The 129,717-nt window shown below is 49.2% G+C and overlaps 1 protein-coding gene and 1 long non-coding RNA gene across 2 annotated transcripts; one reads left to right on the top strand and one right to left on the bottom strand.

The window, feature by feature from the left end:
- Positions 1 to 16,185: 16,185 nt before the first annotated feature.
- LOC141073629 (uncharacterized) lies at positions 16,186 to 20,669 on the bottom strand. The gene is made up of 2 exons (XR_012227023.1): positions 17,947 to 20,669; positions 16,186 to 17,355 (listed from the first exon to the last, which is right to left on the bottom strand). It is a non-coding gene; the product is annotated as an uncharacterized lncRNA (long non-coding RNA).
- Positions 20,670 to 51,190: 30,521 nt separating this feature from the next.
- On the top strand, positions 51,191 to 99,540 carry LOC141073628 (phosphoglycerate kinase 1). Its single transcript, XM_073560942.1, has 11 exons — positions 51,191 to 51,346; positions 68,748 to 68,798; positions 69,691 to 69,846; positions 70,356 to 70,500; positions 72,015 to 72,118; positions 73,968 to 74,087; positions 80,570 to 80,684; positions 82,626 to 82,805; positions 96,915 to 97,092; positions 98,184 to 98,282; positions 99,078 to 99,540. The coding sequence occupies exons 1-11, from the start codon at positions 51,282 to 51,284 to the stop codon at positions 99,116 to 99,118; spliced, it is 1,254 nt and encodes a 417-aa protein (XP_073417043.1). The 5' UTR covers positions 51,191 to 51,281; the 3' UTR covers positions 99,119 to 99,540.
- The last annotated feature ends 30,177 nt before the right edge of the window (positions 99,541 to 129,717 follow it).

Genomic DNA, 129,717 nt, shown 5'->3' with positions numbered 1-129,717 from the left:
TGGCCCCGCCCACCAAATTAGACCCTGAGGGGCCCCACCCACAAAATCGGACCCTAAGGGGCCCCACCCACAAAATCGGACCCTGAAGGGCCCCGGCCACAAAATCGGACCCTGAGGGGCCCCGGCCACAAAATCGGACCCTGAGGGGATCCGGCCACAAAATCAGACCCTGAGGGGCCCCGGCCACAACATCGGACCCTGAGGGGCCCCACTCACAAAATCGGACCCTGAGGGGCCCCACCCACAAAATCGGACCCTGAGGGGCCCCAACCACAAAATCGGATCCTGAGGGACCCCGGCCACAAAATCGGACCCTGACGGGCCCCGGCCACAAAATCGGACCCTGAGGGGCCCCGGCCACAAAATTGGACCCTGAGGGACCCCACCTACAAAAGTGAACCCTGAGGGGCCCCACCCACAAAATCGGATCCTGAGGGGCCCCACCCACAAAATCGGATCATGAGGGGCCCCAACCACAAAATCGGACCCTGAGGGGCCCCACCCACAAAATTGGACCCTCAGGGGCCCCAGCCACAAAATCGGACCCTGAGGGACCCCGGCCACAAAATCAGATCCTGAGGGGCCCCAACCACAAAATCGGACCCTGAGAGGCTCCGGCCACAAAATCGGACCCTGAGGGGCCCCAACCACAAAATCGGACCCTGAGAGGCTCCGGCCACAAAATCGGACCCTGAGGGGCCCCAACCACAAAATCGGACCCTGACAAGCACCGGCCACAAAATCGGACCCTAAGGGGCCCCAACCACAAAATCGGACCCTGAGAGGCACCGGCCACAAAATTGGACCCTGAGGGGGCCCGGACACAAAATCGGACCCTGAGGGGCCCCGGCCACAAAATCGGACCCTGAGGGACCCAACCCACAAAATCAGACTCTGTGACTTCGCCCACCAAATTGGACCCTGAAGGACCCCGCCCACCAAATCGGACCCAGAGTGGCCCCGCTCACCAAATTGGACCCTGAGGGGCCCCGCCCACCAAATCGGACCCTGAGGGGCCCCGCCCACCAAATCGGACCCTGAGGGGCCCCGCCCACCAAATCGGACCCTGGGGGGCCCTGCCCACAAAATCGGATTCTGAAAGGCCCCAACCACAAAATTGGACCCTGAGGGGCCCCAACCACAAAATCGGACCCTGAGGGGCCCCGCCCACCATATCGGACTCTGAGGGGCCATGCCCACTAAATCGGACCCTAAGGGGCCCCGACCACCAAATCAAGCCCTGAGGAGCCCAGGCCGCCGAATCGGATCCTGAGGGGCCCCACCCAACAAATCAGACCGAGTGGCCCCAACCACAAAATCGGACCCTGGGGGCCCTGGCCACCAAATCAGACCCTGAGGGGCCACACCCACAAAATCCGACCCTGAGGGGTCTCGCCCACCAAATCGGACCCTGAGGAGCCCCACCCACCAAATTGGACCCAGAGGGGCTCCGCCCACAAATTCGGAACCTGAGGGGCCTCAGCCACAAAATCGGACCAAGAGTGGCCCTGCCCACCAAATTGGACCCAGAGGGGCTCCACCCAAAAAATCAGATCCTAAGGGGCCCCACCCACAAAATCGGACCCTGAGGGGCCCCGGCCACAAAATCGGACCGTGAGGGGCCCCAACCACAAAATCGGACCCTGAGAGGCCTCGCCCACCAAATCAGACCCTGAGGGGCCCCACCCACCAAATCGGACCCTGAGAGGCCCCGCCCACCAAATCATACCCTGAGGGGCCCGCCCACCAAATCAGACCCAAAGTGGCCCCGCTCACCAAATCGGACCCTGAGCGGTCCGCCCACCAAATCGGACCCAGAGTGGCCCCGCTCACCAAATCGGACCCTGAGGGGCTCCGCCCACCAAATCAAACCCTGATGGGCCCCGCCCACCAAATCGGACCCTGAGGGGCCCTGCCCACCAAATCAGACCCTGAGGGGCCCTGCCTACCAAATCGGACCCTGAGGGGCCCCACCCACCAAATTGGACCCTAAGGGGCCCCACCCATAAAATTGGACCCTGAGGGGCCCCAACCACAAAATCGAACCCAGAGTTGCCCAGACCACAAAATTGGACCCTGAGGGGCCACGGCCAATAAATCAGACCCTGAGGGGCCCCACCCACCAAGTCAGACCAAGAATGGCCCCCACCCACCAAATCAGACCGAGGGGCCCGGTCCTACAAATCGGACCCTGAGGGGCCCCGCCCACCAAATCGGACCCTGAGGGGCCCCGCTCACCAAATCGGACCCTGAGGGGCCCCGCTCACCAAATGGAACTCTAAGGGGCCCCGCTCACCAAATCAGACCCTGAGGGGCCCCACCCACAAAATCGAACCCAGAGTGGCCCAGACCACCAAATCAGACCCTGAGGGGCCCCGGCCACAAAATCGGACCCTGAGGGGCCACGGCCAATAAATCAGACCCTGAGGGGCCCCACCCACAAAATCGGACCCTGAGGGGCCCCACCCACCAAATCAGACCAAGAATGGCCCCCACCCACCAAATCAGACCCTGAGGGGCCCCACCCTCCAAATCGGACCCTGAGGGGCCCCGCCCACCAAATCGAACCCTGAGGGGCCCCGCTCACCAAATCGAACTCTGAGGGGCCCCGCTCACCAAATCGGACCCTGAGGGGCTCTGCCCACAAAATCGAACCCAGAGTGGCCCAGACCACCAAATCGGACCCAGAGGGGCCCCGGCCACAAAATCGGACCCTGTTGGGCCCCACCCACCAATTCAGACCAAGAATGGCCCCCGCCCACCAAATCGGACCCTGAAGGGCCCCGCCCACCAAATCAGACCCTGAGGGGCCCCGCCCACCAAATCGGACCCTGAGGGGCCCCGATCACCAAATGGAACTCTGAGGGGCCCCGCTCACCAAATCGGACCCTGAGGGGCCCCGCCCACAAACTCGAACCCAGAGTGGCCCAGACCACCAAATCAGACCCTGAGGGGCCCCGGCCACAAAACCAGACCCTGAGGGGCCCCACCAACAAAATCAGACCGTGAGGGGCCCCACCCACCAAATCAGACCAAGAATGGCCCTCGCCCACCAAATCAGACTCTGAGGGGCCCCGCCCTCCAAATCAGACCCTGAGGGGCCCCGCCCACCAAATCGGACCCTGAGGGGCCCCGCTCACCAAATCGGACCCTGAGGGGCCCCGCTCACCAAATCGGACCCTGAGGGGCCCCGCTCACCAAATCGAACTCTGAGGGGCCCCACTCACCAAATCGGACCCTGAGGGGCCCCGGCCACAAAATCAGACCTTGAGGGGCCCCGGCCACAAAATCAGACACTGAGGGGACCCACCCACAAAATCGGACCCTGTGGGGCCCCACCCACCAAATCAGACCAAGAATGGCCCCCACCCACCAAATCGGACCCTGAGGGGCCCCGCCCACCAAATCAGACCCTGAGGGGCCCCACCCTCCAAATCTGACCCTGAGGGGCCCCTCCCACCAAATCGGACCCTGAGGGGCCCCGCTCGCCAAATCGGACCCTGAGGGGCCCCACTCACCAAATCTGATTCTGAAAGGCCCCAACCACAAAGAGGGACCCTGATGGGCCCCGGACACAAAATCGGACCCTGAGAGGCCCCAACCACAAAATCGAACCCACAGTGGCCCCACCCACAAAATCGGACCCTGATTGGCCCCGGCCACAAAATCAGACCCTGAGGGGCCCCGGCCACAAAATCAGACACTGAGGGGCCCCACCCACAAAATCAGACCCTGAGGGGCCCCACCCACCAAATCAGACCCAGAATGGCCCCCGCCCACCAAATCGGATCCTGAGGGGCCCCGCCCACCAAATCAAACCCTGAGGGGGCCCACCCACAAAATCGGACCCTGAGTGGCCCCACCCACCAAATCAGACGAAGAATGGCCCCCGCCCACCAAATCAGACCCTGAGGGGCCCTGCCCTCCAAATCGGACCCTGAGGGGCCTCGCCCACCAAATCGGACCCTGAGGGGCCCCGCTCACCAAATCGGACCCTGAGGGGCCACGCTCACCAAATCGGACCCTGAGGGGCCCCGCGCACCAAATCGATCTCTGAGGGGCCCCGCTCAACAAATCGGACCCTGAGGGGCCCCGGCCACAAAATCAGACCTTGAGGGGCCCCGGCCACAAAATCAGACCCTGAGGGGATCCACCCACAAAATCGGACCCTGTGTGGCCCCACCCACCAAATCAGACCAAGAATGTCCCCGCCTACCAAATCGGACCCTGAGGGGCCCCGCCCACCAAATCAGACCCTGAGGGGCCCCACCCTCCAAATCTGACCCTGAGGGGCCCCGCCCACCAAATCGGACCCTGAGGGGCCCCGCTCGCCAAATCGGACCCTGAGGGGCCCCGCTCACCAAATCGAACACTGAGGGGCCCCACTCACCAAATCGGACCCTGAGGGGCCCCGCCCACCAAATCGGATTCTGAAAGGCCCCAACCACAAAGAGGGACCCTGATGGGCCCCGGACACAAAATCGGACCCTGAGGGGCCCCACTCATAAAATCGGACCCTGAGGGGCCCCAACCACAAAATCGAACCCACAGAGCCCCACCCACAAAATCGGACCCTGATTGGCCCCGGCCACAAAATCAGACCCTGAGGGGCCCCGCCCACCAAATCAGACCCTGAGGGGCCCCGCCCTCCAAATCGGACCCTGAGTGGCCCCACCCACCAAATCGGACCCTGAGGGGCCACGCTCACCAAATCAGACCCTGAGGGGACCCACCCACAAAATCAGATTCTGAAAGGCCCCAACCACGAAATCGAACCCTAAGGGATCCCGCCCACCAAATCTGACCATGAGGGGCCCCACCCAGCAAATCGGACCATGAGGGGCCCCACCCACAAAATCGGACCCTGAGGGGCCCCACCCACAAAATCAGACCCTGAGGGGACCCACCCACAAAATCGGACCCTGAGGGGCCACACCCACAAAATCGGACCCTGAGGGGCCACACCCACAAAATCAGACCCTGAGGGGCCACACCAACAAAATTGGACCCTGAGGGATCCCGGCCACCAATTCAAACCCTGAGGAGCCCAGGCCACCGAATCTGATCCTGAGGGGCCCCACCCACCAAATCAGACCCTGAGGCCAAAGTGGCCCCTGAGAGGCACCCACACTTAAAACGGATCCTGAGTTGAAAGTCTTGCTGGGGCAGCAGGCAAGTCTCTCTTAAAGGGGCAGCCCGGGCACCATTTCAAACCAGTATCTGTACTTCCTTCAGGAAATACACATCTAGTTCTTCTTCTTATTATAGTGGTTTGAAAAAACCACTATATTGTAATCCGAACGCTGCTAACTTATTCTTCTTATTATTATTAAGTTGATTTCCGCAATTAATGCGGCCCGAACCGCTACACGCACAGACTCCGTTGAGGTGTCGTTTCGAAGCCAGCGTCCATGAGAGGTGTGCTAAGTATTTTTCGTGTCGATCGGATATGTAGTTTTTGCGCAATTTGCGTTTGAAAATTTTTTTTCCCGTCATTGGAATGCACTGTCTCCAATGCTTTTCAATAGGAAATGGCAAAAGGTGCCCTGAGGCGATTGAAATGACAGTTGAGCTCATTGATATGCGCAGGCAGACCCAGTTACTATGCCAACGCCTACGAACTTCACTTGAACCCCAGCACAGAGCCTCTGCCACATAATATCAGCTCTTAAAGCGAAACTCACAGCACAAATGCAAATCTAGCTTCATCACATGACACATGCCCCTGAGAGAGAATGTGAAAGTGGATTTAAAAGAAGCCCAGTGAGCCAAACTAGCTCTTAAAGGGCCAACGCGCCAAAGTGATTGTTAAAGGGCCAGCGCACCCAAATGAGTCTTAAAGGGCCGACACACCAAATCGGAGACTGAGCCACCCCGGCCTCCAAATCGGACACTGAGCCACCCCGGCCTCCAAATCGGACGCTGAGCCACCCCGGCCTCCAAATCGGAGGCTGATCCACCCCGGTCACCAAATCGGAGGCTGATCCACCCCGGCCTCCAAATCGGAGGCTGATCCACCCCGGCCTCCAAATCGGAGGCTGATCCACCCCGGCCTCCAAATCGGAGGCTGATCCACCCCGGCCTCCAAATCGGAGGCTGAGCCACCCCGGCCTCCAAATCGGAGGCTGATCGACCCCGACATCCAAATCGGAGGCTGAGCCACCCCGGCCTCCAAATCGGAGGCTGAGCCACCCCGGCCTCCAAATCGGAGGCTGAGCCACCCCGGCCTCCAAATCGGAGGCTGATCGACCCCGACATCCAAATCGGAGGCTGAGCCACCCCGGCCTCCAAATCGGAGGCTGATCGACCCCGACATCCAAATCGGAGGCTGAGCCACCCCGGCCTCCAAATCGGAGGCTGAGCCACCCCGGCCTCCAAATCGGAGGCTGAGCCACCCCGGCCTCCAAATCGGAGGCTGAGCCACCTCGGCCTCCAAATCGGAGGCTGAGCCACCCCGGCCTCCAAATCGGAGGCTGAGCCACCTCGGCCTCCAAATCGGAGGCTGAGCCACCCCGGCCTCCAAATCGGAGGCTGAGCCACCCCGGCCTCCAAATCGGAGGCTGATCGACCCCGACATCCAAATCGGAGGCTGATCCACCCCGGCCTCCAAATCGGAGGCTGATCCACCCCGGCCTCCAAATCGGAGGCTGAGCCACCCAGGCCTCCAAATCGGAGGCTGAGCCACCCCGGCCTCCAAATCGGAGGCTGAGCCACCCCGGCCTCCAAATCGGAGGCTGATCGACCCCGACATCCAAATCGGAGGCTGATCCACCCCGGCCTCCAAATCGGAGGCTGAGCCACCCCGGCCTCCAAATCGGAGGCTGAGCCACCCCGGCCTCCAAATCGGAGGCTGAGCCACCCCGGCCTCCAAATCGGAGGCTGAGCCACCTCGGCCTCCAAATCGGAGGCTGAGCCACCCCGGCCTCCAAATCGGAGGCTGAGCCACCTCGGCCTCCAAATCGGAGGCTGAGCCACCTCGGCCTCCAAATCGGAGGCTGAGCCACCCCGGCCTCCAAATCGGATGCTGAGCCACCCCGGCCTCCAAATCGGAGGCTGATCCACCCCGGCCTCCAAATCGGAGGCTGATCCACCCCGGCCTCCAAATCGGAGGCTGATCCACCCCGGCCTCCAAATCGGAGGCTGATCCACCCCGGCCTCCAAATCGGAGGCTGATCGACCCAGGCCTCCAAATCAGAGGCTGAGCCACCCCGGCCTCCAAATAGGAGGCTGAGCCACCCCGGCCTCCAAATAGGAGGCTGAGCCACCCCGGCCTCCAAATAGGAGGCTGAGCCACCCCGGCCTCCAAATCGGAGGCTGAGCCACCCCGGCCTCCAAATCGGAGGCTGAGCCACCCCGGCCTCCAAATCGGAGGCTGAGCCACCCCAGCCTCCAAATCGGAGGCTGAGCCACCCCGGCCTCCAAATCGGAGGCTGAGCCACCCCGGCCTCCAAATCGGACGCTTAGCCACCCCGGCCTCCAAATCGGACGCTGAGCCACCCCGGCCTCCAAATCGGAGGCTGATCCACCCCGGTCTCCAAATCGGAGGCTGATCCACCCCGGTCACCAAATCGGAGGCTGATCCACCCCGGCCTCCAAATCGGAGGCTGATCCACCCCGGCCTCCAAATCGGAGGCTGATCCACCCCAGCCTCCAAATCGGAGGCTGATCCACCCCGGCCTCCAAATCGGAGGCTGAGCCACCCCGGCCTCCAAATCGGAGGCTGATCGACCCCGACATCCAAATCGGAGGCTGAGCCACCCCGGCCTCCAAATCGGAGGCTGAGCCACCCCGGCCTCCAAATCGGAGGCTGAGCCACCCCGGCCTCCAAATCGGAGGCTGATCGACCCCGACATCCAAATCGGAGGCTGAGCCACCCCGGCCTCCAAATCGGAGGCTGATCGACCCCGACATCCAAATCGGAGGCTGAGTCACCCCGGCCTCCAAACCGGAGGCTGAGTCACCCCGGCCTCCAAATCGGAGGCTGAGCCACCCCGGCCTCCAAATCGGAGGCTGAGCCACCCCGGCCTCCAAATCGGAGGCTGAGCCACCCCGGCCTCCAAATCGGAGGCTGAGCCACCACGGCCTCCAAATCGGAGGCTGAGCCACCCCGGCCTCCAAATCGGAGGCTGAGCCACCTCGGCCTCCAAATCGGAGGCTGAGCCACCCCGGCCTCCAAATCGGAGGCTGAGCCACCCCGGCCTCCAAATCGGAGGCTGATCGACCCCGACATCCAAATCGGAGGCTGATCCACCCCGGCCTCCAAATCGGAGGCTGATCCACCCCGGCCTCCAAATCGGAGGCTGAGCCACCCCGGCCTCCAAATCGGAGGCTGAGCCACCCCGGCCTCCAAATCGGAGGCTGAGCCACCCCGGCCTCCAAATCGGAGGCTGAGCCACCCCGGCCTCCAAATCGGAGGCTGATCGACCCCGACATCCAAATCGGAGGCTGAGCCACCCCGGCCTCCAAATCGGAGGCTGATCGACCCCGACATCCAAATCGGAGGCTGAGCCACCCCGGCCTCCAAATCGGAGGCTGAGCCACCCCGGACTCCAAATCGGAGGCTGAGCCACCCCGGCCTCCAAATCGGAGGCTGAGCCACCTCGGCCTCCAAATCGGAGGCTGAGCCACCCCGGCCTCCAAATCGGAGGCTGAGCCACCTCGGCCTCCAAATCGGAGGCTGAGCCACCCCGGCCTCCAAATCGGAGGCTGATCGACCCCGACATCCAAATCGGAGGCTGATCCACCCCGGCCTCCAAATCGGAGGCTGATCCACCCCGGCCTCCAAATCGGAGGCTGAGCCACCCCGGCCTCCAAATCGGAGGCTGAGCCACCCCAGCCTCCAAATCGGAGGCTGAGCCACCCCGGCCTCCAAATCGGAGGCTGAGCCACCCCGGCCTCCAAATCGGAGGCTGATCGACCCCGACATCCAAATCGGAGGCTGAGCCACCCCGGCCTCCAAATCGGAGGCTGAGCCACCCCGGCTTCCAAATCGGAGGCTGAGCCACCCTGGCCTCCAAATCGGAGGCTGAGCCACCCCGGCCTCCAAATCGGAGGCTGAGCCACCTTGGCCTCCAAATCGGAGGCTGAGCCACCCCGGCCTCCAAATCGGAGGCTGAGCCACCTCGGCCTCCAAATCGGAGGCTGAGCCACCCCGGCCTCGAAATCGGACGCTGAGCCACCCCGGCCTCCAAATCGGAGGCTGATCCACCCCGACCTCCAAATCGGAGGCTGATCCACCCCGGCCTCCAAATCGGAGGCTGATTCACCCCGGCCTCCAAATCGGAGGCTGATCCACCCCGGCCTCCAAATCGGAGGCTGATCCACCCTGGCCTCCAAATCGGAGGCTGATCGACCCAGGCCTCCAAATCAGAGGCTGAGCCACCCCGGCCTCCAAATAGGAGGCTGAGCTACCCCGGCCTCCAAATAGGAGGCTGAGCCACCCCGGCCTCCAAATAGGAGGCTGAGCCACCCCGGCCTCCAAATCGGAGGCTGAGTCACCCCGGCCTCCAAATCGGAGGCTGAGCCACCCCAGCCTCCAAATCGGAGGCTGAGCCACCCCGGCCTCCAAATCGGAGGCTGAGCCACCCCGGCCTCCAAATCGGAGGCTGAGTCACCCCGGCCTCCAAATCGGAGGCTGAGCCACCCCGGCCTCCAAATCGGAGGCTGATCCACCCCGGCCTCCAAATCGGAAGCTGATCCACCCCGGCCTCCAAATCGGTGGCTGAGCCACCCCGGCCTCCAAATCGGAGGCTGAGCCACCCCCGGCCTCCAAATCAGAGGCTGATCCACCCCGGCCTCCAAATCGGAGGCTGATCCACCCCGGCCTCCAAATCGGAGGCTGATCCACCCTGGCCTCCAAATCGGAGGCTGAGCCAACCCGGCCTCCAAATCGGAGGCTGAGCCACCCCGGCCTCCAAATCGGAGGCTGAGCCACCCCGGCCTCCAAATCGGAGGCTGAGCCACCCCGGCCTCCAAATCGGAGGCTGAGCCACCCCGGCCTCCAAATCGGAGGCTGAGCCACCCGGCCTCCAAATCGGAAGCTCATCGACCCCGGCCTCCAAATCGGAGGCTCTTTGACCTCGGCCTCCAAATCGGAAGCTCAACGACCCCGGCCTCCAAATTGGAGGCTGAGCGACCCCAGCCTCCAAATCTTACCCAGAGTGGCCCCACCCACCAAATCGGACCCTGTGGGGCCCCGCTCACCAAATCGGACCCTGAGGCCCCGCCCACCAAATTGGACCCAGAGTGGTTCCGCCCACCAAATTGGACCCAGAGTGGTCCCGCCCACTAAATTGGACCCATAGTGGTAACGCCCACTAAATTGGACCCAGAGGGGCTCCGCCCACAAAATCAGACCCAGAGGGGCCCCTGCCACAAAATCAGACCCTGAGGGGCCGCGGCCACAAAATTGGACCCTGATAGGCCCCGGACACAAAATCGGACCCTGAGGGGCCCCAACCACAAAATCGGACCCTGAGGGGACCCAACCACAAAATCGGACCCTGAGAGGTCCCGCCCACCAAATTGGACCCAGAGTGGTCCCGCCCACCAAATTGGACTCAGAGGGGCCCCACCCACAAAATCGGACCCAGAGGGGCCCCTGCCACAAAATCGGACCCTGAGGGGCTGCGGCCACAAAATCAGACCCTGAGGGGCCGCAGCCACAAAATCGGACCCTGAGGGGCCCCAACCACAAAATCGGACCCTGAGGGGCCCCTGACACAAAATCGGACCCTGAGGGGCCCCGGCCACAAAATCAGACCCTGAGGGGCCCAATCCACAAAATCGGACCCTGAGGGGCCCTGCCCACCAAATTGGACCCTGAGGGGCCCCGCCCACCAAATCGGACCCTGAGAGGCCCCACCCACAAAATCGGACCCTGACGGGCCCCAGCCACAAAATCGGACCCTGAGGGGCCCCACCCACAAAATTGGACCCTGAGGGGTTCCGGCCACAAAAATCGGATCCTGAGTGGCCCGGCCACAAAATCAGACCCTAAGGGGCCCCAGCCACAAAATCGGACCTTGAGGGGCCCCACCCACCAAATCAGACCCTGAGGGGCCCCGTCCACCAAATCGGACCCTTAGGGGCCCCGGCCACCAAATCGGACCCTGAGTGGCCCCGGCCACAAAATCGGACCCTGAGGGGCCCCACCCACAAAATCAGGCCCTGAGGGGCCCCACCCACAAAATCAGACCCTGAAGCCAAAGTGGCCCCTGAGAGGCACCCACAGTTAAATCGTATCCTGAGTTGAAAGTCTTGCAGGGGCAGCAGGCAAGTCTCTCTTAAAGCGGCAGCCCGGGCACCATTTCAAACCACTATCTGTACTTCCTTCAGGAAATACACATCTAGTTATAGTGGTTAGAAAAAACCACTATATTGTAATCCGAACGCTGCTAACTTATTCTTCTTCTTCTTATTATTATTTTTAAGTTGATTTCCGCAATTAATGCGGCCCGAACCGCTACACGCACAGACTCCGTTGAGGTGTCGTTTCGAAGCCAGAGTCCATGAGAGGTGTGCTAAGTATTTTTCGTGTCGATCGGATTTGTAGTTTTTGCGCAATTTGCGTTTGAAAATTTTTTTTCCCGTCATTGGAATGCACTGTCTCCAATGCTTTTCAATAGGAAATGGCAAAAGGTGCCCTGAGGCGATTGAAATGACAGTTGAGCTCATTGATATGCGCAGGCAGACCCAGTTACTATGCCAACGCCTACGAACTTCACTTGAACCCCAGCACAGAGCCTCTGCCACATAATATCAGCTCTTAAAGCGAAACCCACAGCACAAATGCAAATCTAGCTTCATCACATGACACATGCCCCTGAGAGAGAATGTGTGCGCCAAAGTGGATTTAAAAGAAGCCCAGTCAGCCAAACTAGCTCTTAAAGGGCCAACGCGCCAAAGTGATTGTTAAAGGGCCAGCGCACCCAAATGAGTCTTAAAGGGCCGACACACCAAATCAGAGACTGAGCCACCCCGGCCTCCAAATCGGAGGCTGAGCCACCCCGGCCTCCAAATCGGAGGCTGAGCCACCCCGGCCTCCAAATCGGACAATGAGCCACCCCGGCCTCCAAATCGGAGCCTGATCCACCCCGGCCTCCAAATCGGAGCCTGATCCACCCCGGCCTCCAAATCGGAGGCTGATCGACCCAGGCCTCCAAATCGGAGGCTGAGCCATCCCGGCCTCCAAATCGGAGGCTAAGCCACCTCGGCCTCCAAATCGGAGGCTAATCCACCCCAGCCTCCAAATAGGAGGCTGAGCCACCCCGGCCTCCAAATCGGAGGCTGAGCCACCCCGGCCTCCAAATCGGAGGCTGATCAACCCCGGCCTCCAAATCGGAGGCTGAGCCACCCCGGCCTCCAAATCGGAGGCTGAGCCACCCCGGCCTCCAAATCGGAGGCTGATCCACCCCGGCCTCCAAATCGGAGGCTGATCCACCCCGGCCTTCAAATCGGAGGCTGATCCACCCCGGCCTCCAAATCGGAGGCTGATCCACCCCGGCCTCCAAATCGGAGGCTGATCCACCCCGGCCTCCAAATCGGAGGCTGATCGACCCCGGCCTCCAAATCGGAGGCTGATCGACCCCGGCCTCCAAATCGGAGGCTGATCGACCCCGGCCTCCAAATAGGAGGCTGATCGACGCCGGCCTCCAAATAGGAGGGTGATCGACCCCGGCCTCCAAATCGGAGGGTGAGCCACCCCGGCCTCCAAATCGGAGGCTGAGCCACCCCGGCCTCCAAATCGGAGGCTGATCCACCCCGGCCTCCAAATCGGAGGCTGATCCACCCCGGCCTCCAAATCGGAGGCTGATCCACCCCGGCCTCCAAATCGGAGGCTGATCCACCCCGGCCTCCAAATCGGAGGCTGATCGACCCCGGCCTCCAAATCGGAGGCTGATCGACCCCGGCCTCCAAATCGGAGGCTGATCGACCCCGGCCTCCAAATAGGAGGCTGATCGACGCCGGCCTCCAAATAGGAGGGTGATCGACCCCGGCCTCCAAATCGGAGGCTGAGCCACCCCGGCCTCCAAATCGGAGGCTGAGCCACCCCGGCCTCCAAATCGGAGGCTGAGCCACCCCGGCCTCCGATTTGGAGGCCGGGGTGGCTCAGCCTCCAAATCGGAGGCTGAGCGACCCCGGCCTCCAAATCGGAGTCTGATCGACCCCGGCCTCCAAATCGGAGGCTGATCGACCCCGGCCTCCAAATAGGAGGCTGATCGACGCCGGCCTCCAAATAGGAGGGTGATTGACCCCGGCCTCCAAATCGGAGGCTGAGCCACCCCGGCCTCCAAATAGGAGGCTGAGCCACCCCGGCCTCCAAATCGGAGGCTGAGCCACCCCGGCCTCCAAATCGGAGGCGGAGCCACCCCGGCCTCCAAATCGGAGGCCGAGCCACCCCGGCCTCCAAATCGGAGGCCGAGCCACCCCGGCCTCCAAATCGGAGGCCGATCCACCCCGGCCTCCAAATCGGAGGCCGATCCACCCCGGCCTCCAAATAGGAGGCCGAGCCACCCCGGCCTCCAAATCGGAGGCTGATCCACCCCGGCCTCCAAATCGGAGGCCGATCCACCCCGGCCTCCAAATCGGAGGCTGAGCCACCCCGCCCTCCAAATAGGAGGCTGAGCCACCCCGCCCTCCAAATAGGAGGCTGAGCCACCCCGGCGTCCAAATAGGAGGCTGAGCCACCCCGGCCTCCAAATCGGAGGCTGATCGACCCCGGCCTCCAAATCGGAGGCTGATCGACCCCGGCCTCCAAATAAGAGGCTGATCGACCCCGGCCTCCAAATCGGAGGCTGAGCCACCCCGGCCTCCAAATCGGAGGCTGAGCCACCCCGGCCTCCAAATCGGAGGCTGATCGACCCCAGCCTCCAAATCTTACCCAGAGTGGCCCCGCCCACCAAATCGGACCCTGTGGGGCCCCGCCCACCAAATTGGACCCTGAGAGGCCCCGCCCACCAAATCGGACCCAGAGTGGTCCCGCCCACCAAATTGGACCGAGGGGCTCCGCCCACAATATCAGACCCAGAGGGGCCCCTGCCACAAAATCAGACCCTGAGGGGCCGCGGCCACAAAATCGGACCCTGATGGGCCCCAGTCACAAAATTGGACCCTGATCGGACCCTGAGGGGCCCCAACCACAAAATCGGACCCTGAGGGGACCCAACCACAAAATCGGACCCTGAGAGGCCCCGCCCACCAAATTGGACCCAGAGTGGTCCCGCCCACCAAATTGGACCCAGAGGGGCCCCACCCACAAAATCGGACCCAGTGGTGCCTCTGCCACAAAATCAGACCCTGAGGGGCCGCGGCCACAAAATCAGACCCTGAGGGGCCGCGGCCACAAAATCGGACCCTGAGGGGCCCCAACCACAAAATCGGACCCTGAGGGGACCCAACCACAAAATCGGACCCTGAGGGGCCCCTGACACAAAATCGGACCCTGAGGGGCCCCGGCCACAAAATCGGACCCTGAGGGGCCCAACCCACAAAATCGGACCCTGAGGGGCCCTGTCCACCAAATTGGACCCTGAGGGGCCCCGCCCACCAAATCGGACCCTGAGAGGCCCCACCCACAAAATCGGACCCTGACGGGCCCCGGCCACAATATCGGACCCTGAGGGGCCCCACCCACAAAATTGGACCCTGAGGGGTTCCGGCCACAAAAATCGGATCCTGATTGGCCTCGGCCACAAAATCGGACCCTGAGGGGCCCCAGCCACAAAATCGTACCTTGAGGGGCCCCACCCACCAAATCAGACCCTGAGGGGCCCCGGCCACCAAATTGGACCCTGAGGGGCCCCGGCCACCAAATCGGACCCTGAGTGGCCCCGGCCACAAAATCGGACCCTGAGGGGCCCCACCCACAAAATCGGACCCTGAGGGGCCCCGGCCACAAGATTGGACCCTGAGGGGCCCCAACCACCAAATCAGACCCTGAGGGGCCCCGGCCACAAAATCGGACCCTTAGGGGCCCCACCCACCAAATCAGCCCCTGAGGGGACCCTGTCACCAAATCGGACCCTGAGGGGCCCCACCCACCAAATCGGACCCTGAGGTGCCCCACCCACAAAATCTGGCCCTGAGGGCCCCTCCCACAAAATCGGACGCTGAGGCCAAAGTTGCCCCTGAGAGGCACCCACAGTTAAAACGGATCCTGAGTTGAAAGTCTCGCCGGTGCAGCAGGCAAGTCTCTCTTAAAGGGGCAGCCTGGGCAGCATTTCAAACCACTATCTGTACTTCCTTCAGGAAATACACATCTAGTATTATTATTACTATTCAGTTGATTTCTGCAATTAATGCGGCCTGAACCGCTACACACACAGACTCCGTTGAGGTGTCGTTTCGAAGCCAGCGTTCACGAGAGGTGTGCTATGTATTTTTCATGTCGATCAGATTTATAGTTTTTGCGCAATTTGTGTTTGAAAAAACATTTTTCTGTCATTGGAATGCACTGTCTCAATGCATTTCAATTGGAAAATTTTGCCATAGGGAAAACATGCGGCTGTCGTGAGGCGATTCAAATGGCAGTTAAGCTCATTGATATGCGCAGGCAGACACAGTTACTATGCCAACGTCTACGAACTTTACATGACCCCACAGGGCCGAGGCACCAAAATGAGTCTTAAAGGGCTGGCGCGCCAAATCGAAAGCTGAGTGACCCCAGGCTCCAAATCTGAGGCTGATTGACCCCGGCCTACAAATAGGACCTAGAGTGGCCCTGCCCACCAGATCGGACTCTGTGGGGCCCCGCCCACCAAATTGGACTCAGAGTGGCCCCGCCCACCAAATCGGACCCAGAGTGGCCCCGCCCACCAAATCTGACCCAGAGTGGCCTCGCCGACCAAATCAGACACTGAGGAGCCCCAACCACAAGATCGGGCCCTAAGGGGCCCCACCCACAAAATCGGACCCTGAGGGGCCTCAGCCACAAAATCGGACCCTGAGGGGCCCCAACCACAAAATTGGACACTGAGGGGCCCCGGCCACCTAATCGGACCCTGAGGGGCCCCGGCCACCAAACCGGACCCTGAGGGGCCCCGCCCACCAAATCGGACCCTGAGGGACCTGTCGGGATCCCTCAGATTACTCTTTCATCTGAAGGACCGATGTTCTTAGGTGTGAAGCATCATATGTCTCTAATTAAATCAGCTCCATCGAGAAGAACTACACAGACACCAGCTGTATAATACCACTCAGTATGCCTCCAAGACGCCTCTGGCTTATCAGTTAGGCTTCCGTCTTTTATAGTAAAGAATTTAAACATTTTACAGACATGCGCAGTACAAATGATTTTACAACTTGTTTTCGACAAAGAAAGTCATTTAGGCGAAAAAGCAGAGGTATTTGACCTTGGTTCACAAGGGAGATGTCTGAGACATCTCCTCGAAGAACAGATAAGGTTTTAAACAAGAGAATGCAACATAGACAGAACTCAATTTAACTCCTTCAGTTCCTATCATTCCCCCCTTTGACATCTTCATTTTCCACAATCTGGAACACTGGATCCTGCAACAACAGCGGATAGTGGCTCGTTCACCAGGTACTATCCCAGGCCGACGGGTTGCCCAAGGGAGACAGGTCTTCTACCTTCTCCATCCCCCAGATACTGAAGCCACGTCCATCATTGCAAGAGTACGCTCCTTCATGCCAGAAATGAGATGTCAATCTAGGACTCAAAGGAATAATAGTTAAATTCTTGTTGTTTACAGTCAAACTTCCTTATCTATTTCTACATCTTTTCTTGCATACAGAGATACACCAAAAAACAAGTTTCAATAGCACATATATTACAAAGATACAAACAACAATGATTTTGGACAGCAACGGTGGTGTTCAATATATCCAATATATCCCATATTTGGTCATCTAAGTAATCTGTAGCCCTGACTAATTTATCCCACATTTGAGTAATCATAGGATAAATAAAAATAGAGCTGACAATTTTATTGGCCACACTCATCTGCACTATATGTGGTCTCCCAGAGAGGCGAGGTGTATTGTCAGCAGCTCTTTTGTACAACGTGTGTTTAGGTATGCTCTGAGTATTCAACTGGTCATTCGGAATAACAAAGGTAGCTGGAGTCAAACGACCCAGAGTACAAGCACCTTTTACCCCTACTGGCAACCATTTATATGCATTGTCTCCACATACCCAGAACATGTCACTAGGTAGGTCCCATAGGGCTGAATGTTGTAATACCAGTCTATGAACTAAATCTATGAACGCAGATACATTCTGAAGCATACACCAATTTGGAAGTTGTCCTAAAGGGCTACACTACCCTACATCGGGATTTCCACAGGTGGGAGTTCCTTTCTCATATCCAGATGACTCGTTGCAAGGTATATTACCTGAAATATTAAAACAAGTTTCATTATTGCCCTGGGGAAATAAATTGGAATACTCCCAGGACGTGTTATGCAACCTTCTTTCTAGCAGTATTGGTTTGAAGGCATCAGTAGAGTGGGAAGTTACATTAAAACTAACTTGTAGGCCATACATTGGAATTTGCCCCAGGTAGGTTAATCGAGTTCTATTCCTGGGTACCCAAGCCCCCCCTTTATATGCCAGATATTGAAGGTATGTATTACTTCCTGAAAGATTACCCTGCCACCAAGGGTATCCTACCCATCCCACAATAGGTATTTCAACAGTTGTGTTCCATAACTTCACATTATTTGTGGCATTATTAGCAAGTGTATCAGAAGAACTGGTCCAGGCAAATAATTCCTCGGGTGGCACAGGAATAACAAGGAACGGAATACTAGTGGCTGATACTGCTGAATGTGTGCAGATCCAGCAAATGATTTGACCAATCATTTAGTATTTTTTCATGATGTTGTATAAACTTATTATTCAAGGACATTGGAGAATTTAGATTGTCCCACGCAGCTACCATTATTACAGATAATGCAACAAAACCAAACCAAAACATTATGCACTCTTATGCTTTGTTAACTCCTGTGGCTAGTTTGCAATGCGATGCGTGGATCCAGGTTGGTCGTCCTTCCAACTTAACAGAAGTAGGCGTTGTTAGGAGTACTTGGTAAGGTCCTTGATATCGGGGTTCAAGGGTCTTTCTGGAGTGTTTCTTGACATATACGTAATCACCAGGTTGTAGACAGTGATTCCTTCCACACTATCTGGATCTGGAGTGGAAGAGAAAACTAGAGAATGCATTTGAGTTAAATGCTTTTGCAACTGGATTACATAACTTGTCAAATTATCCACATTGAGTGTTAAGACCTGTGGGTAGTACAACCCTGTGTTCGGTGGTCTTCCAAACAGTATCTCGAAGGGTGACAGTTTAGCTTTCCCCGTGGGTGTGTACCTTACTGAGAATAATGCTAATGGGAGACACTCTGGCCATGGTCTATGGGTCTGCTCCATGGTTTTCTGTATTTTCAATTTCAGTGTCCCTTTCATTCTTTCTACCTTCCCTGAACTCTGTGGGTGGTAGGGTGTATGAAATGCCTGTTCTACACCTATCATTTGCATGACATTTTGCATTACCTCAGCAGTAAAGTGTGTACCTCTGTCTGATTCAATTGTTTCAGGGACACCGAATCGTGGTACTAGTTCCATCACCAGTTTCTTTGCAGTGGCTCGAGCTGTAGCCGTTTTCACCGGGTAGGCCTCTGGCCATCCAGAGAAGAGATCTACGCATACTAGGATATTTGCATACACTCCTACCTTGGTAGCTGTATGTCGTCAATCTGCCGTCTCTGAAACGGGTAGAGAGGCCTAGGTGTCGCTTTCTTAGGGACTTTTACTGTTTTACCTGGGTTGTGCTGTGCACAGATGAGGCATGATTGTACAAGTTTTGCGGCTGCGTAACTGAAACCAGGAGCGATCCAGAAGGCATCTACCATGGCACACATGTGACTTTTTGAGGTGTGATTGGGGCCATGTGCTGCTTGCGCCATGATTGGGAACAGGGACTTTGGTGGGCACATTTTATCCTTATTCTCCCATACTCCATTTGAGTTCAGCTCAGCTCCCAGTCTCCCCCGGTGTACCTTCTCTGTTTGGGCAGCCTTTTGCTGGAGGGATTTCAGGACATCTAGACCCAATGTGGCTGGAATACGCTGACTCCCCGCCACCGTCCACTGCTCTCTCTAGGCCGCCTTGTGCTATTTTAGCAGCCTCGTTCGCCCTTCTATTGCCCTCTACCTCCACGGAGTCACCTTTGTGTGTGCTTTTACCTTGACAATGCCAACCTGGACTGGTAACATCAATGCCTCCATCAATTGTTTCACCAGCTCTGCATTTTTAATGGGCTTCGAATCTGTGAAAATATTAGCGACTTTACCTGCAGCGGCTCTACACGCCTCAGTGAGTGCCTTCAACTCTGCCTCCTGCGCCGACATGTGAGGAGAGAGTGGTTCCGCTCGGATTACCTCATGTGAGGATACTACTGCATATCCAGTGTAGAATCGTCCATCCTGGTGGTATCTGGGGCCATCTACAAAAAAGAAACTCAAAGTCTGCATTAGGAACAGGTTTTTCATGAATGTGTGCAAACCCAACTGTCTCCTGACTCATCAGTTCTATGCAGACATGTTCATGCGTCATGTCAAAGTATCCTTCCTCACTTGCCAATACGGTCACCAATTCCCCCTTTTCTGAATCCATAGGCAGGAGGGTGGCTGGATTCAGAACGTTACATCTTTTGAGGAGTGACATACTCAGGAATTAGTAGAGCACACTCAAGTCGGAGCTGTCTGGCCATAGACAGATGTTTTGGTTGAACTTGTAGGAGTATGGCATGGATCGTCAGTGTCATCTCACATGCCTTCCCTATTACGTCTCCACTTTTTTCCTTGTGCTCCAGCATACATGACAGGTCGTTTTATTGTCCTTGTTTGCTCAATTTCTTTAGCTACCTTAAGGAGGTCTTTCGGATCTACATGTCTCCATTCAGGTCTGGCTGTCTGTACTGCGTCTCGTAAGTCTTTGTTCATACCGTCAATGAATGCATTCACCAGTATTCTAACATCAAGTGGGTTTATGCAAATGTACCCCATGTCTGCCCATTTCAGCTGTAACCGTCCAAGGTATATCTCTACTCTCTCTCCTCTTTGCTGTGTCACATTAGTCAGGAGTACAGACTGCTCTGATTGTTCCACTGCAGCCCATTGTCTTAGTGACTCACAGTACGTCTCCCCAGATCGTGCAGATTTATCATCCATGCCCCAAGCCTGATTCTTTGTCACATCTGTGTGTCTTAATTATATGATCTAGTGCGTCACCTGCCTTTAAACTCACCAACCTCTCTAGGTCTGCCCAGGTACACTTATATGTCTGCTGTACTTCCTTTATGTGTCTGTAAAACGGGAATGGTTGGTCTTCAGGGGCAGGCAGCTGCTTCAGCAAAGCTAGCTGGTCAGAGGGGCTCCAGGGATAATACACCTGTATCTTTCTTATTCTAGTCACACTTCTAGGTCCTGATGGGGTTGGCCGTCTGATGTCTACTGTCAGCTTACTCCTCAAGGGCCAATGTCCCCACTACCCACTATCCACACTATTATGTCAGCTTCTTATGATCTTGTCTGGATAGGATTTAGTGCAATTCTCTTAGGTCAGTAGCACAGGTCACACAAGTAGCTATTCAGTCTGGATTTGTCTGAGTCTGACCACAGTGTTTACAAGTCCATCTGTTTTGTCTGGGTCTCTGGTTACACTTTGTCAATCAAACATTCATAATACACCTTCCATACTGCTGCACATTCTCAAGCATCATTTATTCACTTGCTATTTTCTTCCCTTGTCTGTGCCTTTTTGTACATCCAAACATTCACACTCTGGTATTTTTGCCTTTTTCAATATTTGTCCCACTTGTTTTACTGCTTCCTTCCTTCTCTGTCTCTTGTAATTTGACACAATTTGCTATACAAATCAATCACACAACTAGAAGCAGGTTCAAACACATTAATGACCAAGCAATCACTTACAATTCCCTTCTAAATTAGGCACCATATCTTACTTTTAACTTCCAATCTTCTATTAAGTACTGTTGCTTTAAAATGCACAAATCTTTCAGCGTGTACCTTACGGATAGAATTACAGAGAATTTTGAGCACAGCTCACACTCAGCAGAGATAAGAGCGAAGGGAGAAGAAAAACTACGCAGCGGTATCATTCCCCCCTCCCATCAGAATGCAGCGTCGTCCTTCACAGAATTCTGTAGTTCTTTAGACTTATCAAAATCAATTTCTACAAAGAAACTCAAAATCACGGGATTTCACTGTAAGGGCAGATAACTGTATAATGAGATTAACCATGCCTTGCCCTTTTTCTGGCCAAATGCATTCAGGAAACTTTACAATGTAATGCCACATATAACACGAACTATATCATTACTCAATTCATTCAGTCTCAGATGTAGATTTGAAATATCTATAACGCATCTGTCCGGGATTCCACCACAACTAGAAAGGTCACAAATCTCTTGACACAAAAATGATGTGTGATGATTCATTCATACGTGCTCATTCACTGATTTTTTTTTACTCAATTACTCATCTTTCATCTTATTCAGAGGTTCTCATAGACATATATACAAGGATTCACACAGCCTGCCTATCTTGCACTTTGGATTTGATTAATACTTTTTCCAGGTTCTTTGCTGCACTACTTCCATATCTATCCTCAATTATATCACATAACCGATTTCCTTCTTCAGGTGTCTTTCCCTGACTGTTCCCCATCTTATCTTTTATTCTTATCCTGTCTCTCTTGTTGTCTTCCTGTTAGTCCCCTGCCTTAGGTGGTGTATTGGGTAAGCTCAAGACTAGGCTCTACTATACCTCGTTACCTTCTTCCTAAGGTGCTAACAGGCTAAATGGAGTGTCTGTTCCTCGGTGTACTACGTGTTTCGTGTACTTATATGCTATGTAGCATCCGAACAGAAATACTCCCACAACACACAGGATTGTAAATAAAGTGTCCATCTACTGGGGTTCTTCAGTCATATCCTGTCACAGGCTCATTTCACGGTCCTGTGCTCATTCGGTCACACTCTTATCTGTCACAAGGTTTATTCGTAAAGGGTGTTGATTTAAGCTTAGGCGGTGACCTCCCCGAAAGGACGCTGTCACATGGCCCAGTTAGGCAATATCACCACTCTTTGAACGAATACCTACTGTGCAGCTTATTTGTCTACTTTCCACAACCTTTCAAATCAAAGTAGCCATTCAACAACCTCCTCTATTTCTAGTGAGGAACCGTCTATTGTGAAAAACTTGTCCGTCCGGGCTGCGCAGTATGAACTGTTCACCCAGCCTTATATTCCATAATGTCAGACCTCTCCCATTTTGATTTGCATCAGCTCTTTTTCTAAAAATAGCTGTGCACAGACAGAACCTACAGTAACCTCTCATTCGAGCAGAAATTACATATGCGTGTCACACCCGATTTCCTCAGAGTTCTTATATGGACCTGATTTTACGGCCCCCTCCTCTACTAGATTCCCCTTTATACGGACCTTAGTTATAATGATAGATTATGAAGAGCAGAGAAGAGAAAAATTGATCTCTTACCTGGCCAGGTGTTTAGGTCTGCTGTTCACAATTTCATCAGTAACTGGAGTGGTCTGTAGATCGGGTAGTCTTGGAGAGGTGCCTATATCAGGTCCCTGTTTCGGGCGCCAGGAAACTGTCGGGATCCCTCAGATTACTCTTTCATCTGAAGGACCGATGTTCTTAGGTGTGAAGCATCATATGTCTCTAATTAAATCAGCTCCATCGAGAAGAACTACACAGACACCAGCTGTATAATACCACTCAGGATGCCTCCAAGACGCCTCTGGCTTATCAGTTAGGCTTCCGTCTTTTATAGTAAAGAATTTAAACATTTTACAGACATGCGCAGTACAAATGATTTTACAACTTGTTTTCGACAAAGAAAGTCATTTAGGCGAAAAAGCAGAGGTATTTGACCTTGGTTCACAAGGGAGATGTCTGAGACATCTCCTCGAAGAACAGATAAGGTTTTAAACAAGAGAATGCAACATAGACAGAACTCAATTTAACTCCTTCAGTTCCTATCAGGCCCCAACCACAAAATTGGACACTGAGGGGCCCCGGCCACCAAATCGGACCCTGAGGGGCCCCGCCCACCAAATCAGACCCTGAGGGGCCCTGCCCACCAAATCGGACCCTGAGGGGCCCCACCCACAAAATTGGACCCTGAGGGGCCCCACCCACAAAATCAGACCCTGAGGAGACCCACCCACAAAATCGGACCCTGAAGGGCCCCACCCACAAAATCAGACCCTCAGGGGCCACACCCACAAAATCAGACACTGAGGGGCCACACCCGCAAAATTGGACTCTGAGGGATCCCGGCCACCAATTCAAACCCTGAGGAGCTCAGGCCACCGAATCAGATCCTGAGGGGCCCCACCCACCAAATCAGACCCTGAGGCCAAAGGCGCCCCTGAGAGGCACGCACACTTAAAACGGATCCTGAGTTGAAAGTCTTGCAGGGGCAGCAGGCAAGTCTTTCTTAAAGGGTCAGCCCGGGCACCATTTCAAACCACTATCTGTAGTTCCTTCAGGAAATACACATCTAGTTATAGTGGTTTGAAAAAAACACTATATTGTAATCCGAACGCTGCTAACTTATTCTTCTTCTTATTATTAAGTTGATTTCCGCAATTAATGCGGCCCGAACCGCTACACGCACAGACTCCGTTGAGGTGTCGTTTCGAAGCCAGCGTCCATGAGAGGTGTGCTAAGTATTTTTCGTGTCGATCGGATTTGTAGTTTTTGCGCAATTTGCGTTCGAAAATTTTTTTTCCCGTCATTGGAATGCACTGTCTCCAATGCTTTTCAATAGGAAATGGCAAAACGTGCCCTGAGGCGATTGAAATGACAGTTGAGCTCATTGATATGCGCAGGCAGACCCAGTTACTATGCCAACGCCTACGAACTTCACTTGAACCCCAGCACAGAGCCTCTGCCACATAATATCAGCTCTTAAAGCAAACCTACAGCACAAATGCAAATCTAGCTTCATCACATGACACATGCCCCTGAGAGAGAATGTGTGCGCCAAAGTGGATTTAAAAGAAGCCCAGTGAGCCAAACTAGCTCTTAAAGGGCCAACGCGCCAAAGTGATTGTTAAAGGGCCAGCGCACCCAAATGAGTCTTAAAGGGCCGACACACCAAATCGGAGACTGAGCCACCCCGGCCTCCAAATCGGAGGCTGAGCCACCCCGGCCTCCAAATCGGACAATGAGCCACCCCGGCCTCCAAATCGGAGGCTGATGCACCCCGGCCTCCAAATCGGAGCCTGATCCACCCCGGCCTCCAAATCGGAGCCTGATCCACCCCGGCCTCCAAATCGGAGGCTGATCGACCCAGGCCTCCAAATCAGAGGCTGAGCCACCCCAGCCTCCAAATAGGAGGCTGAGCCACCCCGGCCTCCAAATCGGAGGCTGATCGACACCGGCCTCCAAATCGGAGGCTGAGCCACCCCGGCCTCCAAATCGGAGGCTGATCCACTCCGGCCTCCAAATCGGAGGCTGAGCCACCCCGGCCTCCAAATCGGAGGCTGAGCCACCCCGGCCTCCAAATCGGAGGCTGAGCCACCCGGCCTCCAAATCGGCGGCTGGTCGACCCCGGCCTCCAAATCGGAGGCTGATCGACCCCGGCCTCCAAATCGGAGGCTGAGCCACCCCGGCCTCCAAATCGGAGGCTGAGCCACCCCGGCCTCCAAATCGGAGGCTGAGCCACCCCGGCCTCCAAATCGGAGGCTGAGCCACCCCGGCCTCCAAATCGGAGGCTGAGCCACCCCGGCCTCCAAATCGGAGGCTGAGCCACCCCGGCCTCCAAATCGGAGGCTGATCCACCCCGGCCTCCAAATTGGAGGCTGATCCACCCCGGCCTCCAAATCGGAGGCTGATCGACCCAGGCCTTCAAATCGGAGGCTGAGCCACCCCGGCCTCCAAATAAGAGGCTGAGCCACCCCGGCCTCCAAATCGGAGGCTGAGCCACCCCGGCCTCCAAATCGGAGGCTGAGCCACCCCGGCCTCCAAATCGGAGGCTGATCCACTCCAGCCTCCAAATCGGAGGCTGAGCCACCCCGGCCTCCAAATCGGAGGCTGAGCGACCCCGGCCTCCAAATCGGAGGCTGATCCACCCCGGCCTCCAAATCGGAGGCTGAGCCACCCCGGCCTCCAAATCGGAGGCTGAGCCACCCCGGCCTCCAAATCGGAGGCTGAGCCACCCCGGCCTCCAAATCGGACAATGAGCCACCCCGGCCTCCAAATCGGAGGCTGATCGACCCCGGCCTCCAAATCGGAGGCTGAGCCACCCCGGCCTCCAAATCGGAGGCTGAGCCACCCCGGCCTCCAAATCGGAGGCTGAGCCACCCCGGCCTCCAAATCGGAGGCTGATCCACCCCGGCCTCCAAATCGGAGGCTGATCCACCCCGGCCTCCAAATCGGAGGCTGAGCCACCCCGGCCTCCAAATCGGAGGCTGAGCCACCCCGGCCTCCAAATCGGAGGCTGAGCCACCCCGGCCTCCAAATCGGAGGCTGAGCCACCCCGACCTCCAAATCGGAGGCTGAGCCACCCCGGCCTCCAAATCGGAGGCTCATCGACCCCGGCCTCCAAATCAGAGGCTTTTTGACCTCGGCCTCCAAATCGGAAGCTCAACGACCCCGGCCTCCAAATTGGAGGCTGAGCGACCCCAGCCTCCAAATCTTACCCAGAGTGGCCCCGCCCACCAAATCGGACCCTGTGGGGCCCCGCCCACCAAATCGGACCCTGAGAGGCCCCGCCCACCAAATCGGACCCAGAGTGGTCCCGCCCACCAAATTGGACCCAGAGTGGTCCCGCCCACCAAATTGGACCCAGAGGGGCTCCGCCCACAAAATCAGACCCAGAGGGGCCCCTGCCACAAAATCAGACCCTGAGGGGCCGCGGCCACAAAATCGGACCCTGATGGGCCCCAGTCACAAAATTGGACCCTGATAGGCCCCGGTCACAAAATCGGACCCTGAGGGGCCCCAACCACAAAATCGGACCCTGAGGGGACTCAACCACAAAATCGGACCCTGAGAGGCCCCGCCCACCAAATTGGACCCAGAGTGGTCCCGCCCACCAAATTGGACCCAGAGGGGCCCCACCCACAAAATCGGACCCAGAGGGGCCCCTGCCACAAAATCGGACCCTGAGGGGCCCCACCCACAAAATCAGACCCTGAGGGCCCCGGTCACAAAATTGGATCCTGAGGGGCTCCAACGACAAAATCGATCCCTGAGGGGCCCCAACCACAAAATCGGACCCTGAGGGGCCCCACCCACAAAACTGGACCCTGAGGGGCCCCACCCACAAAATTGGACCCTGAGGGGCCCCAGCCAAAAAATTGGACCCTGAGGGGCCCCGCCCACAAAATTGGACCCTGAGGGGCCCCGGCCACAAAATCGGACCCTGAGGGACCCCGGCCACAAAATCGGACCCTGAGGGGCCCCTCCCACAAAATCGGACCCCGAGGGGATCCGGCCACAAATTCGGACCCTGAGGGGCCCCGACCACAACATCGGACCCTGAGGGACCCCACTCACAAAATCGGACCCTGAGGGGCCCCAACCACAAAATCAGACCCTGAGGTGCCCCGGCCACAAAATCGGACCCTGAGGGGCCACGGCCACAAAATCGGACCCTGAGGGGCCCCGGCCACAAAATCGGACCCTGAGGGTCCACGGCCACAAAATCGGACCCTGAGGGGCCCCGCCTACAAAATTGAACCCTGAGGGGCCCCAACCACAAAATCAGACCCTAAGGGCCCCGGTCACAAAATAGGATCCTGAGGGGCCCCAACCACAAAATCGATCCCTGAGGGGCCCCAACCACAAAATCGGACCATGAGGGGCCCCACCGACAAAATTGGACCCTGAAGGGCCCCACCCACAAAATTGGACCCTGAGGGGCCCCGGAAAAAAAATTGGACCCTGAGGGGCCCCGGCCACAAAATCGGACCCTCACGGGCCCCGGCCACAAAATCGGACCCTGAGGGGCCCCGGCCACAAAATCGGACCCTAAGGGGCCCCGGCCACAAAATCGGACCCTGAGGGGCCCCGCCTACAAAATTGAACCCTGAGGGGCCCCAACCACAAAATCGGATCCTGAGGGGCCCCACCCACAAAATCGGATCCTGAGGGGCCCCACCCACAATATCGGACCCTGAGGGGCCCCACCCACAAAATCAGACCCTGAGGGCCCCGGTCACAAAATTGGATCCTGAGGGGCCCCAACCACAAAATCGATCCCTGAGGGGCCCCAACCACAAAATTGGACCCTGAGGGGCCCCACCGACAAAATTGGACCCTTAGGGGCCCCACCCACAAAATTGCACCCTGAGGGGCCCCGGCCAAAAAATTGGACCCTGAGGGGCCCCACCCACAAAATTGGACCCTGAGGGGCCCCGGCCACAAAATCGGACCCTGAGGGACCCCGGCCACAAAATCAGACCCTGAGGGGCCCCACCCACAAAATCGGACCCTGAGGGGATCCGGCCACAAAATCAGACCCAGAGGGGTCCCGGCCACAACATCGGACCCTGAGGGGCCCCACTCACAAAATCGGACCCTGAGGGGCCCCAACCACAAAATCGGACCCTGAGGCGCCCCAACCACAAAATCGGACCCTGAGGGGCCCCGGCCAAAAAATTGGACCCTCAGGGGCCCCACCCACAAAATCGGACCTTGAGGGGATCCGGCCACAAAATCAGACCCTGAGGGGCCCCGGCCACAACATCGGACCCTGAGGGGCCCCACTCACAAAATCGGACCCTGAGGGGCCCCAACCACAAAATCGGACCCTGAGGGGCCCCGGCCACAAAATCGGACCCTGAGGGGCCCCGGCCACAAAATCGGACCCTCACAGGCCCCGGCCACAAAATCAGACCCTGAGGGGCCCCGGACACAAAATCGGACCCTGAGGGGCCCCGCCTACAAAATTGAATTGAAAAAGTTTCTATACTAATGCACAAAGCATGGGCAACAAACAAGGAGAATTGGAACTACTAACACAGGAAAAGAAATATGATGTCATTGGAATCACTGAAACTTGGTGGGACAATACACATGATTGGAATACAAGACTAGAAGGATACAACTTATTTGCAAGAAACAGACTTGATAAACGAGGAGGGGGTGTCGCATTGTATGTTAGAAACGCGTATATCTGCACAGAGATTGAAGCTTCAGAGACAGGGAGTTCTGTGGATACTGTTTGGGTAAGAATGCAAGGACAGAACAATGGAAAGGACACCATTGTAGGCATTTACTACAGGCCGCCTGTGCAAGCTGAAGATATGGATGAACTCTTTATGCATCAAATGGCCAAGTTCTCCAAAAAATATGACATAGTTGTCATGGGAGATTTCAACTATCCAGACATTTGTTGGGAATCTCTCTCAGGCAAAACTAACAGGTCAAGGAAATTCTTATCCTCTCTTGCTGACAACTTTATCTTCCAAAAGGTAAGGGAGAAAACAAGGGGAACTGCTACCTTGGATCTAATCCTTATAAACAGGGAGGAAATGGTTGAGGAGGTAAAAGTGGCTGGGACCCTAGGAGGTAGCGACCATGCTATTTTAGAATTTTGGATAACTAGAGGCGGAAGACCTGTGAAGACTCAGACGTCAAGGTTAGATTTCAGAAAGGCAGATTTTAAGGGATTCAGAAAGAGAATTGGAGGGATCCAATGGCTGGATATCCTTAAAGACAAAAATGTCCAGGAAGGATGGGAAATCTTGAAAAATGAAATTCTCAAAGCACAGTTGTTAACAATTCCGAAAAGAGGGAAGAATAGGAAGCATTTAAGGAAACCAGGATGGATGAACACAGAACTTAAGCACATGCTAAAAAGGAAGAAAAAAATGTTTATAAAATGGAAAGAGGGAGGCATATCTAAAGAAGAATATAATGCTGTCTGCAGAACCTGCAGGGCACAAATCAGATTATCTAAAGCTGAAAATGAATTGAGGCTTGCAAGAGATGTCAAAAGCAATAATAAAGGATTTTGGGGATATGTCAAAAGTAAAAGAAAAGTCAAAGATGCTATAGGATTTTTACAGGATGAAAATGATGAAATGGTAAGACAGGATGTTGAGAAGGCTGAACTTTTAAATTCCTATTTTGCATCTGTTTTCTCTCAGAAAGGAAATGTAACATCAACTGTTATTCACTGTCCTATTAAGGGAATAGAAGAATCCAGGATATCTATAAACAGAAAGATAGTGAGGAAACACTTAGCTAACCTAAATGAATTCAAGTCTCCAGGTCCAGATGAATTACACCCCAGAGTACTGAAGGAGATAGCAGAAGAAATTTTTGAACCCCTCTCCATAATCTTTGAAAATTTTTGGAGAACAGGAGAAGTGCCAGAAGACTGGAGAAGAGCAAATGTTGTTCCTATCTTCAAAAAGGGGAAGAAGGTGGACCCAGGCAACTATAGGCCGGTGAGTCTGACTTCTATACCAGGAAAGATCTTTGAACAAATTATTAAACAACATGTATGTCAATACCTGGATAAGAATGAAGTGATTAAGCAGAGTCAGCATGGGTTTGTAACTAATAAGTCATGTCAGACTAATTTAATTTCCTTCTATGACGGTATTACTGATTGGGTGGATCAAGGAAATGCTGCAGATATAGTATATCTTGACTTCAGCAAAGCATTTGACAAAGTCTCTCATACAATTCTTATTGAAAAAATGACTAAGTATGGAATGGACAAGGCAACTGTTAGGTGGATTCATAACTGGCTTAGTGATCGGACCCAAAGAGTGGCGGTAAATGGCTGCACATCCAGTTGGAAGAATGTCTCAAGTGGGGTACCATAGGGCTCTGTCCTGGGCCCTGTATTGTTCAACATCTTTATCAACGATTTAGATGAAGGAATTGAGGGTAAACTGATTAAATTTGCTGATGACACAAAGCTAGGAGGGATAGCTAATACTAGAGAAGAGAGAGAGGATTCAAAAAGATTTAAATAAACTGGAGAAGTGGGCAGCAACTAACAGAATGGTTTTTAACAGGGAGAAATGCAAAGTACTACATCTGGGCAATAAAAATGAAAAAAGCATATATAGAATGGGAGGAATAGGGCTAAGTGACAGCACATGTGAAAAAGACTTGGGTATACTAATAGATCACAGACTGAATATGAGTCAACAGTGTGATGCAGTAGCAAAAAAGGCAAATGCAATTCTAGGATGTATTAACAGAAGCATACAGTCTAGATCACGTGAAGTCATTATTTCCCTCTACTCCTCTTTGGTCAGACCTCATCTGGAATATTGTGTCCAGTTTTGGGCACCACATTTTAAAAAAGACATCAACAAACTGGAGCAAGTTCAGAAAAGAGCGACCAGAATGGTGACCGGTCTGCAAACCCTGTCTTATGAGGAAAGGTTGCAGGATTTGGGAATGTTTAGTTTGCAAAAGAGAAGACTGAGAGGAGACTTAATAGCTGTCTACAAATATATAAAGGGCTGTCACATTGTAGAAGGATCAACTTTATTCTCATTTGCACAAGGAAAGACTAGAAGCAATGGGATGAAACTGAATGGGAGGAGACACAGATTAGATATTAGAAAAAACTTTTTGATAGTTAGAGTGATCAATGAGTGGAACAGGCTGCCACGAGAAGTGGTTAGTTCTCCTTCAATGGAAGTCTTCAAACAGAGGCTGGACAGACATCTGACTGGGATGATTTAGCGAATCCTGCTTTGAGCAGGGGGTTGGACCAGATGGCCCAGGAGGTGCCTTCCAACTCTACGATTCTATGATTCTATGATTCTATGATTCTATGAACCCTGAGGGGCCCCAACCACAAAATCGGATCCTGAGGGGCCCCACCCACAATATCGGACCCTGAGGGGCCCCACCCACAAAATCAGACCCTGAGGGCCCCGGTCACAAAATTGGATCCTGAGGGGCCCCAACCACAAAATCGATCCCTGAGGGGCCCCAACCACAAAATCGGACCCTGAGGGGCCCCACCAACAAAATTGGATCCTGAGGGGCCCCAACCACAAAATCGATCCCTAAGGGGCCCCAACCACAAAATCGGACCCTGAGGGGCCCCACCGACAAAATTGGACCCTGAGGGGCCCCACCCACAAAATTGGACCCTGAGGGGCCCCACCCACAAAATTGGACCCTGAGGGGCCCCGGCCAAAAAATTGGACCCTGAGGGGCCCCACCCACAAAATTGGACCCTGAGGGGCCCCGGCCACAAAATCGGACCCTGAGGGACCCCGGCCACAAAATCAGACCCTGAGGGGCCCCACCCACAAAATCGGACCCTGAGGGGATCCGGCCACAAAATCAGACCCTGAGGGGCCCCGGCCACAACATCGGACCCTGAGGGGCCCCACTCACAAAATCGGACCCTGAGGGGCCCCAACCACAAAATCGGACCCTGAGGGGCCCCAACCACAAAATCGGACCCTGAGGGGCCCCGGCCAAAAAATTGGACCCTGAGGGGCCCCACCCACAAAATTGGACCCTGAGGGGCCCCGGCCACAAAATCGTACCCTGAGGGACCCCGGCCACAAAATCGGATCCTGAGGGGCCCCAACCACAAAATCGGACCCTGAGGGGCCCCAACCACAAAATCGGACCCTGAGGGGCCCCGGCCAAAAAATTGGACCCTGAGGGTCCCCACCCACAAAATTGGACCCTGAGGGGCCCCGGCCACAAAATCGGACCCTGAGGGACCCCGGCCACAAAATCGGATCCTGAGGGGCCCCAACCACAAAATCGGACCCTGAGAGGCTCGGGACACAAAATCGGACCCTGAGGGGCCCAACCCACAAAATCGGACCCTGAGGGGCCCAACCCACCAAATCGGACCCTGAGAGGCCCAGCCCACCAAATCGGACCCTGAGGGGCCCCGCCCACCAATTCAGACCCGGAGGGGCCCCGCCCACTAAATCAGATTGTGAAAGGCCCCACCCACCAAATCGGACCCTGAGTGGCCCCGCCCACCAAATCGGACCCTGAGTGGCCCCGTCCACCAAATCGGACCCTAAGGGGCCCCACCCACAAAATCAGACCCTGAGGTGCCCCGGCCACAAAATCAGACCCAGAGGGGCCCCACCCACAAAATCGGGCCCTGAGGGGTCCCACCCACAAAATCGGACCCTGAGGCCAAAGTGGCCCCTGAGAGGCACCCACAGTTAAAACGGATCCTGAGTTGAAAGTCTTGCAGGGGCAGCAGCCAAGTCTCTCTTAAAGGGGCAGCCCGGGCAACATTTCAAACCACTATCTGTACTTCCTTCAGGAAATACACATCTAGTTATAGTGGTTTGAAAAAACCACTATATTGTAATCCGAACGCTGCTAACTTATTCTTCTTTTTCTTATTATTAAGTTGATTTCCGCAATTAATACAGCCCGAACCGCTACACGCACAGACTCCGTTGAGGTGTCGTTTCGAAGCCAGCGCCCATGAGAGGTGTGCTAAGTATTTTTCGTGTCGATCAGATTTGTAGTTTTTGCGCAATTTGCGTTCGAAAATTTTTTTTCCCGTCATTGGAATGCACTGTCTCCAATGCATTTGAATGGGAAATGGCAAAACGTGCCCTGAGGCGATTGAAATGGCAGTTGAGCTCATTGATATGCGCAGGCAGAACCAGCTACTATGCCAACGCCTACGAACGTCACATGACATCTCCAGAACAGAGCTTCTGCCACATAATATCAGCTCTTAAAGCGAAACCCACAGCACAAATGCAAATCTAGCTTCATCACATGACACATGCCCCTGAGAGAGAATGTGCGCCAAAGTGTATTTAGAAGCCCAGTGAGCCAAACTGGCTCTTAAAGGGCCGAAGTGCAAAAGTGACTGTTAAAGGGCCGGCGCACCGAAATGAGTCTTAAAGGGCCAACACGCCAAATCGAAAGCTGAGTGACCACAGGCTCCAAATGGGAGGCTGATCGACCCCCCGGCCTCCAAATCGGAGGCTGAGCCACCCCGGCCTCCAAATTGGAGGTTGAGCCACCCCGGACTCCAAATCGGAGGCTGAGCCACCCCGGCCTCCAAATCGAAGGCTGAGCCACCCCGGCCTCCAAATTGGAGGCTGAGCCACCCCGGCCTCCAAATCGGAGGGTGATAGACCCCGGCCTTCAAATCGGAGGCTGATTGACCCCGGCCTCCAAATCGGAGGCTGAGCCACCCCGGCCTCCAAATCGGAGGCTGAGCCACCCCGGCCTCCAAATCGGAGGCTGAGCCACCCCGGCCTCCAAATCGGAGGCTGAGCCACCCCGGCCTCCAAATCGGAGGCTGAGCCACCCCGGCCTCCAAATCGGAGGCTGAGCCACCCCGGCCTTCAAATCGGATGCTGAGCGACCCCGGCCTCCAAATTGGAGGCTGAGCCACCCCGGCCTCCAAATCGGAGGCTGAGCCACCCCGGCCTCCAAATCGGAGGCTGAGCCACCCCGGCCTCCAAATCGGAGGCTGAGCCACCCCGGCCTCCAAATCGGAGGCTGATCGACCCCGGCCTCCAAATCGGAGGCTGAGCCACCCCGGCCTCCAAATCGGAGGCTGAGCCACCCCGGCCTCCAAATCAGAGGCTGAGCCACCCCGGCCTCCAAATCGGAGGCTGATCCACCCGGCCTCCAAATCGGAGGCTGAGCCACCCCTGCCTCCAAATCGGAGGCTGAGCCACCCTTGCCTCCAAATCGGAGGCTGATCGACCCCGGCCTCCAAATGGGAGGCTGATCGACCCCGGCCTCCAAATGGGAGGCTGATCGACCCCGGCCTCCAAATGGGAGGCTGATCGACCCCGGCCTCCAAATGGGAGGCTGAGCCACCCCGGCCTCCAAATGGGAGGCTGAGCCACCCCGGCCTCCAAATGGGAGGCTGAGCCACCCCGGCCTCCAAATGGGAGGCTGAGCCACCCCGGCCTCCAAATCGGAGGCTGATCGACCCCGGCCTCCAAATGGGAGGCTGATCGACCCCGGCCTCCAAATGGGAGGCTGATCGACCCCGGCCTCCAAATCGGAGGCTGATCGACCCCGGCCTCCAAATCGGAGGCTGAGCCACCCCGGCCTCCAAATCGGAGGCTGAGCCACCCCGGACTCCAAATCGGAGGCTGAGCCACCCCGGCCTCCAAATCGGAGGCTGAGCCACCCCGGACTCCAAATCGGAGGCTCTTTGACCTCGGCCTCCAAATCGGAAGCTCATCGACCCCGGCCTCCAAATCTTACCCAGAGTGGCCCCGCCCACCAAATCTTACCGAGTGGCCCCGCCCACCAAATCGGACCCAGAGAGGCCCTGCCCACCAAACCGGACCCTGAGGGGCCCTGCCCACCAAACCGGACCCTGTGGGGCCCCGCCCACTAAATCGGACCCAGAGTGGTCCCGCCAACCAAATCGGACCCAGAGTGGCCCCGCCGACCAAATCGGACCCAGAGGTTCTCCGCCCACAAAATCAGACCCTAAGGGGCCCAACCCACCAAATCTGACCCTGAGGGGCCCCAACCACAAAATCGGACCCTGATTGGTCCCAACCACAAAATCAGACCCTGAGGGGCCCCGGCCACAAAATCGGACCCTGAGGGGCCCCGGCCACAAAATCGGACCCTGAGGGGCCCAACCCACATAATCGGACCCTGAGGGGCCACGGCCAGAAAATCGGACCCTGAGGGGATCAGGCCACAAAATCAGACCCTGAGGGGCCCCGGCCACAAAATCGGACCCTGAGGGGCCCCACTCACAAAATCGGAACCTGAGGGGCCCCACCCACAAAATCGGACCCTGAGGGGCCACACCCACAAAATCGGAGCCTGAGAGATCCCCGCCAACAATTCAAGCCCTGAGGAGCCCAGGCCAAGGAATCGGATCCTGAGGGGCCCCACCCACCAAATCAGACCCTGAGGCCAAAGTGGCCTCTGAGAGGCACTCACAGTTAAAACGGATCCTGAGTTGAAAGTCTTGCAGGGGCAGCAGGCAAGTCTCTCTTAAAGGGGCAGCCCGGGCACCATTTCAAACCACTATCTGTACTTCCTTCAGGAAATACACATCTAGTTATAGTGGTTTGAAAAAACCACTATATTGTAATCCGAACGCTGCTAACTTATTCTTCTTCTTATTATTATTAAGTTGATTTCCGCAATTAATGCGGCCCGAACCGCTACACGCACAGACTCCGTTGAGGTGTCGTTTCGAAGCCAGCGTCCATGAGAGGTGTGCTAAGTATTTTTCGTGTCGATCGGATTTGTAGTTTTTGCGCAATTTGCGTTTGAAATTTTTTTTTCCCGTCATTGGAATGCACTGTCTCCAATGCTTTTCAATAGGAAATGGCAAAACGTGCCCTGAGGCGATTGAAATGACAGTTGAGCTCATTGATATGCGCAGGCAGACCCAGTTACTATGCCAACGCCTACGAACTTCACTTGAACCCCAGCACAGAGCCTCTGCCACATAATATCAGCTCTTAAAGCGAAACCCACAGCACAAATGCAAATCTAGCTTCATCACATGACACATGCCCCTGAGAGAGAATGTGTGCGCCAAAGTGGATTTAAAAGAAGCCCAGTGAGCCAAACTAGCTCTTAAAGGGCCAATGCGCCAAAGTGATTGTTAAAGGCCCAGCGCACCCAAATGAGTCTTAAAGGGCTGACACACCAAATCGGAGACTGAGCCACCCCGGCCTCCAAATCGGACGCTGAGCCACCCCGGCCTCCAAATGGGAGGCTGATCGACCCCGGCCTCCAAATCGGAGGCTGATCGACCCCGGCCTCCAAATCGGAGGCTGAGCCACCCCGGCCTCCAAATCGGAGGCTGAGCCACCCCGGACTCCAAATCGGAGGCTGAGCCACCCCGGCCTCCAAATCGGAGGCTGAGCCACCCCGGACTCCAAATCGGAGGCTCTTTGACCTCGGCCTCCAAATCGGAAGCTCATCGACCCCGGCCTCCAAATCTTACCCAGAGTGGCCCCGCCCACCAAATCTTACCGAGTGGCCCCGCCCACCAAATCGGACCCAGAGAGGCCCTGCCCACCAAACCGGACCCTGAGGGGCCCCGCCCACCAAACCGGACCCTGTGGGGCCCCGCCCACTAAATCGGACCCAGAGTGGTCCCGCCAACCAAATCGGACACAGAGTGGCCCCGCCGACCAAATCGGACCCAGAGGGTCTCCGCCCACAAAATCAGACCCTAAGGGGCCCAACCCACCAAATCTGACCCTGAGGGGCCCCAACCACAAAATCGGACCCTGATTGGTCCCAACCACAAAATCAGACCCTGAGGGGCCCCGGCCACAAAATCGGACCCTGAGGGGCCCCGGCCACAAAATCGGACCCTGAGGGGCCCTGGCCACAAAATCGGACCCTGAGGGGCCCAACCCACATAATCGGACCCTGAGGGGCCACGGCCAGAAAATCGGACCCTGAGGGGATCAGGCCACAAAATCAGACCCTGAGGGGCCCCGGCCACAAAATCGGACCCTGAGGGGCCCCACTCACAAAATCGGAACCTGAGGGGCCCCACCCACAAAATCGGACCCTGAGGGGCCACACCCACAAAATCGGAGCCTGAGAGATCCCCGCCAACAATTCAAGCCCTGAGGAGCCCAGGCCAAGGAATCGGATCCTGAGGGGCCCCACCCACCAAATCAGACCCTGAGGCCAAAGTGGCCTCTGAGAGGCACTCACAGTTAAAACGGATCCTGAGTTGAAAGTCTTGCAGGGGCAGCAGGCAAGTCTCTCTTAAAGGGGCAGCCCGGGCACCATTTCAAACCACTATCTGTACTTCCTTCAGGAAATACACATCTAGTTATAGTGGTTTGAAAAAACCACTATATTGTAATCCGAACGCTGCTAACTTATTATAGTGGTTTGAAAAAAACACTATATTGTAATCCGAACGCTGCTAACTTATTCTTCTTCTTCTTATTAAGTTGATTTCCGCAATTAATGCGGCCCGAACCGCTACACGCACAGACTCCGTTGAGGTGTCGTTTCGAAGCCAGCGTCCATGAGAGGTGTGCTAAGTATTTTTCGTGTCGATCGGATTTGTAGTTTTTGCGCAATTTGCGTTTGAAAATTTTTTTTCCCGTCATTGGAATGCACTGTGTCAATGCTTTTCAATGGGAAGCTTAAAACGTGCCCTGAGGCGATTGAAATGGCAGTTGAGCTCATTGATATGCGCAGGCAGACCCAGTTACTATGCCAACGCCTACGAACGTCACATGACATCTCCCGAACAGAGCTTTTGCCAAATAATATCAGCTCTTAAAGCTAAACCCACGGCACAAATGCAAATCTAGCTTCATCACATGACGCATGCCCCTGAGAGAGAATGTGTGCGCCAAAGTGGATTTAGAAGCCCAGTGAGCCACCCTGGCTCTTAAAGGGCCGACGCGCCAAAGTGATTCTTAAAGAGCCGGCGCACCAAAATGAGTCTTAAAGGGCCGGCGTGCCAAATCGAAAGCTGAGTGACCCAAGGCTCCAAATCGGAGGCTGATAGACCCTGGCCTACAAAAAGGAGGCTGAGCAACCCTGGCATCCAAATCGGACCCAGAGTGGCCCCGCCCACGAAATCGGACCCAGAGTGGCCTCGCCCACCAAATCAGACCCAGAGTGGCCCCGCCCACCAAATTGGACCCTGAGGAGCCCCACCCACAAAATCGGACCCTGAAGGCCCCACCCACAAAATCGGACCCTGAGGGGCCCCACCCACAAAATCGGACCCTGAGGGGCCCCGGCCACAAAATCGGACCCTGAGAGACCCCGGCCACAAAATCGAACCCAGAGGGGCCCCACCCACAAAATTGGACCCTGAGCGCCCCCAACCACAAAATCGGACCCTGAGGGGCCCCAACCCCAAAATCGGACCCTGAGGGGCCCCGGCCACAAAATCGGACCCTCAGGGGCCCCGCCCTCAAAATCGGACCCTGAGGGGCCCCTCCCTCAAAAATCGGACCCTGAGAGGCCCCGCCCACCAAATCAGACCCTGAGGGGCTCCGCCAACCAAATCGGACTCTAAAGGGCCCCACCCACAAAATCAGACCCTGAGGGCCCCCAACCACAAAATAGGACCCTAAGGGGCCCCACCCTCAAAATCGGACCCTGAGTAGACCCGGCCACAAAATCAGACCCTGAGGGGCCCCAACCACAAAATCGGACCCTGAGGGGCCCAGGCCACAAAATCGAACCCTGAGGGGCCCCACCCTCAAAATCGGATCCTGAGGGGCCCAACCAACAAAATCGGACCCTGAGGGGCCCCAGCCACAAAATCGGACACTGAGGGGCCCCACCCACAAAATCGGACCCTGAGGGGCCCCGGCCACAAAATTGGAACCTGAGGGGCCCCGGCCACAAAATCGGACCCTGAGGGGTCCCAACCACGAAATCAGACCCTGAGGGGCCCCGGACTCAAAATCGGACCGTGAGGGCCCCCAACCACAAAATCGGACCCTGAGGGGCCCCAACCACAAAATCGGACCCTGAGAGACCCCGGCCACAAAATCGGACCCTGAGGGGCCCCGGCCACAAAATCGGACCTTGAGAGGCCCCGGCCACAAAATCGGACCCTGAAGGGCCCCGGCCACAAAATCGGACCCTGCGGGGTGCCGGCCACAAAATCAGACCCTGAGGGGTCCCAACCACAAAATCAGACCCTGAGGGGCCCCAGTCACAAAATCAGACCCTGAGCGACCCCAACCACAAAATCGGACCCTGAGGGGCCCCGGCCACAAAAGCGGACACTGAGGGGCCCCAACCACAAAATCGGACCCTGAGGGGCCCCAGCCACGAAATCAGACCCTGAGGGGCGCCGGCCACAAAATCGGACCCTGAGGGCCCCCCAACCACAAAATCAGACCCTGAGGGGCCCCGCCACAAAATCGGACCCTGAGGGCCCCCAACCACAAAACTGGACTCTGAGGGGCCCCAACCACAAAATCGGACCCTGAGGGGCCCCAACCACAAAATCGGACCCTGAGGGGCCCCGGCCACAATATCGGACCCTGAGAGACCCCGGCCACAAAATCGAACCCAGAGGGGCCCCACCCACAAAATTGGACCCTGAGTGGCCCCGCCCACCAAATCGGACCCTGAGGGTCCCCGCCCACAAAATCGGACCCTGAGGGGCCCCGCCCTCAAAATCGGACCCTGAGGGGCCCCACCCACAAAATCGGACCCTGAGGGGCCCCACCCTCAAAATCGGACCCTGAGGGGTCCAACCAAGAAAATCGCCACAAAATCGGACCATGAGGGGCCCCGGCCACAAAATCGGACCCTGAGGGGCCCCGGCCACAAAATCGGACCCTGAGGGGTCCTGGCCACAAAATCAGGCCCTGAGGGGCCCCACCCACAAAATCAGACCCTGAGGGGCCCCGGCCATAAAATCAGACCCTGAGGGGCCCCGGCCATAAAATCGTACCCTGAGGGGCCCCGGCCACAAAATCGTACCCTGAGGGGCCCCACCCACAAAATCGTACCCTGAGGGGCCCCACCCACAAAATCAGACCATGAGGGGCCCCACCCACAAAATCGGACCCTGAGGGGCCCCACCCATAAAATCGGACCCTGAGGGGACCCACCCACAAAATCGGACCCTGAGGGTCCACACCCACAAAATCGGACCCTGAGAGGCCACACCCACAAAATCAGACCCTGAGGGGCCCCACCCACAAAATTGGACCCTGAGGAATCCCGGCCACTAATTCAAATCCTGAGGAGCCCAGGCCACCGAATCGGATCCTGAGGGGCCCCACCCACCAAATCAGACCCTGAGGCCAAAGTGGCCCCTGAGAGGCACCCACATTTAAAACGGATACTGAGTTGAAAGTCTTGCAGGGGCAGCAGCCAAGTCTCTCTTAAAGGGGCAGCCCAGGCACCATTTCAAACCACTATCTGTACTTCCTTCAGGAAATACACATCTAGTTCTTCTTCTTCTTATTATTAAGTTGATTTCCGCAATTAATGCGGCCCGAACCGCTACACGCACAGACTCCGTTGAGGTGTCGTTTCGAAGCCAGCGTCCATGAGAGGTGTGCTAAGTATTTTTTGTGTCGATCGGATTTGTAGTTTTTGCGCAATTTGCGTTTGAAATTTTTTTTTCCCGTCATTGGAATGCACTGTCTCCAATGCTTTTCAATAGGAAATGGCAAAACGTGCCCTGAGGCGATTGAAATGACAGTTGAGCTCATTGATATGCGCAGGCAGACCCAGTTACTATGCCAACGCCTACGAACTTCACTTGAACCCCAGCACAGAGCCTCTGCCACATAATATCAGCTCTTAAAGCGAAACCCACAGCACAAATGCAAATCTAGCTTCATCACATGACACATGCCCCTGAGAGAGAATGTGTGCGCCAAAGTGGATTTAAAAGAAGCCCAGTGAGCCAAACTAGCTCTTAAAGGGCCAATGCGCCAAAGTGATTGTTAAAGGCCCAGCGCACCCAAATGAGTCTTAAAGGGCCGACACACCAAATCGGAGACTGAGCCACCCCGGCCTCCAAATCGGAGGCTGAGCCACCCCGGCCTCCAAATCGGACGCTGAGCCACCCCGGCCTCCAAATCGGAGGCTGAGCCACCCCGGCCTCCAAATCGGAGGCTGAGCCACCCCGGCCTCCAAATCGGAGGCTGATCGACCCCGGCCTCCAAATCGGAGGCTGAGCCACCCCGGCCTCCAAATCGGAGGCTGAGCGACCCCGGCCTCCAAATCGGAGGCTGAGCGACCCCGGCCTCCAAATCGGAGGCTGAGCGACCCCGGCCTCCAAATCGGAGGCTGATCCACCCCAGCCTCCAAATCGGAGGCTGAGCCACCCCGGCCTCAAAATCGGAGGCTGAGCCACCCCGGCCTCCAAATCAGAGGCTGAGCCACCCCGGCCTCCAAATCGGAGGCTCATCGACCCCGGCCTCCAAATCGGAAGCTCATCGACCCCTGCCTCCAAATCGGAGGCTCTTTGACCTCGGCCTCCAAATCGGAAGCTCAACGACCCCGGCCTCCAAATTGGAGGCTGAGCGACCCCAGCCTCCAAATCTTACCCAGAGTGGCCCCACCCACCAAATCAGACCCAGAGAGGCCCTGCCCACCAAATCGGACCCTGAGGGGCCCTCCCACCAAATCGGACCCTGTGGGGCCCCGCCCACCAAATCGGACCCTGAGAGGCCCCGCCCACCAAATTGGACCCAGAGTGGTCCTGCCCACCAAATTGGACCCAGAGTGGTCCCGCCCACCAAATTGGACCCAGTGGGGCTCCGCCCACAAAATCGGACCCTGAGGGGCCCCACCCACAAAATCAGGCCCTGAGGGGCCCCACCCACAAAATCAGACCCTGAGGCCAAAGTGGCCCCTGAGAGGCACCCACAGTTAAATCGTATCCTGAGTTGAAAGTCTTGCAGGGGCAGCAGGCAAGTCTCTCTTAAAGGGGCAGCCCGGGCACCATTTCAAACCACTATCTGTACTTCCTTCAGGAAATACACATCTAGTTTACATTACCCTTTCATCTGCAGTCCTATGTAACACTACAATTAACACACGTTGACCCATTCAAATAAATGTGTGTTTTCACAGACCGTGTGTCCATGGGCAAAACACCGAGACATGTCCATTTTGACCCAGACACACGGGCTGCAACACGTGCAGCACACGTGCACACAGAGAACAGTGTACACTGTCCTCCATGAGGACAGACAGCCGCCGGGGAAGGAGCGCTACTATAAGCGCTGTTCCCCTGCATGTGGTTCTGAACGCGGCTGTCATTCTCCCTGCTCTGCCAGCAACAGCACGAGCAGGGAAGAATGTAAAAAAAATGCGACGTGGGTTCCCCTTACATTTTTAACCAACCAGGCAAAACTAACAGGGGCGGGCTGCTATTCTCAGGCTGGTAAGGGGCCATGAATATTGGCACCCCCAGCCTTTCTATTGTAAGGTGACATTAAGTCTGGCTTAGTAATGGAGAGGTGTCAATAAGACATGGATCCATTACTAATCCTATAGTAACGTAAAGGGTTAAATAAACACGCAGTAAGAATAAAGTCTTAATGAAATAATACACCACACATTTTTCCCATCTTTATTACACTGCTAATCCCATCTCAAAACCCTCAATCTCCTGTAAAAAAAAAAGTTAAAAAAAACAATATAGTAACCAGACCTGTACGGCGTACAGTCAAGTCCCACGGCATAAATCCATATCTGAGGGTTAATCAGTTTACAGCTGGAGCGGTGCTAATGCGACCGCTTGGGCTGTAAACTACTGGGGAATGAATGGGAAGCAGCGCGCACAGGCTCAGTGATGAGCGATGACGTCACTGAGTCTGTGCTCGCTAACGGCATGAACTCCTGTGACCTCAGCACCGTGGGAAAATGACGATGCAGAGCAGGGGAGAATGACAGCCGCATACAGCACCACATGCAGGGGAACAGCGCTTACAGTAGCCACTTCTTCCCCGACAGCAGGCCATGTGGTACTGATGCAGCACACAGGCGTCACACGTGTGCCACATGGATGTGTCAGACGGACATGGATATCCCCGGTACCGTGTTTTGCACTATCAGAAATATCTGGATGTGTGAAACCGCCCTAGCATGGCGATAGTTACCTGGGTACAAGTAATTTGGTAGATGTTACTCACAGTCCAACATAACCAATATTAACACCATATTATGACCATGTAGTGGAAAATACCAGTTATACTAATGAGCACTGTAGACCATATATTGTTTATAATGCACAGATAAATCTAGCGACGACCTCTCTGATCATTGTCATTAACTTTCACTTCTTAGTCTCTTTGGCCCATGATGACTTCTTCCATTCATGACTCTTCTCTATAGAACGTAACACACGTCTAGTCTACGCAAACCACTTAGTGCTCTACCCATCTGAATGTCTCAGTAATAATGTTCTCTCTGTACCTTCACATGATAAAAGTGCCCTTCTATACAGTAATAGTGCCTCCCCTCTACCTCCATACAGTAATAATGCCTCCCCTCTACCTCCATACAGTAATAGTGCCTCCCCTCTACCTCCATACAGTAATAGTGCCTCCTCTATACCTCCATATAGTAATAGTGTCTCCTCTCTACCTCCATACAGTAATTGTGTCTCCTCTCTACCGCCATACAGTAACAGTGCCTCCTCTCTGGACTATCACGTCGCCGTCGGACTCGGGGCTGGTGTTCCTGCCTCGGCCACTGGGAGGCGCCGGACTGTCACGTCGCCGTTAGACTCGGGGGCTGGTGTTCCTGCCTCGGCCACTGGGAGGCGCCAGAAGGCAGACTCCTTCGACTGGTGGTGCCGACGATAGGAGGGTTATGTCCTCATGTGGTCCCGCTCCTTTGACGCATGCCGCTGTCGTTGGGCATCGCCGTCTTTCTCCTGTGGGTGATGGTAGTGACAGAGAAGGGCCCCCAGCGCAGGCTTCTGGTGGGCGCAGGCTTCGCTCTTCTGTCAGAGGTGAAGGGGTTGGTGCATTGCCATCTGGCCTGGTTCTGGGGGCGGTCCAGATTAGGTAATCAGGCTGTGAGCCTGTGAGAGATAGCTGTATCCTTCAAATACTTTGGAGCATGTCCTGCAGACCGCCAGATATAGTCTTGGTTTCCCCAGTGTGCTAGTGTTTAAATTGCTATTTTGACTCTGACCTCAGCCTGGATTTCTGACCCTTCTACAGCCTGCCGATTTTGTACCTCTGCTGCGCTCCCGGTTTATGACTCTGACCTTAGCCTGGATTTTGACTCTGCTTCAGCCTGCTGATTTTGTACCTCTGCTGCTCTCCTGGTTTATAACTCTAACCTTAGCCTGGATTTTGACTCTGCTTCAGCCTGCCGATTTTGTACCTCTGCTGCTGCCCGGTTTTGACTTGGACTCATGACTACGCTTTCAGTCCCGTTTATTAATCCCTTCCTGGCAACCGTCCTGCTCCGGTCCACTGCTCTCATAGGCAGCTACCCCTTGGGCTCTGCTGTAATTCCAGATCCCTGTATAGGGATAAAGGGTCTCAGGGTTTCTCGGGTGCTGTCTTACTTGCAGCTCAGACTAACACCAGGCGGACATCACATCTACCTCCATACAGTAACAGTGCCTCCTCTCTACCTCCATACAGTAATAGTGTCCCCTCTATACAGTAATAGTGCCTCCTCTCTACCTCCATACAGTAAGAGTGCTTTCTCTCTACCTCCATACAGTAACAGTGCCTCCTCTCTACCTCCATACAGTTTGCATCTGAATTTTTTGGAGGATTTTTTCCTCTTTTTGAGGTTTTCATGTTAGAGTAGGACTGGCAAGTGTAAGGAACTTTGACGCAGTTTGCCAGTTTCCGTATTAAGGCCTTAATATCAACCAATACCTTACATATATTGATGTTTTTTGTGCACTTTTTATATTTCTTTCAGGGTGCAGTTGAGCCCAAATGGTTCTGCAAACTTGTGGCCTCTGTTCACACGGGATGCATTCTAGTTGGCACTGGGCAGCCCCCTATATGGTGTTACTAAGAGGTTGTGAACCAGAAGCCCTGCATTCCCTGTGTGAACACTGCCACATGCGGATTATTTCTTCTGCACTGGTGTACCATACGGCCAATCCCTGATTGTAGGCTGGCTGTTTCATTTGGTATTTATGCACCTGTGCAGCTGCCATTTTACTTGGGTCCGCTGCACCCTGTATTAGTGCAGATGCATTTAGGCCTGTCTGGTTTGTATCTGAATTTTTTGGAAGATTTTTTCCTCTTTTTGAGGTTTTCTACCTCCATACAGTAATAGTGCCTCCTCTCTACCTCCATACAGTAATAGTGCCTCCTCTCTACCGCCATACAGTAATAGTGCCTCCTCTCTATCTCCATACAGTAATAGTGCCTCCTCTCTACCTCCATACAGTAACAATGCCTCCTGTTGTGAGTTTATTCTCTGGTTCACCAGTTGGGAGTTCTCCTTCCAGACTCCCTCTGGTGGTAACAGAAGGTAGTGAGGCGGATTTGATCGGTGTTGATCTGCCACCTGAGAATGAGGATGACGATTGGACTTCAGGAGTCTCAGATTGGATTTAAGGCAGCCGACGCCCTATTCAGTTGCTGGTGATACTTCTTGCTTGTCAGGTCTTGGTTCTCAGCTCTGTTCCAGTCAGCTCAAGCTAAGTTTCTCTGTTAATGTTCACACTTGACTTTGTTGGTTTATTCAGTTTTTTGTGGTCAGCCAGCCCCGACACGGGCTGTGCTGCATTTCCACTCTTATTTATCTGTGTTTGCCAATTTGCTTTTTGTCCCTTATTTGGCCTCTTTTTGCTCTGTCTCAGAATATTTCAGCGTGCTGATATAGTGGGAGAAGTCTAGTGACTTCAGGGTTATTTTTCCTATCAGAAGTGTTGGACATTATTTTTGTAGGGTTTTTTGCAGATTGCATTGTCTTTCCTTTCCTCTCCTTTCTAGTTAGTTTGGGCCCCATCGTTTGCTCAGCGTATTTTCCTACCTGTGTTTGTGTTTTCATCTTGTTTCACCATCAGTACATGTGTGGGGGCTGTCTATTCCTTTGGGGTCTGCTCTGGGGCAGTTAGTTTCCCTTTTCTTGCTTTAAGCTTAGTTAGTCTTCCGGCCGTGACGAGGCGTCTAGGTTCATCGTGGGCACGCTCCACGGCTGCTTCTAGTTGTGTGGTAGGATCAGGGATCTGCAATCTGCATAGTTACCAACCTCTCTGGTTTTTCTGGGCTTAGCTTGTTTAGGTTTTTTCCTCCTCGGTTACCCATTCATAACAGCCTGCTCTCTACCTCCATACAGTAATATTGCCCCCTCTATACAGTAATAGTGTCTCCTCTCTACCTCCATACAGTAATAGTGCCTCCTCTCTACCTCCATACAGTAATATTGCCCCCTCTATACAGTAATAGTGCCTCCTCTCTACCTCCATACAGTAACAGTGCTTCCTCTCTACCTCCATACAGTAATAGTCCCTCCTCTCTACCTCCATACAGTAATAGTGCCTCCTCTCTACCTCCATACAGTAACAGTGCCTCCTTTCTACCTCCATACAGTAATAGTGCCCTCTCTATACAGTAATAGTGCCTCCTCTCTACCTCCATACAGTAACAGTGCTTCCTCTCTACCTCCATACACTAACAGTGCCTCCTCTCTACCTCCATACAGTAATAGTGCCTCCTTTCTACTGCCGTACAGTAATAGTGCCCCCTTTATACAGTAAGAGTGCCTCCTCTCTACCTCCATACAGTAAGAGTGCTTCCTCTCTACCTCCATACAGTAAGAGTGCTTCCTCTCTACCTCCATATAGTAATAGTGCCCCTTCTATACAGTAATAGTGCCTCCTCTCTACTGCCATACAGTAAGAGTGCTTCCTCTCTACCTCCATACAGTAAGAGTGCTTCCTCTCTACCTCCATATAGTAATAGTGCCCCTTCTATACAGTAATAGTGCCTCCTCTCTACTGCCATACAGTAAGAGTGCTTCCTCTCTACCTCCATACAGTAAGAGTGCTTCCTCTCTACCTCCATATAGTAATAGTGCCCCTTCTATACAGTGTCTCCTCATTTTGTAATAGTTCTTTTTTGATATGATCCCCATGTGATAATAGTGCCACTCTTATTCTTCTCCATTGCATGTGTCATGATCCAAGGTGGATCTGACAAGTAAATGGACGGAGTGAACTTTTTTTCCTTTGGCTTGGTGCCAAAGTGGGTTGATTGCCCCCGGTGGCCATTAGAATTATTACACGTGGTGTCGTTCATTCTAAGTTGCCCTGTTGGTGATATTGTGAGTTAGTCATTCTCAAGGAAGCCTGGGTGAAAGAAGGAGCTGAATGAGAGTCCTGGGCAGCCCAGCCAGAGGGGTTGAGTCAGCTATGGAGTCTGCATGGAGGGCTGGCATGGCGTGGTGGAGTCGCAGTTTATGGTGTCAGCGGGAGGTGCTTGCATGGCTTGGTGGAGTGGCGACGATGGTGAGAGTTGCACTCAGCATGCTGGACTTGGTTGCTGAAAACTGGACTCAAGCATGCTGGATTTTTTGGCAGAAGCTGGACTCATCTTTGGGACTCTGTTTACTGGGCAGCTGCAACTGGTGGTGGACTCTGCTCCAAGGCTGCTCTATGGTGATGGATCAGATTATGGTGATGGATCCTGGTGGAGGAGAAGATGCACACAGGTGGTAGGCTTTGTTGCTAGGAGCGTACGCAACAGAGCAAAGCTAAGTGGTGTTTCCCCTGTATTGTCTTCTTTCCTTGTGTGTGTTTAGTGCAGTGGTGGGATTAGTTTCCGCACCGACCAATTCCCTAGTGAGGGTTTAGGTCAGGGCGAGCTAGGGTTAAAAGGTATCCTGTGCGTCGCCCGGTGCGGAACCGGCATAGGGAACGTTAGGAGTGCAGGGACAGCAACACTGGAATAATTTGGAAATCACTGGCTCAACCGTGAAGGGTTAATTTAACTCTCTCCTTATCAAGGGGAGTACAGGAGGTCTCCACGTCCCTATTCCCTTTCGCAGGGCCCACCATTGTTAATGTTACCCAGGTTCCCCTTTATTATTTAAATTCGCCTTACTGGAGGCGGGGTTTCCAGATTTACGTGTAATACCTAAATTCGCCAGTTGGAGGCGGCGTATCCAGCTGCACGTCTTATTATTTAAATTCGCCCCACTGGAGGCGGTGTATCCATGGTCACGTGTGTCATATGGGTTCGCCTTGCGGTACTCGCTGCGTCCAGACACACGTGACCGTGACAGCATTCACCTCTCTTGTGCAGGCGGCATAAGGCTGTGTTCACACACAGCATTTTTTTTGCGGTTTTTACCACGGTTTTCGCTATAAAACCGCTAAAAATAAGCTGCACAGTCATTTCTATGCATTTTGCACTTTTTGTGCACATTGATGCGTTTTTTACCGCGAAAAAACCGCATCGCGGTAAAAAACGCAGCATGCTCATTAATTTTGCGGATTTTCCCCGTTTTAGGCCTCTTCCATGCGGTTTTAAACCGCTGCGGAAAAAAAACGCATCAAAACCGCGCAAAAAACGCAAGCGAAAAAATAGGTGCGGTTTCTGGGAAGGGATTCAGGTTTTTGAGCAGAAAATTTCTGCAACGTGTGCACTTAGCCTAAAGAAATAAAATAATATGCCGACTGACTTGTTGCAGCGCTCCAGATCATTTTAGGCTGCACTTGGCTTGTGGCTTACTAGAGGTCTGAATAACTGGAAGACACTTACTCTGGAGAACCTAACAGAGTAAGGTGGTGGAGCTGGAAGACTATTCTTAGGATAGGTCATCAGTGTAAGGCCAGCGGGGGTCTGATACCTGCACCATCACCGATAAACTGTTATCACATCTGGCAAGAGGATGTAAACAGCCTACAGAGCAGAACTCCACACTACAGCGATTAGTGGCAGCTCATGGCTACTGTAGATGAGCTCTAAAACAACCTAGAAATAACCAAGAACCCATAGATGAGATAGACAGTGACTTTCATGCCTGACTTGGCCCGTTACATGTAGCGATATCGCTAGCAATATCGCTGTAACATCACTGATTTTGTGACGTAGCAGCGATATTACTAGCGATATCTGCTATGTGTGATACTTACCTCTGACCGGCTCCCCCGCTGGTTATCGCGCGAGAAGCTCCTGGACCATTCCTCGTCGTCAGCTTCCAGTGGCGCCGACGAGCGAGGCGTGGACGCGGGCGGGAGGACGTCAGGATCGCCTCATCTGACAGGTAAGTAGCGACTCCAGACCCCAGCGATGTCGCTGGTGAGATCTGCCTGTGTAACAGCTCACTAGCAACCACTTAGCGATGCACCAGCGATCCATATCGTTGTCGGGATCGCTGGTGCATCGCTAAGTGTAACGGTACCCTAATACACTAAACCGAAAAACATTTTGGATAACAAAAATATAAAGAAACTGATCTCATCTTTAGGCCGGGATCACACATGCGAGGAATACGGCGGAGTCTCGCATGTTAATACCCAGCACTGCCGCCGGCACTCAGGATCGGAGCGTGCAGCTCCATGTATTTCTATGTGGCCGCACGCTCTGCTCCCGAGTGTCGGGTATTAACATGCGAGACTCCGCCATATTCCTCGCATGTGTGATCCCGGCCTTACCTTTGAATACAGGCAGGCCCCGGAATACAAACCAGATAGGGACCGTAGGTTTGTTCATAACCAAAATTTATATGAAAGTTGGAAGAGGACCAGGAAGAAAATGAGTACTCACCTCATCACTGACCTATTGTGCCAGCCCTCTGCTTGTTTCATGCCATCCGGCCCTCTTCTTTCTCTGAATTACTTTATTGTCTGATGTAGACGTCATGACTTTATGACTTGTGACTTATGAGGCATGGACGTGGCCAGAAACCCTGGCCTATAGTGGAGAGGCCAGGGATGTGCTGCTTGACTCCGAAAAGAAGAGGACTGGGCAGCAGTGTGGCTCGAAAGCTGAGTATTTAAGGTTTTTTATTTACCAATTTCTAATCTCTTACCTCTCATGACACCCCAATTCCTGCCGTCTGGTCCTTTACACTGTCACACGCCTGTTTTGTTCTTTGACATCTTCACTATAGGCCAGGTCTTCTGACCACGTCCAGGCCTCAGAGGTCACTGAGCACCAAAAGGTCACAGCGCACATCTTGACATCACAATGTCTCCGACCTGACAGCATGTAGTGACCTCTGAAGCTTTGATGCAGCCGGAAGTTCTGGGCTATAATGAAGAACCTGGAGAAGCAGAACGTGATGACTGAAAGAAGAGGATTGGAAGGCGGACGGTGAGCAGCAGTAGGTTCCCTGATAGGGGCGTAACGATTGCAGACGATGAGGGTGTGACCACGATTGATCCTGTATGGGATGAGGACCCCGACGACGTCAATGCCTATTTCTGCTTGATGTGTATCCGAGGAAACACATTCAGCTGAAATGTATTGCGGCATAGAGACCCCCGGGTCCCTGCACCACAATACACACTGCTGGCCAATCAGACGCCTGCAGCTGATGTTGACATGCCCAGTCACTGTGCATAGCAGTGATGCCATACACCGACATGCTGGCCTCCGCTCTGTCAACAGAAGAAGACGCTTTGCATCGTGGGAATGAGAGAAGGTGAGAAAAATTTGTATTTTATTTTTTAAAATGTGTTAGGGAACAGCGGCAGAGGATGGAGATATATTACAGGAAGGGACCAGGAGCTGGGACATTATACTAGGAAGGGGCCTAGGATGGGGGACAGATATTACTGTAAGGAGCCAGGATGGAAACATTATACCAAGATGAGGGACATTATTACTGGAAGGGGCACAGGATGGAGAACATTATACCAGGAAGGGGCCCAGGATGGGGAACATTATTACTAGAAGGGGCTCAGAATGGGGAATGTTATACCAGGATAAGGACATTATTACATAAAGGGGCTCTGTATGAGGGGACATTATAGCTGGAAGGGACCCAAGATGAAGGACATTATACCACTAAGTGGCTCAGGATGGATGACATCAGTGCAGTGCAGGGTGGGGGACATAAGTACATTATCAGGGGGATGCAACACATACAGTATGTCATTATAGGATTTAGGAAGCCACAAGGCCTAATACAGCTGACCAACATGTAGATGGGGGCCCTGGTCCAAGTTTTGCTCTGGTGACACATCAGCCTCTGCTCACACTGCTGTTCCCTGACCTCAGCAGCAGCCACTCCACAACTCTGCTGTCCCAGAGCAGCTGAATCTATACATTTAATGACAAAATAATCAGATTGAATTCATTGAAACTGGATGAAACTACATTTTTCATATGCGATTGGCGTTAATATTTTGTTACCAATCAGAAGAGGGAGAAATATGATCCCAAATCTGTGTCCAGTCACACGTGTGGGAACCAAGCCTTTATGTAGACTGAAATAAAAATAACAAAAATTATTGGCAACATTTGTAACACTGTAGAATGAGTGCACAGGACTGCAGTGGCGGTGTAGCCTTCTCGCCGCATCTGACTAGGCTGCAGCTTTCACTTGAGCGTCTTCTGTGCGGTTCTGAACAATCCGACGTGACAGACGTGACCCGCTCATGGCGCCGGCTCCCTCCGCACTGGACTCCCAGCTGTCACTCTCCTCTGGCCCCGCCCCTGTAGGGAAGCACAGGGGGCGCGTCCACTGTGACATCTGACAAGCATCTCGTCCAATGGGGCAGCGCTGAGTCTGTCCGTCCTCCACTGTGAACCAATGAGAGCTCGATAGGGGCGGAGCCTGCGCGGTGCTAAGGTGACCTGCGCTGCGCTCTACCCGGTGCCATTTGCGAGCTGACCGGTCCTGCTGCAGTCATGTCTCTGTCTACCAAGCTCACCCTGGATAAGGTGGATGTGAAGGGGAAGCGGGTGGTGATGAGGTGAGCTGCGGCGGCTGCTGGGATGGCCTGTGCCTGAGTGGTACCGGCACTGCTGCTGTGGTGGGTGTGACATCCATCCGTGATGCAAGGCCCCGCACCCAGAGGACGGAGACTGGTATCTAGCTACTTATTCCCTAAGTGCCTGATTGTGGAGGTGTTTGGATTGGGGGAAGCACATGGTGCAATACATGTTGGCTGTAGAGGAGGGGACGAGTTGTGAAGCCCCCACATGTGCAGCACGTCCTCATGATTCATTGCTGCCTGCGAGCGCATGCTTTCACAACCAGAGCTGGCTGCTCTACATGGTGTCACTCATTCAGCTGCTATAGGTTCCGTTCACATCTGCAGTTATTTCAGCCATTTAATAAAAGAGAACACAGGCAGCCGAATTAGGGCCACAAGGCCTCTTTCACACTTCAGTTATTTGCATCAGTTACAATCCGCCAAAAAGTCAGACAAGCGGATCCGTTGTCAACTGATGTGAACGGATGGCACAGGATCCGTTTTTAGACGGATCCTGAAAATTAGGAAATTTAAAGGAACCGCTGGCCGGGAAGGAGAGCGAGGGAGAGGATGAGATTTTTGTTTTTTTTTGTCCGGCACCCAGACAGATTTTGGGGTTAATCCAGTGTCTGGAGGATCCGCCGGCAAAAAAACGTTGCAAGCTCCGTCTACAAATCTTTGAGGATGTTGACGGACACTAAGGCTGTGTGCACACGCTGCGGATTAGGTGCGGATTCATCCGCACGGATTTTGTAAAATCCGCAGGTGAAACCGCAGGTCAAAAGACCTGCGGTTTTACCTGCGGATTGCTCTGCGGTTTTGCCCTGCGGTTTTTCATCTCCTCAATGGAGGAGATGGCAAACCGCAGGAGAATCCGCAGAAAGAATTGACATGTCAATTCTTTCTGCGGATTGAAAACCGCAGATAATCCGCGCGGAAAATTCCGCACCGTCTGCACTGCGGTTTTTGATTCCCATAGGGAATCATTGTACTGTACACCGCAGCAAAAACTGCTGCGGGTCCGCAGCGGCCAAAACCGCTGCGGAACCGCAGCAAAATCCGCAGCGTGTGCACACAGCCTTACATTGTGGCGGATCCTCAAAAAAACGGATGCAACGGACGGCAATCAGTCAGGATCCGCCAATAATGAAAGTCAATGGGGAAAAAAACGGATCCGCAAAGAGAAATGGCAGATCTGTTTTTCAAAACTGGCGGATCTTGACTGTCAAAAACGGAAGTGTGAAAGAGGCCTTACCAGCAAATCGTGTGACCGGTGAGGGTAGGTTTGCTTGCTGCCTAGTGAAGGGTGTGCCCACTGCCCAGTGTAAGTAGATCTGGTGAGGTTAGGCCTGCTGTGTGCCTGATGTAGGAAGGTGTGGGTAGATGTGCCTAGTGAGGGTAGGCCTGCCGTGTACCAGCTGCCCAGCGTGGGTAGGTGTGCCTGCTGCCCAGTGAATGTAGACCTGCCTTGTGCCCTCTGCCCGGTGTGGGTAGATCTGGTGTGGGTAGGTATGCCCGCTGCCCGGTGAGGGTAGGTTTGCCTTGTTACATCGTGGTTTCAGTTATGTTTGAGTATGTATGGATTTTGACCTGCAGGTCGCAGTCTGGGTATATGCTGTGATGCACAGTCCAGATGTGGGTCTTCCTGGCAAGAGCTTGACAGCATCATGGGTATATATGAGGCTGCCAAGTTTGGGTCAGGGGACCTGCTGCCGTTATGACATCCAGTACATATGCTTAGACTCATGGGCGTATCAATCCTGCAAACGTTCAGCGTGCAAATAGTCCAAAGATATATGGAAGCGGTGAGGACGTCTGTGTCGGGGGGGGGGGGGGGGTCACTTGGGTGTATGACTCCACCAATGATTTCCACTCTGCTATACCACTTTTGTCGTCTTGGTCATCATTTGGGGTTTTGAAATTCTTTTGTCCAGTTACTTGTACCCAAGGAAAGAAATAGAAAATTCAGATTATTTTGTCGCCGCTCACTTGGCCTGGTAGAACTATGCAGTACATTTTCCATGCTCGGGACCTCCGCTCTGCTTTGCTCTTCATGTACCTCCTGCTCCGTATGATGGAGGTTAGTGGTCCTGCTCAGGCCTGAAGCTGGCCATACATAGTGATGTCTTAGGCCTCTTTCACACTTCAGTTTTTTGCATCAGTCAAAATCCGCCAAAAGGACGGATGCTGGATCCGTTTTAGAACTGATGACAACGGATGCCACCCATCTGTTTTTTTGACGGATCCGCAAAATGAAGAATTTTAAAGGAATCGCAGCCTGGAAAAGGAGAGGGAGAAATTTTTTTGGTCTGGCACCCAGAAAGAATTTCGGGTTAAATGAGTGTCTGGAGGATCCGCCAGAAAAAAAAAACGTTGCAAGCTCTGTTTTGAAATCTTTGAGGATAGTGACGGACAGCAACTTTTGGCGGATCCTCAAAAAAAACGGATGCAACGGACAGCAATCCGTCACAATCCGCCAGTAATGCAAGTCAATGGGGAAAAAAACGGATCCTCAAAAGAAAATTGAGGATCCGTTTTTTTCAAAACCTGGCGGATTGTGACTGATTGTAAAAAAACTAAAGTGTGAAAGAGGCCTTAAGGGCCTGTCACACTAAGAGATATCGCTATAACTAGTGATGTTATAGTGATATCGCTGTGTGTGATACTTACCTCCGACCGGCTCCCCCGCTGGTTATCACTGATCGCGCGAGAACGTCCTGGACTGTTTCTCGTCGTCAGCTTCCTGCTGTGGCGACGAGCGACGCCTGGAGCCGGGCGGGAGGACGCAGGATCGCCTCGTCTGACAGGTAAGTAGCGACCCCCTACGATGTCGCTGGTGAGATCTGCCTGTGTGGCAGCTCACTAGCGACCACTTAGCGATGTACCAGCGATCCTGACCGCGTCATATCGCTGGTCGGGATCGCTGGTACATCGCTAAGTGTGACAGTACCTTTACAGTGCGGCCCATCACACATGGAGGAAGGCGGCATCATTGTTCTCTGCCGTCCTTGTGAGTCATCATCCGGTGAAGGGCAAAATGAAGGTTGTCGGAGACGTCAGACCATCTCCTGGGACATCGCTGTTACCAGCGTTGCTGCATCCATGTAGAAAGCCAGTGGGGAAATCAATAATCTGTGTGAGGGCCCCAATTCACTTCTGCTAAAATCCAATTGCTTCATTATTTCCTCTGTAAACTACAGACAAATATATCAATGCGGTTTCTGCCAATATCACAAATGAGTTTTCGTGTCAGTGGGATATTCGGGAGCTGGGCCTGGATTGTCTTCTGGCCCCCAGTTGCTTTGCTGTGATTGAGGATGTTATCTAGGGTGTAATAATGGGGGTCTTCTGTTGGATCTTAGGCATATGGTAAATACCAGGGCCCTGATGAATGAAGGCATCATTTGTCTCTTTATTCCATAGTCGAACAGGTGAACCCGACCCCACAGATGTATAGTAGCGTCAAGAAGGGCATGAGGACTATCTGGCGTCTCTGCGAAGACTAAAATAGTGCAGTTCTGGCGACAGGAGGGGCAACTGAGGCCTGGTTTAACCCATGTAATGCTGTACCTAGAAGAGGAAACCCTGGTGTCACAATGACCCTTTAATTGCTGTTTCATCTGACACACGGATCAATATTTCTTATGTCTGTGATCTTTGCACTGATCGTTTGGTCGGCAAAAAATCATGGACATGTGAAGAGCCCCATAGAATGTCATAGGTGTCGGTGCGATCTGTGAAAACATGGATGATACTGGTACATGAATAACTGATGTGTGAATGAACCCTTATTCTTACATCAGTGTTTATAAGCCAAAGCACATGACTGGTAAGAATTAATGATGGGCGAGTGTGCTGGGATAAGGTGTTTGAGCATGCTCGTGTCCGAATCTAGTATCTAGCTTGCTCGGGGAAAAAAAAAAAAAAATAGCGTCGTCGTGGCTGCAGGTCTCGTGGCCATTCAATAGGTGCAACATATGCAATAATTGTCTACCAAACAGGTAATCCCTGCATGTATTGCGGCTGTTGAACATCCATGAAAGAGTGAAATGCATTGGAAGTGCATTGAGCAGCAAGGTGGTGTGCTGGTGAAAGGGGGAAGAAGAAAAAAAGAAAAAAAAAAAAACTTTTAAATCTTCTACCTGAGCGAGTGTGAACGAGCTGAGTGTGACCTGAGCGTAAGTGCGAACTGTGGTAAGTGTGTGACTTGAGATTCAGTGAAGAGGTATTTGGAAAACCTATAACAAATACCTGTGTGAGTTGCTGAATTGTAGGTTGCTGAGTGCTTTCTACCTGTTCAATTTTTGGGGGGCTTGTTTAACCTATTTTTTCTCTCTACAGGGTTAATCTCTTATCTTACTATCTATTTTAAGGGTTAACTATATTGCATTTAAATCTTGAGGTGTAACTATATTCACAAGGGGTTAATTAAGGGTGGGAGTTCATACAGTAATTAAGGGTTTATAAGGGGCAGCTGGTTGGGGCTCAACTCCTTTTGGAAGTGCATTGAGCAGCAAGGTGGTGTGCTGGTGAAAGGGGGGAAAAAAAAAAACTAAAAAAAAACAAAAAACCTATTAAATCTTCTACCTGAGCGAGTGTGAACGAGCTGAGTGTGACTTGAGCGTAAGTGCGAACTGTGGTAAGTGTGTGACTTGAGATTCAGTGACTTTGGATTCAGGGAGTTTCCAAGGGAGGTCTTACTGAATTGCTGTTATATTATATTAATACTTTTTTTTTTTTTTTTTTTTTATTTATTTTTGCTTATCTTATTGTCTGGTGCAATCCCCATTAGGATGTGCTCCACTATTGCCAATGCCATCCAGTGCACGTCATGCCGCATGTATGAAATCCTTGAACAGCCGGTTGAGGGTGCATACTGCTGTGCGAGATGTGAGCACATTGTGCATTTGGAAGCCCAGATACTGGATCTAAATGTGCAGCTGGCAACACTGAGATCCATAGACAATATGGAAAGGAGTCTTCTGCTCACTGAGCAGACGCTCAATGGGATAGATGAGGGGGAGGATGGTAGTATGGAGCTGCAGGACAATGAAGCAGCTAGCTGGGTGAGTTAGAAGGCGGGGTAGAGGGAAGAGCACCAGGGAGGCTAGTCCTGATCTGGCACACCCCAATAAGTTTGCTAAGTTGGCAGATGAGGGGAGTGTTAGTGCAGGAGTAGCACTGCTGCAGCAAGGCATGTCCTCTGAAAGCCGGAGGAGTGTCTGCTCCAGTAAGGGGGGAAATAGGAGAGCAGGGCAGGCCAGACAGGTTCTGGTAGTGGGAGACTCAATTATTAGGGGAACAGATAGGGCAATCTGTCACAAAGACAGGGATCGTCGAACGGTGTGCTGCCTACCTGGCGCTCGAGTCCGACACATCGCTGATCGGGTTGACAGATTACTGGGAGGGGCAGGTGAGGATCCAGCGGTCATGGTGCACATTGGCACAAATGACAAAGTTAGAGGTAGGTGGAAGATCCTTAAAGATGATTTCAGGGAATTAGGCTGTAAGCTTAAAGCAAGGACCTCCAAGGTGGTATTTTCGGAAATACTTCCTGTACCACGTGCCACGCCAGAGAGGCAACGGGAGATTAGGGAGGTTAATAAGTGGCTCAGGAATTGGTGTAGGAAGGAGGGGTTTGGGTTCCTGCAGAACTGGGCCAACTTCTCAGTTGGCTACAGGTTCTACGCTAGGGATGGGCTGCACCTCAATGTGAAGGGTGCAGCTGTGCTGGGGGAGAAAATGGCTAGAAGGTTGGATGAGTGTTTAACCCCTTCCTGACATGAGACGTACTATCCCGTCCACGGTACCCGGGCCCGTATGACCGGGGACGGGATAGTACGTCTACCGCGATCAGCGGCGCCCACGTGGTGAGCGCCGCTGATCGCGGCCGGGTGTCAGCTGATTATCACAGCTGACACCCGGCACTATGTGTCAGGGGCGGTCACGGACCGCCCCCGACACATTAACCCCTTGCACACCGCGATCAAACGCGATCGCGGTGTACCGGGAGTTAAAGGGAAGCATCGGCAGGGAGGGGGCTCCCTCCGTGCTTCCCTGAGCCCCCCACGGCAGCGCAATGTGCAGCGCTGCTGCGGGGGACTCCTATCCTCCAGGCCCCCGAATCCAAGATGGCGACGGGGGCCTTCGGGGGCCTGGGGAAGCTGGCTTCCTCAGTGCCTGCAAAGCGCAGGCATGAGGAAGCCTTGTGCACTGCCTGTGACAGATTGCTGATCTGTCACAGTGATCTGTGATGTGACAGATCAGCGATCTGTCACAGGACAGTGATGTCCCACCTGGGACTATGTAATAAAGTAAAAAAAAATTTAAAAAAAAGTGTAAAAATAAATTAAAAAAAATCGCCAAATAAATTAGTAAAAAAAAAAAAAAATATTCCCCAATAAATTCATTTTTTTAAAATAATAAAAAAAAAAAAACAATAAATGTACACATATTAGGTATCGCCGCATCCGTAACGACCTGCCCTATAAAACTGTCCCATTAGTTAACCCCTTTAGCGAACCCCTTAAAAAATAAAAATAAAAAACGAAGCAAAAAATAATGATTTATTATCATACCGCCAAACAAAAAGTGCAATAACGCGAGATCAAAAAGACGCATATAAATATCCATGGTACCGCTGAAAACGTCATCTTGTCCCGCAAAAAACAAGCCGCCACACAGCATCATCAGCAAAAAAATAAAAAAGTTATAACTCGCAGAATAAAGCGATGCAAAAATAATTATTTTTTATATAAAATAGTTTTCATTGCATAAAACCGACAAAAACATAAAAAAACGACCTAAATGAGGTATCGCTGTAACCGTACTGACCCGAAGAATAAAAGCGCTTTATCAATTTTACCGCACGCGGAACGGTGTAAACGCACCCCCCCCAAAAGAAATTCATGAAACGCTGGTTTTTGTTCATTCTGCGTCCCAAAAATCGGAATAAAAAGCGATCAAAAAATTTCACGTGCCCGAAAATGGTACCAATAAAAACGTCAACTCGTCCCGCAAAAAATAAGACCTCACATGACTCGGTGGGTCAAAATACGGAAAAATTATAGCTCTCAATATGTGGTGATGCAAAAACTATTTTTACAATAAAAAGCGTCTTTTAGCGTGCGACAGCCGCCAAACATAAAAACCGCCATAAATAGTAAATCAAACCCCCCGTTATCACCCCTTTAGTTAGGGAAAAATAATAAAATAAAAAAAATGTATTTATTTCCATTTTTCCATTAGGGTTAGGGCTAGGGTTAGGGCTAGGGGTGTGTTGGGGTAGGGCTAGGGTTAGGGTTAGGGCTAGGGCTAGGGCTAGGGCTAGGGCTAGGGTTAGGGCTAGGGTTAGGGGCGTGTTGGGGTTCGGGTTGGAGTTAGAATTGGGGGTTTCCACTGTTTGGGCACATCAGGGGCTCTCCAAATGCAACATGGCGTCTGATCTCAATTCCAGCCAATTCTGAGTTGAAAAAGTCAAATGGTGCTCCTTCCCTTCCAAGCTCTGCTATGCGCCCAAACAGTGTTTTACCCCCTCATGTAGGGTATCAGCCTACTCAGGACAAATTGCAAAACAATTTTTGGGGTCCAATTTCTCCTGTTACCCTTAGGAAAATAAAAAATTGGGGGCAAAAATATCATTTTTGTGGAAGAAAAATGATTTTTTTATTTTCACGTCCGAGTGTTATAAACTTCTGTGAAGCACTTGGGGGTTCAAAGTGCTCACCACACATCTAGATAAGTTCCGTGGGGGGTCTAGTGTCCAAAATGGGGTCACTTGTGGGGAGTTTCAATAGTTTAGGTACATCAGGGGCTCTCCAAACGCACATGACAACCGCAGACCATTCCATCAAAGTCTGCGTTCCAAAACGTCACTGCTTCCCTTCCGAGCCCCGACGTGTGTCCATACAGTAGTTTTCTCCCACATATGGGGTGTCAGCGTACTCAGGACAAATTGGACAACAACTTTTGGGGTCCAATTTCTCCTGGTACCCTTGGGAAAATAAAAAAAATGGTGACTAAAAGATCATGTTTGTGGAAAAAATACGAATTTTTTATTTTCACGCCCGGGCGTTGTAAACTTCTGTGAAGCACTGGGGGGGTCAAAGTGCTCACCACACATCTAGATAAGTTCCTTGGGGGGTCTAGTTTACAAAATGGTGTCATTTGTGGGGGGTTTCCACTGTTTAGGTACATTAGGGGCTCTCCAAAGGCAGCATGACACCCGCAGACCATTCCATCAAAGTCTGCATTCCAAAACGTCACTACTTCCCTTCCGAGCCCTGACGTGTGCCCATACAGTAGTTTTCTCCCACATATGGGGTAGCAGCGTACTCAGGACAAATTGGAAAACAACTTTTGGGGTCCAATTTCTCCTGGTACCCTTGGGAAAATAAAAAAAATGGTGACTAAAAGATCATGTTTGTGGAAAAAATACGAATTTTTTATTTTCACGCCCGGGCGTTGTAAACTTCTGTGAAGCACTGGGGGGGTCAAAGTGCTCACCACACATCTAGATAAGTTCCTTGGGGGGTCTAGTTTACAAAATGGTGTCATTTGTGGGGGGTTTCCACTGTTTAGGTACATTAGGGGCTCTCCAAAGGCAACATGACACCCGCAGACCATTCCATCAAAGTCTGCATTCCAAAACGTCACTACTTCCCTTCCGAGCCCTGACGTGTGCCCATACAGTAGTTTTCTCCCACATATGGGGTAGCAGCGTACTCGGGACAAATTGGAAAACAACTTTTGGGGTCCAATTTCTCCTGGTACCCTTGGGAAAATAAAAAAATGGTGACTAAAAGATCATGTTTGTGGAAAAAATACGAATTTTTTATTTTCACGCCCGGGCGTTGTAAACTTCTGTGAAGCACTGGGGGGGTCAAAGTGCTCACCACACATCTAGATAAGTTCCTTGGGGGGGTCTAGTTTACAAAATGGTGTCATTTGTGGGGGGTTTCCACTGTTTAGGTACATTAGGGGCTCTCCAAAGGCAACATGACACCCGCAGACCATTCCATCAAAGTCTGCATTCCAAAACGTCACTACTTCCCTTCCGAGCCCTGACGTGTGCCCATACAGTAGTTTTCTCCCACATATGGGGTAGCAGCGTACTCAGGACAAATTGGAAAACAACTTTTGGGGTCCAATTTCTCCTGGTACCCTTGGGAAAATAAAAAAATGGTGACTAAAAGATCATGTTTGTGGAAAAAATACGAATTTTTTATTTTCACGCCCGGGCGTTGTAAACTTCTGTGAAGCACTGGGGGGGTCAAAGTGCTCACCACACATCTAGATAAGTTCCTTGGGGGGTCTAGTTTACAAAATGGTGTCATTTGTGGGGGGTTTCCACTGTTTAGGTACATTAGGGGCTCTCCAAAGGCAATATCACACCCGCAGACCATTCCATCAAAGTCTGCATTCCAAAACGTCACTACTTCCCTTCCGAGCCCCGACGTGTGCCCATACAGTAGTTTTCTCCCACATATGGGGTATCAGCATACTCAGGACAAATTGGACAACAACTTTTGGGGTCCAATTTCTCCTGGTACCCTTGGGAAAATAAAAAAATGGTGACTAAAAGATCATGTTTGTGGAAAAAATACGAATTTTTTATTTTCACGCCCGGGTGTTGTAAACTTCTGTGAAGCACTGGGGGGGTCAAAGTGCTCACCACACATCTAGATAAGTTCCATGGGGGGTCTAGTTTCCAAAATGGTGTCATTTGTGGGGGGTTCCACTGTTTTGGTACATCAGGAGTTTTCCAAACGCGACATGGTGTCCGATCTCAATTCCAGCCAAAAACGTCAAATGGCGCTGCTTCCCTTCCGAGCTCTGCCATGCCCCCAAATAGTGGTTTACCCCCACATGTGGGGTATCAGCGTACTCAGGACAAATTGCACAATAACTTTTAGGGTCCTGTTACCCTTGGAAAAATAAGAATTGAGGGTGAAAAGATCATTTTTGTGGAAAAAATATGATTTTTTAATTGTATGGCTTTATGTTATAAACTTCTGTGAAGCCCATGGGGGTTCAAAGTTCTCACCACACATCTAGATAAGTTCCTTAGGGTGTCTAGTTTCCAAAATGGTGTCATTTGTGGGGGGTTTCCACTGTTTTGGTACATCAGGGGTTTTCCAAACGCGACATGGTGTCCGATCTCAATTCCAGCCAAAAACGTCAAATGGCGCTGCTTCCCTTCCGAGCTCTGCCATGCGCCCAAATAGTGGTTTACCCCCACATGTGGGGTATCAGCGTACTCAGGACAAATTGCACAATAACTTTTAGGGTCCTGTTACCCTTGGAAAAATAAGAATTGAGGGTGAAAAGATCATTTTTGTTTAAAAAATATGATTTTTTAATTGTATGGCTTTATGTTATAAACTTCTGTGAAGCCCATGGGGGTTCAAAGTTCTCACCACACATCTAGATAAGTTCCTTAGGGGGTCTAGTTTCCAAAATGGTGTCATTTGTGGGGGGTTTCCACTGTTTTGGTACATCAGGGGTTTTCCAAACGCGACATGGTGTCCGATCTCAATTCCAGCCAAAAACGTCAAATGGCGCTGCTTCCCTTCCGAGCTCTGCCATGCGCCCAAATAGTGGTTTACCCCCACATGTGGGGTATCAGCGTACTCAGGACAAATTGCACAATAACTTTTAGGGTCCTGTTACCCTTGGGAAAATAAAAATTGGGGTGAAAAGATCATTTTTGTGGAAAAAATATGATTTTTTAATTGTACCGCTGTACGTTATAAACTTCTGTAAAGCCCTTGTGGGTTCAAAGTTCTCACCACATATCTAGATAAGTTCCTTGGGGGGTCTAGTTTCCAAAATGGGGTCACTTGTAGGGGGTTTCCACTGTTTAGGTACATCAGGGACTCTCCAAACGTGACATGGTGTCCAATCTGAATTCCAGCCAATTTTGCATTGAAAAAGTCAAACGGCGCTCCTTCCATTCTGAGCTCTGCCATGCGCCGAAACAGTCGTTCCCCCCCACATATCAGGTATCTGCGTACTCAGGACAAATTGCACAATAACTTTTGCAGTTCAATTTCTCCTGTTACCCTTGGTAAAATAAAAAAAATTGAACCTGAAGTATTTTTTTTATGAAAAAAAGTTAGATGTTCATTTTTTTTTAAATATTCAAAAAAATTCCTGTGATGCACCTAAAGGGTTAATAAACTTCTTGAATGTGGTTTTGAGCACCTTAAGGGGTGCAGTTTTTAGAATGGTGTCACTTTTGTGTATTTTCTATCATATAGACCCCTCAAAGTGGCTTCAAATGTGATGTGGTCCTAAAAATAAAATGGTGTTGTAAAAATGAGAAATCGCTGGTCAACTTTTAACCCTTATAACTTCCTAACAAAAAAAAATTTTGGTTCCAAAATTGTGCTGATGTAAAGTAAACATGTGGGAAATGTTAGTTATCAAGTTTTTTGTGTGCCTTATCTCTGTGATTTAAGGGCATAAAAATTCAAAGTTGGAAAATTGCGAAATTTTCAAAATTTTCGCCAAATTTCCGTTTTTCTCACAAATAAACGCAAGTTATTTGAATGAAATTTTACCACTAACATGAAGTACAATATGTCACGAGAAAACAATGTCAGAATCACCGGGATCCATGGAAGCGTTCGAGAGTTATGACCTCATAAAGGTACAGTGGTCAGAATTGTAAAAATTGGCCCGGTCATGAACGTGCAAACCACCCTTGGGGGTGAAGGGGTTAAACTAGGGACGGGGGGAGGGTATTCCTTTTATAGGAGGGGAAAACAGTGCAGCTAGAGACCTGGGCACAAATAATGACGGTGGGGGTGGCATGGGGGGTGGGGTTAGAACAGTTAATAATTTAAGAAAGAATAGAGGTACAGAGAGATACATAAAGTGCATGTATACTAATGCCAGAAGCCTCGCCAACAAGATGGAGGAATTGGAGTTAATGTTGTTGGAACATAATTATGACATGGTGGGGATATCTGAGACATGGCTTGACGAGAGCCACGACTGGGCGGTTAATTTACAGGGCTATAGTCTGTTTAGAAATGACCGAACAAATAAGCGAGGGGGAGGCGTGTGTTTATATGTAAAATCATCCTTAAAACCCATCCTTCGTGATAATATATATGAATCTAATGAAATTGTAGAGTCCCTGTGGGTAGAGATAAGGGGAGGGGGGAAAAATAATAAATTACTGATAGGGGTTTGTTATAAGTCTCCAAAAATAATGGAAGCAACAGAGAATATCCTCATAAAGCAAATAGATGAAGCAGCGACTCAAGGAGAAGTCATTATTATTGGGGACTTCAACTACCCTGAAATACATTGGGGAACAGAAACCTACAGTTCCAGCAAAGGTAATAGGTTTCTGACAACGATGAGAGACAATTACCTTTCACAACTGGTTCAGGACCCAACAAGAGGGTGAGCACTGCTAGACCTAATATTAACCAACAGGCCAGACCGCATATCAAATGTAAGTGTTGAGGGTCACTTGGGTAATAGTGATCACAAATTAATAAGTTTTCATGTATCCTTTAATAAGAAGTGTAGTAGAGGGGTTACAAGGACACTAAACTTCAGGAAGGCAAATTTCCAACGGATGAGAGATGATCTTGGTGCAATTAACTGGGACGATATCCTGAGACATAAAAATACACAAAGAAAATGGGAGAAGTTTATTAGCATCCTGAATAGGACCTGTGCACAATATATACCGTATGGGAATAAACATGCGAGAAATAGGAAGAAACCACTATGGCTAAATAGAGCTGTAAGGCTAGTTTCACACTTGCTTTTTTTTGCAGCGCGTTTTTCCCGCAAAAAAACGCATTGAAAAAACGCATACAACTGCTGCGTTTTTTTCAAGCATTTTTATGAGCATGCACGAAAAAAACGCAGCGTTTTTATGCGTTTTTATGCGTTTTTATGCGTTTTTATGCGTTTTTATGCGTTTTTATGCGTTTTTATGCGTTTTTATGCGTTTTTATGCGTTTTTATGCGTTTTTATGCGTTTTTATGCGTTTTTATGCGTTTTTATGCGTTTTTATGCGTTTTTATGCGTTTTTAGTTTTTTCCAACATTAGGTGGCCCCTCACACTAACCCAAACCATACTTAACACTAACCCTGACCCTAAACCCTAACCCTGACCCTAACCCTTAACCAAACCATACTTAACCCTAACTAACCTTAACCCTGACCCTAACCCTTAACCAAACCATACTTGACCCTGACCCTAACCCTTAACCAAACCATACCTAACCCTGACCCTAACCCTTAACCAAACCATACCTGACCCTGACCCTAACCCTTAACCAAACCATACTTAACCCTAACCCTGACCCTAACTCCAACCCTGACCCTGACCCTTAACCAAACCATACTTAACCCTAACCCCAACCCTAACCCTGACCCTAACCCTAACCCCCCTTTACTAACCCTAACTCTAACCCAAACCCCTAAATTCCATGGTTAACAAAAAAAAACGCATGTGCAAAAAAAGCATACATGAGCATGCCAGTGCGCATGTATGCGCATCCATAGGCTATAATGGCCATTTTTAGCGCAAAACGTGCGCATGCGCTTTTTTGCAGGGCCAAAAAATGCAACATGCTGCGTCTGGAAAATACAAACGCACACCCCAAAAAAACGCAGCGCATGAAAATCGCATACATGCGCTTACCAGCGCGCAGGTATGCGCACCCATGTTAAATATAGGGGAAAAAACGCATGCGCACATATGCGTTTTTTTCCAGCGCTAAAAAACGCAAATGTGAAACCAGCCTTCGGGGCGCAATAAGGGACAAAAATAAAGCATTTAGCTAATTAAAGCAAGTAGGTAGTGATGAGGCATTAACTAAATACAGAAAATTAAATAAATTCTGTAAAAAGCAAATCAAGACAGCAAAAATTGAGACAGAGAGACTCATTGCCAGAGAAAGTAAAAATAATCCCAAAATATTCTTTAACTACATAAATAGTAAGAAACTAAAAAATGATAGTGTTGGCCCCCTTAAAAATAGTCTGGGTGAAATGGTGGATGAGGAAAAAGCCAATATGCTAAATGACTTTCTTTCAACAGTGTTTACACAAGAAAATCCCATGACGGATAACATGATCAGGGATAAAAATTCTCTGTTAAATGTCACCTGCTTAACCCAGCAGGAAGTATGGCGGCGTCTAAAAATCACTAAAATTGACAAATCCCCGGGCCCGGATGGGATACACCCCTGAGTACTGCAGGAATTAAGCACAGTCATAGATGGACCATTATTTTTAATCTTTAAAGATTCCATAATAACAGGGTCTGTACCACAGGACTGGCGTATAGCAAATGTGGTGCCAATATTCAAAAAGGGGACAAAAACTGAACTTGGAAATTATAGGCCAGTAAGTTTAACCTCAACTGTGGGTAAAATCCTGGAGGGTTTTCTAAAAGATACTATACTGGAGTATCTGGAGAAGAATAACCTCATGACCCAATATCAACATGGGTTTACAAGGGACCGTTCCTGTCAGACTAATCTGATAAGCTTTTATGAAGAGGTAAGTTCCGGACTGGACCAAGGGAATGCAGTGGATGTGGTGTACATGGACTTTTCAAAAGCTTTTGATACGGTGCCACACAAAAGGTTGATACATAAAATGAGAACAATGGGGATAGGGGAAAATATGTGTAGGTGGGTTAAGAGCTGGCTCAGGGATAGGAAACAAAGGGTGGTTATTAATGGAGCACACTCAGACTGGGTCACGGTTAGCAGTGGTAATGACCTTGTAGGGGGCATAGAGAGTAGAATTTCAATATTTGCAGATGACACTAAACTCTGCAGGGTAATCAATACAGAGGAGGACTATCTTATATTACAGGAGGATTTATGTAAACTAGAAGCTTGGGCTGATAAATGGCAAATGAGCTTTAATGGGGATAAATGTAAGGTCATGCACTTGGGTAGAACGAACAAGATGTATAATTATGTGCTTAATTGTAAAACACTGGGCAAAACAGTCACTGAAAAAGACCTGGGTGTATGGGTGGACGACAAACTCACATTTAGCGGCCAGTGTCAGGCAGCTGCTGCAAAGGCAAATAAAATAATGGGATGCATTAAAAGAGGCATAGATGCTCATGAGGAGAACATAATTTTACCTCTATATAAGTCACTAGTGCGACCACACTTAGAATACTGTGTACAGTTCTGGTCTCCGGTGTATAAGAAAGACATAGCTGAACTGGAGCGGGTGCAGAGAAGAGCGACCAAGGTTATTAGGGAACTAGGGGGTCTGCAATACCAAGACAGGTTATTACATTTGGGGTTATTTGGTTTGGAGAATCGAAGGCTTAGGGGTGATCTTATTACAATGTATAAATATATGCGGGGACAATACCAAGAGCTTTCTAATGATCTTTTTACTCTTAGACCTGTGACGGGGACAAGGGGGCATCCTCTACGTCTGGAGGAAAGAAGGTTCAAGCATACTCAGACGTGGATTCTTTACTGTAAGAGCAGTGAGACTATGGAACTCTCTGCCATATGATGTTGTAATGAGTGATTCCCTACTAAAATTTTTCCTTAGTATTGCGTTGATCCAGGGAGCAAGTCTGATTGCCGTATGTGGAGTCAGGAAGGAATTTTTTTCCCCAATGTGAAGCTTACTTGTTGCCACATGGGGGTTTTTGCCTTCCTCTGGATCAACATGATAGGATATGGGTTGAACTAGATGGACTTAAAGTCTCCCTTCAACCTTAATAACTATGTTACTATGTTACTATGAGATGTGCAGCCACGATGATGTGAGCATTATTTTTTTTTTTTTTTTGAGCACGATAGATACTAGATTAGGACCCGAGCATGCTCAAACACCTTATCCCAGCACGGTCTCTCATCACTAGTAGAAATCTTTCAGTTGTGGTTTTTTTTTTTTTTTTTTTTTTTTTTTTTTTTTTTTTTTATCCTGGAAAAATGTTCAGTGGAGTCAACCCCCCCCAATTTGAAAGGGATTGCTTTTTTTTTTTTTTTTTTCTATACAGGACTAGCTTAGAAAAACAAAACCTAAACTTCAACCTGCTGTTCCTAAACTATTGACCACAGGCAACATTGTTTGTGTGATGGACTATTTTTCTGCAGGGCATCTATCTGTTCAAGCTTGTCTTGGGCAAATGGCCAAATTAAGTTTCTGGTAGTAATGATCTGTCACCTGGAAGGAGCGTGCATCGGGTGCTCAGCCAATATGGGTTTTGTTCCAAGGTAACCTAGTAATAATACCCCCCCCCCCCCCTGCTGTAACTTTGTCAAAAAGGGCCAACTTCCGTTATAGGAGCTGAGTCACTGTGTGGCGTGCTGAACAGTAATTAGCTCTTTAATCTTTCACAAGCCTGGGCATTTCTAATACCCTATGCTAGGCGAGAATTTATACATGTTGCATGTGGAGGGGTTTGTGTTTTATGGGTCATTCTCTGGACGGTCACAGAATGTGGAAAGAGGGCGGATTTAAAAGGAATCTGTCCGTAGGATCACCCCTTCTAAGCCATCTATATGGGTGTGCAGGTCATAAGAAGCTGAATAAAAATGATGCTATGATATCTGCAATCTGATGACTTAGGCTGGAGTCACACATAGCTACTCACCAGCAATCTTGACAACGATATCAATGTGTCAGGATCGCTGGTGAGCTGTCAGACAGCTTCACCAGCGATCAGCACAGCGACGCCTGGCGTCGCTGTGTACGTTAGTTACCAGCGCGCTGATGCAGGAAGCTGGTAATTAACGTACACATCGGCTATCTAAGGGATGCACGTCCCTTGGATACCCGATGTGTACATTAGTTACCAGCAGATCGCTGGTCTCCCGCCTGTCACATGCAGCGATGCGTGGTGACCAGCGGGAGACAGCTGCCAAAAAAAAGTCCTGGCCTTTCTTGTAGTGATCAGCGATACCGGCAGGGGGGCCGGTCGCTGATCACTGTCACACACAGCGATCTTGCTGGTGAGATCGCTGTTGTGTCACAAAAATTGTGACTCGCTAGCGAGATCGCTGTGTGTGACGGGGCCTTTATTCCATAGACCTCTACAGTTTTCTTACATGTAAATGAGCTGTGCAAGACTAATCTGCCTTCATTGTTTGTTTTTAAGGGGTTGTCTGGCCTTAATCTACATCAAAGCTGTGTGTGATTATAACTGACACATCTGCAGGTTCCTCTCCGCTTTCAGCTCACAGGCACAGGGGTGCAGTATAACAGAGCTGTGAGAGATACAGCAAATGTGTTTTGTAGGGAGACAATTCAGTTCTCGCTGTAGCATGTATGGCTGTCCGGTGCCTTTAAGACTGACATAAAATAGGAAGCACATGGTTGTAAAGTATAAACTGTACTCAGTCTGTGCTATTATTTTTCTTTTTCTTCCTCTAGGGTTGACTTCAATGTTCCAATGAAAAATAACCAGATTACTAACAACCAAAGGTAAGTGATGCATGAGCAACTAGGACCCCCATTCTTGACTGTTCAGTGGAAACATTATAAAGTGCAAGCCTGTGCGTCTACGGACTTACTGTAATTCTATAGGAGATGAATCCCCCACCTATTCTCCTGAATCTCCGATATGCACTTCTAAGCCTGCATAATGGAGGTCTCTGCCTATATCAGGACTATGAACATGAAGACCTAATAAAGGGATGTTAGTTTTGCAAAAAGTCTTGTATAATTGAACATGGAAAGGGAAAAATCTATTGACAGATGTACACTTTAGGACTGTAACATGTCCGTATGAGCCAAGCCTAGCTGCATGGCTTCTGTTTCATGGTGCTATGATGGCTGTGCTGGACCTGTTTTCAGAGCAAGTACACTCGCTTACAGTGGGGTCTGCCTGGTTTTTGTTTGTTCTGGTATTTTCCAATTTCTAGTTCCAGTGACTTTCTTGGATTGTACCCCTGTACACTCATTCTAGAGACCTGTCATAACTGACCTCCTCTGGTGCTTGGTGATCTGTTCTTCGCAGGTTATGTTCATGTCCATTTCTTAGGCTGGGTTCATACTGCGTTATGGCAGTCCGTTAGACGGACTGCGTTACACCGCGGCCATTAACCCCTATTGGGCGCATTGCCAATGCATGCCATAATCGGCATGCGCTAGCGAAGTGCCGTCGTTCAGTGACGGACCCAGGCTGCAGTGTCTGAGGGTCCGTCAACACTATGCCTTGAATGGGCTACCTTAACGCAGTATGAACCTGGCCTTAGCCTTGTTTATTACCATTTCTGCCTAATCGTAAATCCTTCATTGATTTAACAAGGATTGTAGTAGCTATCGGACATTTTTCTGGCTCTCTAAACTGCTGATGTCTGTCCCTTATCTCCAGGATTAAGGCTGCCGTCCCCAGTATCCAGCACTGCTTGGACCATGGTGCTAAATCCGTTGTCCTCATGAGCCACCTTGGTCGGCCGGATGGCATCCCCATGCCTGACAAGTACTCCCTTGCACCAGTAGCTGTGGAACTGAAGTCTCTTATGAAGAGGTAATGGCTTTTTTCATGTATTTTCCAGCACTCAGTCCTTTAATAAAGTGACTTTTTGTTTTTTTGCCTATTTTCACTCCTCCATATGAACACGTGACCTTACAATCAGCAGCAATCAAAGACTCTAGATCTCGGTGATTGCGTGTTACATATAGTAGCAGGTTTGTCCTTTATTTTAGCATCAGTCCGGGCATACATTTGGCCTAGGGCTACCCGACGACTTAGGCAGTGCAATATTTAATTGCTGCTAAAATCACAGGTGATGATGAATGCTTCTTGCCTTGACATCCTGTAAGTCTTTTGGCTACTGTTGTCGCTGTCATTTGTGATTTTACCAGCACAGCGGTGCTATTGCGATGTTGCTTGCCCAAAGCCACTGTATAGCTGTGCTCAGTTGTTGCTGGTCCCATTGAGAATGGATAAAGCAGAGCTGCACATCCTCAACCTCCGATCCATTCCGATAACATCAGATCGTAGGACAGACCCATGTTCTTTCATACATTGTACAGAGATGTGGTGTTCCTGAAGGACTGTGTGGGAGCAGAAGTGGAGGCTGCGTGTGCTGATCCAGCGCCTGGGACTGTGCTTCTTCTGGAGAACTTGAGGTTCCATGTTGAGGAAGAGGGAAAAGGCAAAGACTCAGCAGGGAACAAGGTGAGAAACTGCCGACTGCTTCTAGCCGATCGTTCCCCCACCAACCAGTTTGTCTTGCACGTTCCCTGAGAACAGCCGCAGGCATTAGTCTGCTCTCTCTACTGAATGTGGGGTCCATAGATGATTAAACCTGATCCTATCTGCTGGGCTCACGACCTCGTGACATTTTACTGAAGGTCAAGTAAAGAGTCTTAGACATTTTCTATTTTTAACACGGCTGACCCGGTGTAACATACTGTCCTGGAGTATTTCCCCTACTGTACAGCTGGATGAATGCTGACCTATACTTCTGTGACCTTTACTGACTGAAATGGGAGAACCAGCATGTGAACTGGTAGAGCGCTCCCTTGTGCACGATACGTGGAGACCCAGATGGTCTTATTTTCTGCTTAGCTAATATTCTATACATCCGAGGAATAATAGGACATATTCATGTAATGCATCAGTCTAATTAGCAGCTTGTAAAGTAAAATTCTACGTTTTGTTAAAGTGCTTTGAATTTTTGCATTCCTAAAAAAAAAAAAAAAAGCATTTCCTCCATGCCTAAATCTGTGCAGAATAAAGCACCCTGTTTTTCTCAGCACAGTTTCCAAAAGCCCTTTTAAAGTGGCCATCTGGTGAAACCTATGATATCTTATTGATCAGTGGGGGTCCGACCACTGTTACCTGCACCATTTGGCGGAACAGGGCACTTTTATCTCTGTAAGCCTGGATCGCTGCTCCATTAACTTCCTGTGGGGCTGCGGAGTGTTGCTCTCTGCTGGTCAGACGTGACCTGATGCTCCATATTGTAACTTGGTTCAAGGTTTACCATCTGTTTAAAGTTCCCCTATCTGCCAATTAGTGGGCCCTGACTGCTGGGACCCAAACTGATCAGTAAGTTTATCACCACTTTGCTGATAACTTGTTTCTCTGAACAACCCCTTTAATAAGTGTCATGCTGAGTATTGCACCTCTTTCCAGGTGGATTTTACATGGCACATAGCGTCATTAAATGGGGCTAATACACATGCCGCTATCTCATGTTTAGACCCACAGAAGAAGCCCAAACTTCTGCTCTGGATTCTCGAGGATAAATAATCTTCAATGTGTGAATATACACCCTGTAAATCTGTGTTGAAATTTAAACCTAAATTTGGCATGAGTATTCTTCAACACTTATGGCCACTGATCAAAGACCTATTGCCATGTTTTTATTTTTTTCTGGTTTTATGTGGGCAGATTATATAATATATGTATTATATTATTAAGCAATCCCCACCCACTGGCGGATGGAGAGCGGGGTTACAGAGGAAAAGTGCTGGACACAGATGGAGAGCAGTGCTGTGGAGGGATAGAACAGGATGATACATGGAGAGTGGGGCTGCAGATCGTGATGACAGGTGGAAAGCGGGGCTGATGAGGGAGAGAGCCGGGCTGTGGAGGGAGAGAGCGGGATGGCAGCTACTCTGCCCGGGCAATGCTGGGCTCTTCAGCTAGTTTACTATAATGGTCACTTCCATTCTTGCTTTCAGACCAAGGCAGATCCTGCAAAAGTGGAAGCTTTCAGGGCATCTCTGTCCAAGCTTGGAGATGTCTATGTCAATGATGCTTTTGGGACTGCACACAGAGCCCACAGGTAATGACGCGACAGGTTCCATGTATATGATGTGCTGTTTTCACCTTCAGAAAAAAGCTCTGCAAATTGATTCCTTCCTCTGTGTCTGTATCCATCTCCTGAGAACCTGCACAGTAGCAGGAGGGCCGGGAGGGAATACATACTGATGCTTCAAGAAAACAAAGTGCCGTCTGTGTCTGATCTCGGGGAGTTTGCCGCCCACAATGCTCTTTTATTTGATATAATATAAGCAGCATTTCATCTTGCAAACAAGGAGATCACAGATCATCTCCTGTAACCACAAAGCTTTTGGGACATTATTATTAATCCAAAAATATTCAGGATTGAGAGTCCTCAGTAGTTGATACCTTTTAATGGCTAACTGAAAAGATGGTAATACATTGCAAGCTTTCGAGACTACTCAGGTCTCTTCATCAGGCTAGACTAATACAAAATCTGAAGTCACATATTTATGCACAATACAGCCTCCATTTTTTCTAGGCTGTATTGTGCATAAATATGTGACTTCAGATTTTGTATTAGTCTAGCCTGATGAAGAGACCTGAGTAGTCTCGAAAGCTTGCAATGTATTACCATCTTTTCAGTTAGCCATTAAAAGGTATCAACTACTGAGGACTCTCAATCCTGAATATTTTTCTATCTACTGGCTAACACGGTACAAAGATATACATCTTTCCTGTATTATTAATCCAGTGTCTTTTCTTCTCAATTGATCTGTGCAGGTTTTTTATTTATTCATTTTTCTTTTCTTCTCTGCTGCTATCAGAATTCTTGTAGTTTTTATTACAAAATGCAGAACATTTACTGTTCAGTTTCGCCTACACTGGCCTAACACTTCTGTGAGCAATGTGGTCTGGGTTGTGGAGGCGGAAGTTCTCCATTTACCAATTTGTAGGGTTGGATGCTCTCGTTGGTAGATGCAATATTCCAGATACTACCCATTCTTCTATTTCTATTGAAAACCTCTGCGGGGAGAAAATTCATATTGCTTTAGGTTTTTCACATATTTACTATTTCACCCTATGATATAATCTAAAGGCTTCCATAAAGTCAGCCCACCTATAGCTGTGAGATCGACCAAAAGTCTGTGTATGGGGGGCCTCCCGACTCTCCCCTTACCAGTGATGTCAGGTGGGTGAGAAGGATCTTGCATGTTGGATTTCCAATGTCCTGTTATTCTCCTAGTATAAAAGTCGCAATCAGAAGTCTGGCCTCTTTTTCTCATGGAGAACACAGGAGCTGAGCCAAGCAGTGTGTGTGTGTGTGTGTGTGTGTGTGTGTGTGTGTGTGTGTTGTGTTTTTGTTTTCTTTTTGTTTTTTTTTTCCGCCCTCCCTCTTATTTGGGTGGGGTGAGTCAGGAGAGATGGCTGTCAGCCAAATTATTATCTGGCCACAATCTATTTAATTAGGGGACCATAAGTTTGGGACCAAAGATTCCTGCGGGTCCAGGTTCTAATTATGGCCTTATACTGCATGAATTGCATTAAAAGGAGTGCTGTAATTTTTCCTCTTGGTCACTGATAAAAATAAATTAAATAAAAAAAAAAAAAAAAAAAAAAATTGGGTGCTGGTCCAGGCAGCCATAAGCAGGCTCATCTGCTTCACATTCTCTTTTTATTGTTCCGCTGCCCCTACTTCTAGTAATCGGAGCCCCAGTGGTCAGACACAAACTGATCTCCTAACCAGTAAATGTTTCACTTTAAAGAGTTAATAGTTTATATAATCAAATCCTGCATATGACTCCTACAGTATAGGGAAACCTGACGTGCTAGTGTATGGCGGGCACGGTGTGGGGGCAACGCTGCCTTCAGCAATCTGCCTACTAACATGATGTTTCTACCCCTCTTAGCTCCATGGTAGGAGTTAATCTGCCCCAGAGAGCTGCTGGGTTCCTAATGAAGAAAGAACTTGATTATTTCGCCAAGGCTTTGGAGAACCCAGAGAGACCATTCCTTGCCATCCTTGGAGGGTAAGCATTAATTAACATTATTGTGCTCTTTTATATACAGTGGGGCAAAAAAGTATTTTGTCAGTCAGCAATAGTGCAAGTTCCACCACTTAAAAAGATGAGAGGCGTCTGTAATTTACATCATAGGTAGACCTCAACTATGGGAGACAAACTGAGGAAAAAAAATCAAGAAAATCACATTGTCTGTTTTTTTTTTTTTTTTTTTTTTTTTTCCTTTTATTTGCATATTATGGTGGAAAATAAGTATTTGGTCAGAAACAAAATTTCATCTCAATACTTTGTGATATATCCTTTGTTGGCAATGACAGAGGTCAAACGTTTTCTGTAAGTCTTCACAAGCTTGCCACACACTGTTGTTGGTATGTTGGCCCATTCCTCCATGCAGATCTCCTCTAGAGCAGTGATGTTTTTGGCTTTTCGCTTGGCAACACGGACTTTCAACTCCCTCCAAAGGTTTTCTATAGGGTTGAGATCTGGAGACTGGCTGGGCCACTCCAGGACCTTGAAATGCTTCTTACGAAGCCACTCCTTCGTTGCCCTGGCGGTGTGCTTTGGATCATTGTCATGTTGAAAGACCCAGCCACGTTTCATCATCAATGCCCTTGCTGATGGAAGGAGGTTTGCACTCAAAATCTCACGATACATGGCCCCATTCATTCTTTCATGCACCCGGATCAGTCGTCCTGGCCCCTTTGCAGAGAAACAGCCCCAAAGCATGATGTTTCCACCACCATGCTTTACAGTAGGTATGGTGTTTGATGGATGCAACTCAGTATTCTTTTTCCTCCAAACACGACAAGTTGTGTTTCTACCAAACAGTTCCAGTTTGGTTTCATCAGACCATAGGACATTCTCCCAAAACTCCTCTGGATCATCCAAATGCTCTCTAGCAAACTTCAGACGGGCCCAGACATGTACAGGCTTAAGCAGTGGGACACGTCTGGCACTGCAGGATCTGAGTCCATGGTGGCGTAGTGTTACTTATGGTAGGCCTTGTTACATTGGTCCCAGCTCTCTGCAGTTCATTCACTAGGTCCCCCCGCGTGGTTCTGGGATTTTTGCTCACCGTTCTTGTGATCATTCTGACCCCACGGGGTGGGATTTTGCGTGGAGCACCAGATCGAGGGAGATTATCAGTGGTCTTGTATGTCTTCCATTTTCTAATTATTGCTCCCACAGTTGATTTCTTCACTCCAAGCTGGTTGGCTATTGCAGATTCAGTCTTCCCAGCCTGGTGCAGGGCTACAATTTTGTTTCTGGTGTCCTTTGACAGCTCTTTGGTCTTCACCATAGTGGAGTTTGGAGTCAGACTGTTTGAGGGTGTGCACAGGTGTCTTTTTATACTGATAACAAGTTTAAACAGGTGCCATTACTACAGGTAATGAGTGGAGGAAAAAGGAGACTCTTAAAGAAGAAGTTACAGGTCTGTGAGAGCCAGAAATCTTGATTGCTTGTTTCTGACCAAATACTTATTTTCCACCATAATATGCAAATAAAAGGAAAAAAAAAACAGACAATGTGATTTTCTGGATTTTTTTTTTTTTTTCTCAGTTTGTCTCCCATAATTGAGGTCTACCTATGATGTAAATTACAGACACCTCATCTTTTTAAGTGGTGGAACTTGCACTATTGCTGACTGACTAAATACTTTTTTGCCCCACTGTACCTGGTAATGTCTTCTCCAGCTCACCCACCAGTGATTACTTGGCCTGCAGTGATGACATCCTGTACATACATTTGACAGCTGAAGCCATTCTTTGGCCTCTTAGTCGTATTTCAGGTTCTCTTGATTCAGGGATCACAACCGTGCATGGCACACCATCGCTGCAGCACAGTAAGACTGGCAGGAACCCCCAGATTGGCCAAACAGGATCTATGGGAGATTAATTTAAATGTTATTAGACTGAAGCTGTTGCGTCGATCCTGGACAATCCTTAAAGTGTCTGAAACGTAGCATTTTATACTACTTGCTGTTTTCCCTTAGGCACTTTGATACAGTAAAGGTACTGTCACACTTAGCGATGTACCAGCGATCCCGACCAGCGATATGACGCGGTCAGGATCGCTGGTACATCGCTAAGTGGTCGCTAGTGAGCTGCCACATAGGCAGATCTCACTAGCGACATCGCTGGGGACGGGGGTCGTTACTTACCTGTCACACCAGGCGATCCTGCGTCCTTCCGCCCGGCTCCACGCGTCGCTCGTCTCCACAGGAAGCGCCGCAGGAAGCTGACGACGAGAAACAGTCCTGGACGTTCTCGCGCGATCAGCGATAACCAGCGGGGGGAGCGGGTAGTAGGTAAGTATCAGACATAGCGATATCGCTAGCAATATCGCTATAACGTCACAAGTTATAGCGATATTGCTAGCGATATCTTAGTGTGACAGGCCCTTAATTGAGGTCTGTATGTGTAATGACCAAATCTGTGAGTTGTACTCCTGATCCACTTCAAAAATGTCTGTAAAAAGTGAATAACTTTGTGTTTTAAAACCACACACACACACACACACACACACACACACACACGGTAGTTGAATACATCCCTTATAGTGATAGTACTACAGCTGCAGTGCAACAGATTAGTTCATGTACATTCATGCTCCAGCTGCTTTTGTGCTGAACCATTGACTTTGCCCTTTGCTGCAGGTCTCTGCTTCATGTTGGAAACCGCTGAGTAAGCAGTGGGATGTCTGTAGAATAAGCTGCCGTAGAGCTGTCTGCTCTTCTTGCTGCCGTCATTGCTGGTACTCCATAGTATTGGAGGGAACTGTGCAGAGTCTACAAAACTTCTAGATCTAATGCTGGAGAATCTTAGAATCGGAATATTTTACCTGCTTCCCAATATACGTAAGCTAGGAGTGGGGAGACTCTCTGAAATCTCACAATGGGTAGAGAGTTCTTTAATCTGCTGGTAAGCAAAACAGCCAGCGATCTACTGGACACGATGGGCTTATTGAACAAGTGATCTACCACAGGTGCCCTCCGTAAGGCACCATACTACCCACTATGGATGTGGAATGGAATCCCTATGTTCTAACATCCCATGTGGACTGGCTGCCTGCCAAAACCATGTTGAAGCCATTGTGATTCCTTCGGAGTCTGTAACAAGTCACTACATTTTATACTAGTTCAATGTTGTTTTTATTTTTTTTTTTGAGGATATGGAGCTACAATGAACTAGAAACACTATGGGTAGCAAAATGCCACCCTAGTACACCAAGCTTTTCATGGCAAAAGTGGAAAATGACTCTCAAGCATCCTGTTCCACCAAACCCTTGGCCCACTTTGGATACATTGATCACTTCAGAGTGAACTGGAGTAACTAAAAAAAAAATGGAAGCCATACAATTCCATGAAATATTCAGTGTTTCATCCCACCATAAACTGGACACTGGTCCACTCATATTCAGAAATCCACTTTCTGTACACCACCATAAAAATTAAACTGTTTAATAGATGTCCCTGTATCACACAACTAGAAGTTGTCCTGGATACTTCAGATGGGTCTGATTCCACCCCAAACACAGAAATTCGTTCATTTTCTACAGGCATGCCAGCTGACATAATCCCATCTGTTCTAGCACGCTAGAAAGAGATAAACGCCTGACCTTTTTACATCAAGGCTACCATCTCGCCTGTTGATGATCCGATCATTAGAGCAACCAGGATCCTCAAGTCAGGTACGTTGACCATAGAGGTAAATAATCTTGTACCTATGGCAATGACCTACAGTTCACAGCTAGAAAACCTCACCATATCTAACACAAGACTGACCCCAGTATTCAAAGACCCTCCTTCCTAGGTTTAACATAACTCTGAAACTTAAAGATAATGATCAGAAGCTCGGTGCCATCTGATGCACTTAAAGGAATCTATTTGTCACTGGTTTACCGCGACAGAGGATCCAGAAGACCACAGCGTCTGAGTTCTCCTTCTCTTGCACTGATTAGAAGCACTTCACCTTCATATTAAACGGTGTAAATTACTTTTGGCATATTACCTTGTTAGTCTGGTTGGCGTATTACGGTACACTACTACTCCCTTCACTAGGTGAGAGAAGGGTACAGACAGAGGGCGGATTCAGGAGCTAAGGCGAGGTACGTGGCCCCAGCCTCTTCACCATCAGAAGTAATCCGGGGAACATACCGAGCTAGGGCGCCCCTAGTGATGGGGACAGTGAAGGAGCCCCTGGTCCCAGGACACCTGACAAGAGTCATGACACTATCCCCTGTAAAACCTGTACTCTTATGAGGACCACAGACAGGACACAGATTCCCCAATGTGCAGCAGGATGAGATTCCTGGGACATTCACATGCTCTGCATCCAACGTTGTGGTATACTGAATTCTGTGTACAGAGTGTCTGTCAAGAAATGGGATAGACTGTAGACCCGACAAACCATATAACGTTTTCATGTGGAAAAGCAACTTCAAATCACAAAGGAACAGAAGGGTCTGAATACAAACTTCTGACAAACTTTGAAACTCAACAGAGGACTAAATGTGTTAGGGTGCTGTTACACCTAGCGATGCACCAGCGATATGACGCGGTCAGGATCGCTGGTGCATCGCTAAGTGGTCGCTAGTGAGCTGCCACACAGGCAGATCTCACCAGCGACATCGCAGGGGACGGGGATCGCTACTTACCTGTCAGACGCGGCGATCCTGCGTCCTCCCGCCCGGCTCCACGCGTCGCTCGTCGTCACAGCAGGAAGCGCCGCAGGAAGTGGCCGACGAGGAATGATCCAGCAGCTTCTCGCGCTATCAGCGATAATCAGCGGGGGAGCCGGTCGCAGCTAAGTATCACATGCAGCGATATCGCTAGCAATATCACTGCAACGTCACAAAATCGGTGACTTTACAGCGATATTGCTAGCGATATCGCAGTGTGTAACGGGGGCTTTACAGAAATTTGTCTTACTACCTTTGAGGAATCTGCTCCAGAAACTGGGAGGCCTTCAGCAATCTGATCTTGCTTCAATCTAGGGACAATAAAACCTTTTTCACGCTGCTCATCTAAACGTATTAAGGGTAAGTTCACACTGGGCGTTTTTGCTGCTATTTTTCTGCTGCAAATCCTGATTTCTTGGCAGGAAAGAAGCTGCGGCAATAACGCAGGTTTTGGTTTGTTTTTTTGGGCTAACTTATGTTTCTTTGTGCTTAGCGCCCCTGTGACTTTTCTGCAGAAAAAATGCTGCAAATGATAACTGCGTTTTTGCAGCGTTGAACAACACCTATTCAAGCCAATGGGTGAAAAAACGCTGAAAGAAGTGACATGCCTTACGTCCAAAAACGCAGCAAAGCACAAAATCCCGATGACCCCAAAAATAGTGTGTGCATGAGATTTCTGAAATCTCATAGGCTTTGCTGGTAATGGAAAAAGCAGCTGAAAATTAGCATAAAAAAGCAGCAAAAAAGTCCTGTGTGAACTTACCCTTATTGTGTCATGCTCTGGACCCCTTTTTTCCTTCAAAAATGGATAAACAGCTTTTCAATCCAATTGCAGATAATCATGATGTTAATCCATTGAAAAGATACAAATTGCTAAAATGGAGAGGGAGACCTCCGTGAAACCTATGTATTTCAAACGCCAAACATTCTCAATCCTGGATTAATCATACCTGGCTGGATTAAGAATATTTGGCATTCAAAATGCGTAGGTTTCACAGAGGTCTTCTTTTATTTTTGCAATGTGTAGCTTTTTAATGAATTAACAGAAACATCACAATTAGATCTGGATTTGGACTCTGAATTTTTTTTTTTTTTTTTTTGGACAGCGGTATGACCCAAAAATAAAGAAATGCAGTCATGTGAATGTAGCCTTACTGATCAATCCATCTTGCTGGCATTATAGCTCAGCCACTTGGATACCAATGAACATAATTTAGTATTGCATTGATCTTAAAGGCCCCCCAATTTTCATAAGTAGAATGCAGAGTTAATCTGTAAGAGCAACTTGTATATTGTAGGGCATAAACTGTAATTGTTTTACTGTATTACAAGGCTAGCTATTCATTTGAAATGTATTCTTCAATGTCTGACTGGCTGCAGCCTCCCCTGCTAAAGAAGCTCTCATCATCCTCCGCCTCCCCTCAAAGTTTTTATCCTCTTAATATATTGCAATCATTGTATTGCATAGCACTATATACTTACAATTGCTCATTCTGCCTTTCTACTGGACTAATTCTGCTCCCTGTAGAAACAGTAAGTCTCTTGTCCCTGCAGAAATCACTCCCCTCTTCAGCTGCTCTCTATTTTCTTTCCCCTTACATCATCTGTATTTGTTCACCAACTGTTAAATTTTCCCCTGGGGGAGAAGTAAATGCTCCTGTGCTTGTGAATGAGAGAAATAATTCTACCGCGATCTCTTGGCTCAGTGACGGTTAGATAATCTCCATTGTACAAGTCAGATTTAGGACAGTTTCAAGGACGTATAAATCTCTAGGTGTTTTCTTATCTATGTATTCTTCTTTCTTTCTCAGGGCCAAGGTCAAGGACAAGATCCAGCTCATCAATAACATGCTGGATAAAGTGAATGAAATGATCATCGGTGGAGGCATGGCATTCACCTTCTTGAAAGTATTAAACAACATGGAGGTACATTTTGTGGCAGCCCCCCCCCCCCTTCCCACCTTTCTCTCCAAGAGAGCTCACCTTCTTACTTTCCTAGCTGTTGTCAAAATGCAACTTTTTTTTTTTTTATTTTTTTATTCACAACTCCTAATTAAAGGCTACAAAAAGCAATTGCTGTCGATCAGGTTGTATGGTGTATGGGCGCACTGTGCTGCAAATAATTTAATTCTAAACTAACTGCTCCAGTTGGTGCTACTTCACTTATTATGAAGCAGGTTTCCTTTTTCGTTCATGCCTCTCCATTCCAAAGCTATGCCAGGACCGATTTGCATACTTACAGCCACATTCCGACTAGACGTGTCCAGCCTTCCTTGAGTTGCTTGTTCTGAGTGAGTCTGAGCCAATCTAGTCTGCATGTGACAACATGTATGTAAGTCAAATACTTGCGGTCACATGACTGCTCTCTATCTGCATTGGAGAATCCTGATAGTATTTACTGTATGAATTCACATTTCTGCAGCCACATAGAGTAACTGCATACTTGAGCCCCAAGCCTGGAAAACCCCTTTAAATATCACTTGTTACCTCCACAGGGTCAGACAAAACTAAAACTAATATAGTTAGTATTTTCACACGGTGTTCTGGCCCCATTGTGGCTTATTTCTGAACTTACCACAAAATGGGATTTGGGTGTATGCACCGACGTGACCGTAGACTATAATGGTGTTGACAGAGCAAATGTGTGCTCTATTGTGCATAATTTTCGGGTGTGTTTACTTACTGAAAGCGGACACTCAGACATAGTCTGGGTGTCCATCTCAAGTAGGCGTACACTCCCGAAAATGATGCACGATAGAGTGCACGTTCATTTGGTCAGCACCATTATAGTCTATGGCAGTGGTCCCCCAACCTTTTTTGCACCAGGGACCGGCTTCAAGCAAGACCATTCTTCCATGGCCCGGCAGGGCGGGGATGGAGGTGTGGCAGGGGTGGGGCTTTGGTCATAAGGGGGCGGGGCTATGGATGGGTTGTAGTTTAGTAGTCAGTGCATACTTATCATTTAATATAACATTTATAATGTGAATGTGACTCAACTCGCCATAGGTTTTGAATGAGTGGGAGCACTGGGCTTGTTTTCCTGCAACAAGATAGTCCCATATTTGACAAATATTCAAAAGGTGTACCACACAGGTAATCCCCCATATATATGATGGCCCGACACAGGTAATACCATCCTGTATACATGGCTCTGCTCCCACTCTCCCATCCTTGTATACATGGCTCTGCTCCCCTGTCCTCCCCCATCATACTTACCCTCACACCGTTGCTGCTGAACTTCCCTGCATTTCTATCCTGGCGCGTCAGCTTCTTCCTGTGCTGAGCGGTCACGTGGTACTGCTCATTTAAGGTCATGAATATGGACGCCACGCCTATGGGAGAGGAGTGGCGTCCATATTCATGACCTTAAATGAGCGGTACCACGTGACCGCTCAGCGCTGGATGAAGCCGCTGCGCCGACAGGGATGCAGCAACTGCAAGTGAGTATCCATGTGTTCTGGAAGCTGGCGGTTGCAGCTGTCACTACAGTGCTACAGCCGCCGACTCCCCTTGTCTCCAGCTCTGCAACGGCCCTGCTCTGAGAACTGCAACGGCCCGGTCCTGGACAGCGGACCAGTGGTCTATGGCATGGTTGGCCCATACGCCTGAATCCTGTTTTTCATGTGGATTTGGACATAAGCCCCAAAGTGACCAGCCAACAGGTGCCAAAACGCAGTGTGAAAGTGCCCTTAGTCAAGGAAAAAAATTTGTTTTTACCCCTATTGCAAGTGGCAAAAGTAATCAGTGCAAATACCATCAGCCAACTAGGTGTCTGCATTTGGGATTCCTGTGTCTTTCCATTAATCTACACTTTTTTTTATATATATATATATATATATATATATATATATATATATATATAATTAGATTGGTACATCGCTGTATGATGAAGAAGGGTCAAAAATTGTGAAAGACTTAATGGCAAAAGCTGAGAAGAATGGTGTCCGGATCACTCTACCTGTGGACTTCACCACTGCTGACAAGTTTGATGAAAATGCCAACACCGGGCAGGCCAGCGTCTCCACTGGAATCCCAGCAGGATGGATGGTGAGTGCTACATTTGAGTGCAGGACCATGCCTAATTTATCCTTGATGGCCACACCCTTCTTGTATCTACATACATATTCTTTTTAGTCTCCCTAGGAGACCTCATTATTGCAGATATAGTGTAAACCTGTTCGTTTTTTTTTTTTTTTTTTTTCCAAGCTCCGCATATAGGTGGGCTTCAGATAAACGCCACACTGGAAGCGACGGGGGGGGGTGTGAGAGCAGGACCCTGGCTGCCATGGTAGTCCATCGGCGCCCCGTGATCGAATCACAGGTTGCTGATAGAAGACATTAAGCAGTCGCAAGTGCACACTTTCCATTTAAATGCCAATGTTGGAGAATGACAGCAGCTCCGCTATGGCTGTTGGCCAGATTATTTATTCCATAGCGCTTAACATCAGGGCAGTGGAGTCTGAGTCGGTGCTTATTTTGGTGGAGTCGGTATAAAATGGACCGACTCCTAAAATATGAAGCCACACAAGAGAAAAGTGTGTGCACCAAAATACAGGGATTACCACCAAGCCAAATATTCAGGTTTAACAAACTTCTTTATTACAATGAATGAGCAACACAAACACACACTTGTTTAAAAGCAGTTAAAGTCTGGAAAAGAACAGACATGGATCAATAGACAAAAAATGGGTCATGATGTTAAACAATAAAGAGTCAAATACTTAGAGCCCCACAGTAACTCCACAATCGGTGTGCTGTAAACCATTACAAATGATTGCTGGCTAATATTGCCTAAAGCCCCCGTCACACATAGCGAGATCGCTGCTGAGCCACAAGTTTTGTGACGCAACAGCGATCTCGCCAGCGAGATCGCTGTGTGTGACAGGTATCAGCGACTGGCCCCCCTGCCGGGTATCGCTGATGGCTGTAGAAACCTTTGGACATTTTTGGGGTCGCTGGCCAGCACACATTGCTGCGGGAGACCAGCGAGCAGGAGCTGGTAACTAGGGTAAACACAGGGTTTCTAAGGGGCGCGCAGCGCCTAGAAACCCGATGTGTACCTTAGTTACCAGCGCGCTGATGCAGGGAGCTGGTAACCAAGGTACACATCGGGTTTCTAAGTGATGCACGCCCCTTAGAAACCCGATGTGTACCTTAGTTACCAGCTCCCTGCATCAGTGTTTTGAAGCAGCTTCAACAAGATCTATTTCTACAGTATAATTTTGCTGTTCTGTTGTAATGTTTGTTCCTCAGTTACATGAACAGCACTGTGGCCTTCCATCTAAAACATACTGAATCCTAAATTTTCTTCTATCTGTTGTTCATTACTCTCATTCATCAGTTTAATTGTACTTATCATGTTTGAAGCATATATATCGCTGGCGAGATCGCTGTGTGTGACGGGGCCTTAACCCTAAATGAAGGTCAATGGACACAGGTGGCTGAATTGAAGGAATTGATTAATCACCCATTTACCGTGACTAAAAATAGAATTGGACTTACCGGTAATTCGGTTTCTAGAAACCTTCCATGACAGCATAGGAGGAGGTCGTCTCCACACCCTAATGGGGGACAGGAAGCACGAGAGGTTAAAAGGTCCCTCCCACCTCCCTCTCACCAGTGACTTTTAACTGATTACCATAGCACCGGTTACCTTAAGATTCTCAGAATTTTGTCCAAGAATACAGGGAGGGAAATAGTGGTGTCGTGGAAGGTTTCTAGAAACCGAATTACCGGTAAGTCTAATTCTATTTTCTCTAGCAACCTTCCACGACAGCATAGGAGGCATAACAACCTATACTGAACTGGGGGGGGGAACAACGGCCTGAAGAACTTTTCGGCCAAAGACTAGATCCCTGTTGGATACGAGGTCTAATCTATAGTGTTTAGTAAAGGTATGTAAGGAGGACCAAGTTGCTGCCTTACAAATCTGCTCTGAAGATGCGCCTGCCCTTTCAGCCCATGAGGTAGATCGTGTTGAATGCGCCTTGATCCCTACAGGGGGAGTGATATTTTGTGCCAGGTAAGCTTCAGAGATAGCCCTTCTAATCCAATTGGCAATGGTGTTCTTTGCCACCTTTTTCCCTCTGTTTGGACCAGAGGTACGGATAAATAAGTTGTGGTCGATTCTATAGGGTTTGGTATGCTCCAGGTAGTGGAGAATTATACGTCTTACATCCAGCGTGTGAAACGCCTCCTCTTTGGTGTTTGCTGGGTTCTGGCAGAATGAAGGAAGAACTATATTTTGAGATCTATGGAAGCCAGACACAACCTTCGGTAAAAAAGATGGATCAAGAGAGAACTATGGAATCGTCTCTAATGGATAGGTAAGGTTCCCTAACCGAAAGAGCTTGGAGTTCTCCTACTCGCCTTGCTGAGGTTATGGCTATAAGGAAGGCTGCTTTACAGGAAAGGAGCTGAAGAGTGCAGGATGACAGGGGCTTGAATGGTGATTGGGTGAGTCCTGTAAGTACCACATTCAAGTCCCATGTTTGAACAGCAATTATTTTCTTTGGATGTAGCCTAGTGGCTGTTATGAATCTTCTTATCCACCTGTGGTTGGCCAAGTCACAGTCAAACATAGAACTTAATGCTAACACCTGTACTTTCAGTGTGCTAGGTTTTAGACCTAGCTCTAGCCCCCTCTGTAAGAAATCCAGGATACGGGAAATGTTGGGGTTCTCTGGGTCAGGTAAATCTGGCAGACACCATGAAGAGAACTTCTTCCATATTTTATGTATAGCGATGGTGACCGGTTTCCAAGATTTCTGGAGGGTTCTTATTACCGCCTCTAATGGCCCCCTGGCCCTTAAGACCTGGGTCTCAGTAACCAGGCCGCTAATTTCATTCCCCGGAGGATTGGGTGATGTAGAAGGCCCTGCAAGAGAAGGTCGTCTTCTTTGGGTAGGACGAATGGTCCGTCTACCCGTAGGTCTGTGATTAGCGAGTACCAGCTCCTCTTTGGCCATAGCGGAGCTACTAGAATGGTTGGGGTTTGATCTTCCCGAATCTTCCTCAGGGTAGCGGCAAGGATTGGAATTGGCGGGAAGGCATATGCTAGATGGAACTTCCACCTGTGGGTAAAGGTATCCACTCCCAAGGACCTGTCCCTGGGGTTCAGGGAGAAGCAGTTTCCTACTTAAGCATTCTCTCCCGAGGCGAATAGATCCACCTCCGGGAGGCCCCACCTGTCGACTAGTTTTTGAAAGATTCTCTTGTTCAGGGTCCACTCGCCAGGCTGGATGTGTTTTCTGCTCAGGAAATCTGCCTGGAGATTGGCGGTACCTTTTAGGTAGATTGCCTTCAGGGAATGGAGGTGTCTTTCGGCCCAAGCAAATATTCGGCCTGAAAGGCGCTCAAAGTCTTTGGATCTTGTGCCCCCCTGGTGCCTGAGATGGGCCACTGTTACATTAGCCGAGTAGACTCTGATATGCTGGCTCTGAACCAGGTGTTTTGCTGCCAGTAGAGCTTCCTCCACTGCTTTCAGTTCCCCGAAGTTTGAGGATCTTGCGGTCATTTTCTGGCTCCATAACCCTTGGAATGGGTGTCGAGATACTACAGCTCCCCAGCCTTTTTTGCTGGCATCTGTTACCGTGACTAAGGGGGTCTGAGACCAGCTGATTCCCTTGCGTAGGTTTTCGTGGTCCATCCACCATGCTAGCGAAGGCTCTTGCTATTCCTGGAGTCTGAACCTTTTTGTTCAAGCAGGTGTGATTCCTGTTCCATTTCCCTAGGATATGGGACTGGAGTGTTCTGGAGTGGGCCTGTGCCCACGGCACCGACTGGATGCAGGAGGTCATCGACCCTAGTATGGACATGGCTGACCTCGGGGTCGGGAACCACTGTTATCTGAACTTTGAGATCCTCGATATGGATCTCTGATGTTCCTCGGGGAGGAAGGACATGTGATTCTTTGAATCTAGCAGGATCCCTAAGAACTTTACCTCCTGTGAGGGTTGGATTTGTGTGTGGTGTGTGTTTTTTTTTTTTTTTTTTTTTTTTTTTTCACTCGGGATCCATCCTAATGACTGGAGAATATCCAGAGTCTGAGTCACCTGGAATTCCAGGGTCTGGTAGGAGGCTCCTATTAACAGTAAGTCGTCGAGGTAGGGTACAATACATATGCCCTGGCTTCTGATGTGGGACACAGCCTCCATCATGACCCTGGAGAATACTCGAGGGGCAGAAGATATTCCAAAGGGAAGCACGTTGTACTGAAAGTGTCTTACTTCTGAACCTTGATGGATTGCAAATCTCAGATACTTCCTGTGGGAAGGATGGGGATGTGGAAATAAGCGTCCTTCAGATCTACAGTTGCCATAAAGTAAGACGGCCCCATCAGGGGAATGGCGGTCTTTACCGACTCCATCTTGAATTTGTGGTATGCAATTTGTCGGTTGAGGCCTTTCAGGTTTATTATTCTTGCCTCCCCTGTGGGCTTCTTTATTAGGAACAATCTGGAATAATGTCCCCTTCCTTGTTCCTCCACAGGGACATGAGAGATGGCATTTGACTGTAGGAGCTGCTGAATGCCGGAATTTAGAGCTGGAGTCTCCCAAGATGGTAGGGAGGTAACTGTTATACCCCGCGGGGGAGAGGATTCGAGTTCTAGTGGTAGGCCCTCTCTGATCACACTGAGGACCCAGGGGCTGTTGGAAATCAACTGCCAAGCAAGAAAGGAACCTCGAAAGCCCCCCCCCCCCCCCCCCCACCAGGATCGAGTCATTGCTTTTCTTGGGGCTGCTGCTGCTTGGGAACCAGGATGTTTCTGGCCCTCCCTTTAGCGTAGCTCCATCTTCCTGTCTTTCCCTTCCCTCGTGGCTGGGATGACTGACTCTGGGGGGCTCAAAAAAGACGTTTTCTTGTGGTTCTGTGCTCTGGAAGCACTTTCTTTTTGTCCGTGGCTTTTTCCAGAACCGTCTTTTTACCACTCTTGCCACCTGGACGTCGACCTTCGGGATGTCTCATTTAAACTCCTCTCCCTCCAGGGGAAATCTGTCAGAGTTCTGAAGGGGCTGAGTAGCGTTTTTCTGGGTACTCCCATTCCTTGGAGATCATATCTGCTATGCTTTTATGAATTGGAAAGCCTGCTTGTTTGGGTCCTTCATATCCCCGAAACATGCGATCCTGTGCTGTCTGCGTGACAGGTTCCTCTTCTAGGCCCATAGTGGCACGTACTGCGCTGATCAACTCCTCCACATATTCCGTGGAAAGGAGGTACTTTCTAGCGTCGAGGTTCCCGGTTGCTCCCAATTTTCAGAGCCTGAATTATATGATCTATCTGATTCGGACTCTGAATCCTCCACTCGAATCCTCCGTTTCTTTGAAGGTGGTGAGCCCATACTCGGCAGGGGTGGAGTTGGAGGGGGGGGGGGGACAGGGTGGTTAAAGAGGTCTGAACCTGATGAGTGACCAAGCTGCGGATCTCGTCGATTAATGACGGGTGTTCAGCCCTGACCACCTTATCCGTGCATGCCTGACATAGCTTTTTCTCCCAATTTCTCATACTGCATTTGGCCGATTTGCTGGAGGTATTGGTGCTTTTATGGGCGGACTTTTCTCCCTATAAAAGAGGGGGAGAAGTATTTTTGAGGATCTCTATCCCGAATCGCACCACTAGGACCCACCCCAGGTACACTTACTGTGGCCGGGGCAGCGCTGGGCTCTGCAGACGCAGGGCAGGAAGAACCGTCCATGACATCAGGGGATTACCTTACCTGTCGGTGTCTTCCGGTGGGTTAATAACAGGTTAACTCCGCCCTCAGTGCAATCAGCAGGATGGGGACCTCCATGACAGCGTGACCTCCACATACCCGCGCGTGACGTCCCTTCCGGGAGCCGCACAGCACGCAGGGGAGGAGGAGAGACCGGAGAGCTGCGGGAGGCCTCCGGCCAGGGATCACTGGCCCGCTTTACTCCCCATAGGGGAGCACGGGAGGGCCAGGAGCGTTCCCGGATTCATCAGAAGGCAGGAGCAGAACGGAGGAGGGGAGGCAGCGCCACCGACCACCACTGCCCGGCTTTGAATTTCCAGGTATGCTGTAGCAGCCGGCCACACAGCACACCAGACCTCTCCATGCCCCATGGGGGACAGGAAAGACACTGGTGAGAGGGAGGTGGGAGGGACCATTTATCCTCTCGTGCTTCCTGTCCCCCATTAGGGTGTGGAGACTACCTCCTCCTATGCTGTCGTGGTAGGTTGCTAGAGAAAAATTACAAGCTGAGGATTTAACTCCTGGCATTTTCATAAGGGAGTGCAAGAACTTGCTATTTTGCCTAACCCAAAGAGGCGGTTTAATCGCAGATTGCATTTCTGCTTCAATGAAATGGGGAGAGCCACAGCTATTGGAAAATAAAAATTTTCTGGCAGCTGTTTATGTGGACCCTAGTCATCGTATACTGCTTGATGATCAACAGCTTACTAAAGAAAAAGAAGCTCTGACTGAGGTAGCAGTTAGGATGAGTGGCCTTCAGCAGGACTGCCAGGCGCAAGAGGACCTGGGTCCTGACAGTGCTACTGCTGCCATATCTTCATCATCAGATGAGGAGTTTGACTTTGACAAGTATTTGGATGACATGGAGCAGGCAAAGCATTGCTGCAAGGAAAAAGATTTCACTCCGTCTCCTATAGCAAACAGAATGACTATATTTCAGCAAAATGTCTCACTTGATCTCAAAGAAATAGAAAAATTCAACCGTTCATCAAAACTGACTGTGCATGAGGCAATTGCTTTATACCTGGAAATTGTTAGAGATGTTGCCCATGTGGTTACAGCTTTGCCTCCAACCCAAGTGTCATGGTATGCCTAGGTTACTTTAGGCAAAAACCCCGGGACCCCTGCGATGTCCCTCAGACTAGGGGAACCCTGTCTGTCCCTCTACCCAGGGTTTACACTGAAGGTGTGCCTGCCTGAGCCTCCACCCTGTCCCTGTCTCCTGTCCAGCCCTAAGCTGAACCCACCTCCCTCCACCCAGTGAGGGGACCAGACACCAGACCCCACAAATACGTATGGACAGGGGTAAAAGAAACACCACACAGTTAATACACAAGGGAATACAATAACGTGCAAGGGCAACCAAATATATATAAAACAGATTGGAGAAAGAACCACTGAGGGATATACTGCACCAGATATCAGACGCTCCAACACCACCACTGCTGACCGGTATTGCTAGCACTAGGCTAAAGCTATAGTCGGCGACGCCCATACTCAGGACGAACTATTTAAAGACCAAGGGCGTGGCCCAGCCCTCAGCCAGCATGACAACCTGGTTAACCCTATCCCGACTGGAACAGAATACCCAACAGGGTATTACCGCTGTCTGCCGGACACCCTGGTGTGAACAGTGTCCGACATGACAGTACCCCGCCTTCTACGAGGGACCTCCGGAACCTCACCATGTCGAGGACCTGGCTTTTCCGGATGGCGATGATGGAACATAGTAACCAGTCGATCAGCATGAATGTCAGAGGCCGGCACCCATGTCCTCTCCTCAGGACCATAGCCACGCCAGTGGACCAGGTACTGTAGAGTGCGACGAACAACCCTAGAGTCCACCACTTTTGACACCTCAAATTCCAACGCGCCATCCACCAAGACGGGAGGTGGTGGCCCGGGGGAACCATCCACCAAACCCACGACCTTCTTTAGCAATGCTTTGTGAAATACATTATGAATCTTATACACAGCCGGCAACTCCAAACGAAATGCCACGGGGTTGATCACTGCGGAGATTCTAAATGGGCCAATGAACCTGGGACCCAACTTAAGTGACGGTATCTTGAGCTTAATGTTCCTAGTAGATAACCACACCCAATCACCCACACACAGGTCCGGACCTGGCACACGTCTGCAGTCAGCCACCCTTTTGTACCTGGAACCCACCTTCAACAAGCGCTGCTTGACTCTCCTCCAAACAGACGACAATTGAGCTCCCAACTGGTCCTCCTCAGGGACGCCAACTGAGCACCCCTGACGCAAGGTGCAAAATTGAGGATGTTGACCATACACACAAAAAAAGGAGATTCCCCAGACGATTCCTGGCAATGGTTGTTTATTGTGAATTCTGCTAGAGGAAGAAACGCTGACCACTCTTCCTGATTGTCGGAAATAAAGCAGCGCAAGTATTGCTCCAGGTTTTGGTTCATCCGCTCAGTCTGTCCATTCGACTGAGGGTGGAAAGCCGATGAATGAGAATTTGATTCCAAGGCGAGAACAAAAAGCTCTCCAAAACTTTGCCACAAACTGCGTACCTCGATCAGACACCATGTCAGACGGGACACCATGAAGTCTGACCACCTCGCGAATAAATATCTGAGCAAGAGTCTTAGCATTGGGCAGAGACTGTAAAGCAACGAAATGTGACATTTTGGAGAACCTATCAACAATTACCAAAATGACCGAGTTCCCTGCCGAGGCGGGCAAGTCAGTAATAAAATCCATGGAAATCTCAGTCCATGGCTTACTGGGCACCCCGAGAGGCTGCAAGCTACCAGCGGGACGGGAACGAGGAGTCTTGGCCCGTGCGCACGTGGTACAGGCAGCCACATATGAGGCCACATCCTGCCGGATTTTAGGCCACCAAAAACGACGCGACACCAGTTCCAGAGTGCTCTTAACCCCTGGATGACCTGCCAGTACCGTGTCGTGATGTTCGCCCAACACTCTAGAGCGTAGATGTAGCGGCACAAAAGATTTATTAGCAGGCAACCCCGGCGGTACCACCTCCTGAGCCTCCGCAATCTCTGCCTCAATCTCTGTCATGATGGCAGATACCACCACACCCTTTTGGAGAATAGGCACCGGCTCTTCACATGACTCTCCACCAGGAAAACGCCTGGATAAAGCGTCTGCCTTAAAATTCTTCGACCCAGGTCGATAGGTTACAATGAAGTTGAACCGGGTGAAGAATAATGCCCAGCGAGCCTGTCTGGAGGACAGGCGCTTAGCAGATTCTAAATAAAGCAAATTCTTATGGTCGGTTATCACAGTAATCTGATGAACAGCCCCCTCCAAGAAGTGTCGCCACTCCTCAAATGCCAATTTGATGGCCAATAGTTCCCTGTTGCCAATATCATAATTACGCTCCGCAGGCGACAGCTTCTTGGAGAAGAAGGCACACGGATGCAACTTGGCCCAAGAAGGGCCCTGAGACAGTACAGCCCCCACTCCAACCTCCGACGCATCCACCTCCACGACAAACGGTAAGGAGACATCGGGCTGCACCAGAGTGGGCGCTGAGGCAAAACTATTCTTGAGGAATTCAAACGCCTGTACCGCAGGCTCAGACCAGTCAGAAAAGTCGGTACCCTTCTTAGTCATGTCAGTCAGTGGTTTGGCAATCCTAGAGAAGTTCTTAATAAATTTCCTATAGTAATTGGAGAAGCCAAGAAATCGCTGAAGCGCCTTAAGATTATCAGGCCGATCCCAATGTAGTACCGCCTGCACCTTTGCGGTGTCCATCTTAAAACCTGAGGCGGAGATTATATAACCCAAGAACGGTAGCTCCTGTATGAAAAACACACATTTTTCAAGCTTGACATAGAGCCTGTTCTCTCTGAGCAACTGCAGAACCTGTCTAACATGCTCTGTGTATCATGGTCGCGAGAGAAAATGAGGATGTCGTCAAGATAAATTATAACGAACCTCCCCAACAACTGAGAGAAGACATCATTAATGAAGTGTTGAAAGACCGCCGGTGACATAGTCAACCCAAACGGCATTACCAAACTCTCAAAGTGACCCTCAGGGGTATTGAACGCTGTCTTCCACTCATCCCCCTGATGGACTCTTATAAGATTGTACGCCCCCCTGAGGTCCAGTTTGGAGAACCACCTGGCACCAACCACTTGGTTGAATAAATCGGGTATAAGTGGCATAGGGTAAGGATCACGGACCGTAATCTGGTTGAGTTCTCTGAAATCCAGACACGGGCGTAAACCGCCATCCTTCTTTTTAACAAAGAAGAAGCCAGCAGCCAGAGGAGTAGAGGAAGGTCTAATATGACCCTTGCTCAGGCTATCCGCAATGTATTCCTTGATGGCTAGCCTCTCGGGACCTGAGATATTAAACATTCTAGCTTTAGGTAACTTGGCCCCTGGTTTCAACCTAATAGCACAGTCATAGGGGCGATGCGGTGGTAGTTCCGAACAACCCTTCTCAGAAAATACATCTGCATAATCCAGCAACGGCTCCGGGATACTGGGGGTCAAAGCGGAAATACATGTAGCCAGGCACCTCTCCTGACACTCCCTGCTCCACTGAATTATGTCCTGGGTCTTCCAATCAATAACAGGATTATGCATTGACAACCATGGAAAGCCCAGAACCATCTGAGCCGGTAAGTTACTAAGCACCTTACAAGTTACCCGCTCTGAGTGTAATACTCCGATGTGGAGTTGTATATCCAACACACACTCTGTGATCTCCCCTTGAGACAACGGGGAAGCATTGATGGTAACCACCCGGATGGGGTTCGGCAATTTCTCCACCGGAAATCCCGCTGTATGTGCGAACCTCTCATCAATGAGATTGGCAGCTAAGCCACTATCAATAAATACTGTAATAGAGAGCATTTGCCCCCCAAGTACCACCCTAGCAGGGAGCATACACTGGGAAACCATGACGGAGGATACACAAAGGCTCAGACTAGACTCCTCCAAACCCTCTGAGCCTATCAGTTTTCCGCCGGCGCGCCCTTCTTAGGTACCAGGGGGCAAGCGTTAATAAAATGTCCTCCTTTGCCACAAAAAAAACAGAGCCCCTGCCTTCTGTGCCAAGGACGTTTAGGCTTGTTACTCGGTGACTGTGCTATACCAGCGATCTGCATGGGTTCCACGGATTCACCCGCGGCAACCTCACCGACCACTCCCCCACCTCCCGGAGGCAACGAAACCAGCGCCCCTTGACGGAGACGTCGGTCTATGCGTACTACAAGTGCCATCGCAGCCTCCAGAGAGGCTGGAGTCTCGTACATTAGGAGAGTCTGTTTAACCCTTCCAGAAACCCCATGCAAAAATTGACTTCTAAGCGCAGGGTCATTCCATTGCGTGTCCACCGCCCAGCGCCGGAATTCCGTGCAGTAATCCTCAGCTGGTCGATCACCCTGTAGCAGTGAGCGTATCTTAGACTCTGCTAATCTATGCGGATCGTCATAGATCAAACCCAGAGCAGAGAAAAAAAAAAATCTACAGATTCAAATGCCGGTGAGTCTGAAGGGAGTGAAAAGGCCCAAGCCTGTGGATCACCACTCAGCAAAGAAATCACCAAGCCCACGCGTTGAGCCTCATTACCTGAGGAATGTGGACGCATACGGAAATACAATTTGCATGATTCACGAAACACCGTGAACTTACCACGATCACCAGCAAATCGTTCAGGAAGGGGAAACTTGGGCTCAGCTGCCCTGGCTGCAGCCTCAGCAGGTACTGCGGGAGCTGACAGGCCGTGTTGCTGGACCGCCCCCCTGAGTTCAGTGACCTGTATGGATAGAGCCTCCAGCTGCTTGGTTAGGGAAAGTATAGGATCCATAGTAAGTAACCCCTATATTCCCTATCTATACTTTTTTTTTTTTTTTCTTCACTTTATTATTTGGGCCGACTATAATGTCATGGTATGCCTAGGTTACTTTAGGCAAAAACCCCGGGACCCCTGCGATGTCCCACAGACTAGGGGAACCCTGTCTGTCCCTCTACCCAGGGTTTACACTGAAGGTGTGCCTGCCTGAGCCTCCACCCTGTCCCTGTCTCCTGTCCAGCCCTAAGCTGAACCCACCACCCTCCACCCAGTGAGGGGACCAGACACCAGACCCCACAAATACGTATGGACAGGGGTAAAAGAAACACCACAGTGTTAATACACAAGGGAATACAATAATGTGCAAGGGCAACCAAATATATATAAAACAGATTGGAGAAAGAACCACTGAGGGATATACTGCACCAGATATCAGACGCTCCAACACCACCACTGCTGACCGGTATTGCTAGCACTAGGCTAAAGCTATAGTCGGCGACGCCCATACTCAGGACGAACTATTTAAAGACCAAGGGCGTGGCCCAGCCCTCAGCCAGCATGACAACCTGGTTAACCCTATCCCGACTGGAACAGAATACCCAACAGGGTATTACCGCTGTCTGCCGGACACCCTGGTGTGAACAGTGTCCGACATGACACCAAGTTAGTGTAGAGAGGTTGTTCTCTAGCCTTAAAATTATTAGGTCAGATTTGAGGTCATCTATGAAGGAGGGTCTGATGGAGGCAATTCTATTTCCTACAACAAATTCATAGACTGCACAAATGTTATTTAGTATGTTTTTGTTGAAAACTCTTTTTTTGCCACTTAGTTTATTACAGAGAGTGTGTGTGTGTGTGTGTATATATGTATATGTGTATATATATATATATATATATATATATATATATATATATATATATATATATATATATATATATATTTACAATTTATTAGTGTTGTATTCCAATAAATAGAACATAATATATATCTTGATTATTGTATCATAAAAATGATTAAATGTCTGTCCACATTGTACTACAATAAATTTTTCACTTAAATATAAGCAATATATGTGGGAGTCGTGGAGTCTGAGTCGGTGTAAGGGAAATTGAGGAGTCGGGAGTCGCAGGATTGGCTTACCGACTCCACAGCCCTGCTTAACATGTGAGGGGTATACATAATAAAAACAAATACAGTATTCTTAAACAATACACGTCACAACTGTTACAGGAGGAGAGAGGACCCTGCCTGCGAGGGCTCTCAATCTACAAGGGATGGGTGAGGATACAGTAGGCGATGCTTGAGTATCTACTGTGTGGAGAGAGATCAGCTTCTGATCCCTCTCCATGCAACTACCCCGCAATTACTATGTGCTGTATATACTCGAGTATAAGCCGAGGCCCCTAATTTTGCCACGGAAAACTGGGTAAGCTTATTGACTCAAGTATAAGCCGGCTATGTATGGCTCCCTTGTCCCTGGCCTGGTATGCATGGCTCCCCTATCCTTGTACGAATGTTTCCTATTAAAAAAAAAAAACCCTACTTGCCTTCCACGTGACCTCGCAGCAGCTCTTCCTGTGCCGAGCGATCATGTGGCCCGCTCATTAAGGTAATGAATATTCCCTCCACGCCTATGGGACTGGAGAGGTGTGCATATTCATTACCTTAATGAGCGGGGCCATGTGATCGCTTGGCACAGGAAGAGCTTCCAGCGCCGGGACCAGCGAGATGCTGTGAGGGCGCCAGGACCAACGAGATGCTGCGAGGGCACGCAGGAGGGTGAGTAGGAGGTCTTCTGGAAGCCGGCAGCTGCGGGTGTCACTGTGAGCGCTGTAAGAGAAATTAATATTCATTTCTCTTTAGCAGCAGCTCAGTCTTTAGCCACAGCCGCCAGCTCCTGCCTCTGTCTCCCGCTGCTCCCCCTCCCCCACGGCTTTCTGGGACAATTGACTCGTGTATAAGCTTGAGGGGGGTGTTATCAGCACACAAAAATGTGCTGAAAAACTCAGCTTATACATGAGTATGTACGGTATGTGTTTTTGCATTAAGGGCTAATGAAGGAGGACAAAAGTCTAATGGCTTATGCCTCTGGCAGGCCTAGCAGGGTTTGATCTATAGCAGGCCATTGTTAGGCCTCTAATTGCCAGAGCAGCCATTGGCATCCTGCAATCGCGCTATGGGGAGCCGATGTCTTGATAGAGGGAGAGATTTCCCGTTGTCCCATTCTTTACATGCAATAGTCGCTATTGTAAACCCTGCACTTGCACATGGGGAAACGTCGCAATATGAGGTTGTGACCTGAACACTGGCATGGGATCAGGATGCAGCAATCGTGTTTGTGCAGGGTCCATGTAATGAGACGCTGCCTCTGAGGTTTTCTCTCCTAGAAGGAATGAGTCTATGGGAGAACACTGCCTTAATGTGGCACACTATGAAATGTATGGAGTGAAGAAGAGTGTGCTTGCCTCTTTACCTCCTGCTGTGTATATTATGGGCCCCAGCAGACTACTGGTGACACATTACAGATGTTTAGCACTACTTGTACAGTAACCCCTAATATTAGCGCACTGTTTAGCAGTGTAGTTATTTTTGGTGACTGTCATGTAGTGCAATGATTTTGTAAATTCTCTCGCTGTACAGGGTCTTGACTGTGGTCCAGAAAGTATGAAGCAATTTGTGGAAGCTGTGGGAAGAGCCAAGCAGATTGTATGGAATGGCCCCGTCGGTGTGTTTGAGTGGGAAAAGTTTGCTAAAGGAACTAAAGCCGTTATGGACAAAGTGGTGGAAGTCACAGGAAAGGGCTGTATAACCATCATTGGTGAGTTGTCTGTTATAGGGTTTCCCTTTAAATTGATTTTATTTTTATCATTAAATGTTTTTATTTAAAGCTACAATAGGGATGGTCTGTCCTTGTGCAAGGTGAATAGGGCATAGTGTGACAACCAGCCAATCGGTGGGAGTGCCAAGAGAGACGCCCACCAATCTAATATCGGTCCCCTTTCCAAAGGATTGACAATCAATAATTGAACATTTTGAGAAACACTTAAAGGGGTTCTGTGAGCGAAATGTAATAACATACATTTAAATATTAAGTTTTCTAAATGCCTTTATTTAGCAAAAAATTTATGCTTATGTCTAGTACATTTCGTCCAGATTTTAAAAATGGCACCCGCCACCTATTTCAGTGTGGAAATTGTTTTAGATTTCAGAGGGCACACAGTAAGGGGTTATGTGAAGTGACGTCTGTCTCCAGCAGACATTCGTCAGACTGGAGTCCTGTCGGGCATCGTGATCTTGTATTCCTTGGTTCTGTCAACCTGACAGGACCACTAAGGGACAAGGAAAAACGCCATATTTCTTTTAAATATTCATCTCCGTCAGCCTGACAAGGGCAGGGATGATGAGAGACAGCCCTGAGGAGACTGAACAAACAATTGCAAACGGTCAGGCATTTCTGTCCTAAAGTCTGACAATTCAAGGTGGCTGTGTTAATAAAAAAAAAAAATAAATAAATTTATTCCTGATATGTATAACTACATTACGTATAGTATAACACATTTTTAGGCCGGATAATATCTATTGTGTGTATAGCTTTTATTGTACACATGGGTTTTTTGTTTTTTTTTTTTGTTTTTCTGGTGCACTAGATGTAGCAGACCTTTCTACTACATAAAGGTATTTAGAATTTTTTTTTATCTTTTAATAGATTTAAACTTAATTTATTACATTGCTCGTTGAACCTTTTTAAGCTGTTCCTAATGAATTTAGACTGGGACTACACAAAGCCCTAGCGCCTCACCTCCCCATTCACCTGTGATTTATCTGCGGCACATAGTGACTACTGTGCCGTGATATTGCCGTGCAGCCCCAGCCTTCTTCTGTTGCTTACTGTTTTTCCTCTGCCCACAGGTGGAGGAGACACGGCAACCTGTTGTGCAAAATGGGACACTGAAGACAAAGTGAGCCACGTGAGCACTGGAGGAGGTGCTAGTCTGGAGCTGCTTGAAGGTAAGGCAATGAGCAGTCTCCTCATGTGTTCATGCCTCCTATGAGGGGATAAGAATATAATTTGCCAGAGCATAAACGTGATGAGCTGTTCCCGCTGCATTTGGCTCGACCAGGCCTTGTATTGAATCGGCACTAAAGATTAGCAAATTGATTTTTAAAGAATCTAATGCTCATGAAACCATATCTTGCAAGATTGCAAAACTTGTGTAAATCCAAAGTGGCCGCCATCCAGTTTGTTTCTTTATCAGGCTAAAAAGGGTTTGTAAATTTACTATAGATTAAACCTGCTAGTCAATCGCTGCTGCCACTGTTCCCCCCCCCCCCCCCCCCCCCCACTACGTCTTCCCCTACCTTGGAAACTGTCTTCGGTCCAGATCCTTCGACGCTGGTTAGGTCTTGCGGGGTGTATCGAGGCATCATCTGCTCCTGAAGATCTGGACTGAAGAGCAAGTGCAAGACAGAAAAGGGGTGGTCCAAGAGCACATGACTGATCCTTTTTACTTTTTTTTTTTTTTTTTTTTTTTTCTTCTCCCCTTTGTTTGTTAAATACCCCTTTCCCTAAATTTATGAAGTTTTGGGGTCTGGAGAGACCTCAGATTATAAAAAAAATAAAAAAAAAAAAAAAAAAAAAAAAAATAAATTAAAAATATTGATTTGGACTGAATTATATTCAGGTCAATCTGCCCGAAAGTGTTTTTCATGAGTTTCACTAATCTCTAAATGGTGGCATGTAATGCTGTATATTCCCTGTTGGTAAGGTGCGAGCTGACTAGCTTTCTGTTCTTCTCCTTTCAGGTAAAGTCCTCCCTGGTGTGGATGCGCTGAGTAACGTGTAACCATTGAATAAAATGGAATTGGAAACCATCTTGAGTGAGAACGGTTGGGGTCATGTCCTTGGGAATAAAAGTTGGCACCACAAGCACTTTTACCCTAAAATCCTACAGTTCTTGCCCAAACCGTTATCAAGATCTTCACTTGACAGCCTTGGTGCATTGCAGTCTGTGTCAGTAGTGAAAGGGTGCACACTTTCTCTCCCCCGTTACCCAATTTCTGTCTCGTCTGGACAGAACATGTTGCAGTATGTGCTAGGCCCCTTGTGTGCGGTGTACATTACTTTGCTCCTAGATGTATATATATTGCCCTGTAGATGTCTGTGGGGTCCGTGCTATTCATCACATGTTAAATGTATTCACCGTTTACGTAAACTACATGGGTGCCCCCCGTACAATCTTCTCAAAATAAAGACCTACACCTTTCATCCTGGCTAGCTGTCATTTCTATGATGTTGGAAGAGATGCTTATATATCTGAAATATCAATATACACTCATCAACATTTGAAAAAACAAGAAAACAAAGTTATGGAATTATTGAAGTCACAGGATCGATAGAATGAAAATTTTCAATCATTTATAGGTCTCAATGTATTGAGTATGAACACCACGTCCAGAGATCACTGCGCTTACAGCTTTGGCCATTGGCAATGCGGTTATTAAGGAGTATGAGGAAAGTTGTGCCTCAATGGTTGCAGTTGGGCAAATGAAGATCTTCTGCTGGCAGCTCCCTTTGCAGTTGCCAACCGGTGTTCCAGATGTGCTCAATGGGAGACAAGTCTTGAGAAAGCTGCAGACCATGGTAGTGCATTTAGGCCATGCAGGCTGCTCACAGCAGCACGAGCAACATACAGTTGTGCTCAAAAGTTTAAATACCCTGGCAGAATTCTTCCTTTCTTGGCCTTTTTCCAGAGAATATGAACGATCACACCAAATTGTTATCTCCATTCATGGTTAGTGGTTGGGTGAAGCCATTTATTGCCAAACTACAGTGTTTTCACTTTTGAAATCATAATGACAACCCAAAACATCCAAGATGAAAAGTTCACATTACCTTGTGATTTTGGTCTTATATCATGCACAGAAGTTAATACAAGTGGGTTTGAATGGCTACTAAAGGTAACCTCACCTGTGACCTGTTTTCTTGTAATTAGTGTGTGAGTTTCTGGGATCTAGACAGACTCTTGCATCTTTCATCCAGCCACTGATGTTTCTGGAGTGTGAGTCATGGGGAAAGCAAAAGAATTGTCAGTGTATCTACGAGAAAAGGTAGTTGAACTGTATACAACAGGAAAGGGATACAAAGATATCCAAGGAATTAATAATGCCAGTCTGCAGCACTCAAACTGTGAAAAACGAAACCAAGGTCAGGTAGACCAAGAAAAATTTTGTCCACAACTGCCAGGAAAATTGCTAGTGGTGCAAAGAAAAATCCACAAATAACATCAACTGTAATACTGGACTCTCTGAAAACTAGCGGTGTGGCTGTTTCAAGATGCACAATAAGGAGGCACTTAAAGAAAAATGGGCTGCATGGTCAAGTCACCAGAAGAAAGCCATTACTGCACAAATGCCACAATGTATCTCACCTACAGTATGCAAAACGGCACAGAGACAAGCCTCAAAATTTCTGGAACAAGGTAGTTTGGAGTGATGAGACCAAAATTGAACTTTTTGGCCACAGCCATAAATGTTACATTGGGGAAAGAGGTCACAAAGGCCTATGATGAAAGGAACACCATTCCTACTGTAAAGCACGGAGGTGGAGCGCTGAGGTTTTAGGAATGTGTAAGCTAAGGCACAGGAAACATGGTCAAAGTTGAAGGAAAGATTAATGCAGCAAATACTGGAGGCAAATTTGCAATCAGCCCGGAAGCTGCACATGAGATGTATTTGGATGTTCCAACATGACAACGATCCAAATCGCAAGGACAGGTCGACCTGTCATTGGCTACAGCAGAAAAAAGTGAAGGTTCTGGAGTGGCCATCTCAGTCTCCTGACCTCAAAATCATTGAGTCAGTTTGGGGAGATCTTAAGCGTGCAGTTTGTGCTAGACAACTCAGGAATTTACTGGAACTGGAGGATTTTTGCCAAGAAGAGTGTGCAGCTTTACCATCTGAGAAAATAAAGACCCTCTAACATTAAAGACCAACTAACATTAATGACAGCTTGAAGTCTTTTGTGGTAGAGGGGGGGCAATACCCCATTTCTTAATACAGTGTATGTGAACTTTTGATCAGGGTCATTTGGATGTTTTGGGCTGTCATTATGATTTAAAGAGTAAACACAGTAGTTTGACAATAAATGGCTTTACCCAACCACTAACCATGAGTGGACAAAAAGTTTTGGTGTTATTCATATTCTCTGAAAAAAGGCCAAGAAAGCAATAATTCTGCTGGGGTATGTAAACTTTTGAGCACAACTGTATGTGGCCAGGGCTTGTCTTGAAAAAATTGCTCCTTGGACACTTTCACATACCCATGTAAAGACCTTTCTCCATGGCATTGGCCACATGGTATCCAGACCAAAATCCAGCTATCATTATGTTCAAGACACTGTTAGATACAAAGTACTGCAGTGCGCAGATGCTGGGCCTCTGACCTTTCCCAGTGCCTGCGCTCTGCAGTACTTTGCTCTGTCCTCAACAGGGAAGATCAGTATGCCTGCGCAGGAGCACGGCACAAAGCAAGCAGGATGACATCGCATGAAGATAGGAGGCGCCGGACCCGGGACCTGCGACACCCATTGGACTGGACTGGGGGCTTAACTACAGCATTACAGAATGCGGTTGATACACTGCAGACTCAAACTCTAATGTGAAACTAGGTGACAAGATCCCTTTAAATGGCCAAGTTCTCCAAAAAAATGACAGTGGTCATGGGAGAGTTCAACTATCCAGACACTTGTTGGGAATCTCTCAGGCAAAACTAACAGGTCAAGCAAATTTTTATCCTTTCTTGCTGACAGCTTTATCTTCCAAAAAGTAGGGAAGAAAACAAGGGGATCTGCTACCTTGGATCTAATCCTTATAAACAGGGAGGAAATGGTTGAGGAAGTAAAAGTGGCTGGGACCCTAGGAGGTAGTGACCATGTTATTTTGGATAACTAGAGGAGGAAGACCTGTGAAGACTCAGATGTCAAGGTTAGATTTCAGAAAGGCAGATTTCAAGAGATTCAGAAAGAGAATTGATGGATCCAATGGCTGGATATTCTTAAGGACAAAAATGTCCAGGAAGGATGGGAAATTTTGAACAATTACATTCTCAAAGCACAATCGTTAACACTCCCAAAAAGAGAGAAGAATGGGAAGCATTTAAGGAAGCCAGGATGGATGATAACAGAACTTAAACATTTTTCTTCCATTTTGGCATGTGTTTATCAAATGGAAACGGGGAGGCATATTTAAAGAAGAATATTAATGCTGTCTGCAGAACATGCAGTCCACAAATCAGATTATCTAAAGCTGACAATGAGTTAACCCCCAAGGGTGGTTTGCTCGTTAATGACCGTGCCAATTTTTACAATTCTGACCACTGTCCCTTTTTATGAGGTAATCACTCTGGAACGCTTCCATGGATCCTGGTGATTCTGACAATGTTTTCTCGTGACCTATTGTACTTTGTTAATGGTAAAATTTCTTGGATATAACTTGCGTTTATTTGTGAAAAACAGAAATTTGGAAAATTTCACAATTTCTCTAGTCACCTTCCACGACAGCCACTTTGGAGGTTGTCTCTCCGCCCTAATAGGGGACAGGAACACAGAGGTTAAATAACCCTCCCCTTCCTGCTACCTCACTGTTTTTCCTGTCTCCTATCGGGGCATGAAGAGGTCACAAGGGGCTGCCGTGGCCAGCGAGCGGAGCCCTATGTACTTACCAAGCTGGGCAGCCGAGGTCGGGGGGTTCGCCTCTCCTCCATGGGCAGCTCCCGTCTCCACTGCGGTGTGACTCGGGACCTCCACTGCTCCTCCCGTGCCCTCCCGCGGGTAAAGCGGGGCGGTATGGTGCCTGCCGGGGTCCTGCATAGCTCCCTGGCTTCCTCCTTCCTCCCAGCACTGCATTGGAGGCTGCGCGCGTGTCAGAGGGGCGGGCAATCGACCAGAAGTAGCGGTGACGCGCACTTCCGGTTTGCAGCCTCTGGCATCCTGTGAGGTGGAAACGCGCGCCGGGACCCGGGAAATTAATCCAATGGCGGTGGGGGTCGAGCGGTATCCTCCCCAGGGAGGAGGGAGGAGCACCCAGCAAACGAACGCAGCATCATTCTTAAAAGGGTGCAGCAGCTCCTGGTAAGCGAAGTGCGACTGGTGTGTGCAGACATGGATGGTGAGAAGCCCTCAACTGCAGCATCTGCGGAGCCCAGCGTTCGCCCCCCCCCCCCCCCTCCTACAGTGAGTAGCAGGGCCGGTCCCTTGCCTGTCAAATAGTTGGTGGCACAGGTCTGAGTAAGCCTTTTCTTCTTCTTGCAGGAAGACAAGGCCTCTGCCCCTAAAAACCCCCGCAAGTGTGGTATATGTGGTGCCAGGTTTCCTTCTGACTACTAAAAGTTATACCAACCTTGTACGCAAAATATCCTGCGTATCGGGCAACCCTCCCTGTTTGACAGCATAAAAACTCTCATTAGGCAGGAGGTTCAAACCTCCATAGCAGCCCAAACCCCGGTGGCCCAGGGCCCTGCCCCAAAAAAAGAGGAAAAGGGCTCCTATGGAAGCCGACTCACTCGGGTGAAGTCCGTTCCTCAGGATCGGAGGATATTTGGGAAAATGAGGGCTCCACGTCCGTCTCCAGTCATGATGCAAAAAAATACTATTTCTCCTCAGAGGATATGGAGGAGTTAGTCTCCATGGTAAGAAATACCATAGGGCTGGAGGAGGAGGAGGAGGTCAGGCTCTCGGTCCAGGATGAGATGTTTGGAGGGTTGAAACACAGAGGTAGAAAGGGTTTCCCGGTTCATGAGGTTATACAGGACCTAATAGCTCAGGAGAGGTCCTCCCCTGAGAAGGCACGGTGCCTTCTGAGCTAAAAAATCGGTTTTCCCTAGAAGGTGATAGTTCTATATGGGAGATCCCTAAGATGGACGTCCAAGTGTCTAAGGTCACTAAGAAAACGTGCTTGCCAATTGAAAGATCCGATGGATTGCAAAATAGAAAGCCACCTTAAAAAGTCCTGGGAAGCTTCTACGAACCTGCTCAAGGCAAATATTGCTTCCCCCTGCGTAGCCAGATCGTTGTTTTTCTGGCTACGTATGTTGGACGACCACCTATCAGGGGGTACCCCAAGAGAGGAAAGCTTAGACTCCCTGTCAATCCTCCAGAAAGCAACAGGTTATTTAGCTGATGTTTCAGGAGAAACGGTACGGGTGGCAGCAAGGTCCCTAGTCCTTTCAAACTCAGCCAGGAGAGCCTTGTGGCTGAAATTGTGGGGGGGGACTTCACCTCTAAGACGAAACTCTGCGCCATCCCCTTCCAGGGGCACCACGTGTTCGGGCCTGTCCTGGATGATATCCTTGAGAAGGCTTCCGACAAGAATAGGTCGCTGCCAGAACAGAAATCCACCAAAAGGCGGTTTTTTCGTCCCTCAAGAGAACAGACCTTTCAGAAGGCATTCCGAGGGAAGGGCAAAACGGGTCGTTGGAGCTACCCGAAAGGGGGTAAAGGAAGAAACATCCTTGTGCCCCAACAGCAGCAGCCCCCAGAGAAGCAGTGACTCCCGAGTCGGAGGTCGACACACAATTTCTTGCCCAATGGCAGGCCACGACATCGAACCAGTGGGTCCTGCACACTATACAATTTGGACTGAAACGAGCTCGAGCACCCCCCCCCCCCTCCGCATGCCCTAAGAATTGCCCCGGCACAGTCCCCAAGCCTGCAAAAAGTCCTGTTGCTTCAGATAGAAGAACTTCTACGGGAAGGAGTGGTCTCGTATGTACCCCCACAAGAGGCGGGCAGAGGACATTACTCTCGCCTGTTCCTGATAAAGAAACCCTCAGGAAAGCACAGGCTCATAATAAATCTAAAGCCCCTGACTTTATCAAGTACCGAAGGTTCAAGATGGAGTCAGTGAAATCAGCGATCTCTCTTATTGGACGAGGCTGGCAGATGGCTACAATAGATCTAAGGGTTGCATATTACCACGTTCCCATTCATCCAGACCACCGGAAGTTCCTGAGGTTCGTGATCTCCCACGACCGAGGAATCAGCCACATCCAGTTCAATGCCCTGCCGTTTGGGGTATCCCCAGCGCCAAGGGTGTTCACAAAGATTATGAAGGAAGCAGTCATCTCCATTCGGCTTCAGGGGATTATGCATTGTGCCGTATCTAGACGATCTGCTGATCGTCGCCCCATTGGTAACCCGGCTGAACCAGGACGTATCAAGAACCCTACAGATACTCAAAACCCTAGGGTGGATACCGAATCTCCAGAAGTCGGCTCTCTATCCTTCCCTGAGGAAAAAATTCCTGGGGATCCTCTTGGATTCAGAGAAGCGGACGTCCTTTCTTCCCGAAGATCGTCAAAAAGACCTTCGGCAGAGAATAATCCGGTTCAGAGACCAAAGGGCACCAACGCTGAGGGACGCCATGTCCATCCTGGGATCCATGAAAGCGTGCATTCTGGCGGTGGTATTAGTCACAAGCTCACACGCGAGTCCTCCAGTCATACGTCCTGATAAACATGAGGAAGCACCCAAACAACCTATCAAAAAGGGTTCCACTTCCGGGACATGTAAAATCAACCCTCTGGTGGTGGCTGAACTACCGAAACCTGAAGCGAGGAGTAAGCTGGGATCAGCTTCCTCTAAGAATAGTATGTACTGACGCCAGTCTGAGAGGCTGGGGAGCCGTGGTCGAGGATTCATACTTCCAGGGGCAGTGGCCCCAGAACATAAGATCCGGATCTTCGAACCTAAGGGAGTTGACGGCGGTGGAAGAGTCACTGAAGGCCGCATCAAGAACCATCATGTTCGGATATACTCCGACAACGTGACCACGGTGGCATATCTCAGACACCAGGGGGGCACAAGGTACGCCAGTCTAAAGAAGGTAGCAGCAAGGATCTTCCTCTGGGCAGAGTAGCACCTGTTATCCATTTCTGCGGTACACTTGAAGGGGTCGGAAAACATCCAGGCAGACTTCCTGAGCAGGAAGGACGTCTATCCAGGAGAATGGTGTCTAAACCAAGAGGTCTTCCAGGCTCTAGCCTCGAGATGGGGAGACCCAGAGGTCGACCTGTTTGCGAATGCACAAAATACAAAAGAAGCGACCTATTTCTCCCTCAGTCCCATGTATGGAGCCCAGGGGACGGATGCTTTTGCCCATCCATGGGTCTTCAGACTGGCCTACGCCTTTCCACCAATCCCGATGCTGGCAAAAACGTTACAAAAGATCAGAGCGGACGGGGTCACGACGATACTGGTGGCTCCCATGTGACCAGGATGAAGCAGGTACAGCGCTCTGTTGGACATGGCCCAGGAAGGTCCCTTGCTTCTACCCCAGAAGACCGACCTCCTTTTTCAGGGTCCTTTACTACACCCAAACCCAACCAAGTTATGTCTAGCAGCTTGGTTATTGAGGCCAACATTCTGAGGGCCAAAGGGTTGTCGGATGAGGTAATCCGGACCCTTCAAAAAAAGTAGAAAGCCGGTAACAAATGCAATTTATGGCAAAGTATGGAAAAAATTTTCCTCCGGGGGCCCCTGACTCCACCCACCCAAATATTGCCCAAATACTAGATTTCCTGCAGAAAGGGTTAGATCTAGGGCTTACTCCAAGTACGTTGAAAGTACAGGTATCTGCCCTTAGTTCCTTTTTTGACTAAGACCTAGCCAAACACCGCTGGGTCAAGCGGTTCATGACAGCGGCAGGCAGAATTCTCCCTTCGCTCCCTAATCGAGTTCCTCCCTGGGATCTTAATTTAGCACTCAATAGCCTAACACAGGCTCTGTTTGAGCCCCTGTCAGAAATCCCATTAAAAATTCTCACACTTAAAACGGTGTTTCTGGTGTCAATCACATCAGCTAGACGGGTGGGGGAGCTACAGGCCCTTTCAGTACGGGAACCTTACCTCCTACTCAATGCAGACAGTATAGTACTGCGTCTAGACCCCTCCTTTATGCCCAAAGTGGTGTCAGACTTTCATAGAAGTCAAGATATCGTGTTGCCCTCATTTTGCCCAAATCCTTCTAATACGAAGGAAGGAAAATTTCATACCTTGGATGTCGGGTAGTTCTCCGCTACCTCGAGGCAACCAAAGATTGGAGAATCGATCAGAACCTGTTCCTTGAGTATTCGGGAAGAAATAAGGGGAAGAAAGTGGCAAAGAACACAATAGCGGGTTGGATCAAGCAGTCCATCTCCCTGGCATATTCTTCAAGACATCTCTCTCCTCCCGGATCGTTAAAAGCCCACTCCACTCCATCAGTCGCTACGTCCTGGGCAGCAAGAGGAAATACGTCTTCGGAGCAGATATGCAGAGCGGCCACCTGGTCCTCTGTGCACACCTTTACCAGACACTATAGACTGGATTTCAATAGGGATCTGACGTTCGGCAGACGCGTCTTGCAAGCCGTAGTCCCTCCCTAAAAAATTAACGTTGGCATGACTCCAAAGTGGCTGTCGTGGAAGGTGACTAGAGAAAATAGAATTAGACTTACCGGTAATTCGGTTTCTAGGAACCTTCCACGACAGCACTAATTTACCTCCCTATATAATATCTGATGATTCCTGCTTTACTGGCGGTAACTATTCATGCTAGTACATTCAGAAAAAACACTGAGGTAGCAGGAAGGGGAGTGTTATTTAACCTCTTTGTGTTCCTGTCCCCTATTAGGGCGGGAGACAACCTCCAAAGTGGCTGTCGTGGAAGGTTCCTAGAAACCGAATTACCGGTAAGTCTAATTCTATTTTTCCAACTTTGAATTTTCATGCCCTTAAATCACAGACATATGGCACACAAAATACTTAAGTAACATTTCCCACGTGTTTACTTAACATCTGCACAATTTTGGAACCAAATTTTTTTTTTTGTTAGGAAGTTATAAGGGTTAAAAGTTGACCAGCGATTTCTCATTTTCACAGCACCATTTTTTTTTTTTTTAGGGACCACATCACATTTGAAGTCACTTTGAGGGGTCTATATGATAGAAAATACCCAAAATTGATGCCATTCTAAAAACTGCACCCCTCATGGTGCTCAAAACCACATTAAAGAAGTTTATTAACCCTTCAGGTGCTTCACAGGAATTTTAGGAATGTTTAAAAAAAAAAAAATGAACATTTACCTTTTTTTCACAAAAAATTTCTTCAGGTCCAATTTTTTTTTTATTTCACCAAGGGTAAAAATTGGACCATAAAAGCTGTTGTCCAATTTGTCCTGAATACATTGATACCCTATATGTGGGAGAAAACTACTGTATGGGAACATGTCGGGGCTCAGAAGGGAAGTAGTGACGTTTTGGATTGCAGATTTTGATGGAATGGTCTGCGGATGTCATGTCGCGTTTGGAGAGCCTCTGATGTGCCTAAATAGTGGAAACCCCCAATTCTAACTCCAACCATAACGCTAACCACAAACCTAATCCTAACTTTAGCCCTAACCCTAACTTTAGCCCCAACCCTAACCCTAATGGGAAAATGGAAATAAATACATTTTTTTTATTTTATTTTCCCTAACTAAGGGGGTGATAAAAGGGGGGTTTGAGTTACTATTTATAGCGGGTTTTTTTGTTTGGCAGCTGTCACACGCTAAAAGACGATTTTTATTGCAAAAAATAGTTTTTGCATCACCACATTTTGAGAGCTATAATTTTTCCATATTTTGGCCCACCGACTCATATGAGGTCTTATTTATTACGGGACAAGTTGACGTTTTTATTGGTACCATTTTCAGGCACATGACATTTTTTGATCGCTTTTTATTCCGATTTTTGTTCATTCTGCATCTCAAAACCCAGCAATTCATGACTTTCTTTTGGGAGTGGGGGCGTTTATACCGTTCCACGTGTGGTAAAATTGATAAAGCAGTTTTATTCGAGTTAGTGCGATGACAGTGATACCTCATTTTAATCATTTTTTTATGTTTTGGTGCTTTTATACAATAAAAACTATTATAAAAAAATATTTTGCATCGCTTTAGGGTGGTTTCACATTAGCGTTTCAGGGCGCAGCGACTGCCCGCCCCCTCCCGCCGCTAAGCCCCGCACCTGCCGCGCCTCCTCCGGCAGCTCCGCCAATGGGCGCATGACTCTGCATGCGTCCTGCGTCCCCTATCTTTATCACTGGGGACGCAGGCCGTGCACAGTATGCGTTTGGCGGCGCATGCGTCCTTTTGACGGTGTGCCGAGCGCAACCAAATTGCAACAGGTTGCGTTTGGTGCTGGTCGGCGCACCGTCAAAAGGACACATGTGCCGCCAAACGCATACTGCGCACGGCCTGCGTCCCCAGTGATAAAGATAGGGGACGCATGCAGCGTCATGCGCCCGTAGGCGGAGCTACCGAAGGAGGCGCAGCAGGGGGCGGGGCTTAGCGGTGGCCGTGCGCAGGCCATCGCTACGCCCTGAAACGCTAATGTGAAACCACCATTATTCTGCTAGCTATAACTTTTTTATTTTTTTTGCTGATGATGCTGTATGGCAGCTCATTTTTTGAGGGACAAGATGACGTTTTCAGTGGTACCATGTTTATTTATATCTCTTTTTGATCGCGCATTATTGCACTTTTTGTTCGGCGGTATGATGATAAAGCATTGTTTTTTGCCTTGTTTTTTTTTTTTTAAGGGGTTCACTAAAGAGGTGAACTAGTGGGACAGTTTTATAGCATGGGTTGTTACGGATGCAGCGATACTAAATATGTGAACTTTTATTGTTTTTTATTTACATAAAGAAATTAATTTATTGGGGAATTTTTTTTTTTTATTATATAGGGATTTTTTTTTTTTTAATTAAATTTGCTCATGTTAATTGTTTGCTTTTTTTTTTACTTTATTACATTGTCCCATGGTGGGAAATTAGTATATAAAATCAGATCGCTGATCTGACACTTTGCACAGCACTGTGTCCGATCAGCGATTTGACAGGCAGTGTAGGAGGCTTATCCACACCTGCTCTCAGCAGGCACTGAGAAAGCACCACCCTGCTGGACCCGGAAGGCCCCCCGTGGCCATCTTGGATCCAGGGGCCTGCAGGAAGGAGGCCCTCGGAACACCGCAATGACATCGCGTTGTTCTCAGGGAAGCACGCAGGGAGCCTCCTCCCTGCGCGATGCTTCCCTATGCCAACGGAACACTGTAATCATGTTTGATCACAGTGTGCCTGGGGTTATTGTACCGGGAGTGGTCCTTGACCACTCCTGGCACATAGTGCCAGGTGTCAGCTGTGATAATCAGCTGAAAACCCTGCCGCGATCAGCTGTGGTCCCGCCGTGAGCGCAGCTGATCGCTGACATACTATCCTGTCCATGGGCATTAAGGCCCAGGGCACATGGACGGGATAGTACGTCATATGTCAGAAAGGGGTTAAGGCTTGCAAGAGATGTCAAAAGCAATAAAAAAAAGATTTTGGGGTTATGTCAAAAGTAAAAGAAAACAGTGGTGCAGTAACCGCTGTGACAGCTAGGAGGCGCTGTATGGGTCTTGCACACAGGCATATCCATTGTGGTAATGGAGGTAGGATGAACGCCAGGATTGTAAATGACCGTTATGTATCCCAGGGTGGGTGGCCCTGGGATGGAAGCTTGAACGTGTGCAGAGGTACTGCTGAGGTTTTTGTTACAGTGTATCAGGGAGAGCTTCCAGGTGGCTGGTGAGACGGGTGAGACCTGTCACCTTCAAACCCACCCTGGGGCGTGTGTCCAAATGCCCATAGTAAGCCTGTATGTGTGTGTGTGTATGGCTGGGTGTCTCAAATAGGACCTGCGATGAGGTCATTGCCATTTGATCCGGTGGGTGTGGCTACGGACCATATAAGGTGACCAGGGTAGGTGCCTGGATCTGATTGGTCCATGTGGAAGGTCCCAGAAGGCCGACGTGCTAGAAGGTCTGCTGCCTTCCTAAAGCGCACATGCGGAGGCCGCTGACCGGGTGAGGCCTGTGTATTTTGGCCTGTGTGTGGGACAGTCCCCAGGAGGGAATGGACGTCCTGAATAAGAAGTAACCCCAGACAGGGGAAAATAACTGTGAAGCTATAGAGCCCGGGTGCTGGACATTTCACAGCCTGTGTGACCACAGGTCTGAGAGAGCGAAGCCCTTTGATGAACATTGACCTGTCTGATATAAGACTATTTATGGTTTATGCCGTCTAATAATAAGCCACATAGACTGATTTATGTGAAAAATCCGTGCCGGACCTTGTTAATCTACTGCCAAGTGAGTGTCCCTCAACACGAACAATAGGCGCTACATTACAAAACTTAAAGGTGCTATAGGATTTTTATGGGATGAAAATGATGAAATGGTTAGAAAGGATGTTGAGAAGGCCGAACTCTTAGGCTGTGTGCACACGCTGCGGATTTGTCTGCGGATTTACTGCGGATTAGCCTGCGGGTTTCCCCTGCGGTTTGACACCTGTCATGGAACAGGTGCCAAACTGCTGCGGAATCCGCACAAAGAATTGACATGATGCGGATTTAAATCTGCGCGGAAAATTCTGCACCGTGGGCACTGCGGTTTTCATTTTACATAGACTAAAAGGGTACTGTAGACTGCAGCAGAAACTGCTGCGGATCCGCAGCAGAATCCGCAGCGTGTGTGCACACCCTTAGATTTCTATTTTGCACTTGTTTTCTCTCAGAAAGGAAATGTAACATCAACTGATCTTCACAGTCCTATTAAATAGAACAATCCAGGATATCTATAAACAGAAAGATAGTGAGGAATTACACTCCAGAGTACTGAAGGAGATGGCAGAAGAAATTGAATATTTGAACCACTCTCCATAATCCTTGACATTTCTTGGAGAACAGGAGATGTCCCAGAAGACTAAAGAAGAACAAATGTTGTTCTTATCTTCAAAAAGGGGAAGAAGGTGGACCCAGGGAACTATAGGCCTGTGAGTCTGACTTCTACACCAGAAAAGATCTTTGAAAAAATTATTAAACATGTAAGGCTGGTTTCACATTTGCGTTTTTTAGCGCTGGAAAAAAACGCACACCTGCGCATGCGTTTTTTCCCCTATATTTAACATGGGTGCGCATACCTGCGCACTGGTCAGCGCATGTATGCGATTTTCATGCGCTGCGTTTTTTTGGGGTGTGCGTTGTGATTTTCCAGACGCAGCATGTTGCATTTTTTGGCCCTGCAAAAAAGCGCATGCACACATGCGCACGTTTTGCGCTAAAAATGGCCATTATAGCCTATGGATGCGCATATGTGCGCACTGGCATGCTCATGTATGCGTTTTTTTGCATATGCGTTTTTTTTTTTAAAACAAGGAATTTAGGGGTTTGGGTTAGAGTTAGGGTTAGTTAAGGGGGTTTAGGGTTAGGGTTATGGTCAGGGTCAGGGTTAGGGTTGGGGTTTGGGTCAGGGTTAGGGTTAAGTATGGTTTTGTTAAGGATTAGGGTCATGGTTAGGGTCAGGATTAGGGTTAAGTATGGTTTTGTTAAGGGTTAGGGTTAGGGTCAGGGTTAGGGTCAGGATTAGGGTTAAGTATGGTTTTGTTAAGGATTAGGGTCAGGGTTAGGGTCAGAATTAGGGTTAAGTATGGTTTTGTTAAGGGTCAGGGTTAGGGTTAGGGTCAGGGTTAGGGTTAGGGTTAAGTATGGTTTTTTTAAGGATTAGGGTCAGGGTTAGGGTCAGGATTAGGGTTAAGTATGGTTTTGTTAAGGGTCAGGGTTAGGGTTAGGGTTAGGGTCAGGGTTAGGGTCAGGGTTAGGGTTAGGGTTAGTTAGGGTTTAGGGTTTGGGTTAGGGTTAAGTATGATTTGGTTAAGGGTTAGGGTCAGGGTTAGGGTCAGGGTCAGGGTTAGGGTTAGGGTCAGGGTTAGGGTTAGTAAAGTCATGGTTTGGGTAGTGTGAGGGGCCACCTAAAAATGTTGGAAAAAAACGCAAACGTGGTAAAAACGCGCTAAAAACGCATACAAACGCATAAAAACGCTGCGTTTTTTTCATGCATGCTCATAAAAATGCTTGAAAAAAACGCAGCAGTTGTATGCTTATGTATGCGTTTTTTTAATGCGTTTTTTTGCGGGAAAAACGCGCTGCAAAAAAAAGCAAGTGTGAAACTAGCCTAAGGCTAGCTTCACACTAGCATTTTGGGCCGCAGCGCACGGCTGCCGCTAAGCCCCACCCCCTGCACGCCCCCTCCGGTCATCTCCGCCTAGTATCGCACACGGCTGCATGCTATCTGCACACCCTATCTTTGCGCCCTCTTGAATGGTGAGCCAGTGTGCGCCGAACGCACCATGTTGCATTTTGGTGCGCTCGGAGCACCGTCAAAAGGGTGCAGCGCACGCAAAATTCTACTAGCGCACGGTCTGCACACCCTATGCTAAAGATAGGGTGTGCAGATCGCATGCAGCCGTGTGCGATACTAGGCGGAGATGACCGGAGGGGGTGGGCAGGGGGCGGGGCTTAGTGGCGGCCGTGTGCTGCGGCCCAAAACGCTAGTGTGAAACTAGCCTAAGTACCTGGATAAGAATGAAGTGATTAACCATAGTCAGCATAGGTTTGTAACTAATAAGTCATGTCAGAGTAACTTAATTTCTTTCTATGACAGAATCACTGACTGGGTGGATCAGGGAAATGCTGTATAGTATATCTTGACTTGAGGAAAGCATTTGATAAAGTATCTCACACCATTCTTATTGAAAAAATGACTAAGTATGGAATGGACAAGGTAACTGTTAGGTGGATTCATAACTGGCTTAGTGATTGGACCCAAAGATTGGTCGTAAATGGCTGCACATCCAGTTGGAAGAATGTCTCAAGTGAGGTACCACAGGGTTCTGTATTGTTCAACATCTTTATCAATGATTTAGATGAAGTAATTGAGGGTACACTGATTACATTTGCTGATGACACAAATCTAGGAGGGAAAGCTAATACTAGGAAAGAGAGGATTCAAAAAGATATAAATAAACTGGAGCAGTGGGCAGCAACTAACAATGGTTTTTAACAGGGAAAAATGCAAAGTACTACATCTGAGCAATAAAAATAAAAAAACATATACAGAATGGGAGGAATAGGGCTAAGCAACAGCACATGCGAAAAAGACTTGGGAATACTAATAAATCATAAACTGAACATGAGTCAAAAGTGTGATGCAGCAGCAAAAAAGGCAAATGCAATTCTGGGATGTGTTAACAGAAGCATACAGTCTAGATCAGGTGAAGTCATTATTGCCCTCTACTCCTCTTTGACCAGACCTCATATGGAATACTGTGTCCAGTTATGGACACCACATTTAAAAAAGAAAATCAACAAACTGGAGCAAGTTCAGAGAAGAGAGACCAGAATGGTGACCGGTCTGCAAACCATGTCCTATGAGGAACGGTTACAGGATTTGGGAATGTTTAGCTTGCAAAAAAGAAGACTGAGAGGAGACTTAATAGCGGTCTACAAATATCTCAAGTGCTGTCACATTGTAGAAGGATCATCTTTATTCTCATTTGCACAAGGAAAGACTAGAAGCAATGGGATGAAACTGAATGGGAGGAGACACAGATTAGATATTAGAAAAAACTTTTTGACAGGGTGATCAATGAGTGGAACAGGAGGTGACGAGAAGTGGTGAGTTCTCCTTCCATGGAAGTCTTCAAACAGAGGCTGGACAGACATCTGTCTGGGATGACCCAGGAGGTCCCTTCCAACTCTACCATTCTATGATTCTATGATTCAGTCCTACTCCTGGGATTATGGTGTGGGGTAGTATGATGTATGGTAGATTGACTCTAGTTTCCATTCCAGATTACATTAATTTGGTGGTGGTACAGCCATTTTTCCAGAGTGTACCATGAGTTGTTTTTCAACACAACAATATTGGGCTATATGTTGCCTGTATGACTGAGCAGCCTGCATGGTTTAAAAGTGATTCCATGGTCTGCAGTGTCTCCAGACTTCTCTCCTATCGCCCGCATCTAGGACGTCATTGGTTGGTAATTATAGAGGGAGCCGCCAGCAGAGGATCTTGATGAATTCCGTACCCAAGTGCATTCAGCATGGCAGAACATTCCTCAGACAATCATTAATAACCTCAATGATGGCAGCCAAGGCATGCAAATTCGGGGATTTTAATAAATGGCACTCGAGCTCGATTCTCAATAAATTGAGATCTTGTCCCTCAGTCCTGTGATTTCCATAATTCCATAGCATTTAATTTTTAGTGCTGTAATTGTAATGTTGAGCGTATAACAGCATGGGTTAGTGGAATTGCCATCACATGGGCACCATAGTGGACTTTAAACAAAGCAGCCTTGGTTATAAATGTAAAAGTGGGGGCCCCAAATGCTAACATTTTGCACCATCACACAAACATTTTTGAGGCATCTACGTGGGCTGGCTTCAAACCACTAAATAAGCACAATCATTGCTTTACTGACTGACAAAGAATGATGGAGACAGAATGATCACTAATAGATCCATTTGTCCCCATACAGTATCATGTTATCGGCAGCACATCTCCAGTTTACACTGGCGATGTGCTGCCGAGAACAATGTTTTTTAGATTCCATATAAAGAATGAAATCACCCGATGAATGAGCATCATTTTGCTCGTTTCTTGGGTAATTGCTGACATGCTTTACATCTATGTACTCTCTCCCAGGTTTTATGCAGTCCCAGGCATCTGTGGGAGTTACGGAGAAAGCATAGTTGTTTTCTGTAGTTGCACCACCTGGGGCTGGAAACATGATCATATTCATAGCTCGGCCATGAGTGACTGGAATTGGAATATCCCTGTAACATAAGGTGTGTTTTTGAAATTTTAGATTATTTTCTCTAGTGTGGTAAAGTAATGTTTAAAAAAACCATTCCAGTGGATTTTAGTTTTGCGCTGGATTGGTGCCGCTAATGTAAGGTCTTTGTCCCTAGTCAAATGCTTACCAGCCACAATATTCAGCTCTACCTGGCCTCGCTCGGGTCCTGTGGCACTATTTTGTGACCACAACTTCTGACTGACCGGAAGTCGGAGGGAACGGTCACAAGCTCTTGGTGTAAGTCTACGGGAGCCTTGTTCTGGCCTCGTTCTGCCTCTCATAAATTTACATTGTCAAGTGACCTCCGGATCGCCCAGGAAACTGGAGCGATCAGATAGGTCTTCTGCTGGTACACTGTTAGCACTCTGGCACTCACAGGGTGACAGCTCACCTATACTTTCCCTCTTCTGGGTGGTGGGTATGTTTACAACAGCAATGAACAAACTTATTAAATTTTAGATTTAATATAGGACAGGTACAGTGCTTTCCAAAGTAACAAAAAGAAGAAATGAAGACACAAACAAGTCAAAACAATACAAAAGAAAAGGGATAAAGAATTGAGTCGTTGAGAGATCCTGTGTAAGAGAACCAGTGAAATTCAGAAAGACTCAGGACTAGATCAATCTCCTTGGTTGGACACTTGATTTTTGATCTCTGTGTAGGGAAGGTGGACTGTTGCAGTAAAATAGGGGAAACAGCTGGAGATAGGAAGGAGGGCTGCAGTATTGGATTTTGACCATTAGAGGGCAATGGAGAGCTGTGAGGTTAGGACTGAACAACAGCCATTGTCTAAGAAAACCGTTGAGTCATGGTGGGTGGAGTTACCAGAATGTGAAGGTTATAAGGCTGAGTGCACACGTACTTTTTAGCCCTGCGGATTTTTCTGCGCAGAATTGAAGAAATCCGCAGGTCAAATGACCCGCATTTTTCCCGCGGATTTCTTCCATTTTTTAATGCGGCTTTCTTGCGGTTTTTGTGCGGTTTTCCACTGCGGATTTGGAGACTGGGGAGGTGGAAAACCGCACAAAAGAAGTAACATGCTGCGGATTTTGTACCGCAGGAAAACCGCGCGGAAAAATCTGCAGCGTCTGCACAGCGGTTTTTTTTTTTTCCATTGATTTAAATGCTACTGTACATCACAATGCGGATATGCAGCGTTTCTGCGCGGAAAAATCCGCTGCGGATCCGCTGGATATCCGCATCGTGTGCACATGGCCTAAAAGAGGGGGAGAAGGTTCTGGAAAGGTCAGTCAGTGAGAGGAGCACAAGAGACAGGAAGTTCTGCTGAGGAGTAGAGACAGAAAAGAAGCTCCAGAGAAGGGCTGGCAATAGAGACAGTCAGGGGGATGACCCTGACAGGATTAGCCGCAGACAGAGACAGCAGAGATCACAGACGGAGAGCAAAGAGAGGCCGTAGACAGAGACAGCCTGGGGTACCACTAAACCGAACGGACTCAGACGCTGTGGTGGTAGGCCTAGGGCAACCCCGGTGAAGGAGCCGCGAGGGACGTCCATTTGCCAACAAAAGAAAGCGAAGGTACCCGGGCCTGTGTACGAAGTCAAGCAGCTACTGTGTGTGGCTGAGGGGATTGTCGAGCTGTGTGCGGCTGTGGAGATTGTCGAGCAGCCGCTGTGTGTGGCTGTGGAGATTGTCGAGCAGCTGCTGTGTGCGGCCGTGGAGATTGTCGAGCAGCTGCTGTGTGCGGCCGTGGAGATTGTCGAGCAGCTGCTGTGTGCGGCCGTGGAGATTGTCGAGCAGCTGCTGTGTGCGGCTGTGGAGATTGTCGAGCAGCTGCTGTGTGCGGCCGTGGAGATTGTCGAGCAGCTGCTGTGTGCGGCCGTGGAGATTGTCGAGCAGCTGCTGTGTGCGGCTGTGGAGATTGTCGAGCAGCTGCTGTGTGCGGCCGTGGAGATTGTCGAGCAGCTGCTGTGTGTGGCCGTGGAGATTGTCGAGCAGCTGCTGTGTGCGGCCGTGGAGATTGTCGAGCAGCTGCTGTGTGCGGCCGTGGAGATTGTCGAGCAGCTGCTGTGTGCGGCTGTGGAGATTGTCGAGCAGCTGCTGTGTGCGGCCGTGGAGATTGTCGAGCAGCTGCTGTGTGCGGCTGTGGAGATTGTCGAGCAGCTGCTGTGTGCGGCCGTGGAGATTGTCGAGCAGCTGCTGTGTGTGGCCGTGGAGATTGTCGAGCAGCTGCTGTGTGCGGCCATGGAGATTGTCGAGCAGCTGCTGTGTGCGGCCGTGGAGATTGTCGAGCAGCCGCTGTGTGCGGCTGTGGAGATTGTCGGGCAGCTGCTGTGTGAGGCTGCAGAGATTAATGTGCAATTGCTGTGAGGTGCTGTGGGTCGTGGACAGACGATCAATAAAGAAGACCTGTTGAACACATTCCTGTCTCTGTCTTGAGTCTGTCGCGGCGAAGAAAAGGGTCACACCCCCAGTCGGCCCCCCTACCTACAATGGGAGAGTATAGCTATCTACAACAGTCACTCAAAAAACCCATAACATAAAGTGCTTGTGCTCAACAGTGCTCGATTAAAAAAAATACTCTCCCATTTTATATACCGCAAACATGACTATGACGTATCCATGTGATTTTACATTTCCATGATCTCCCAAGACTGAATGTACTGGTGCTTGAAAACACAGGAGCAATGATGTTCCCCAATCACTGATCTATTAGGATTAAAAAAAATTGGCCTGTGGGGGTCTTCATGTACATGTTCATGTCTGCTTACATATTCATACCGATGGCTTCTGACAGGTCACTGATCCCTCAGTGGCCTGTCCCCTATTTTACATACTGCATATATTTGGGGAAAAAACCAAATTCACATTCAGCAGGCAGTCGGCGGCGCCTGCGCTGTTGCATGATCGCATCTTTAATGTGTAATTAATTCGTTTATTTGGTGATATAAATTTATTCAGAAAAAAATTTGTCTCTTAAAATGGCACCTGCGCAATAGCATCTATTAGCTATCCGATAGATCCTACTGCGTAGGTTCCGCCGGCGCTAGAGGGGAAAAAAAATTGTCTCCACCAAGGTGACACCTGCGGCGCCTGTACAGTAGCATCTATCGGATGGCCAATAGATGCTATTACATAGGCGTGGCCAGCGCCATTTTGAGACAGAATTTTTTTTTTTCTGATTAAATTTGTATCACCAACTAAAATAATTAAATGGACATTGTAAATGCGATAATGCTACAGTGCAGGCTCCGCCGCCTGTCTGCTGAATGTGAATTTTTTTTCTTTCAAACGTATTATATTCAGTATGCAAACTAGGGGGCAGGTCAGTGAGGGATCAGTGACCTGTCAAAAGCCATCAGTATGAATATGTAAGTAGAGTACTACATGAAGACCAGGCCGCCCCGGAGCACGAGCATATCATTAACTCAAAAAAAAAAAATCTGTCCAGAAGGGGACAGGAGGATGGATAATTTTGCATCAAAAAATTATGACTTTTTAAAAAAACTGATTCATCATGTGATGTGATGAATCAGCTGCAAACCTCTGCAAAAAAACACACCCATCATTGCACATTTTTTTTTTAAAAGGAAAAGGCACATAATAGTTATAAAAGAGATTGGTAAAAAAAACTCCAAAAACCAGGAGTAAAAGCAGCAATATAGTTATAATATTTACTATTCTAGTCTTGGTCGGTACACCATGCAACATGTGCTGTCATTTTTTTTAGCTTATTAACCTTATGGCCAGCAGGGGGCACCACTGTAGTGTAAATTACTTTAGGAAATGTAACTAAGGGTCTGCAGCTCTTTCTTAGAAAGATCACACACTGGGTCGGTGCATTAGTTTTTCATAGAAAACAGTTATTCTTTTGCATATCCTCCAAGAGAACGTTACCGCAGATTATATATAGTGTTAATAATTTGCAGTCTAAAAATAAGCATTCTAAATGGCTTTTGTACAGGCATTGTGAGAGGAAGTATCCCAGTGGAATGTTTTCTCCCTTGCTGCATAGCAATTTTTATGGCATCTTTTCACAAGTGCATGTAATGGAGAACAATGCATCAGGGAAAACATGTAGAAACAGCAACTACTGTATTTCTATGCTTCACTGAAATGTTTTTTTTGAACTTTTCCTTGAACTGCTTAGTTAAGAATATAAAGTTCAGCCATGAGACCAGGGTGTTTCACACATATCTTTTTCTGTTACATTTTTTTGTTGCCAGATTTTAGCTTTAAATTAATAAGAGAACCTAAAGTGCACTACAAATACGTATTTTTTGTAGGGGTTTTCTTAACTTTTTGGTGTATTTTTAGATCATTATTTTTCAAAATGCAACACTGTCACAGTTTGGCATTTTTATTATAAAAATTAGAAGAAAACTATAAATGCCTGGATAAAAGTTACATCAAATGAATGAAAATATTTGTTGAAATACCCTTACAAATCTTGGCCAGTGTGTGCTCAGTGTATGGTTCATGTGTCCGCAGTGTATGGTTGTAAGGCCGGGGTCACACTGGCGAGGAATACGGATGAGTGAGAGGCGCTAAAAGCACGCATTACACACGGACCAATGATTCTCTATGGGGCAGCTCCCATCAGCCGTATATTTCTTATCTGTATTCTACGGTCTGTGCCAATCGCAGCATGTTGCGATTGTCAGCGTACTATGGCCGTAGTACGCCAATGCAAGTCTATGGGTGCGCAAAAAATACGGATTACACACGGACCACACATGTGACTTGCGAGAAATACGCACCAGGTGTCTTTTAGCAAAGCCGGCAATTCAGTGCGCTATACAGTAAACTCACACTGACAGGTTTAATAAAGAAACGAAAGAATGGATATAGACACATAGAATACATATATATATATATACACTCACTGGCCACTTTATTAGGTACACCATGCTAGTAAGGGGTTGGACCCCCTTTTGCCTTCAGAACTGCCTCAATTCTTCGTGGCAGAGATTCAACAAGGTGCTGGAAGCATTCCTCAGAGATTTTGGACCATATTGACATGATGGCATCACACAGTTGGCGCAGATTTGTCGGCTGCACATCCCTGATGCGAATCTCCCGTTCCACCACATCCCAAAGATGCTCTATTGGATTGAGATCTGGTGACTGAGGAGGCCATTTGAGTACAGTGAACTCATTGTCATGTTCAAGAAACCAATCTGAGATGATTCGAGCTTTATGACATGGCGCATTATCCTGCTGAAAGTAGCCATCAGATGTTGGGTACATTGTGGTCATAAAGGGATGGACATGGTCAGCAACAATACTCAGGTAGGCTGTGGCGTTGCAACGATGCTCAATTGGTACCAAGGGGCCCAAAGAGTGCCCAGAAAAAATTCCCCACACCATGACACCACCACCACCAGCCTGAACCGTTGATACAAGGCAGGATGGATCCATGCTTTCATGTTGTTTACGCCAAATTCTGACCCTACCATCCGAATGTCGCAGCAGAAATCGAGACTCATCAGACCAGGCAACGTTTTTCCAATCTTCTACTGTCCAATTTCGATGAGCTTGTGCAAATTGTAGCCTCAGTTTCCTGTTCTTAGCTGAGAGGAGTGGTACCCAGTGTGGTCTTCTGCTGCTGTAGCCCATCTGCCTCAAAGTTCGACGCACTGTGCGTTCAGAGATGCTCTTCTGCCTACCTTGGTTGTAACGGGTGGCAATTTGAGTCACTTGCCTTTCTATCAGCTCGAACCAGTCTGCCCATTCTCCTCTGACCTCTGGCATCAACATGGCATTTCCGGCCACAGAACTGCCGCTCACTGGATTTTTTTTTCTTTTTCGGACCATTCTCTGTAAACCCTAGAGATGGTTGTGCGTGAAAATCCCAGTAGATCAGCAGTTTCTGAAATTCTCAGACCAGCCCTTCTGGCACCAACAATCATGCCACGTTCAAAGGCACTCAAATCACCTTTCTTCCCCATACTGATGCTCGGTTTGAACTGCAGGAGATTGTCTTGACCATGTCTACATGCCTAAATGCACTGAGTTGCCGCCATGTGATTGGCTGATTAGAAATTAAGTCTTAACACACAGTTGGACAGGTGTACCTAATAAAGTGGCCAGTGAGTGTATATGCATTCTATGTGTCTATATCTATTCTTTGGTTTCTATTAGAAACCCTGTCATAGGGCTCCATTATATGTCCATTTTGCAAGCCTGCGAGAAATTCTCGCCATACGGATTACATACGGATGCTTTCATGCGCAAAATACGCGACCACACCTTGATTACGGATGACATACAGAGCACTGTTTAGGGGCCATTCATCCGTATTACGCATGTAAAATACTGACCATATTTTGCGTCGGTTAGTGTGACCCCGGCCTTAGGCGTCGGGTTCCTTTCGCTGCACAGCAGGAATACCGAGCCTTGTTTCTGGCAGTCTCCCAATTCCTCTCCAGCCGCAGAGGAGGTTGCTCAGCAGATTCATTGGTCCCGGTGCTCTGCCCAGACTAGCTCTGTGGGTTTGGTTGCTGCTGCCTCCTCTGGTCCAACTATAGCAACGCATGCTGGTCAGCAGCGAGCTACTCCAGGGACTAAGTCCTCCTGTCGGTCCACTGAGCATGCCCGTGGAGTGATCTCCCATTGGAGATCGAAGGTCACGTGCTCAGGTCCTTCTCCAGCTCGGATTGGTCCATCCGAAAAGCCAGGAAGGTCCTGGAAGCACGCGGCTATAAAAGGTCCGCATGGCCGCTCGGCCATGCACTAGTATAGACTGCATTATCAGACTATGAGGAGTGAGTGTTGCATGCATGTATGAATGTCTCTGGTGAATGACTCATTAAGAAACCCCTACCCTTGGTACGCATGTATTGTGCAGCCTAGCCTGTTAAGCGCCCAGGCTTAGGTGAAGGTAGGACAGAGTCTGAGACAGGCATCAGTCTCCATCAGTGACTCGGCACGCCTCAGTGCACGTGCTCTACACTCCGAATTCAGCGTCTATAGCGGCGTCCGCAGTTGCGACGCCGCTCGCTCAGAAGGTCTAGAGGGACTCTGACCCCATGTCCTTGGGGCAGAGTTCTGTGACCTCTTTCTGTGCGCTCATTGGCCGGGCTCTGTGAGCAAAACAGGCTCCGGCAATTATGTTCAGCGGTAGTGCGGCTCTGTGAGTTAACAGAGTTCGCTCCTGTTCACACTGGGTGACGTTAACCCACGTGTGACCTTTCCACACAGCTTTATACTCCCACCATTACCTAGCAGCAGTGTACCATCTCTGCACGGTGGACCCCAGGCTGCGAACGCACCTACTATTATTTTTTAATTTGGTGCGTTATGCCAGCCCTAACAATGGTCAGTGTGTCCTCAGTGTGTGCTCACTGTATGGGCAGTGTGTCCTCAGTGTATGGTCAGTGTGTCCTCAGTGTATGGTCCGTGTGTCCTCAGTGTGTGCTCAGTGTATGGTCTGTGTGTCCTCAGTGTGTGACCAGTGTCTGGTCCGTGTGTCCCCATTATCCAATGTTCATACTGATTTTTTGGTATCAACTCCACTCGCCATGTTTGGAGGAAGAAGGAGGATGAGTATAACCCCAAGAACACTGTACCAACTGTGAATCATGGTGGGGGAAACATCATATTTTGGGGGTCCTTTCTGTAAAGTAGACATAACGACTGCACTGTATTGAAGGGCGGATGGATTATCATGAGATTTTGGCCAACAATCTCCTTCCCTCAGTAAGAGCATTGAAGAGGAGTGACTCTGTAAGAAGGATTTCAAGGTCATGGAGTGAACTGAAACCAAGTCATCGGGAGCTGGTGGCCAGCGGACTGCAAACAGCGACTGCCTCAGAGGAGCCAGCTCCAGAAGTGAAGGCCAAGCCGGAACTTCAGTCAACACCGGAGTGCGCAGCCGCAACTGAGGAAGAATACAGCGGGCCCGGGACAAGCACAGTCAGCGACAGCAAGCAGGAGAGGGTGAGTGCACCACGGCCCTTGACCCCGAATGGATGGTCCCTGCCTCAGCCCGCTGCTGCTGGAACTGTTGTCTGATCCCTCGCCCCTGATGAGTGGTCGGCGTCTCGACCCCATACCCCAGAGGCTGGGCATAACGTCAATAAGGCCATGTCCCTGGGGGCCTTGCGCTTCCACCACCCAGCGGAGGGCCCCTTCTCATCCTCCGAGCAGGCCTTATGAAGTGCGGAGGATCACCTGGAGTTATATGCGGGCCTGGAGCAGGCGCAATCGGTCCTCACTCCTCACTGTTCAGCCTTACTTCGTTAAGGGACTCCCTCAGCCATTTTGCCCTGGTTCTTAGGGCATCAACCCATGCAATAAGCTACCACATGATAAACGACCTGCCCGTACTGCTTAGTCTTCTCTAGCAACTGCAGTCTCACTAATACTGCACCGCTAGCACTGCTGCTGTAGATCCTTCTGATGTAATCCTGGTCACAGATATTGAATGGCTTCGCCTTAAGCTTATCCAAACATTGCGTGAAACGGTGTTGCTCAGGGCTATCCAGCCCACCTGAGCTAATGGGCGCCCTGGCCCCAACTGACTTCTATAAGGAAGTCCTTACTACCTTATCCACTGTGCCCCTCCTATCTTAACTATTTAAAATACCTCTCCTACCACTAAAATGTACCTCCATCTTGTGGCCAAGCCTGGGTACTACACTCACCCTACCAGTGCTGTAACATTACATGAATATATTACATAAATATACAAGATATATACACACAGCAGAAATATATACAACCAGGACATACCTTAATGGGTTAACGAGACGTTACAACCCCTTACAAAGAACTAAGGGAAACGTCTGACCTCTGAAATTGCAAAGGTTTATGTACCAAATATTAAGTTCTGTTTTTCTGTTGTATCATATACATATTTCATGCATAAAATGCAAATTAATTATGTAAAAACATACAATTTGATTTTCTGGTCTTTATTTTTAGATTCTGTCTGTCACAGTTGAAGTGTACCTGCAATAAAAATTACAGACCTCTCCATTTCTTTGTAGGTGGTGTGGTGTAGTGACCACTGTGTCCCCTAGGGGGCGCTGTGTGGGTGTCCCAGGACAGGCGTATAAGCATTTCCAGTGTCCTGATAGGTGTAGGATGCTGAATGATCGTAATGTATCTCAAGGTGGGTGGCCTTGAGATGAAGACTTGTGTATGTGTTGATCAGCAGTGATACTGCTGAGGTTTCATGCCAATGGGTTAGGGAGAGCTACCTACAAATCAACCCAGGGGTGTGGCTAGAATGCCATAGTAAAGAATGTGTGAATGCTGGGACCTGGTTGGTCCTTTTTGGAAGGTCCCGTCTGAGAGAGATGGGGCTGTCTTCCTGACAGCAAGTGAACCAGGCTGCACGTGCCTGATAGTTCCCTGGAGGGAATGGACGTCTGCAGTGTGGTGAAGCGGCCATGATGTAAACCCGGAGAGGGGATATAACTGTGAGGCTAAGAGGGCCTGCGTATGGCATAACCTGTATGACTACAGGCTAACAGAGTGATGCTCTGTCATTGACGCTATGCTATTTTCTATTGCTTTGATGGTTTTGATGCATGAATAAACCGCAATGACTGTTATTATTTTATGGAAAACCCATGCCGGATGTGGTTATTTGGCTGCCAAGGGAGTATCCCCTACCCGAATGACAGCGCTACCTTACAGTGGGAAAACTTGCAATATCATCAGTGTATCAAATACTTATTTTACCCACTGTTCAGGTTTCTGATTGTTTTTTATCTACTTCCAGTTTCTAAAAACACTAACTGATTAAAAGAAAAGTGACCTGACTATTCTTCTGGCGTTTTCTGCTTGAAAGACACTTTGTACCTTACAATACAAGTGAATAGGAAAACTCGGAGAATTTTTGGAGCATTTTGCCATTGTTTATGCTTCAAATAACGCTAGCAGTTTCTTCCTTAATCAACGGAGTTAAAAAAAAAAATGACCAGAAAATGAAAACCATAGGAAAACTCTCCAATAGAAAAGCTGTGATTGAAAACAGTCAGAAAAAAGCTCAGAAAATGACCAACAAAGCTACACAAAAGACACTTAAAACCCCCCACCAGTTTCATAAAGCGTCTTTTACTAGAAAAATGTGTTGAGTTTGCCTTAGTTTAAAAGACATTGTGTGCACATAGTCTTAGAACATTTTTTAAATTTCACAATGCTTTTTTTAAGCCTTTTTATGGACAATGCCTCTTTTTGAATGGATTTTTTAGGATCTGCTTCAAAGAAGTGACATGCATTTTTTTTCCCCAACAGATATTTTTCAAAACCTCATAAAATAAAAAAGCTCAAAAAACTCCTTATTATAAGTAAATTTCCTATAGAAATTAATTGTAGGAGATTTCTGATGGTTTAGGAGCAAATCCTCTCCCAATAAACTTTCATGATTATCGGCAAGATAATCATGGGTGAGCGTTCTTAAAAACGCTTATTCACTATATTCCTTGCATTTAAACAAGCTGCCGATCACCAGATAAACAATTGCTCTGCAACTTCAATAATCATGATAAAACATGTATATATTTTTAAAAATTGAAAACCAGGTTAATGCGTCTTTCTTAAAATAGTAGTATCAAAAATAGAACGTATCTCAAAACAAGATATTTTTATCCAGCAATGTCCACAAAAAAGTAAAAAGTTCTGTTCATTTACATGTGTTGAATCCCTGACATAAATTAACTTGAATCAATTGGTTTAGTCTAGTGCTCGGACTACTACCACCACAGCCGGAGAGTCAATAAATTGCTCAGTACCGCTCTCAATAATTACGGATATCCTAAATCCTCTGGTGCCATATTTGGTAAAAATCTGATCGGAAACTGAAAGGAAAGTTGGCCTTCCAAAAAATATGTTGAATGGGAAAAGAAGATTTTGGAACAAGATCAATTTAGAGCAAAATATAGGAAAGCGTGGCTTTCTGCCAGCTTCCTCCTCTGTTTAAAATTCAGGGGAATTCCTGAAAACATTTCTTGCCTACAAATAGTTCCCAGCTTTCTTCTGAGTCTAAACTAGGGAAACCAGAGTGACTAGCACTGATTCCAGCTGGTGGAAAAGTATATTAGTACGGTAATTTTGAAATATTAATTTGTACATGAACCAGTTTCCCATGGAGTGGTAGAAATAGTCTATTTAGAAAATATATAAAGTATCTGGTATCCAAAAGTTTCTTGTATAGCTAATTGTCAGAGTGGGACTGCGTCATAACAAGTGCGCTCCTAGTCTGACCCTAAGGCTAGGGTTCTCTAGCTATCCCTGTACCCACGATTACTGCTGAAGGTGGAGATGCCTGGGCCTCGTTCCTTACAATGCTCTTAAGCAACACTAGTCTGAAGTGTGTATGGGAAAATACAAAACAAGACAGACAGGGCCGAACTGAAACGCAGTCACACAACACGCTCTAAGGGAAATACACAAAGTGTAAAGCCCTAGAGGCAATAAAGTAATATAAATACACCAAGGGAAAAGAATGGGTTAACAAAACAACACTCGTAAAAACTTTGGTAATAATCAGTACACCAGAGTCTGTCCACCTTTCCAAGCCCAGTATAGAGGAAACCATTGCTGGCATGCCCTGATCCGCAGAGCCAGCTTAAATAGGGAATGAGCAGACATGGCTGGTTCTTCCACAACATATGACCACAGGCAATCAAAAAGCTAAGTTCAGCAAAGCTTTAACTCCTTCTAACATGCCGTTCTAGCAGTTGAAGTCCAAGTCACTCTGTGCTGACCATAGCCATCTATGGAGTCACAAGGAGGAGTTTCTGAATCTGTAAAATCCACAGACCCTGAGGCAGCCATGACATTTGGAGATGACTGAGAAAACCACCTTGTGATAATGATATAGTTTCTAATCCTTAAAATGGTGGTCCAAAATCCAAATTAATTTTCATCCTAAAGCCCTATTTAATGCCATAAGCTAAACTATTTTCTAATATACTTGAATTAAAAATTTTACACTATGTTTTGCCACCAATGTCTTTTTGATGATGCTGCAAAGTGCCATCAGGTGCAGAGGCTGAGGTCACTGCCATAACGTCTCCCTCCTCCCTGAAATAAAGTGTCATCAGTGCCACTTGTTTCAGAAGCTGGGCTAGTCCCTGTTCTGCCCATTCTGTGCAGCAAGATATTTTTTAAGTGCTGTTCCAGCTATGGCCATTAGGTGTCATAGTTGCCTTTCTCTTTCTTATTCATGTGTTTGGAATCTTCTGTTTCCCTAAATGGTTAACTATTCAGAACCACCCCTTCTTCCTTCCCTGGTCAACAACATGTAACCATTTCAGCCGGTCTTCTGAGTAGCTCACATCTGCTCAGCTCCCTGCAAAACCACTGCTTAAAACAAGCGGATTCCGTTTTTACCTGAATCATCCATAACTGTGTCCAACAATCTCTGATATCATCTACAACTTTGTACAACAACTTCTGATCTCATCTACTACTATGTTCTACTATACCATCTGTTATCATCTCCCATTGTTGTCCATATCATCCCAATAAATATAGACTTAAGCACCCATACAGTCTTGTTACTGGGAGTGGATGAAAGGTTTAGCCGTATGCTGGAATCCACACAGCGTCATACATGGAAGAAGGCAGAACAGTAAAAACGGACCGCTGGTCGCACGCGGTGATTACAGAGGCTGTAAGGGACAGCTAACACCCAGACTGCTCCGCATACGGGTACTACAGCAGCCGCCATACAGCCGCAGGGGACAAGAGTCCAGGGCCCAGTAAAAACGGACCGCTGGTCACACGCGGTGACTGCACAGGCTATAAGGGATCGCTATCACCCAGACTGTTCCGCATATGGGTATTACAGCAGCCACCATACAGCCGCAGGGAATAAGAGCCCAGGGCTCAGTAATGGACCGCCGGTCGCACGTGGTGATTGCATAGACTGTACGTGACCGCTAACACCCACATTGTTCTGCATACGGGTATCACAGCAGCCGCCATACAGCCACAGAATGCTGCAGCAGCCCACCAAGAAGTGCTACATCTTTCCCGCCACGCGGAAGCTCACCACACATAGACTCGGTTTTCCACCAATATACTCAGCAGTACACAGTTAAATGCAGTGTTTCAAAACAGCACATCCTCACTCAAAACAAGGTCACGAGCAAGCTCTAGCAGGTTGACAATAGCACAGCTCGCTGCTGTCACTCGTGCCAAAGCCGAAGCGGCCAAAGCAAGATCCTCCTTCGCAGAACGAGAGATGCATCTAAAGCTGAAACAAGCAGAACACAAAGCAGCAAAGGTACATCTGCAGGCAGAGCGAGACACGGAAGCTGCACGTTTGCAGGCAGAGAGAGAGATACGGAAGCCGCACGTTTGCAGGCTGAGAGAGGTACGGAAGCCGCACATTTGCAGGCAGAGAGAGAGACAGAAGCTGCACGTTTGCAGGAAGAGAGAGAGACAGAAGCCGCACGTTTGCAGGAAGAGAGAGAGGCGGAAACTGCATGCCTGCATGCCAAAACCACACGTTTGCAGGCAGAGAGAGAAGCAAAAGCTGCACGTTTGCAGGCAGAGCAAGATGCTGAGAGTGCGCACCTGCGAGCGTCTCTAGAAAGACTTGCGGCAGAGACAGCAGCTACAATAGCTAAAGCAGAGTATTTGGAAGCTATGAAAGATCCTGATTATGAGAGACGCAGCAACATTCTCGGACCAGATCTAGAGCATCAAGATCCAGCGCAACGCGTCGCAGAGTACGTCCGTCAACATTCCGGCGTAGATGACAGCCCTGGCGCATCAT

This window comes from Dendrobates tinctorius, unplaced genomic scaffold (genome assembly GCF_039654945.1).
Source record: "Dendrobates tinctorius isolate UK_male_01 unplaced genomic scaffold, ASM3965494v1 ptg000309l, whole genome shotgun sequence".
In the NCBI taxonomy this organism is placed as follows: domain Eukaryota; kingdom Metazoa; phylum Chordata; class Amphibia; order Anura; family Dendrobatidae; genus Dendrobates; species Dendrobates tinctorius.
Note: the sequence above shows the minus strand (reverse complement) of the source record. Positions and strands in the feature narration are given on the sequence as shown.

Coding starts and splice junctions, on each gene's coding strand:
- LOC141073628 (XM_073560942.1), top strand. CDS start 51,282: ATGTCTCTGTCTACCAAGCTCACCCTGGATAAGGTGGATGTGAAGGGG. Junction 72,119..73,967: donor ACTGCACACAGAGCCCACAG/GTAATGACGCGA, acceptor TACCCCTCTTAG/CTCCATGGTAGGAGTTAATC. Junction 98,283..99,077: donor TAGTCTGGAGCTGCTTGAAG/GTAAGGCAATGA, acceptor TTCTCCTTTCAG/GTAAAGTCCTCCCTGGTGTG.